We start from the raw sequence: 144,179 nt of genomic DNA on the forward strand, positions 1-144,179 counted from the left end.
GGTTATGAAACGCCTGGACACAGGAGGAGGGGTGGATGTCGTATTCTTAGACTTCAGGAAGGCCTTCGATACGGTATCCCACCCCATACTGGTGAACAAGTTAAGAGGCTGTGATGTGGATGACTGCACAGTCCGGTGGGTGGTGAATTGGCTAGAGGGTCGCACCCAAAGAGTCGTGGTGGATGGGTCGGTCACGACCTGGAAGGGTGTGGGCAGTGGGGTCCCGCAGGGCTCGGTCCTTGGACCGATACTCTTTAATGTCTTCATCAGCGACTTGGACGAGGGAGTGAAATGTACTCTGTCCAACTTTGCAGATGACACAAAGCTATGGGGAGAAGTGGACACGCCGGAGGGCAGGGAACAGCTGCAGGCAGACCTGGATAGGTTGGACAAGTGGGCAGAAAACAACAGGATGCAGTTCAACAAGGAGAAATGCAAAGTGCTGCACCTAGGGAGGAAAAATGTCCAGCACACCTACAGCCTAGGGAATGACCTGCTGGATGGCACAGAGGTGGAAAGGGATCTTGGAGTCCTAGTGGACTCCAAGATGAACATGCTTCAGCAGTGTGACAAAGCCATCAGAAAAGCCAATGGCAGTTTATCGTGCATCAGCAGATGCATGACGAATAGGTCCAGGGAGGTGATACTTCCCCTCTATAGGGCGCTGGTCAGACCGCAGTTGGAGTACTGCGTGCAATTCTGGGCGCCGCACTTCAAGAAGGATGCGGATAACCTGGAGAGGGTCCAGAGAAGGGCCACTCGTATGGTCAAGGGCCTGCAGACCAAGCCCTACGAGGAGAGACTAGAGAAACTGGACCTTTTCAGCCTCCGCAAGAGAAGGTTGAGAGGCGACCTTGTGGCTGCCTATAAGTTCATTGCGGGGGCACAGAAGGGAATTGGTGAGTTTTTATTCACCAAGGCGCCCCTGGGGGTTACAAGAAATAATGGCCACAAGCTAGCAGAGAGCAGATTTAGATTGGACATTAGGAAGAACTTCTTCACAGTTCAAGTGGCCAAGGTCTGGAACGGGCTCCCAAGGGAGGTGGTGCTCTCCCCTAGCCTGGGGGTCTTCAAGAGAAGGTTAGATAAGCATCTAGCTGGGGTCATCTAAACCCAGCACTCTTTCCTGCCTATGCAGGGGGTCGGACTCAATGATCTATTGAGGTCCCTTCCGACTCTAACATCTATGAATCTACTTATATTGTAGCTGCAATCTTTAAGAAGAAGCAGGAAGAAAAGAATGGTAAGAATAAAAAGGTGGCACTCAAACTTTGTAGTAAAACTGCATGGGATGGGGCAGCAATCTCATTTGAAAACTTTACTGAAAAACAAAGAAGCTGTTCAAGAAACAGTGGTAATTGAAGATCTTAAAGTAGTCCAAAGAGTAAGGAACATTGTACTTTATGAGGACGTTTTCTGGGTCCAGCTGCAGAACTCCCTGAAGATTCTAGAGCCAATTTCCTTAGCAGTCACTGCATCTGTATCAAGCAGTGCACTTTTGTCAGACATTCCTTACCTAATGGCCCTGATAAAATCAACTGTGTTTGACAATGTAGGTATATCTCTATGTATGAGTACAGAAGAAGGAAAAATGGAACACTTCATTAATAGGCAGGAGGAATTTTGTTTCCAGCTAATTTACACTGCTGCAAATCATTTGGATCCTAGATTCAGAGGTAAAAATGTTAGTGATGATGGATAGCATTGCTACTGCATTTGACTGGATTACAAAACAAGCAACACACTTAGGACTTAATGTTGGCAAGGTACTTTCAAATATTGCAGAATATAGAACATGGTCAAGTACTTGGTCCAGGAGTGCAGTGTGGGATTCTGCCAAGCATATTCCTCCTGTAACATGGTGGCAAGGCCTTTGTACAACACAGTCTGTTGGGTAGATGGCTAGCAGGTTTTCCAGTGCTGCATAGGTGTGCACTGCTGTGCAGTGGCCTTGGCGGAGGCCCGGGCAAACATTATTTGTGGTGACTGCTTCCACTGCTACAAACACATACTGTTGCTTTCTGGGGCTGTAGGGAAGTGGGCCTATGAAGTCACATTGCTAAACTTGCCATATTACTTTCTCATCACGTAACGACAAAGGGGTAGTCAAGGCAGGGGTTAGTCAGGCTTTGACTTCCTGGCAGGTGATGCAGGAGTTGACTAATTCCTGTGCTTCCCTTTTTGTTAGGTGAATGCCCCAGGTGGCTGCTAGGCGAACAGTGCCATTGCTGCCAGGGTGCCCATGCTGTTGATTCAGCCATTCTGTGGCTAGCACTTTAGGGGTCTGCTGGAGGGAGGGGCTGGGTGCCTTCTCTGGGGGTGGCTGAGCTTCTGCTTCAGCAACAAGGGCTTCTGTGCTGCCTTTGGCTAGCTCATTTACTTGCTTGTTCTACTTTGCTTTAGGCTCTTTAGCTTTTTTTGCTTTTATGTGCTGCACTAACATGTCGTATATGTAGGGGCAGGCCTCCCTCTGCCATTGCTCACAAAGTCTCTTAGTTATCATAGCTCTAAATATTTTTGCCTCATCTTCTGGAATTATTTTTTTTTATAGGGGTAGCTACTTGGTGCAACTCTCTACTACTGTCTATGAATCACAATAGATATAAATGGGTTTTGTATTGCCTGACCCTAGTAACAGTTCATAGTTGACTACAGCGGCCAGTTTAGAATATTGTGCACTTTTGCTGTTTCCCTCCATTGTAAGCTGCTTACTATCTCAAATCTGTATGGCAGCACTCCTCCAGGTGACTTTTGGCTGAGCCATCGGTAAACTAGACTTCTCTGTCTTCTGATGTTTCTATGTCGAGTGAGAAGGGAGGTGCTTCCTTGCTGGGAGATGGCTCATCAGAGCTGGTTGCATCTGGGTATATGTGAACCGTGCTTTCTGTGACCTTTTCTACCAGTGCTGGATGTTCTTTTGGGGTTACCCGCTGTACCTGACTTAAAATATAATAGATCTATTTCTGGACTGTTTTTTTTGGGCCCTCCCTCCTGGCGGGAGGTGTCGGTCAGACAATGCCATTCCCAGGATGGGTATTGGAGTGGTTATGTCAGTGGGTAACTCCCCTCTCAGGGCCTCTGTGGCTTCTAAAGCTGTGGCTGTTGCACACAGCATTTGTTCTAGCCTGGTGTATCGGGTTTCAGCCCCCTTCCAGCCTCGGCTCTAAAACTCAAGGGGCTTTCTTTCTGCTTTAGGTGTGTCTCTTTGCCATAAGCTCTAATGGGTCCCCCCATTGGACACATTTAAATGGAGCCAGAGATCCCATTCTGGGCATTGTGCTGCTAGGGAGGAGTGGATGGTTACTGCCTTTTTGAGGGCCCGCATGGCATGTTGGTGCTTGGGGCTCCATTCTCACTGTGCCTTTTTCTTGCACAAATTATACAAAGGCCAGGCTAACACACTAAATTCAAGGACAAGCAGGCACCAGAAGTTAAGTGCTCCCAGCTGGGCTTGCAGTTCTTTTACATTGTTGGGGGCAGGGGTATCTACCAGGCTCTACAGCTCTTTAGCCGGTATGGTGGGTCCACTTTGTTGCCAGTGGATTCTCAGGAATTCAAACTGGGGCCCAACTTCTTGGATCTTTTTGCTGGACAGCATGAATCCAAATGCCTGCACTTTTTTAGGGACTCAAAAGCACACATGGTTAATTTCTGGTCTTGGCCTCCCACCATGACATCGTCGACATACTGCCAGACATGCACTTTCAGGTGGCTCAGTTGGACTTCATGGATTACTGCAGCTAGCACTCTGTAGGCCAAGGTGGGGCTGTGCACCCAACCCTGGGGTAGGGCTGTGTAGGTGTACTGCTGTCCCAGCCATGTGAAGGCAAACAAAGGCTAGTGATCTTCATGGATGGGAATAGCAAAGAACATGTCTTTAATGTCTACAGATCTTATTTACTGGGGTCTATAACACTTAATGTTTTCTGTTAATGCAGGCATGGATGGGATCGCAGCTGTCAGATGGTCAGTATTGGCATTCAAAGCTCTAAAGTCAATAGTCAATTGCCAGTTTCCATTTGGCTTACGTACTGGCCACGCCGGGTTGCTGTATGGAGAATGAGTTTGAGTGATGGTTCCATCCTCTAGCTGCCGATTGATGATGCCCTGGATGGATTGTGTTGCTTCAGGGGGTGTGCGGTATTGAGGTTGGTGTACCTCCTTCATGGCCGGCAGGGTGAGCGGGGTCATGGAACATCGGGCTACTGCCGTCATCACATCTTCTTGCTCGATTTCTTGGGCTGTGGTGCAGCCAAACTGCTAGGTTTCCTGCTTAAGAATAAACCGCTGCCCTTGCAACACATTTAGTCTCAGTAGGTTTGGCCTTCCCCGGAGCAATACAGCAGCTGCTTTTACTATGAAGCTGTTAGGCAAGGTAAATGTGGGCTGGACTAAATGTCCTGGTCGTTTGGTGCCTCCAACTCTTACTACTTGGTAGGGGGTTCTCCATGCTCCTTTCTATTCTGCACAATTTAAAACACATAGCTGAGCACCAGTGTCTAGTAGCATGTTAATTGACTTTTTCCTTCTATTTAAACAAAACTTTGTAGGCACTTGGATTAAGGGGCTAATATTATTCTGTGTTACTGGTTTCTGATCTTCTACTGCCCCCACGATGGCCACTTGCATGGGGGGGGGCTGGGTCGGCCAGGACTCTTACTACGGGGGGTCGGGGGGTACCGAGGGTTCTGTCTTCCCCTTCCTGCCCTCACAGTGTTTGATCCATAACGTCTGCAGGACTGTGGTAGGCAGTCCATCAATTTGCTGTTTACTAAATTCTACTGCCAGTAACTCTCTCTACGTTTACACCCGCGGGGCTTTAGGTTTTTCATTTCTCACTTTCCCGGACTTGGGGAGCCCTGCCGGTTTGTCTTTCTTGGGGGGCCACTGCCCTGGTCTTGGCAGTTTTTATTGGTTTGGGAAGCCCCAGCTTCTGCAAGATGGGTAGAAGCTGTAGTAGCTTCCCGATTGCATTTCTTACCGGGTGAGTCACTAACTCTTTTTGTAATGCCAGCAGAGCTGAAGTACATTCCGTCGGTGATTGCCGGCAGAACTTCCTCTACATGGCTTCTGTCACTAATTCTTCATCTAGAGTGTCTCCAGTTTCCTGCTTGAATGATTTCTGTCAAAGCTAGCTGGTAAAGACAATGAATAGCTTCTTCTAAGTTAGTTTATGCTCGGGGGTGGGGGTGGTTTAAACTCTTCTTCCATGTTACCATAATCCGCGGCAGCCGCTTGCATTGCAGCAGAAAACAAAGTGATATTCTGGTCCTGCCCGACCCACTGACCCAACTGGATTTCAGGGTGGAAAACCAATTGTGCTGCCTCAGTGTGATTCACAGTTACTACTGAGGCTCCTTCACTATACATTCAAACTAACTAGTCTATAATTGGCTCCCCTGGTTTAGCTTTATGTTGTTCTTGCAATTCTTTGATTTCTGTGAGAGTAAAGGACCATGTCTCTGTCTGGAGATTTCTTCCTTTTGGCCCTGCATGGGTCATCCCTACTGGGAAGGTTTGAGCTAACTCTCCTCCTAAATTCTCTTGGATCGGTGGGACATAAGGAGGTGGTATTTCATGGGCTTCTGCTGCAAGCCTCTCATACTTATCATTTTCTGGCTTAGTTTTTGCAGTTTCACTATACAGACTTTCACTCTCTGGGCCATCCCACAGCTCAGTTTTTGGAATTCCGTTATAAAGACATTGCTGAATCTTTTCAAGGGAAGGTTCAACTGATCGTGCCACTTGCACTTTCTGCTCAAGGGAGGCAATTGCCTGTGTGACTAGTATCTTTCCCTCTCGACCTTCTAGTATCTCTAGTCAGTCTTGAGCTGTTCTAGCAGCTGCACATGCCACAGAACTAGAATCTTTTTCTTCTCTTAATTCACTTTCAAGCTGGGTTACTTGACTGTCTAGGGATTGAATCGTTTGATGGAGCTGAGTGGCTTCCTCTGCCCCTAGTTTTAGGCAGGTTGCCAGCAGTCAAGACAGACATCCCTTCCTCGGTTTGTCTTTCTGCATGGCAGTGAACGCAGCCCACTGACAGGGAACTGTGGCAGGATCACTCCAGGTGGGTTTCAATCTCTCTTTATTTCACCATGGATTCTTAATACTCATACCTTCTTCTAGTAAAACAATCAGTGAGGTCTACGCCTCTGCCCGCTCTACACCACTCTTTCCCTCCGAACTCTCTATCTTTGATCCTGTTCATGACACCATTTGTCACAGGCCAGCTGGGCACTGTGAGTATATCAATAAAGTTGCAGTGCTCAGTCAGTCTGCAACTAAATTGATATACTCACAGTGCCCAGCTGGCCTGTGACAATCTACCAATAACTTTCTTTCTTCTTCAACTTGTTATACTTGTTTTATACTTCACTGAGCCTTTTGGAGGGAAGACTTGAGGGCTGCTGAAACATACCCTATTCACAACTACAGGCTGAGTGAAGAAATTGCAAGTGTACAGCAAAAATATAGGGGCCAGTGGCATAAGGGATTTTGCAATGGCCATCCATGTATATCTTTCTGGCAGCTGTCTTGTTATTCCAGGCATAAAACAGCTGAGATACAGGCAACATGATAGCATTGTGCATTTTGACCTGAAACATTGTACTTAAAATGAAAATTAAAGACAGCAGGACATGAGTTTTCAGATGTGGATGTTTTTTGGATGCATAATCAAGTTTCTGCCTTCCTTTTGAATTTCTCTGTTTTCTTGGAATCCTGAAATTGGCAATGTAGTTTTTAATTAATACATTAAAGTGCTTCAGATAGGGTCACTATAAAGTGTAGTTGATTTTTCTTTTTCCCCTGGCAGTTTCTGGCGCAGCTATTACTAGAACTAGATGTCATACTGAAGAAATGTGACAGTATGGGACAGGTTGTGACAATATTTCCATTAAAAGCTCCCGTTTTTGTATTTTAGCATGCAGTACTAGTGTAGAAACTACATTGAAATGCACATTCCCAGAATTGACTTTGTGGCTATTAAATGAGGAGTACACACTAAAAGTCAGTGTGTATACTATAATACAGTCTAACTCTAAAATTTACTGTAAGGAGAACCAATGTCCATTAGTTCCTAAAAAAAATTCAGATTTGACCTAATTGGTTTTGGACCAGCTATATGCATAAATGGGAGGGAGCCAAATGATGGAGTTGGTGGCCCAAGTTTCTCTTTGTCATTGGACATTCTAGAGGGAGGTATGTACCAAGTCACTCAGTACCTTAGTGTTTTCTGGTTAAGGACTTGATAAGGTTTTGTAAAATTTGGAGTTTAGAACTGATTAAAACATGGAAGTAGTTATTGATTTTCATAGTTCTCTATTCTTTTAGTGGGAATGAAAGCTATGATGGAAAGTCATTTTACAATTTTATCATGGGACCTGTAAATTGTCCAGACAGAAACGGACACTTCAAAACTCTTCACTAGAGTATAATAAAGAGTGTAACACTGACTGCATTGTGAAATGGAAGAAAGCAGAACATTTTCAGACTACGATAGAATATTGGACTTTGTGGAAATCTAGAAATTGCCTTACTATATCACAAAACTGACATGTCTAGTCCTGTATCCTGTCACTGAAAGGAACTAGGGAGCACTTCAGAAGAGGTATCAATCACCCGTCAGTCTTTACTCTGACCTTAATACCTTTTGTGCCACCAGTGCCATTGGACTGAAGAGCCTGACCTCTGTTAGGTCCAGGCATAAGAATTGGGAGTATAGCAGGTGAAGATTTCACACCAAAGCCCAGGTTTTACAGCCAGGTCATCCAAGTGAAATGATTTTGCAACAGGCCTTACATCTGCATGAATCAATCTGCTTTAGGTAAGAGGGAACCACAGGACTGACATAGTGCAAACTAAGCCCCAGAGCTCTTCTTAGCCCTGAGTCAGATTCAAGGGTGTGATTGTGATAAGGACTGTGTGATTACTGCTTCATGGAAAAAGACCATTTTATTTCAGGATCAGCAGATACATATATTCTTTGACATTGCCCCAGCTACTATATATGTAGACTTGCAGGCCCAAAAACACTGGATTTCTCTAAAGACAGATTTCTCTGAGCAGAGAGCTGACATTGCAATTTTATTTTCATATAAACTTCAAGTAACATAGAATGAGTAGAAATACATCTTCTTGGCATTGACTTTGATGCAGCTAGACACTTCTAAATGTACCATAGTCAGATTATGAAGAATAAAATGGAAGATGACAGGACAAATTTGATTCCAACAAGGATTCACCTAAGAAATACATTTTTCAGACTTATATCTTCCTACCTTGATACCACCTTAAAAAAAGGACTTTATATTTAATGGGTGTGTCTACTTGTTCATTAATGCACTGTGGTTACTGCACATTCAGTTTAGTACCTGTACTAACTGGATGCACAGTAACTGGTGCACAGGTTTTCTGTGATACTAATGTGCAATAGACTAATCCAATTGCACATTAGCGCATTGCCATGGCTTGTGCTATGATGTACTAGTGCACAGTAGAATTAGTCTATTGCACATCTGGTGCATTTTTATACATGTGTCACAGCACTGGGCAGTTTGAAAAGTGATTGGCACTATGTCACTTGCAGTTGTATAAGTGGTGAAATTTGTGTTGGTGCGTAGAAAATTTCAGTGGTTCTCTTTTGAACTGAAACATAGAAGGTGTTTTAGTTCAAAAGCACACCACCACCATTTTCTCTGTGCTAATGTGCATCTTGCTGCTTATACAACTACAAGTGATGTGTGCATCAGCTCATGTGCAGAACAGACTCAATCAAGTCAGTGCTGACACGCCGGATCTCCGGCACATTTGGGCATGAAAATATACGTGTATAAATGTCCTTAATGTCTCATGCAGATGTATCCACTGAGGGTTTTTTTTGTCATTATAAGATACTGCTGTCTTAGGCCTATCTGAGAAATTTGCTTCTTCGGCTATGGGGCTTTTTTAGATTTTATACATTTCTATTTCTTCTCCTCTAATCCTTCCTTTTACTCTGATTTGTGTTATCTTCATATAAATGAATAAAAATGTCACCATTTTTTTACCTGAGCCTTTCATTGCCTTTTTTGAAGGAATTGGTAGATAATAACTGAAAGCCATCATGTTGTTCTTATATTTGTAGACAAGGTATATGTGTCATTGTATAAATATTCACTAATTTTATGCCTCATTTTTAATTACCCCATGTCTTTAAAAAATGAAGTAAAACCTCTGGTAGAAGCTTAGATAACTCTACGCTGGGGAGATGGAGTAGGGTGGGGAAGAGGGTCAAGCAGATCATGTACCAGCTTCAGTATTGCCAACCATTGCCATTTTTTCATGAGTTTCACCAGTCAGTGTTTTCTGAAATCTTCAGTTTCTGAAACCTTGGGAAAATCTGCTTTTGGTCTAAATCATGTAAAGTATTTCTCTGGAGACTCGGACAGTAAAGAAGTTTTTCTTTATGTCCAGTCTAAAATGGGCTTCCAGCAGTTTGTCATTGTTGGACCTTGTCATCTCTAGGGGAATCCTGGTGAAGAGAAGTTCTTCCAGATCCTGATCTACACCCCTGATGTATTTATAGGCTGCCATCAAGACCCCTCTGAGCCTACGCTTTTCCAAGCTGAAAAGTCCCGTGTCTCTCAGCCTCTCTTCATAAGGCCTGCTCTCTTGACCTCTGATCATGTGCATGGCTCTCCTCTGGATTCTCTCAAGCTTCTCCATGTCCTTTTTAAAGTGTGGAGCCCAGAATTGGATGCAGTACTCCAGCTGCAGCCTTACCAAGGCAAAGTAAAGCGGGAGAATGACACCTTGGGTCTTGTTTGAGATTCACTGGTACTTGCAAGCCAGAGTTTTATTTGCTTTGCCAACTGCAGCATCGCATTGGTGGCTCATATTCATTTTATGGTCAATCATGACCCCCCCCAAGTCTTGTTCAGACATTGTGCTAGTGAGTGAAGCACTGCTGAGCCTAAGGTACGGTGTGGATTTTTTCCCCCGAGGTGGAGCACCTTGCATTTCTCTGTATTGAAATTCATCAGGTTTTTGCCTACCCACCTTGCAAGTCTGTCCAAGTTGGCTTGAATCCTCAGCCTATCCTCCAGTGTAACCACGCTTCCCCACAGTTTGGTGTTATCTGAAAACTTAGCCAGTCTGCTCCTGACACCCAAATCCAGATAGATAATAAATATACTGGCAAACTGCCCATCAAAAATGACCAGGGGGAGGGCAGGGATGGCATCGCCACTCACCACCCCATGCCACTGCTGCCTCCCAGGAGAAGGGGGGCTGGAGGGAAGCTTGCCCCTTCATCTCCCTCTGCCAGCACCCCATGCTGCTGCCATCTCCAGCACTGCTAGCCCTGCCCCTCAGAGGTGGCAGAGCACTGCCATGATGGTGGGGACAAAAGTGGGGGGCAGGCCAGTGCTGCTGGCCTTACCCCCTGCTTCATCCCCTCCATCCCTGCCATCATGGTGGCACTCCACACTCTGATTAGTTGTTTTGCTATCGAATCAGAATGCTCCAAGAATGTTACAGACAGATGGACTTAGCCCTTTATTATATATGAATTAAAGAGTACTGGTCCGAGTACTGAACACTGAGGGATGCCACTGGTCATCATGTGCCATGTTGACTTGGTTCCATCAACTATCACTCTCTGGGTCTGACCACAGAGTCAGTTCCCCAGCCATTGGACCGTGAAGATGACAAGGCCACAGTTCCCCAATTTTGCCATGAGGACAGCGTGAGAGACCAAGTCGAAAGCTTTTCTAAAATCCAAGTATATGACATCAACCTCTCCACCACCATCCAGGTTACTATCACCTAGTCATAGAAGGAGATGTGTTTGGTCAGACATGTCCTACCCATAATGAAGCCATTTTGGCTCTCTCTCAGGATGTTGCTTTCTGTCATTCTGTTATTGATGGATTCTTTGATAATTTTCTTGAAGACCTTTTCAGGGATTTAGGTCAAATTGAACCACCTGTAGTTCCCTGGGTATTTCTTCCTTCCTTTCTTGAAGATAGGCACCACAATGACCCTCTTCCACTCTTCAGGAACCCCACCTGAGTGCCATAAGTTCTCAAATATCCATGCCAATAGCCAAGCTTTTAGCCAACTCTTTTAGCACTCTGGGGTGTATTTCATCTGGGCCTGCTGACTTATGGATGTCCAGCCTCTCAAGGTGTTCCCTTACAAGGTCTTTGCCAAAGGTAGGTGTACCCTCTACAAGGTATATCTGTACCCTTGTAATCATGTGTCCTGTCAGGCAGGGTGACCCCTTTGGGCTGGTGAATAACTGATGCAAAGTAATCATTGAGAAAATTAGCTTTTTCCTGGGTGTCAGTTCTGAGCTGCCCCATTTGATTCATTCGGGTCCAATGTTGCCCTTATTTTTCTTTTGACTTCCTGTGTATCTGAAAAAGTTCTTTTTATTGTCCTTGATTCTTGTAGCCTGCTTGAGCTCGGTTTCATCCTTGGCTTTTCTGGTCCGTTCCCTACAGATGTGGGCCAGTGATTCATAATCCTCCTTAGAGGTATTGCCTGGCTTCCAACCCTTATAGGCTTCTGTTTTAAGGTTAAGGGGGTCCATGAGTTCCCTATTTAGCCAAGGTGGTTCCCAGACCTTTTATTTTTCTCCTGTGAGCCAGAATGGCTTTGAGCTTCCCTTGAGCTTTTAGGGTTGCATACTTAAGGAGTGAGCACTCATCTTGGACTCCCTTCCCTGTCAGATCATAATCTTTCAGGGCCTTGACAACCAACCTTCTAAGCATGTGAAAGTCAGCTTTCCTGAAGTTGAGGATTTATGCATTGCTGACCTCTTTGCCAGCTCTGTGATGCGTAAGGAAGGTGATCAACCCATGATCATTGTTACTGAGCTTCCCTTCAATCCTCGGGTCACTCACTAGAGAATCCCCTTTGGCCAGAACCAGATCTAGCAGTGCCTCACCTCTTGTTGGCCTGTGGACTTCTTGAGTCAGATAGAGTTCATCAATGCAGGTGAGGAAGCTACGTGACCAATCAGGTTTGCCTGAATGCTTCTCCCATGAGATGTCAGACTGGTTGAAATCACCCATGACAACCATGCAATGAGAACATGCAGCCTCTGCTAGTCCCCTAGAGAATTCGTGGTCAAGCTCTTCCTTCTGGTTAGGAGGTCTGTAATAGACTCCTATGGGTATATCCCCTTCATGATGTTCTCCTTGTATTCTAACCCAGGATTTAGATTGCCCTTCTTGGGTGCCAATGTCAGCTAGTAGGGAAGTCCTACTCCTTGACATAGAGAGCTACCCCCTCCCCCTCCTCTCATCTCATTTCCTCCTGTACAAGCTATAGCCATCTATACCTGTAGTCCAGTCATAGGTAGAGTCCCAACAGGTCTCCATTATCCCTATGAGATCATATTTGTTATAGCTTAGCAGGAGGGCCAGTTCCTCCTGTTTGTTCTCTATGCTCCTGGCATTAGTGTACAGGCAGCTAAGCCTGTCATTGGAAGCCCTAGGCTTCTCTCTGAACTTAGGAGAGTCCCATCAACAGGCTGGGGTAGGAGTAAGTTCAATTGTATTTCCTGACCCGCTGATTATGTTTTTGACTCTTCTTGGGCTTGTTCTGATGGTTGTACACCCATCCCCCAGCGAGCTTAGTTTAAAGCTCTGTGAAGTAGGTCAGCCAAACCAGTCAAAAAAAGCCTCTTACCCATTGGGGTAAGGTGGAGGCTATTTATTCCCAGCAGATTGCTGCTTCTCTCCCTCTGAGCCTAGCCCCAGAGCCCTGTAGTCACTCATAACCCAGCCAGGATTGCTCTGAGCTGTGTCATTTGTGCCCATGTGGATTAGGAGCATGTGGATTAGGGGACTAGAGACTCTGATGTGAAACACACCCCACAAGGGGAGGTGTCTTTGCTCGTGAACTCAGGTGCCTGCATTCGTGCCAGGCAGCCCCTGAACCTGAGAGCCAGGGGTCTGTCTGGGTGGAGGCTGGAGGGAGGATCTTTGTGGTGTGGCACATCACCACCATCTCAAAGGTAGTAGTCTGAGCTACTACTGTGTCAACCCTTCTTTTCAGGCTTACCACCTAGAACCTCATGCCCCTCCTGCACACCCTGCTGTGCAACTCCTGTGCCAGGGCCCAGAGTGTGCCTGTTTGTGTGCTCTGTTCATGCGGCTCCCTGTGGGGCTGGTCTAAGTGAAATCTGGGGGGGGGGGGGGATGTGATCCTCCTCAGCTCCACTCAGGTGCCTCCTGTGCTTAGCCCCCTTACCTTCTGACTCCATGCTGGGGGTCAGGTTGAGATCCCTGCTAGGGTCTGTTTGGGTCCCTGGCTCATGGGTGTGCAGTGGGCTTTTACTCATGAGTCTCATTCTGGAGCTGGGCCTAACAAGCTTTGTTGTGGATTCCATCTCAGTTTAAGTTTGTCTTTCTTTTTGTTGAAAGAAAGAATCATAGAAATTAAGGGCTGGAAGGGACATCAAAAAATCTTTGAGTCCAACCCCCCTGGCTTGGGCAAGAATACTGCTGAAATCAAAAGAGTTTGTTTAAAAAAAAAATTATATCTATAAGGCAACCAGTGCAGGTTGAGTAGACTTTATTTTCATGAAGGCCTAGAGCAGTGATTTTGAATCAGGGTGTTGTGGCAGCCTGTGGTGGTATGAGATCTTTTCAAGGTGCCACACAGTGTTAAATAACAAGAGGTATTCAAACACCTACACAAGATTCACAAGGCAAACCTAGATATTGCAAATAGGAATCCATAGTATCGAAACCTTTTCTTTCCTGTTGTGGTCTGAGTTCTTTGCAACATATATATAAAAAAATTTTAAAAAATCTATTATTTTCCCTAGTCAAAGAACAAGTGAAAACTAAGACAGCTGGCATTTTCTGACTGGTGTTTTGAGTCTAAGGTTGAGAAGCATTGCCTGGATTATATATATTTCCATTTCCTTTAGGTTAAGTAGATTAACTTTTTTTTTTAGTTTAAATTATTTTTATATTAATATAACTAGAAATAGCTCTGTTGCTTAAAAACTTTACCTCATTGGAATATACGAAACTATTCTCTTCACCAATTCTTTGCTGACATAAAGACAAAAGTATGTAAAGAAATGTTTGGAGGATGCAAGATGTGTGAGGGGAACATGAGTGCAGTAAGAGGTAATAATCTCTGTAAATGACTGATCACATCCAAAGCATGCGAGTCTCAGCAACTCAGGTCATGTCTTTATGGTAAACTTTGCATATTTGGCAAAGTGCACTGCTCCCGGTGAACAGGTTCTTAACTGGAAGCAGTATAGTTGTCTTTGTGTGATGCTTCACATGGTCTAATTGGAGCTGGTCATTTAGCCTACCCACTGTCTTTTACACATGCAGTTACACTGCTCCCTAAGGTTAGGAGGTCATCTGCCTCATGCAGTGTGAGATGTTTGAGGGCACTGCTTAAATTTACCATGTAGTTATCTATATCTCAATTGTTACCTCATAGATGAAGTGGGGTGGGGGGAGAGCGAGGGATCTTGAAAACATAAAAATGAATTCACTGTATTTTTTTTATCTTCCCATGTTTTTGAGCACATACTCCTAAAAAAAAAAAAAAAAAAAAAAGATATCAGAGATACCAGTAAAAAGAAAAGGGTGTAACGAGTAGGATTTTCTGCCAATAATGATCGAGCATGTTCTCTCAATCCAGACTGGACCATTGTTATTAGGGTGCAAGGCCTGTAATCCCTTGGTTCCTTATCAAAGCAGGACAGAAACAGAAGAGTTACTTGTGAAAGTCACCCCAAACAGCATCTTGAAAGAGCATAAGAATTGCTTCAAAGAAATAAATAATGAGCTATGAGGAAGATGGTATATCCTGCCTTTCTGAGTACCCTCCTTCAATCTTCCCATCTGATTTCCTGTTTTGGGGCTCTGCCTCCCCTACACCCCTCCTCTGCCAACCACAGATGTTCTTTTCCAGCTATAACTAGGGTTGGTCACATCAGTGATTCTGTCTTATTGTTCAAAGTTAGAACTGTCTAGTTCAGATGTTTCTTCATCTTGCTTTGCGGACATTTTGCCATTGACCTAGAATTCTTCCTGACCCCGGGTTACCTTGCTTCCTGGTGTGTCTTCCCTTCTCTTCAGTTTGAAGTTGCCGTTGTCCAAGTGCACATCTCTCTTTATTCCCTCAGGTTCTCTGCTGGCCCACTCCTGCCTGGATGCATCAGGGATCCATGGTTTGGTCTGGGTAAGTTGCTAAGCCTTCCTGGGTTTAGCTTGCTTTCAAGTGCCCCTTCCTAGGGCCACCAGTTTTCTTCAGGTGGGGCTATGCTTCACTCCAGGCTGCTCTAGGCCCACTGGAGGACCCACTTCCTGTCTCTCTAGTTCCTGGTCTGCCGGGGCTTTTATTCCTCCTTCCTGTGCCCAGCTGGTGAATTGGCGTCAACACGCCACCATAAAGCAGGTCCATGCCAGCACTGAGGGCAGTCCTGGCTCTTTCCGGACCCGCTGCCATTTTTTTCCTCTTTCCTTGGCACAGCATTTTCTTTTGCCATGTCTCCACTCCCACTGCAGTTCTGGCTTGCTGCGGCATCCCACTGGCTCTGCTCTTCTCCCTCATCGGGTAAGTTTTCCTCCGTGGCATCATCTCTGTCATAGGTGGTTTTCTGAGAATCTATCATATATTGCATAATGTTACAAACAGCATTTTTGTTATTTTCATCTGATGCTTTGGTTTGGAGGGGGTCGTGGAGTGGGTAATCTCTTTGACAGGAGTGCCACAGATTAACTCCATGCCCTCCCTGAGTGCCATTCCAATCTCATTCCCCTGCCACATCTTCTGCTCTGCTTTCTTCTCCCAGCCCTGTGCTCCCTGCATGGTCTGCTGTTTTATTTTCTGCTTCCTGCCCTGTGCATTACTTTTATCCTTCTCCAATCTGGCATATGTTACACACAGAAATTGCATCGGTGCCAGAAGTGACACAGGCTACAGTTTGGTCACCACTACTGTGGTCAATTGTTGACTTCATTTTTTTTTATCCTTATTTATTTCATTAATTGGTTTTGATTTGATTTGTAACCTTGATTTAACAAATGTATTATCCAAATTTAATTGGGTTAGTAAAAAAAATTGTTTTAGTTAGGATTTTAAATTTGGTATTTATTAATTTTAAAAAGCCTATGAAAACAATACGTGTTTATTGTTTGTTTCAAAATGTCAGTGAGAGTCAGTAACCCTACAGCATCAGAGATAATCCAAATGATAAATTTTTATGGCCATGTCTCTAAATTTATAGCTATGTCCTTAACGGTAGTTAACATATAATTTATTGTGACGAATAAAATCACCATTTCATATGGATGAAATAAATAGGATTCGTAGTTTCATAGTAGCTAGGGTCAGGAGGGACCTGAACAGATCATCTAGCCTGACCCCCTGCCACAGGCAGGAATGAATGCTGGGTTCACAAGACCCCAGACAGGTGATCATCCAACCTCCTCTTGAATTTGCCCAAGGTAGGGGTGAGGACCACTTCCCTGGGAAGTTGGTTCCAGATTTTGGCCACCCTAACTGTAAAATATTGCCTTCTGATCTCTAGCCTATTCTCCATCAGCTTATTACCATTGTTCCTCGCCACCCCAGGTGGTGCTGGGGAGAAAAGGGCTCTGCCTATTTGCTGTTGATCTCCCCTGATGAGTTTGTAGGCAGCCACCAGGTCTCCCCTAAGTCTTCTCCTGCTGAGGCTGAACAGGTTCAGGTCCTTCAGTCTCTCCTTGTAGGGTCTGTCCTGCTGCCCTCTCACCAAGCAGGTGGCCCTTCTCTGAACCCTCTCAAGGCTGGCCACATCCCTCTTGAAGTGCGGTGCCCAGAACTGGATGCAGTACTCCAACTGCGGCCTGACCAAAGTCACATAGAGTGGGAGTATCACTTCTCTGGACCGGCTTGAGATGCACCTTTGGATGCCTGACAAGGTATGGCTGGTCTTGCTGGCTGCGGTCTGGCATTGGTGGCTCATGTTCATCTGGGAGTCAATAATGACTCCAAGATCCCTTTCCGCCTCTGTGCTTTCAAGAGGGGAATTCCCCAGCCTGTATGTATGCTGTGGATTGCTTCTCCCAAGGTGCAGCACCCTGCATTTGTCTACATTGAACCCCAGCCTGTTCTCATCTGCCCACTTTTATAGTCTGTCTAAATCTAGTTGCAGCCTCTCTCTCCCTTCATGTGTGTCCACCTCACCCCACATCTTAGTGTCATCAGCAAACTTTGACAATGTGCTTTCCAACCCCTGGTGCAAGTCGCTGATGAAGATGTTAAACAGTGCAGATCCGAGGACTGAGCCCTGGGGTACCCCACTGCTCACATCTCACCAGGTTGAGTACAACCTGTCCACCACTACTCTCTGGGTGTGCCCCATCAGCCAATTTTTTACCCATCCAACTGTTCAGGCATCAATGCCGCAGTCACTTAATTTATTGATGAGGCTGGGGTGAGAGACAGTGTCAAAGGCCTTCTTAAACTCTAGAAAGACTATGTCCACAGCGACACCATCCAAGGTGGTAGGGACCCATCCTCCAAGGTGTTAGGGACCTGAGCAGATCATCAAGTCTGACTCCCTGCCATAGGCAGGAAAGACTGCTGGGGTCAAATGGCCCCGGCAAGGTGTCTATCTAGCCTCCTTTTAAAGACCCCAGACTCCTTTTAAAGACCCCCTTTAGGATTGAAATACTTGGCTTCTTCCTTGAAATACAAGTCTCATTAGAACAAATTCTATATACTTATGTGAATCCTGCATTAAAATAATTCAGGATTTCAGTAGAAAACCAGATGTGGTGGGAGGAAAATATAATTGTTACTTAGAAAATATTTTTTTTCCAGCTCCTTTCAGGTTTTACAACAAACAGGTCCATTTTAATTTCTTCCTTTGGACCTCCAAATTATGTTATGGCCCGGTATTCAAATTCTATCAAATATTATTGTGGGAAACACAAAATAAAAATGCAGTTCAAAATATGATTTACCCATTGAGGACATATATTATAAATTTCAGGCATGAATACATTTTATATTAAACTGTACAGACTTCAGAAAATACTATGGCAACAATGTTTGTCCAATGAAGTAAATGGGAAATTTTGCTGTTTAGCCAGACTGTAACTCTTTATATTCATGCCTTTCATTCAAACCTCTGCTAATATAGGAAGATCCTGTGACAACAGTTCACTAGAGAACAATATTTCTATAGAACTGTCAAATATTTGATAAATATTTAATACATTTATTTTATGTCAGTGGAACTCTTTTTTGGTAAGTTGAGTCCTATATGCAGGACAGTAGGCTTTTAGTAAAGATTTTTTTACCTTTAGATGCTTTGAAAAAAAAAATCATTTCACATTTTGCCTGGGCTGTCAGAAGTGATCAGGAATAAATGAAATGTCTTTTATTATTAAACTTCTCAGAGGATCAGAGGCTAGACTCTGATGCCATGTTTTGTATAATGGCTATGGTATAACTTTCTTAGAAGTCTGTTGAATTACTACATGTATTCTTAATTCCCTAGTGACATTGTACAGCATTATGTGGAAGGACAGACAAGTGTTTTCTAGGATTAGGAAACTGTATTATTATTTATTTAATTGGCTTTATGGTAGCACGTATGGTAGGTTGTAAATTGAAGTTAATAGTAATGAGAGATGGGGATTCTAGAGAAGAGATGGGCTGAATATTGGAGAAGACAGTAGGTGGTGAGGGGTGGGGAATGGTAGTTGAGTAGTTGAGAGTAAAAAGTTCCTTGAAGTCTGATAAAGTGAATTAGATGAGAAGAAAAACAAAACTGGATTTATCACCAATGAGGACTACTCAGCACTAGCCCATACCTGTAGGGAGTGGTCCAGAAAAGCCAGAGCAATAACCAGACTTAGGGTAGCCACCCAAATCAAGCATAACAAAAAGTTGTTCTTCAGATATGTGGGAAGTCAGAGGAAGATCAAAAGCAACATTGGCCCTCTGCAAGATCAAATGTGGTAGCTGATGTCTAATGCCCAAGAAAAGGCCAATCTCCTACATAATTACTTTGCATCAGTTTTCCATGAACTTAAGGGGGTCATACTGTCAGACAGGATGCAAAGCATCCAGGGCTTGGAAGATGGGCCCACAATTAACATGGATCAAGTGAGAGAACATCTCAAGAGGCTTGACATCCATAAGTCCGTGGGCCGGGATAGATTTCACCCAAGAGCCTTAAAAAGGTGTACATCATAACATGCCCTATGGCCAAGATATTTGAAGGCTTGTGGTGCTTGGGTGATGATGTACTCGAAGACTGAAAAAGAGACAATGTGGTCCCAATCTTCAAGAAAGGGAGGAAGGAAGATACAGGGAAGTACAGACCTATCATTCTGACTCCATCCCTGGAAAGATCTTGAAGAAAATTATCGAGGGATCCATCTGCAACAGGCTAATGGAAGGCAACCTACTGAAGGCTAGCCAACATGGTTTTATTACTGAAAGGTCTTGCCTCACCAACCTTATCTCCTTCTATGACCATGTGATGCATTGCCTGGAGAAGGGAGATGAGGTTGATATCATGTATCTAGATTTCAAAAAGCTTTTGACTTGATCTCCAATGATGTTCTCATGACTAAGCTGGGAAACTGGCCTTGACTATCTCATGGTCGGATGGCTAGGGAACTGGCTCTGGAGTTGGACCCAAAGGGTACTAGTTGATGGGGAAAAATCAGTGATATGCAAGGTTGCAAGTGGAGTCCCCCAGGGCTCAGTGCTTGGGCTGATACTCTTCAATATCTTCATTAATTATCTGGATTTGGGCATCAGATGCGGACTGGCAAAGTTTGCAGACAACCCTGAACTATGGGGGAAGGTGGTCACAGTGGAGGACAGGTTGGGGATGCAGGCTAACCTGGACACACTTGCTAAGTGGGCGGACCAAAACCAGATGGTATTCCACATAGAAAAATGCAGAGTACTCCACCTTGGGAGAATAAAACAGCATCGTACTTATAGGCTCGGCGGTGCTACACTTACTAGCACCATGATGAAAAGAGACTTGGGGGTCTTGATTGACCACAAGATGAACATGAGCCACCAGTGTGATGCCATGGCCGGCCAACAAAGCACACCAAACTCTGGTATGCATCCAACAATATAGCTCAAGCAAAACCAGGGAAGCCATCCTCCCACTTTACTTGGCCTTAGTGATTCCTCAGCTGGAGTACTGTATTCAGTTTTGGGCCCCCCACTTCAGGAGGGATGTGGATAAGCTCAAGAGAGTCCAGAGGAGAGCCACTCATATGATCAAAAGCCAAGAGAGCAAGCCTTATGAGGAGAGGCTGGGGGACATGGAACTCTTTAGCCTGGCAAAGAGAAGGATCAGCGGGAACTTGGTGGCTGCTTATAAGTATATAAGGGGAGTACATCAGGATCTGGAAGAGAAGTTTTTCACCAGGGCTCCCCAAGGGATAACTAGGTATAATGGCCACAAACTTCTAGAAGGCTGATTCAGACTCAATAAAGGTTGTAGCCATGTTGGTCTAAGGACATAAGCAAGCAAGGTTCTTTGAGTAAATTTGATATCTTTTATTAGACCAACTCAAATAGTTGGAATTAGATCATTTAGACTATATGACATAAACCATAGACTATTTGACATTGACTATAGGCATAGATTCATAGATGTTAGGGTCGGAAGGGACCTCAATAGATCATCGAGTCCGACCCCCTGCATAAGCAGGAAAGAGTGCTGGGTCTAGAGGACCCCAGCTAGATACTCATCTAACCTCCTCTTGAAGACCACCAGGGTAGGGGAGAGCACAAGAAAAGTAGTCCCCCCCACCACTCCCTAGCCCTTGTTGCTGCAGCTGCCTGGTGCCCATGCTTTGGCAGTCATGCAGCTCCTCTCTGCCACCATCACTGCCACCTCTGAGCCACCCAGCAGCACAGTCCTGGCAGTGCAGAGGAGCTGTAGGGCAGCCCGGGACTTGGGCTCCAGGTGGCTGTAACAAGAATGGCCTGGCAGTAGTGAAGCATAGGAGCTGCTTTTCCTCCACACTGAGGAGCAACTTCTGCCCAGCTGCCACTACTCAGCATGGGCAGGTAGGTCTAATATCTTTACACTATGGTCTGTTGGTCACACTCTTACCAGCAATGCAAACCAATCTAGCTTCACTGATTGCAATGCGTTTCTTCTCGTTTCTTCCAGGTCTCTTGAAACAGTGATTGTAAGCCATCCCAGTAGTGCTGTGTTTAGTTTCCACAACATTGTAGAGGTCTATTTCTTAATCATCTTTGCCCATCAAAAAGCCATGCAATTAAAGACGGTCAATGAACACAGCTGGACTTTTATTTAAAAAAATAGATGTTTACCATCCTACTCTAGCAGTATAACTGCTAACAGACAGGCGTTTTCGCTCCATTTAAGTTAATATTTACATCACTGAGAGCAGGACAAGAACTTTAACATATGAAAGTGTAGCAGGAAGCCCCCTTTTCCTCTTGCCTGCATTTGCTCTCCCCTCTTTGGATATGTTTCTCTTTTTCTACCTTTTCTTCCTTCCTCTCTCTTTCAGTTTAAGATAAGGAATTGTATTTTAAAATTTGTATGTGTGCATTTTGTATCAACCCTTGTAGTTTGGTATTTTTATCTATTTGTGTGCCATGGCATTTGTAGCTTATATTTTATACTCCTCACCTTTCAACTTTCAACTAAATGTGTTTTAGTAAGTTCATACATTCATAGATATTAGGGTCGGAAAGGACCTCAGTAGATCATCGAGTCCGACCCCCTGGAAAGAGTGCTGGGTCTAGATGATCCCAGCTAGATACTCATCTAACCTCCTCTTGAAGACCCCCAGGGTAGGGGAGAGCACCACCTCCCTTGGGAGCCCATTCCAGACCTTGGCCACTCGAACTATGAAGAAGTTCTTCCTAATGTCCAATCTAAATCTGCTCTCTGCTAGCTTGTGGCCATTGTTCCTTGTAACCCCCGGGGACGCCTTGGTGAATAAATACTCACCAATTCCCTTCTGTGCCCCCGCAATCAACTTATAGGCAGCCACAAGGTCGCCTCTCAACCTTCTCTTGCGGAGGCTGAAAAGGTCCAGTTTCTCTAGTCTCTCCTCGTAGGGCTTGGTCTGCAGGCCCTTGACCATATGAGTGGCCCTTCTCTGGACCCTCTCCAGGTTATCCACATCCTTCTTGAAGTGCGGCGCCCAGAATTGCACGCAGTACTCCAACTGCGGTCTGACCAGTGCCCTATAGAGGGGAAGTATCACCTCCCTGGACCTATTCGTCATGCATCTGCTGATGCACGATAAAGTGCCATTGGCTTTTCTGATGGCTTTGTCACACTGCTGACTCATGTTCATCTTGGAGTCCACTAGGACTCCAAGATCCCTTTCCACCTCTGTGCCACCCAGCAGGTCATTCCCTAGGCTGTAGGTGTGCTGGACATTTTTCCTCCCTAGGTGCAGCACTTTGCATTTCTCCTTGTTGAACTGCATCCTGTTGTTTTCTGCCCACTTGTCCAGCCTATCCAGGTCTGCCTGCAGCTCTTCCCTGCCCCCCGGTGTGTCCACTTCTCCCCATAGCTTTGTGTCATCTGCAAACTTGGACAGAGTACATTTCACTCCCTCGTCCAAGTCGCTGATGAAGACATTAAAGAGTATCGGTCCAAGGACCGAGCCCTGCGGGACCCCACTGCCCACACCCTTCCAGGTCGTGACCGACCCATCCACCACGACTCTTTGGGTGCGACCCTCTAGCCAATTCACCACCCACCGGACTGTGCAGTCATCCACATCACAGCCTCTTAGCTTGTTCACCAGTATGGGGTGGGATACTGTATCAAAGGCCTTCCTGAAGTCTAAGTATACGACATCCACCCCTCCTCCTGTGTCCAGGCGTTTCGTAACCTGGTCATAGAAAGAGACTAGATTGGTCAGGCACGATCTGCCCACCACAAACCCGTTCTGGTTTCCCCTCAGCATAATTTGCCCTGACGGGCTCTCACAAAAATGAGCCTTGATAATTTTTTCAAAGACTTTACCAAGGATGGAGGTGAGACTGACTGGCCTATAGTTGCCCGGGTCCTCCTTCCTCCCCTTTTTGAAAATGGGGACCACATTAGCCCTTTTCCAGTCCTCCGGGACTTGGCCCGTGCGCCACGAGCGTTCGAATATTCCCGCCAGTGGCTCTGCAATGATGTCGGCCAGTGCCTTCAGCACCCTCGGATGGAGCTCATCCGGGCCTGCCGACTTAAAGGCATCCAGTTCTTCCCAATGACTCTGCACCACCTCAGGATCTACGTATGGAAGTCTGGCGCCTTGCTGCTGCCTCTCTACAACCCCAGTGAGAGACTTGTTGTGCCCCTCACTTAGGAGCACTGAGGCAAAGAGCTCGTTGAGGAGTTCAGCCTTGTCCCCCCTGTCTGTCACCAATTGTTTCTGTCCATTTAGCAGGGGTCCTATTCCTCCCTGGGCCTTCCTTTTACTCCCAATATATCTAAAAAACAATTTCTTGTTGTCTTTTACTTGGGTTGCCATCCTCAGCTCCATGGTAGCTTTGGCCCGCCTAACTGCCTCCCTACAAGCACGAGCAGAGGAGGTATATTCATCTGTAGTGATCTCACCCTGTTTCCACTTTTTATGTGTTCCCCTTTTGGCCCTTAGGCTGCCCTGGATTTCTCTGGTCAGCCAGGGAAGCCTCCTGGCCCCTTTCCCTTTTTTGCCTCGCTCGGGGATCGTCTTGCTTTGTGCCCGAAATATCGTTTCCTTAAGGCACAGCCACCCTTCTTGGGCTCCCATCCCTTCAAAACTCCTACTCTGCAGTGCGTCCTTGACTAATCGCCTGAGTGCATTGAGATCAGCTTTCCTAAAGTGTAGCATTTTCACCCTACTAGTTAGCTTACCCACTCGCCGTCTTATGTTGAATTCTATTATTAGGTGATCACTGTCTCCCAAATGGCTACCGATCTGGAGGTCCCCTATCATGTCATCCCCTGTTGCCAATACCAGATCCAGTATGGCATTCCCCCTAGTGGGACCGTGTACCTCCTGTGTCAGGTGGAGGTCCTGTACACAGGTTAGAAACCTTCGTGAGTGATGGGACCTTGCTGTCTGCGTCTCCCAGCAGATGTCCAGGTAGTTTAGGTCCCCCATGACTACCGCCTCTTTAGCTTTTATGGTCTCCAAGAGTTGCCTCAGGAGCCCCGCATCTATTTCTTCCCCTTGGTGTGGGGGTCTGTAGCAGACCCCTACCACCAAATCCCTTTCTCCTTGCCCCCCCATGTAGCCTAACCCACAATCCTTCTACTTCCTCAACCTCGGATTCTGTCTTGATGAGGGTTGATGTATATTGCTCACTGACATAAAGTGCAACCCCCCCCCCCCTTTCTTCCCCGATCTGTCCTTTCTGTACAATCTATAGCCCTCAATATGTACTGCCCAGTCATGGGATGAATCCCACCAGGTCTCTGTTAGCCCCACTAAGTCATAGGTGTTTAGTGCAAGCAGGAGCGCTAGTTCATCCTGCTTGTTCCCCATGCTCCTAGCATTAGTATATAGGCACTTGAGCCCTGCGACTGGTGCCTTTGCTGCCCCACCCGCTCTGAGTCCCAAGGGGCCCATTGTTTCTTACCTTCTTGTTTCTTACCTGTTCTGTAGTGCTGGTCTCCCCATGGCTTTCAGGTTTCCAATGTCCTCCTTCTTCAGGCTGGGCTGTCTTTGTGGGTGCCACATGGTTTGGTGGTCCACAGCTTCCCCTGCCCTCGTACTCCCCTCCCCCCAACGAGCCTAGTTTAAAGCCCGCCTGAGGAGATCCGCCAACCTAGTAGAAAACACACGCTTACCTTTGGGGGACAGGTGAAGCCCATCCCAGCTGAGCCCATCCCAGCATCTTAGACTATTTGAGTTGGTCTAATAAAAGATATCAGATTTACCCAAAGAACCTTATTTGAAAGATAGAAAGGATCAGGAAAAAGAGAATGTCATGTCACCATTTCATTGCATTTGAAAGTTCATCTGACTTTATTCCAACCACGCAGTTGCTCCAATAAAAGTTATCCTTCAAAAAATCCTTGACTCTTGCAAATTCCTGTCATATTTTTAAAGTTGGGAACGCTAACTTTTCACACAGTGAAGCAATTCTCTTATGCAACTGTATAGTAATGAATGGTAAATTAAACAGATAGCTGTACATCTAAAAGAATGCATGCAATTACCTCACTTTGAGGTACAGTTATCAGTGATGCAGCAGAGAATGTGTTCATCAGTGACTTGGATGAGGGCATAGAGAGTACCCTGTCTAAGTTTGCAGATGATACCAAATTATGGGGCAAAATTAACACACCGGAGGGTAGGGAATGGATCCAGGCAGATCTGGACAGGTTGGAAAAATGGGCAGAACAAAATAGGATGCAGTACAACAAAGAAAAGTGCAAAATGCTGCACCTGGGCAAAAAGAACCACCAACACATTTACAGGCTGGGGGATGAACTTCTCAGCAGCACAGCAGTGGAGAGGGATCTTGGAGTTATAGTTGATTCCAAAATGAACATGAATCATCAGTGTTACAAAGTGATCAACAAGGCTAACCGCACCTTATCATGCATTAGCAGATGCATGATGAACAAGTCCAGGGAGGTGATGCTTCCCCTCTGTGTGGCACTGGTCCGGCCACAGTTGGAGTACTGCATCCAGGTTTAGGTGCTGCACTTTAAGAGGAATGCAGGGAATCTTGAGAGGGTTCAGAGGAGGGCCACTCCTATGGTCAGAGGCCTGCAGGCAAGGCCCTACAAGCAGACTGAGGGACCTAGATCTGTTCAGCTTTCACAAGAGAAGGCTGAGAGGTAATCTTGAGGCTGCCAATAAACTCATCAGGAGAGGGCAACAGGGAATAGGAGATGCTTTATTTACTAGGGCACTCCCTGGAGTAACTAGGAACAATGGCCACAAATTGACAGACAGCAGATTTAGATTGGATGTTAGAAAGAACTTTTTCATAGTAAGGGTTGCTTCCAAGGGAGGTGGTGCTCTCCCCTACCCTGGGGGTCTTCAAGAGGAGACTGAACAAGCACTTAGCTGGGGGTTGTCTGACCCCAGCATTCTTTTGTGCCCTTGACAGGGGATCTGACTTGATAACCTACTGAGGTCCCTTCCGACCCTAACATCCATGAATCTATTAACTTAAATCTTCCATTAAGCAACTAAGCAGTTGTGGTTGTACTTTCACAGCCACAGATCTTGTTCCATGTATCAATCAAGCAGACAATATGGGCACCTCCACACATGCAGGCACGTGCGCTTGCATCAGCTCAAATAGAAACGGTGCAAATCTGAGCTGGGGCTCTTTGTCTCAGTGCACATGCCTGGACGTGCACTTCATTGTGGAGAAAATTGTGCCACTTGGGGCAAAATAACCCTGCCTGGCTCCTCCTGGATCTGCAACTAGGGGGAGCTAGAGCCTGGGGCCAGCACAGTTGAGTATAAAAAGCTGCCCTAGCAAGCAGCTTAGGGCTACTCATTCTCAGGAGCTTCTGAGGGAGAAGCCTCTGAGAGGAAGTTGGCCATACCCCTTCCTGTCCCAGGCTGCTGCTGCTGTGGCTGGTTGCTGCAAGCTTGGTCTCAGGAGCTTCTGGGGAGAAGATGGCCAGGCCCTTTCTTGCCTCTGGCTGCTATTAACTGCTAGGTTGGTCTCAGAGCTTTTGGAGTAAGTTGGCCACACCCCTTCCGGCCTTGGGCAGCTGCTGCTGTTGCTTCCCTGCCTGGGGGGGGGGGGAGGCGGGCTCTGCTGCACGCTGCTACCCCCCTCAGGGAGGGGCCCACTGCACTGCATTGCACTCCAACAAGGCACCCCAGCTTCTGCACCCCAGTTTCTGCACCCCTGTTCTGGTCTGCTGCCTAGCCTGTCGCCAAGCCACAGTCAGGGGACAGCCTGGGGAGGGAGCCTGCGCTGCCTGTAGGCCCCTCCCTGACCATCACTGCCAGAGCCTAAAGGTATCTTTCCTGCCCTACCTGCCTTGGCCTTCACCTCCACTTTCACCAGAAGCACACCCTGAGTGGCTAACTGGATGGCTCCTACCATCACTGCTGCTGTTGCTGCCATTGTTTCTGCTGCTGCTCCCTCTCAGGAGAGAGGGAGATTCCCTGCTGCACCACCTAACACCACACGTGCACTGGATCACTTCCTAATTGACTGACTACTCCTACCCTCCCCCACAGATACCTCACTGCATCCTGTTTTGTCTTCTTCCCGACTGCTCTGCTGCTGAGTGATCTGCTGGAGGCCTGAGGGGCTTCTGGACTGATTTTCCACAAACAAAGCCCCTCCACTGCCCCAGCCATCTTTTACACCTGCCTCATCAGCTTTCCCTGTGTTTTTTTGCTCTTGTGTGGTAAGTCCTGTGGTCCACTCCCCCTGACCTGGTGTTTATGATGTGGCTGAGTAAGCCAGCTCAAGTTTCCCCAGCCCGTGTGTGTGTGTGTGTGTGTGTGTGTGTGTGTTTCTCCCTTCCCCTCAACATTCTCAAAACATAGGCCTCCCCATTTTTTTTCCTATGGAGCTCTGGCTCAGTGAGCTTCAACCCCCTTCCTCACTATCCCCCTTCTGCCCCACAACCCCAGTCTGCCCCTACCAGATTCACCAGCTCTGCAGGATATTTTGTTTTTCTTTCTTGTCTTCCCTGCCCTCATGTGAAACAATGGCAGGGTGAAAATCTTCTGGGGGTGGGCAGATGCCCCCATAGAGCTTCCCACAGCCCTCACTATGGGAATAGATCTCAGCTAAGCCCCCAATGGGATGCATGCCCCTGCAGCCTCCACTCCAGAGGCAGAGTCCAACCAACCTCCTCCAGGGGTGGAGAAGTCTGCAACCTCAACTGCAGAGGTTGGTCCCTGCCAAAAGCCTAGACCACCAGCGCTTGAGGGGACCAGGTGCACTACACCAGCCAGCACACCCACTCAGCCTGTCCCTGGCCCTAGCCCCAGCCTTACCAACATGGTCCCCCAGGAGGGGGGGGACCACAGCTATGCACAAGCAGCTGTGGGGAGACCCAAAGCTGGGGGGCCTGGACCTTCTTCCACTGGACCTTCCAGCTTGGGCAGCAGGGCCCCCTTTCTGGCAGTCACCTGTAGGCATGCCCCTGGGATGTGCTACTTGCATTTCTTGACTGTCAGTACACCCGCCGGTCTGTCAGCAAGATACAGCTAGCCTTAGAGCACTGGGGAGATTTCACAGTGTCCTCACAACTTCAAGGGCACTGGTGGGGAAGGCAAGGGGCCCAAAATCTGCAATGCCTGGACCTATAGGTGGGCCTGCAGTTTCATAGATGCTCTCTATATGTATGGGAGGGTACTTCATGAACCAGCAGACCCAACACTGGGCGATAAGATGTGCAAGACCCCTGCTGAACCGTCTACTCCAACCCCCCAGCCATGAGGTACTCAATGTCCATAGCTGCAGGAAGTGTCTCCAGAGGTGCCAGGTGCTCTCCTTCCTTCAGGAGGGAAGGTACCCCATGGTATTCATGCAGGAGACTCTGACGACTCCAGCTGATGAACCAATTTGGCAGTTGGAGTGGGGAGGTAGGGTCTTTTTTTAGTCACTTCTCAGCCACCTCATGTGGGCTGGCAACCCTGTTCTCCCCAAGTCTGCAGCCAGAGGTTCTCCAGGACATTGAGGTGGTGCTGGACTACCTACTGCACCTCTGGGTCCTGGTGCAGGGGCTGGTCCTGAATCTTTTGAATGTGTATGACCCTGTGAGGGACCCAGAGTTGGTAGATTTCTTCCACCAAGCAGCCACATACATCGGCACCCTCACCCCGCACAAGTGCCTGGTCCTTGGTGGGGACTTTAATGTTACCCTAGATGCACAAGACCAGTTAGATAAGGAGCAGAACCAGGCCACCATGGATTTCCTTGGGGAGATCCTGATGGACTACTCCTTGGTGGACATCTGGCGTGCCTGCCGCCCTACCAACTCCACTGCCTTCACTTATGTAAGGTTGGGGGAGGAGCAGACATGCCACTTATGGTTAGACCGGGTTTGTATCTCTTTGCTGCACTTTGTCTGGGCCCACTCCTCTGGCATCCATCTGATCCCTTTCAGCAATCACCACCTTGTCTGTGCCCAGGCCATGCTGGGGCCTGGGCATCTGGGGTTGGTCTACTGGCATTTCAATGCCAGTCTGCTGGAGGATGTGGGCTTCAGGGAGGCCTTCCAGGAGTTCTGGTTGGCCTGGCATGAGCAACGGGCAGCATTCTCCTTGGCTCAGAGATGGTGGGATGTGGGGAAGGTGCGCATCCAGTTTTGTGCTGTGGCTACACTTGGGGGCACACCCAGCAGAGGAAGGTGGTCCGGGAGCAGCTCAAGCCGGAAGTATCAGATTTGGAGATGCACCTGGCCACCAACCCAACCAACCCGTCCCTCTGCAGAGAGTGTCGGGAGAGGCAGGAAGAGCTTCGTGCTCTGGATGACCAGCACGCCCAGGGTGCATTTGTCCACTTGCATGTCCAGCTCCTTTGGGAGATGGATTACAGCTTCTGCTTCTTCTATGCTCTGGAGAGGAGGTGGGGGGGGCAAGAAGTACATCACCCGCCTTCTGGCGGGTGATGGCACCCCCCTCACGGATCCAGGTGAGATATGCCAATGTGTGCACGGGCCATCTATGAAGAGCTCTTCTCCCTGGATCCAGCCAATGCTGAGGCCTGTCAGACCCTGTGTGAGGGACTCCTGCAGGTCAGCGTGGGTGACGGGGACTGACTGGAAGCTCATCTCACTCTGGTTGAGTTTTTGGCCTCCTTCCACCTGATGCCTGGCAACAAGGCTCCAGGCATCGATGGGCTGATCATGGAGTTCTACCAGGCTTTCTGGGACATCCTTGGCCCTGACTGTGGTCTGGGATGAATATGAGGGAAGTGGGGAGCTCCCCCTGTCATGCCGGAGGGCTGTGCTGACCTTCCTTAGGTTATGGGGAGCTCTCTTCCTCGGCAGGAACTGGTGTCCCATGTCCCTCCTCTGCTCGGATTACAAGATGGTAATGAATACCATCTTGCTGCATCTGTGGTCCGTGCTGATGGACATGATCCATCCTGACCAGAAGTACGCAGTGCCTGGATGTTCCATCTTTGACAACCTGTACCTGGTTTGGGACTTCCTGGAGTTTGTGCACTGGGAGGGCCTGTCTTTCACCTTCCTATCTCTGGACCAGGAGAAGGAGTTCAATGGAGTGGATCACAGGTACCTCACAGGCATGCTGAGGGCCCTTGGCTTTGGGCCCCACTTCATGTGGGTTCTTCATGTACGCCTCTGCAGAGTGTTTGGTTAAGCTCAACTGGACCCTGATGGAGCCCATCCTGTTCAGGAGAGGGGTGTATCAAGGCTGCCATCTTCTAGGTCAGCTGTACACATTGGCCCTGGAGCCTTTCTTCATTCTCCTGTGGAAGCAGGTGGCGGGGTTGATACTCTAGGAGCCGGTGGTGCAGCTGATCCTGTTAGCATATGCTGATGATGTACGTCTCATGTTCCAGGACTCAGGTGACCTGTTGCAGGTGGAGACCTGCCAGTTATTGTACTCAGTGGCCTCCTCTGCTCAGGTCAACTGGGTGAAGAGCTTTGGCCTGGCAGTGGGTGATGGGTGACAGGTGGGCTCACTCCCACCCACACTCTGTGGGATCTGCTGGAGCACAGGATCACTGCTCTACTTGTGGGGTCTACCTGTCCTGCACAGACCCCTCCCCACCAGAGAACTAGCACCAACTGGAGGCAAGGGTGGTGGAATGGCTCTGGGCATGGAAAGGGCTCCTGAGATGTCTCCCCCTGCATGGGAGTGTGCTGGTGCTGAACCAGCTGGTCCTGTCCATTCTCTGGCTCCATTTACACACCCTGCCTGTGCCCCCTGAGGTCCTGGCTGGACTCCTGAAATTGCCCCTGGAGTTTTTCTGGGCAGGATGGCACTGGGTCACTGCAGGGGTCTTGAGTCTCCCCCTGTGCGAGGGTGGCCAGGGCCTGGTTTACCTGCACAGCTGGGTCTTGGCTCTCTGCCTTCAGGCCCTGCAGTGACTGCTATACGGTGTCGGTAGCAATGCGGCATGGGGCCACCTGGGGCTTGCTTTTCCAGCCGCTACTGGGGCCTCCGATATGACTGCCAGCTCCCCAGCCTGTGGAGCTTCTCCCTGCAGGACCTACGAGGGCTGCTGGATTTCTACCAGGACCTCCTTTGGGCCTGAAGGCTGGTCTCCACTTCCAGGTCCCCCACAATAGTCACCCAGGGTGCTGAGCTGCTCATCGAACCCTTCCTCTGGAACCCCCAGTTGGAGGTGCTGATGGCAGAGTCATTCTGGTTGCAACAGAAGTTGATCCTGGCTGGTGTCACCTGTATTGGAGGCCTCCTGGACTATGATAGGCGAGAGTGGGTGGACCCCACTGTGTTGGTCCGGCACATGGGTGTACCCATGCCATGTGCAACCTGTCATCTGGTTCAGAAGGTGAAATCTGCCCCAGCTCCCAACACCCTTGCCTCCGTTGACCAGGTCCTGCATGTCTGCTGTGCCTGGTCCTGTGTCCTCCAGCCCACCGGAGTTTGTCATGGGGCTGGTGCCTCACCTGGCTTCACAGTGCTCCCCACTCCAACACCTGAGCCAGCTGGCAGACACCAGATCAGTCTGCTTTTCCATCGACCATTACTGCCACCTCTACATGCTCGTGTACCTCACTGTCCATCATGCTGTCCTTGTGTCCCACCCACACACCAAGGGGCGGGACCTGCTCAGTGAGGGCATGGCTGGGGCACCCCAGTGGCTGAGTCTGCACTCCACCCTCATCACACAAGCCATTGGGGACCTCATCTTGCAGCTCCTCCATGGAACCATCACCACGGGCATGTATGTGGCAAGTTTCATGGACACCCTAGTCTTCTGCCCCTTCTGTGGGCAGAGATAGACCCTGATGCACATGACCCTTGAGTGCACCAGGCTGCAGCCCCTCCACCTCAAGAGCTTCCTCTTGAGGTCCTGGTTGAATTTCACCCCCCACCTTTTTGTTTTTGGTCACCCCATCTGTGGCCCCACCAAGTCCTGGGACTTCCTGGTCAACCTCCTAGCCCTGGCCAAGTGGGCCCTGTACTTGACCAGGAAGGAGGCTCTGGCCAGGAAGGTGCCCAGGGACTGCTGGACCACTTTCCTCTCCCTTGTCCGTGCACGTTTCTGGGCAAAGCACTGGTGGGCGGCATCCACCAGCTCCTTGGATGCTTTGAGAGCTGGTGGGTGTGGCCCAGGGGGCTCTTCTCAGTGTCCTCCTCAGGTGAACTTATTTCACCTTTTTGATCCTTTGACCCACACGACTCTCTTATCCTGTTTTTGTCATTAGTTGTCCCAAGTATTTTGTTGTAACATTCATCCACTAGCCCCCATACAGTAGGGGCTTCTTTTTAGCTGGGTGGGCCTTAGGACTTTTATAAAAGAAGGCTTTTATACAGTAAATGTAAGTTGGGGAAATAGTATTATGAACAAGACAACTTATCAATGTAGAAATGAAAAAGGAATGTAATAAATAATTATCCAAAATGAGCTTCTACCCTTTTAAAAACTGTATTTAACAAAGAAATAAAGAACTTTGCAGGTTATTATTGAAAGAGTAGCTCAAAAACGGCTACTGACAAAAAGCAAGCAAGGGAAATTATGCAGAGATTCATACAAATAATATATTTAGGAGATGGAAAAATTTGTTGTTCTGCAATTGATTATTATTTCTTAAAAATGCTGGAAACTTTGTGAAGGCTTAAGGAAATGCAAACATAATACAAGTTTTACAGAAAAGGAAGAAAAAATTATCCTCCTAAGTATAGCCTTATAATTACTCTTCTAAGTAAAATAATATATAATATGAAAAAAATATTGTTAACAATTTGTAAAACAGAAGTGTCATTAATAAGCAGTATGGGTTTTGAAGAAATAAATGTTGGAATGAATGTACTTGTTTTTATTAGAAGAATGCCCAATAAAATATATCTCAAATAATAAGTATATTGTATTGGAACAAAAATTAAACCATCAGAATTTGTTAGTTGAAAGAGAAGTTTCTCCTTTTTACTTGAAACTACCAGATACAACAAGATACAGGAATATCAACAACAAGGTTTTCACCTCATTTACCTTTCCAAGACACTTGTGCCACTAAATAATACCAAGAGTACATTAGGCAGAGTAATATCCAGTATCCATGATGCAATGATATTCATTTATTTAATTTGTATGTGTTTAAGATAGACTATTTTTAGTGCAATTTTTTAAACAAATACATTTAACCTGTAATTTGTAAATACTTAATCTTACATTTAGTAGCTTTACTAGCCTTCTGGTTCTTGCCTCTGAGTTTTCTTTGTTGCTTTAAATGAAACGTCACATTAGGTTTGGTCCAATTCTCTTCAGTAGACAATGTAATGAGATATAAAGTAGGACAATCTGATATGAGATTCACTGGAGGGTTAAAAAAATGCTCCTCAATATGTCTGAGATTTACAGAAATCTTAAAGGATTAAAGGAAACCAAATAGTTCACACTGTGATTCTTCCTTATTTTTTCATGTATTAATATGCATATACCCATCTAGATACCCAGGATCGAGGTAAGTACCCAGGCAGTACTGAGATTAGGGGACCAGTACCCAGGCAGTACTGAGGGGACCAGTACCTGGGCAGTACTGAGATTAGGGGACCAGTGCACATATCCTCAGAAGGCCTCAAATGCCTCTACACAAATGCTTGTAGTATGGGGAACAAGCAGGAGGAACTTACCCTCCTGCTAGCTGACACCAAGCCAGACATAGTGGGGCTCACAGAAACATGGTGGGACCCAATGCATTACTGGGCGGTGAATATCAAGGTTTATACGCTGTACAGGAGGGACAGGACAGGGACGAAAGTTGTGGGTGTGGCGCTCTACATTAAGGAGGAATACACATCCTCATCAAGTAGCACAAGGTCAGAGGACGGGCAGACTGAAGTGCTCTGGGTTAGAATAGAAGGGAGTCAAGGGGAAAGGGACTTGATGGTGGGGGTCTACTACAGGCCACCCAACCAAGGGGAAGAGCTAGTCCGGGAATTCTTAAGTCAGCTCACAGAGGTAGTTAGGTCAAAAGACGTGGTCATCATGGGTGACCTGAACTTTCCAGACATCTGCTGGGAAGAGCAGTCAGCCAGGTCTGACCACTCACATAGGTTCCTAGCCAAGATACAGGACCTCCATCTAACTCAGGAGGTGCACAGCCCCACCAGGGGAGACGCCTTGTTGGATCTGGTGCTGGCCACAGGCGATGACCTCGTGAGGGGTCTGTAGGTGCTCAAACACCTGGGCGACAGCGATCATCGCCTGCTGGAATTCACCAGCACAAGGTGGCAAAGGCCTGCAGCAAGGCAGCAGCCCTGGACTGCAGGAGGGTGGACTTCAATAAGGCAAGGAGAATAGGTGGGGAGGTACTGAGGTCCCAGAGAGGAGAGGAGTTGGGTGTCCAAGAAGAGTGGTCATTCCTTAAGGAGACGATCCTCCAAGCCCAAAGGGAGGTAATCCCAACATGGATCTGAGGGGGCAAGAGGGCGCAAAAGCCCCCATGGCTCACCAAAAGCATACGGGAATGTCTCCTAGCTAAAAGGGATGCATACAACCAATGGAAGAGAGGGGCCATCGACTATACCTCAGTTGCTCAGGCCTGCAGGGGGGCGGTCAGGAAGGCCAAGGCAGAGATGGAACTGGGACTAGCTACCCTAATCAAGGACAACAAGAAGTCCTTTTTTAAATACATAGGGGACAAAAAGAAGGTACCGGGTAATGTGGGGCCTCTGCAAGACATGCTAGGAAATCTGGTTGTCGCACCAGAAAACAAGGCTAACCTATTTTAACGATTTCTTTGCCACCATTTTCCTGAGCAGGGACTGGACCAGCCCTCCCTCTGGGACCCCCTCAGGCCCCAGGAGAGGTGCACCCAGGCCTAGGGTCAGTGAGGATCTAGTCAGGAAACTTCTGGAGGGACTGGATGTATTTAAATCAGCTGGTCCTGATGACCTCCACCCCAGAGTGCTGAGGGAATTAGCAGAGGTCATTGCGGGACCCCTGGCACAGCTTTACGAGCACTCGTGGTGCTCTGGTGTGGTGCCAGAGGACTGGAAAAGGGCCAATGTGGTTCCCATTTTCAAAAAAGGGAAGAAGGAGGACCCAGGAAACTATAGGCCAGTTAGTGTTACCTCAATCCTGGGTAAGCTTTTTGAGAGAATTATCCTGGCGCATGTCCACGAGGGACCAGTAGGGGAGATTATGCTTAGAGGCAACCAACACTGGTCCATTAGAGGCAGGTCCTGTCAGACCAACCTGGTGGCCTTCTATGCAGGTCACAAAATCCTTAGAAGCAGGGGTAGCAGTGGACGTAGTCTTTCTGGACTCCAGGAAGGCCTTCGACACTGTCTCTCACCCCGTTCTCATTAAAAAACTAAGGGGCTGTGGTATTGACACCTACACAGTCAAATGGGCCGCTAACTGGCTGGAGGGCAGCACCCAGAGAGTGGTGGTGGATAAGTCATTTTTGACCTGGAAGGATGTGGGCAGTGGGTTCCCCCAGGGCTCGGTCCTCGGACCCGCGCTGTTCAACATCTTCATCAGTGACTTGGACAAGGGGGTAAAAAGCACTGTATTCATTTTTGCTGATGACACTAAGATGTGGGGGAATGTGAGCATGCTAGAAGGGAGGAATAGGCTTCAATGGGACCTAGACAGGTTACAGGGGTGGGCAGATGAGAACAGGATGGGTTTGAGCACTGACAAGTGCAAGGTACTGCACCTGGGGAGGAAGAAATAGCAGCATACCTACAGGCTGGGGAACTCCCTTCTTGTCAGTGCAGAGGCAGGTATCATTACTGATGCCAAAACAGACATAGGCCAACAGTGTGCGGACGCGGTCAGGAAGGCCAACCACACCTTGTCATGCATCCACAGATGCATCTCGAGCAGGTCCAAGGAGGTGATCCTCCCTCTCTATGCAGCATTGGTCAGGCCACAGTTGGAGTACTGCATCCAGTTCTGGGCGCCACACTTCAGGAGGGATGTGGACAGCATTGAGAGGGTTCAGAGGAGGGCCCCCCACATGATCAGGGGCAGCAGGACAGGCCCTATGAGGAGAGGCTAAGGGACCTGAACCTGTTCAGCCTCCACAAGAGAAGGCTGAGGGGGGGATCTAATGGCCTGTTACAAACTAGTCAGAGGGGACCAGCAGGCATTGGGGGAGTCTCTGTTCCCCCGAGCACTACTAGGAGTGACTAGAAATAACGGTCACAAGCTGGCAGAGGGTAGATTCAGACTAGACATCAGGAGGCGCTACTTCACAGTCAGGGCAGCTAGGACCTGGAACCAACTTCCAAGTGAAGTGGTGCTGGCTCCTACCCTGGGGGTCTTTAAGAGGAGGTTAGATGAACACCTTGCTGGTGTTGTATAACCCCAGTACTTTTTCCTGCCATGGCAGGGGGTCAGACATGATGATCTGCTCAGGTCCCTTCCGACCCTACCTACTATGAAACTAACTATGAAACTATGATGACTCTGCCTTCTGTTTATACTATAAGAAACAGCACTGGTAATTTATTAAAAGTAAATGTTTTATCTGTCTTCTATGTATTTTCTTGTCTCAGTCAAACTTAATCATAACTGATAGTCCATTTGCTTTGCAATAATATTCAGTATTTTTCATCAATGCTTCTCACACTTGATCAGTTGTGAATTGTGTAATCTGAAACCACTGATAAATAAATAGCCAGCAAATAAAACTGTAGTGGTGCCTTTCAGTATAATCAAGATTAACAGATTGTACCATACACATAATAATGCTCAGGCTATACTAACATAGATTCATAGAGTCAGAAGGGTCCTCAGTGGACACCTAGTCTGATCAGGCCTCTTGCCCTGGCAGGCAAGAAAAGAGTCACCAACCCTGGGGTTATGTGATCCCAGCCAGGTGCCTGTCCAGTCTCCTCATGAAGACCCCCAAGGATGGGGTGAGCACCACCTCCCTTGGGAGCCCATTCCAGATTCTGGCAACCTTGACTGTGAAGAACTTTCTCCTAATGTCCAGCCTAAACCTTATCTCTAGTAACTTATGGCCATTGTTCCTTGTTCCAAGGGGTGGTGAACGGATCATTGCCTACTTCATGTTGCTCTCCCCTTATGAAATTGTCTGCCACCACAAGGATCCTTCTCAGCCTTCTCTTGGAGAGGCTGAAGAGGTTAAGGTCCCTTACCCTTTCCTCGTAGGGCCTTCCCTGCAGGCCTCTAATCAGGTGAGTGGCTCTTCTTTGGACCCTCTCTAGGTTATTCGCATCCTACTTGAACTGTGGTGTTCAGAACTGGACACAGTACTCTAGCTGTGGTTTGACCAGTGCCGCATAGAGGGGGAGAATCATTTCCTTGGACCTGTTTGTGAAGCACCTACGGATGCACGGCAAGGTGCGATTAGCTCTGCCAACTGCTTCATCACATTGGCAACTCATGTTCATCCTGGAGTCAAGTGACTCCAAGATCTTTTTCTGCCTCAGTGGAGCTGAGACCATCGCCCCCCAGCCTGTAGGTATGATGGTAGTTCTTCCTCTCTAGATGCAGCACCTTGCACTTGTCCTTATTGAATTGCATCGTGTTGCTCTCTGCCCACTTCCTCAGCCTGTCTAGGTCAGCAGGGATCTGGTTCCTCCTCTCCAGGGTGTTAGCTGCACCCCATAATTTTGTGTTGTCTGCGAATTTGGACAGGATGCTTCCAACCCCCTCATCCAGATCACGGATGAAGATGGTGAATAGCACCTGCCTCAGAACTGAGCCCTGAGGGACTTCACTGCCCACATCTTTCCAGGTTGACACTGACCCATCCACTACCACCTTCTGAGTGCAACCCTTGAGCCAATTTGCTACCCAGTCTACTGTAAAATCATCCAAGGCAAATCCCCTCAGTTTTTTTATAAGGATGGTATGGGATACCTTGTCAAAGGTCTTCTTGAAGTCTAGATAGATAACATCCACCTCAGCTCCTGCATATAAACAACTGGTGGCCTTGTCGTAAAAGGAAACTAAGTTAGTTAGGCAGGACCTGCCCGCTAAAAACCCATTGTTAGTTACCCCTCCATATCACATTAGCCAGCGGGCTCCCACAGATGTGAAACATGGAGAAATACATTATCTTTTCTTCACAAAAATCCAGTCAATGAAACAAATGTCAATATGAATTGTGCCACCCAAAAATGGAAATTCCTTCTCCCTCATGTCTTGAACAACCTATGGAGCCTAATAGGTAAAGTAGCCTTTGCTGGGAACCTTGTCCATCCCTTCTATACATCTTTGGCTTCTTACCAATGGTGCTTGCCTTGCTTCCTTGCCATGTCTACAGATTGTACTGTCTGACTTCAGCCTGGAGCTTGTCCCTTTCTCCATCAGGATGGAATTATTTCTGGTGCTCTGTCAGGGTAAGGAAGAAAAAATGAATTTGACTATACTAGGATTTTCCACCTGTAATATTTGAATGAGGAAACAGTTGCTTCTTTGAAGGCCAAGAGAAGTTTGAAACCTATTTTACTATGCATTAAAGTGTCACATAAAAAAGTGTGCTTTTGGTACGGCACATTAGGGCAGCCTAATGCACATTTATTTCCTACTTCACATTGGAGGTACTACATTTAATGTGCATTAGGAAAAGCACATTAATGTATTAATGCACATGTAGATATGCTCAGCTCATCTAAAATCTCTCTCAACCGTATAAAACTTCACTATTTATGAGAATTTGAAATTAGTAGAGCTTAACAGAATTACAAACTTTCTGGCAGAGCCAGTGCCCATGGAGCCAGGAAACAGGGGCTGCAGACAGGGTAAGCAGTTTGCAGGCAGTTGGACACAAGAGGAGGAAGGGGGAGAGAAACCAGGTACCAGATCCTGCCCAGGGAAGGCAAGTGATCCAGCTGCCTGTGCCTTTGATTTGCTGAGTGTTTGTTTGGTGGGCTGTGTGTGTTTGGGGCATTAGCTCTGAGAAGCTGAGGGTGATTGATGACTACTGAGTGATTTCTGATTGTTAAGTGATTGTTGGATGGGCTTGACAGAATCCCTAATGAGGGGCAGAGCCAATCCAGGCCCAGCAGAGTATAAAAGGAGACTCCCCAGGCAACCAGGGAGCCAGTGACCAGGGGATGCAAACAGGGTAAGCAGTTCACAGGCCAGTTTCCACCCCCCCACCACCACCTTTTTTAGAGGTGAGTCTTTCAGCTTTATGTGAAGAAGCAAGAAAATAAAGAATCATTTAGGGCCAATGAGAAATACACAAGAGTTTGCTAGGGAGGGTCTGCTTGGAAGAAGAGTTGTAAGAGAGAGAAGGCAGATTAAGAGACCCAGAGAAATGGCTGGAGGATTCCGCAATGCCAGAGTCTCTGTTTGCACCTGTTAGGCTTCTATCCAGGCAGGGATATTCACCATCAATGCTTCTGTAGCAGAAAGCCCCTTTTCCTCTTGTCTGCAGTTGCTCTCCCCTCCTTGGATATGTTTTTCCTCTTCTACCTTTTCTTCCTTCCTCTTTCTTTCACTTTAAGATAAGGAATTGTGTTTTGAAATGTGTGTGTGTGCATTTTGTATCTCCCCTTGTATTTTGGTATATTTATCTATTTGTGTGCCATGGCATTACTTTTGTAGCTTATATTTTATAATCCTCACCTTTCAACTTCCAACTAAATGTGTTTAGTTTCATAAGTAAGTTATACATTGTAAGAATGTTAACAAGGGCAGGAATCAAACTGCCTTTCCCTGTATCAGGCTGGCCCCTGAAAGAGCGAGTGAATCAGTGATTGAATGTGTAACATGGTAGCAGGCAGCAATTAACACCTAAGGAAACTGCAGATCAACCAACGAAAGAACTCAATAGAAGACAATGTAGCAACCGGGACATCTCTAAACATCACTGATCAAGGGCTAGAAGCCCTGGCCTGAGTTAATCAACACCAGGGACCAACTTTTGGGCTGAATATCTCCAAATCGACCGCTCCCAGAGCCCTATTCAAAATTCATCAATGGACTCCCAAACCTGCACGTACATGCGGACGACCCCTGGGCTGACAGATGCCATCCTGTAGCCACCGAGGGGGGGAAGTCCCACGAGGGTCAACGACCCCTGGATTGGGCAAACCTGAAAACTGGTGAAAGTCACCAAAGTCTGCCAAGGACAGGTAAAAAGCAGTGAAAAGTGACCCTCAGTGGCGCCCTCTTGATTTCCAACTTGACCAGCACTCAACCTGTCCAGCCAGAAGGACCAGCCGGCGACCCCCTTCTGGAAGATAACACCACACTGAAAGAAGTCTCAATGACAGACTCCAGTGCCTGTGACAGAGGTATATCTGGTATATCTTGTAGCTTGCTACTCTGTGTGTGTGTGTGTGTGGAAGGACCAGCCCCAAGGTTTATGATTTAACTCATTACAGTGTTTCAATCCACCTAATAAACCAGAATTTTAAGGATCCCGAGTTGGACATTTGTAGCCAACACTTCCACCCAGGTCCAGGTTTGGCACTGTGGGGACTGTGGCTTGCAGGTTCCTTCCAGTGACGACCAGGACAGGGGGTGCCTGCAATGTGAGTGGTGCCTCCTGGTGGTGTCTCTCAGGGAACAGAAAAGTACAGGAGGAGGTGGCAAGGCTACAAAGCATCCTTTGCCATAAGGCATTCATCAATTCGGTGCTGGAGAAGACCTCTGGGTTTGTGGAAGAAGAAATGCCAGACATAGTGCTAGAGACAAGAAAGGACATGGACAGCCAAGAGGGTGGAATCTGGAGGCTTGTGACTTTTGGCATCAATTAGAGATCTTCCTCTCCACCTGCAGTGGTTCACATGGAGTACAGATATGCAGCCCTAGCAGCAGAGAAGGAGGAGCACATTCCATTGGTGGAGGAGGATAGGCCAGGCCTCACCAAGGTGGGAAGGATCAAGAAAACCATGACCATGAAGAAGCGACAGGTGGTGGTTGGAGATTCTTCTGCAGTGGACAGAGAAAGCCATCTGCCAACCTGACCTGTTGTTGCAGGAGGTCTGCTGCTTGCCTGGAGCCCGGATCCAAGATCTCATGGAGGGACTACCAAGGTTTATCCATCCCTCTGACTACTACCCCTTCCTGCTCATCCATGTGGGCACCAATGATACTGTCAGGGGGAGACCCTAAGCATATCAAAAGTGACTACAGGGCTCTGGGTGCAAGAGTGAGGAGGTCTGGTGCTCAGGTTGTGCTCTCATTGATCCTTCTAGTCAAGGGAAAGGGCCTGGGCAGGAGCAGGTGCATTCTGCAGATCAACACCTGGCTACACATGTGGTGTTTCCACCAAGGATTTGGCTTCTTTGACCATGAGAGATTCTTCCAAGAAGAAGGATTGCTGGGAAGAGATGGGATCCACCTGATGAAGAGAGGTAAGAGCGTATTCACAGACAGGTTTGCAAACCTAGTGAAGACGGCTTTAAACTAGGTTTGCTGGGGGATGGAGACTGTCAGGGCCGAGGGGCTGTGGCCAGCAGCCCGGGCACGTGGGCCGGGGAAGTCGGCATGGTGAACTAGAATTAGGCACAGATGCATAGAGGTTGATTAAAGATTATTTTACTTACACCGTAGATGGTCGCGGTGCAGGCAGGAAAACTTGCTTGAGTTGCAGTTACAGACAAACACAAGTGGAGTTTGCTAGGCTCCACCGAAGACACACGAGCGGAGTTCGCTAGGCTCCGCAAAACAAACACGATGAGAGCTCTCTGAACCGATACGAGAGTCCGAGCTGTGACTCTCAACGAGCGCGCAGGGTAGGGGTACGTCAAGGATCGTCCGGTGATGGGGAGAGACTCTTGATGGGTGATCAAACCACCGGTCGGCTCCGAGACACGCGCAGAGTTTGCTAGGCTCTACCACATGGCCCAGAGTTCTCCACGAGATGGATGCGGAGTCCTCCTAAATGAGGTCCTCCCCGGAGATCTCTGACTTGGGGAGAAACTGCTCAAGCCTCTTACACGGCTAGCAAGCCAATAGCTAGCCACCACGTGGGAATAATTTAGAAACAGCCAATAATGGGGAACAAATTTGCATGCGAGCGGCGGGAACTCCTTTGCACCGGGGTTTTCTCTCTGCAGCTGAGGATTGCACCGTGCAAAGAAAGCTCCATGTGGCGGGAAATAATTCTGCAGTGCCGAAGCGCGCACACAATCATTGGGTAATGACAGAGACCAAAGCCCTGAGGTAAGTGGGGAAGTAGGAGACCTGGAGGAAGAGCAAGTAGGAGGGGGAAACAGGGGAGATGCACTCATACTTACTGAGAAATCTGGGGAATCAACTAGTTACATCAGGTGCCTGTACACAAATGCACAGAGCCTGGGAAACAAGAAGGAAGAATTGGAAGTCCTCGCACAGTCATGGAACTATGACATAATTGGAATAATAGAGACTTGGTGGGATAGCTCGCATGACTGGAGCATTGTCATGGATGGCTGTAAACTATTCAGGAAGAATAGACAGGGGAGCAGAGGAGGAGGAGTTGCACTTTAGGTAAAAGAGCCATATGATTGCTCAGAGGTCTGAAATGTTGACAGTCTGTGGATTAGGGTCAGAAGGAGTCTGTCGATGGCAACAAGGGTGATGGTGGTCTGCTACAGACCTCCAGATCAGGAAGAAGTGGTGGATGAGGTGGTGGACCAGGAGGAAGTGGTGGATGAGGCTTTCTTAAAATAGCTAGTGGAAGTTTCCTGATCACAGGCCTTGGTTCTCATGGGAGATTTCAATAAACCTGAAATCTGCTGGGAGTGCAATACATCAGTGGCCAGGCAATACACCAGTGGGCAGGCAGTTAAGTCAGCGGGACCAGATGAACTTCATCCAAGAGTGCTGAAGGAGCTGACTGAGGTCATCGTGGAACCCCTGGCAAAGCTCTTTCAGAATTTGTGGTGCACAGGGGAGTTCCCTGAGGATTGGAAGAGGGCCAAAATTTTTCCCATCTTTAAGAAGGGGAAGAGGGAGGATCTGGGCAACTATAAGCCAGTCAGCCTAAACTCTATCCCAGGGAAAATCCTGGAAAAGCATATTAAAGAATCTGTGTGTGGATACACTCGTGGAAGGTAAGTTTCTGAACAACAGCCAACATAGCTTTGTCACAGGTAGGTCTTGTCCAATCTCATCTCCTTCTACAACCAGGTCTCTCACCACCTGGACATGGGAGACAAAGTAGACGTTATATACCTAGATTTCCAAAAGGCTTTTTGGTCTAGTATGCCAAGATATGCTTGAGGGAAAACTGGAAGATTGTGGGCTCAGCTGCTTGATGGTTCAGTGAGTGAGAAACTGGCTACAGGGTAGGACCCAGAGAGTTCCCATGAATGGATCCAAGTTGTCTTGGCACGAAGTGGCCAGTGGTGTCCCTCAGGGGTCCATGCTTGGACCAGTGCTTTTCAACATTTTTTATCAGTGATTTGGATAGGGGTGTGAAAAGATTGCTGGCCAAGTTCACAGATGACACCAAGTTATGGGGCAGTGTGACCATGCCAGAAGATAGGTTGCTGATACAGGTAGACCTGGACAGGCTTGAGAGTTGAGCAGAGCAGAACCAGATGAATTTTATTACTTCCAAGGGTAAGGTGCTCCATCTGGGGCAAACAATCCTCAACACACATACAGGCTTGGAGGTGACAGCCTGACCTGCACCATGGCTGCAAGGGACCTAGGGGTAATGATTGACCACAGTTATATGGCTCATGTTCATGCGGTGGTCAATCACCGTTCTTACCATAATCTTCATTCCAGCAGAAGGGAGGGCTGGGACCACAGTTTGTCAAATTATATATATTGCTCCCTTGACATGCCAAAATGCACACACTCACATAGTCCCTCATTCCACAATGTTTTTAAGCTCATGCCTATTGATGTCAATGGAATTGTTTAAAAGCATGCTGAATTGTGGCCAGGTGTAACAGTGCCAAATAAAATTTGGGAAACAGGGGTAGTTAATTAGATATGCAACAAATATTTGCTAAGCTATATTGGAAAAAGAAGTACAATTAAAATGGCAAATATAATAAAATAAGAATTAATTTTTATACTGAGATTCTAATAAGTATTTTGTATCTGTCTCACAATATGCCACAATGTAGAACATAAAAAAGTAAAAAGTAAATTAAAATGTAATATTAGATTTGTCCCTGAGATCAGGTAAATGACATCTTTTATCATCAGTAGTAGAAATCAGTAGATTTAATTATTTGAAACAAGTTCTACATTGCATTCTACAATATGCTTTCAAGACGTACATCCCTTGACTATGCCAGTTGCTTTATTAATCAGATTTTCCATTTCATCTTAGGTTTATTTTGCCAAACTTCTGTCCTTTTCTTTAGTGAGATATTGAGTAATGCATATCTTTGCTTTAAAAATTAAAGTCCTTGCTGGAAAGTAAATTGTGGAAATCCCATTTTCTGTCAGTTCTTTAGCTATGGAGCCCTCAGTAAAGTCAATGGAAACTACATGCAGAGAGCTTACAGAGTAGGTTTTTCACATGCAGCTCACTGTAAAAAGCAACTTAGTGCATTAGTTCCTTCCTTATTTAGGGCGGTGAACCAGCACAATACTTTCATCCACTGTTAAAATCTGCCAAATGAAAATGGGCAGCAGTTTCCAAATGGTCAACATGCTATAGTTGTGCCCAAACAGGGAATCCTAATGAAGGTATACCTCTTCATCTTTCAAGATTAACTATCTAAGAGTTTGTTTTTACTGCATTGTAACATTAAGTTATAACTCACATTTTATTTCTGACTTGCATCTTGTAGAAATTTGGTTCTCTAAGTAGGATTGAACTTCCTGGGTTGAGTGAATTGATAGCTGGAAGGTATAAGGCAGGGGAAAGGGGCCAAGAGGCTTACCTGGCTGACCAGAGAAATCCAGAGCAGCCTAAGGGCAAAAAGGAGGGCATATAAGCAGTGGAAACAGAGAGATTACTAAAGAGGAGTATACCTCCTCAGCTTGCAGTTGTAGGAAGGTAGTTAGAAAGGCCAAAGCTACCATGGAGCTGAGGATGGCATCCCAAGTTAAGGATAACAAAAAATTGTTTTTCAGATGTATAGGGAGTAAAAGAAAGGCCCAGGGTGGTCTAGGACCACTACTGAATGGGCAAAAACAATTGGTGACAGACAGGGGAGACAAGGCTGAACTCCTCAATGAGTTCTTTGCCTCAGTGTTCCTAAACAAGGGGCAAGACAAGTCTCACAATGGGATTACAGAGAGACAACAGCAGAGCACCAGACTACCAAGCGTTGACCCTGAGATACTGCAGAGTCACTTGGAAGAACTGGATGCCTTTAAGTCGGCAGGCCTGGATGAGCTCCATCCGAGGGTACTGAAGGCACTGGCTGATGCCAATGCACAGCCACTGGCAAGAATATTTGAGCACTTGTGGCACACGGACCAGGTCCCAGAGGACTGGAAAAGGGCCAATGTGGTCCCTATTTTCAAGAAGGGGAGGAAGGAGGATCCAGGCAACTATAGGCCAGTCAGTCTCACCTCCATCCTTGGCAAAGTCTTTGAAAAGATTATTAAGGCTCATATATGCAAGAGCCCAGCAGCAAAAATTATGCTGCGGGGAAACCAGCACGGGTTTGTAGCAGGTAGATCATGCCTGACTAATCTAGTCTCTTTTCATGACCAGGTTACAAAACACCTGGACGCAGGAGTAGGGGTTGACATCGTCTATTTAGACTTCAGGAAGGCCTTTGATATGGTATCCCACCCCACACTGGTGAACAAGTTAAGAGGCTGTGACTTGGACGATTACACAGTCTGGTGGGTGGCAAATTGGCTAGAGGGTCAAACCCAGAGAGTGGTGGTGGATGGGTCGGTATCGACCTGGAATGATGAGGGCAGTGGGGTCCCGCAGGGCTCGGTCCTTGGACTGATACTCTTCAATGTCTTCATCAGTGACTTGGATGAGGGAGTGAAGTGTACTCTGTCCAAGTCTGCAGATGATACAAAACTGTGGGGAGAAGTGGACACACTGGAGGGCAGGGAACAACTACAAGCAGACCTGGATAGGTTGGACAAATGGGCGGAAAACAATAGAATGCAATTTAACAAGGAGAAATGCAAAGTGCTGCACCTAGGGAGGAAAAATGTCCAGCACACCTACTGCCTAGGAAATGACCTGCTTGGTAGCACAGAAGAAGAAAGGGATCTTGGAGTCCTATTGGACTCCAAGATGAACGTGAGTCATCAGTGTGATGAAGTCATCAGCAAAGCTAACTGCACTTTATCATGCATCAGCAGGTTCATGACAAATAGAGCCAAGGAGGTGATACTGCCCCTCTATTGGGCACTGGTCAGACCGCAGTTGGAATACTGCGGGCAGTTTTGGGTGCCACACTTCAAGAGGGATGTGGATAACCTGAAGAGTGTCCAGAGAAGGACCAGTCGTATGGTTAAGGACTTGCAGGCCAAGCCCTATGAGGAGAGACTAGGGCACCTAGACCTCTTCAGCCTCTGCAAGAGAAGGTTGACAGGTGACCTTGTGGCTGCCTACAGTTTCATCATGGGTGTGCAGAAGGGAACTGGTGAGGCTCTAATCACCAAGGTGCACCTGGGGGGTCACAAGAAATAATGGCCATTAGCTAGCAGAGAGCAGATTTAGACTGGACATTCAGAAGAACTTCTTCACAGTTGGAGTGGCCAAAGTCTGGAATGGTCTCCCAAGGGAGGTGGTGCTCTCCCCTACCCTGGGGGTCTTCAAGAGGAGGTTAGATGGACATCTGGTTGGGGTCATCTGAACCCAGGACTGTTTACTGCCTATGCAGGGGGTCAGATTCAATGATCTATTGAGGTCCCTTCTGATCCTAACGTCTATGAATCCATGAAGGTTGTACTGGTATATTTTCACATCCTCTGCAATTTTCTGAAAATGTGCCCCTGCCAGGTACACTCAACCCATAGAGCTAATTAGTCTACCCACAGCAGTGCTATAGCACTTTTAGGGGTGAAAAAGCTCAAAACAAGAGGAGGGTATCTCCTTGCAGGACCATCTTGCACCTGACAGACATACCATACATCTCTGTCTACAGGATATAAGCCAGTGCTATGCTGAGTGTATTCATATTCAGAGGACTGAAGTTGCATTAGTGCAGTGCTGCAGATTGGCTATCTAGCCCTGCTTAGCAGCTGCCCTAATTGGACGTATTGCCAAAGATATGCAAATGTGCTGCTTCTAATATGAGAGCTAGTGTGGTTATGTCCCTGGTGACCTAGTACCCTGCCTAGCTGCACTTCCTTTGGGATAGCTCTCTCTAGTTTTCTTTTAAAAGGAGGTGAACCTCAATAGTATGGGTAATATTGGTAATATTCTGGTACAGATTTACATTGGTATAGCTATAGAATAATTCTGTTGGCTAGAATCGTTGACAGCATGCTACTCACAGGACTATAGTAAAGAGTAGTTCAGGAGCCTGCACATCTGTATTAATTCATTTTGCATAAGAGTATGTGTTTCATTTAGAAATTGTAACTTTGTTTTAGCATTTTTTTAAATGCCAATTACCATGGACTGTCTTCCACACAAGCCACTAGCATTTTGTCTTCTTGTAGCTAGCTACAAACTACATTTGGGGTAGCTTTTGTTTTAGTAGTGGGTGGGGAAAAGGAGGAAAGTTTTCATATCAACATAAATGTTAGGAAGGAAAATATGTTTTTCTAATTGTAAAGAATATGTTAATCTTTTCCAAATTCTTTAGATCATTAAAATAGAGAAACTTTAATTCCTTTGATGCTCTGCTTAAATTAGGCCTCCAAACTTTGTCCCACATCTAAAAGATTCTTTTGATTTTATTTTTTTTTTTTTTACTTAATTCTGAAATTGGCTTAAACTGTATATTAGTGCAACTACAATTCTTTGTCTCTTGTTTAAAGATTCCTTTAAAGGTCTGCAACTGTTGATTGGCCCTTTTTAAAGTGAAAAATTGGAAGAGGACTTTCACAAAATTTAGATCCTGATAGCAGAGCAGCTGCACATCACAAAAGGGATCATTGGGGTGACTCCTAAGTGTTAAACCCAGTGAAACAGGGAAGTCATGGTCAAAGGCCAAAAAATGGCATATATATGTGATTCATGTGGCTCCACCAAATTTTACTTTGAAGGTGCAGAAATGGCAACTGAAGGTGGCATGGGGAAAGCTGTCCTGCACAGTTAAGGTATGCCTGGAAATGTTCTGGGCATGCTGGAAGACTGGTGTTAGAAATGCTGGTTAAGTCTTAAGTTCATTAACTTTGGACACCTCCAAATGAGCATGCATCTATGTTTCCCTGGGGACAGATAGCATTAGCACACAGTTGTGCTGCTGCTACTTGTCCCCAGAGAATGCCCATGCATGCGCGCTGTACTGCGCAGCAAGTTGCCCTGGGAGGGGAAGGGGAGGCTGGGGCCATGACCTGGGCTGGGGCCAGCAGCCTCATCGGAGGTTCTGGAGGTCTCCTGGGGCTCCAGAGATGGTGATCCATGCATGCAGAGCCTGGCTGGAAGCTGGAGTTTGGTTTCAGCTGGTCAGGCTCTGGTTTCAGGCAGTGAGTGCTGCCGCCATGTGCACCACCCCGCTTTTTTCTGCTGTGTTTTTTAAAAGAAAATCAGATCTCTGTGTGTAAGTCCCCCCCTCCCCCCACTACACTGCAAATTATCAACTGAAGGTTGCAAATTAGCAGTGCAGTGAACACTTCCATGTGCAGTGTCTGCACTTTGTGGCATTGCAGATGGGTCTGTGGTGCTGCAAATTACACATGCACGTTTGTCTGGACATGCCCCCTGAGAACTGTTCTGCAATCTTCAGATGTGGCTCATTGTAAAAAGTAAATTAGTGCTTTAACGTTCTTATTTAGGGCACTGAACTAGCACAATACTGCCATCTGCTTTTAAAATTCACAACATAGAAATGGACAACAAATCAAAATGGTCAACCCACTACTGTTGTGCCCAAACAGCAAATGCTGGTGTGATCATCCTTTTACTATATTATCTTTTACCTATCTGAAGCTTTCCATGAATCACTACCTCTTCAAATATGGCTCATCCTTTCTGTGACCATATTGGCCTCATCTCATTCAGGGGCTCAAGAAAAGAGACTGTACCAGGCATTAAAAGCAACAACCTCTTTTCCTAGAAACCCCACCTCTTTCCCTAGCTGTATTTCGGGAGCTTTTTCCTAACTACAGTTTCAAGCCTGATTTATTGAGGAATGAGACATCCTATGGAATGATTACCAGTATTTGAAACCATTTGTGGGCTACTTTGCAACAGCTTGAATGGTACCTCTTTGCTTACTCAACCAGATCTTTCATCTGCTGAGATGGAAACAACAGATCCTGCAAACAACTATTCTGGTAAGAGATAAAATTCCTTGTCTATCCCCCCCAAAAAATGCTTAGTATAAATCCAAGATCTGAATGAAAAATCTGGTCCTACCCTGATGCCATGGGTGGGAATCATTGATTAAAGAATGAGAGAGAGCCCTTTCCATTTGTCAGGATTTGTATATCCTCCTTCTTGTGTGTAGGGTGATTTTCTTTTCCAATCAAACCCTCACCCCAACACAAGAGGGTTGCAGGGAGCTTTTAAGGAGTTTTTCATATTACTCCTTTATTTCTACTGATCAAACTAAGTCTCCAGCTTCTGAGGATCCAGAAGCATTCCATCGTCCTGAACATCCCTACTACCTGTTGCCTGCATAAAGCTGGAATTCTCTGGCTTCATTTAGCTGCAATGTATTTTACATTTCAGACCCAGGATGATTTTTTCCCCACTCAAGATGTCAGGGAAGTTAAAGGATTCATTTGAGTACTATACTTTCTAATAAAACTAGTCTCAGAATATAGTATGAAATCTTAGAGATAAATATTCAGAATAGGTGCATACATGTTTCTGTGACATGTGGCTACAGGAGAAGTATTCCAAAATATAACAATCCTTTTCTGTATCATATAATGTATCTCCAAACATCATCTCCTTTGGATATTAAGCTACTTTTCTTTAACAGCCTGTAAATTCAATGTCCCTTTAAAGTATTTTTACAGCAACATAATGTATCCTAAAAAAAGTGAAGACCTCAGTCTTATAGCAATGAATGTGGATATTTCAGGTGCCTGCCTGCAGTACATTGTGTAAGTTATGAAGAAAGACGTGATCCTACAGGTGGAGGTTTGTTCAGATGAGATTTCTTTTTGTCTGCCCAATATTATCTGAGGGCAAATCATAAGGATCATCAATATAATCCACCATTTTAGAGGAGTTCATGAGAATGAACATGTTATAGATTTTGATGTACACCTAAGGAGGATACAGCTACTGCATTCAAGCTGTAGCAGTGTAGCAGAGCACTGGGATGTGCCTGTAGCTTTAAGAGAGAAAACACTGTGAGAGGCTGCTTGTATGTGGCAGAAAGGAGCTAATGAGGTACTCACCTGCTCAAAAGAGGGCTCAAGCTGGAGCTGTATAAACCCAGAGCTTGTCCTGGTCAGGGAGTTTCTCCTTGGCAGCCATGAAGTGAGGAGTGCCTGGCTGCAGTGTTCCTAAAGGGACCTGGATTGAGCTAAACAATGCTGCAGGCCTGGGAACAGGAGCAAGTTCCTTGGATAGAAAAAGACCCAACTACAGGCAAGGGGCCTTTGTTTTATGTTAACCTCTAGAAGGTTTGAGGTACCTACCAGGGGGTCCACATGCCCAGGGAAGGGATGAGCCAGGACCAGAGTGTCCAAAAGCCAGAGGAGGGGCTGTGTGTGGGACCAGAGGGTCTGAGAGCCCAAGGGGGGTGAGTGTATAACCTAGGGTATAGCCCTGGGCTGAAAGGTGTGGCTTCTGGGAGATGAGGAAAGTTTGCCCTCTTAAAGGGATAGAGGGCTGCTTCTGCTGTTTGTATTTCTGTTATAGCTAGGGACCTACCAAGTTCACAGTGGGAGTGGGGGGTGTGTTGGCTCCTTTAAGCTTGCAGGTTTCCCTGTGCCCCCCCCCCCCCCCCCCGCTGTTGATTGGTGGAGGGGTCCAGATGCTTGCCGCTCACTACTGATGGGCAGAGAGGTAAAAACTGCAGTTTTAAATATGGCACTGTTTTTGCCACTTGCTGCTGATTGGCTGAGGATCTCTGGCAGTCATGCTGTCTGTTGCTGACCAGCCAGGAGGCAAAAACTGCACCATATTTAAAACTGAGGTTTTCGCCTCCACACTGATCAGGTTCAGCAGTGAGCAACGAGTAGACGGAAGCATGTGGGAGAACATGCAAAATAAAAGGAGTTGCTGTGCACCTCACTTGCACCATGAAATTGGTTTATATGGGTGGTTTGGGTTGGGACTGTAAGAGGTGGTTTATGGTTGTCCCATTAGTGCCCCAAAGAGCCCAGCAGTAGGCTCAAGACTTGAGCTACTGCTGAGTCCAGACAGCAGCAGCATTCAAGGCTGTAGAGCCTCACAGGGGTTGGAGCCAGGTGCCTGAGAGGGGTGTAGTCACAAGTGATTGTTGAGCCTAGAGTGGGCACAGTGCTGCATTGGGGCCAGACAGGGGACAGGGGCCCAGTGCCCAAGAGGGGCTCAGCGAGACGGGCCAGGAGCCCAGGGGTCAGAAGGGACAAACTAGAGCTAGTGCCACAAAGTCAGGTCTGATGCAGTGGGCCTGGCCTAGAAAGCATAGCTGAGAACAAAAGGGTGGTGGCCAAGGAGGCCAAAATCCAACATGTGAACAGCAATACAATAACATCCTCAAGGCTTTGGACATGGTGTAGGGGAAGAAAAAGAGCTATGCAATTTGCCCTTCAGTTTACATGTGCTCTACAGGGGCCTAGTCAGGGCTGCATCGAGGGGACTGAGAGCTGGATTGAGACCCAGTGGGAAACTATTAGTGATGAAGCACCCCTGGACTTTCACTTAATTTTAACCAGGGAACAGCTTTGTATGTTTTGAAAAAGTATTTTATCTAACCAAGGGCATAGAGTTGGTTGTTTATATTCATATTCATATATGTTAGGGTCGGAAGGGACCTCAATAGATCATCAAGTCCGACCCCCTGCATAAGCAGGAAAGAGTGCTGGGTCTAGATGACCCCAGCTAGATACTCGTCTAACCTCCTCTTGAATACCCCCAGGGTAGGGGAGAGCACCACCTCCCTTGGGAGCCCGTTCCAGACCTTGGCCACTCGAACTGTGAAGAAGTTCTTCCTAATGTCCAGTCTAAATCTGCTCTCTGCTAGCTTGTGGCCATTGTTTCTTGTAACCCCCGGGGGCGCCTTGGTGAATAAATCCTCACCAATTCCCTTCTGTGCCCCCGAGGCTGGGGGAGATCGCTTGTTGCTTAGTTGCTTAATTGCTGGCCTCCCTAGAAGGAAAGCTGTATCAACAAAGTCCGGAGCTGGAAGGGGGGTTACTTGGGGGGGAGCTGGAAGGGGGGTTACTTGCTGGGCTTGCTATACATTTCATCACATCAGCAAGTTTAACCTGTTACGTAGCTATATAAGGCAGACACCCACTGGGGTGTGTGTGCTTGCTTTGTGAACGATTGCCAAGCACCACTTTCTGCGCAGAAATAAAGATTAAGTTGGATCCTTCACCCCTGTGTGTTTATTGGCACAAGCGCACCGGGCACGAACTCACTGTCCTTTGGGGACAACGTTAGGAGTAAGGCACACTCTAAGGCAGGGGTGGGCAAAGTCTGGCCCATAGGTTGGCAGTGTACTCCATTTCCCAGCAGCCCCTGCCTGCATGGCTGCGGCCGGTCTCTGTGGCAACCCCAGCTGCACCTGCACTAGGATAGGGTAAGCCTGGGGTTGCCATGGAGACCAGCCTCAGCTACACGGGCAAGGTGTATGGCAGGGCAGGGGGCTGCTCCAGAGCCACTGGGATCTTGTGGCAGGGAAAGCTTGGGCTGGGGCCTGCACAGAACTGTGAGCTGCAGGCTGCCTGCTCTGGGCAGGGACATGGCTGGGGCCAGTCTCCATGGCAACTCCAACCCCAGCCTTGCATTATCACAGCACAGGGAGGGTAACACTAGTAAGTGTTGTAACATCGCTGTCTAATACATAGTTGGTATTTCTTATAGTATTTTAGAATGCTCATTTTTATGGTAATTTTATAACTGTTACTGGCCTTTGGATTTAATAAAGCAATTTTAACTGAATGTCTGATATGGTCTTTTAAATGCCAATGGGTGCTCTTCCACCCTATGGAGGAATCTTCAATACTGGGATCTGAATGCTTCCTGACACATTTGGCATGTACTTAGGGCAGGTTTGTCTTCCTGTCGCATGTAAACAATGCCCACAAATAATATAAGTACTGCCTCTATTAGATTATGTAGGTTTGCTGATGTGTTTCTTAAATTTTACTTCATTACAAAGCATTTTCAGCACCATCTTGAACATTATGTTATTTACTATCACACTGCTTATCTTCAGCCATCATGTGATGACAGATTATATTATAGCTATGGATAGCCTGCATAAGCTCATTTCAGGTTGGTATAGGAAATTTATCTCTGAATCTCCTGACTTCATAACTAAAATCTCAATATTTCAGTCACTTACTTGTTTTGCATCAAATTTTTCCATACAGCAGGCAAACATTAGAGTTCTCTGCAAAAGATAGGTGGAAAAAGTATAGTATTGTATAATTCAGCATGATCTTTCAGAGTTGCTGCAGCAGACTGTAAGGTTAATAGGTTTTTCCTGTTAACTCCATGGTCCTTTTGAACTTGCAGAGAAATTGACAGGCATCTCTATATAGAATTTGCTATATTAACACTAGACTCATCTATGTACAACAGAGTTTCTCTTATGTTCTGATCTATCATCCAGGGTCTGCTTCATTTTTATATTAACTGTCCTTACAAAGGTATTTCCTATTGCCAGTTCCATCAGATTTTTGGGCGTAGTATTAAGGTTGGCCTTAATCAGCAGTTTCATGCTTCTGTGATATGATGTGTTAGAAGAAACTGTTCTTTTCAAAATGCCTCTTTTGCTGCAGTTTGTTATAGAAGGGACGACTGCTATACTTGAATAAAGGTTGAAATGAAGCGTCTATTATAGCTCCACTCCCAAACTTCTCAGCTATTCATAACTTTCTCAAATAAACTGACTTTTGGAATAAAATTGATGGAGCTTATTTTCTGCCCCGAGATGGATTTTTTTTAAAGCTATTAAAGCCACTGTGCTCCAAGTGTGTATTTAAGTGAATTTAGAAGGTTCTGCTTATGTAGTGCATTCACATTCATGCTTTTTGCAAAAACTAACTAGTAAAGCAGCACTGGAAAATAAGTGTTTTATTCCCATTTTCCAGATAGGGAAACTGAGACAGATTAGTGAAGGATCTCAAAAAGTATTGCATAGCTCATCAAACACTGACCATGCTTTGTTTAAAGTAGACATGTCCCTGCTGTTTTTTCTTTGTGCTCAGAATTGTTTGGTACATATATCTGTACTAGAGTGCTTCTGCATGGCCTACATGAGCACAGCAGAGCAACAGGCTTGCATGAATCTGTCTTAAGCTTCTTTGAATATCCAGCCAAAAGTATAAATGGAAATTCACTGAACAAGTTGATAACTGTGGTCTATTGTTTTATGTGTAACATTTAATTTCTTTCCCTTTTAGTAATATTAATGGATCTCCTCACGCACCCCTACTGGGGGTTTGGACAGAGAAGTGGAGTACTGTTAGTGTTCTCCTTTTCATTCTTTCTCTGCATCCTTGGAGCACCCCCTTGTCCTTGTGGGAACAGGGAGAAATGGGAGTCCCATCCCAGTAACAGAGGCTCCTGATCTCTAGCTACCAAACCTCATGTACTTCTCCACATCTGGTCTTCTGGGTCCATGAGCAGAATCAGGATTTTGTAAAGGCTGAGAGTGGGAAGGTGGGGTCAGGAGCGGCAGCCAGCACTGATCTGTGCTGAGCCCAGTTTTCCATGCAGCCCAGCTGGAGTGAGGCAGGAGCAACTCTGAAGCTCCCGTTGCCCCCTGGTCAACTCTAGATGGCAGGGACGGTGGCATTAGCAGGAAGGGGCAGGGAATGGGAGGAGAGGGAAGGTGCTACTGAACAGAGAGGGGAAGAAGTAGGTGAGTTCTTTCCTGATATGGGGACTTAAAAAGACTTGCTAGCTGCTGCTTCTATGGTGTGGTCCAAAAGAGTGATGCAGCCTTGCCACTGCACCCCTTCTGGATCTGCCCCTGCTTGGGTCTTCTTTGGGAGGGGGCTGCTCCAACACAGTGGAGGCAGTGGAAAGCAGAGAGCTCACTGGATATCCTTCTTTCCTTTCCCTTCCTGCTGGGAGGGCGGGGCGGGGCGGGGCGGGGCAGGGCAGGGAAGGGGGGAGGAGTGGTTTGGTAGGCAGGGGAAGCAGAGCTGCAGTTCTAGGGAGACCAGGTTGACAATCTGCTCCATTCCCCACACCATTTGAAAAGGGAGGGGAGCTGATCTGTGGGGGAGTTGAGGTTTATGTCATGTTCTATGTCTGTTTATAGCTGAAATACTTCATTCTGGAAGTGCTTCAAAATGCATCTGTGCTTTGAAATTCTTCTGATATTAAGTCTCTCTCCAGCGTCGGTAAAAATCTTTTCGGTGACATGAAGTAGTGATTGTTGAAAGGGAATATACAGAGTAATCATTGTACCCTAGTTGCTCTTCCAAAACATAAATAGATCACACTCAATACATGTATTGAGTAAGAGCTAATGGTTAGATAGGTATGGACTGTATTTTTGCTTCAGTTTTGGGGAGATGAGATGCATAACCCTTTTCTATGGCCTAACCATCTCAAATGTTCTCATGTTTTAATGGGAATAGTCTGTTTGAAAGGAAGTGTGCATACTCATGACCCATAATGGTAATGATCACAGTCTTCATTTCTTTCTCTTGTAGGGGAAAGTCTGTAGAGATCAAGGCTTGCTTCATAGCTGATTCCATCTCTTGGTGCTATGATTAAGATCACAGTCAAGATCCCAGTATATACATGGATGGCCACCCTGAAGATTAAAGTAAAATATTATTATAAGAATCCAGGCTTAAGTACAGATACAGAGGGAATGTGATTTATGTGGATCTTTGCATACCGTGGCTAATTCTAATCACCTGTGGGACCTTAAATGAATTAAAATTATTTTTCCTTATGCCCAAAATATGCTAAATGAAACAAATTCTATGAAAGAACACTTTCTGTCATTGAAAACACCTGTCAGCTAGGTTAATGGGCATTTCTTTCATAGGAAGATAGATGCTGGCAAGAAAGAAATTAAAGCCTGTTTCATTATAAACCACTTGTTTGCACCCTGTATTCTGTCTGTTACTTGACTTTGTAGCACAATTCATGAGGCAGTAACAAAACACTATTTGACTGCTTTTCTGTCACTGCTGGAGGTGGATTTCAAAGGTGTTGCTTCAGGTGCTCAACATCACTGATAATCGAATCAATATTTTTAGTGGTAGTATTTCTGGGAATGATTGAAAGAACATGATGTATTTTGATAGAGATTCCAAAAAGCGTAAGCTGTTCTCTAGGGAAATAAGATACCTTTAAAATATAAGATATAAGTGCCTCTGAAAACATAGGCTTTTGGGATCCATTATTAATTGTCATTGATTTCCATATCAAATTTACAAGTAAAAGGATTTTCTTCCTCAGTGAGAATTCATTCTGGGATCTGGCAATCAATCTAGATTCTGTCTAACTTCAGACACCATCTCCTTTAATAACACATTAATCTCCTTTAATAACACGCATCGAATTCTCATCACTTCAGATTCATTCTGGGGGCTGATGGTCTCCTTAGTGATGTACTTAAGACTGTGAGGTTGGACAGTGTAAGTAAAGGGATTGTTTGGTCTGCAGGCTGTTTTTTACTTGTCATATTGTGTGAAATGAAATAGAGAAAATCATGTTCTTGGAGGTACTGGAGTGACTTTAAAGGGGTGCTAGTTAGGAGAGATGTTTTAACTTGTGAAGTGAGCTAATCTGTTAGGAAATCAAATAAATACTGAGCATGGAATCCCTCAGTGCTACATGCAGTCAGTTTCTAAAGTTAGCTGGACTTTAGAGTACAATTTTTCTATTATTCCCTGAATGGGGCATTAAAATTTCAATTAGTTGGATACCTCTAGATTGCTATGAGTGTATTGTAGAAAAAATATTGTTTGGTGTCATTGTGCTACATCCTATTAGGAGCCCATGCGTTAGGAGGTCTTACCCCTAACTTTTCAGTGCTTAATCACTGGAACAGAATCCAGAACCTTGTGTAATAACCCACTCAGTACATTTAATATAGTCTCACTTAGATAGCGATATTCATATTCAATGCTCTTTAAGTTGGGTATATCAGAATGCTTGTAAATTAGGTATCTCAGAATGGAATAATGGAATCTAAGGAAAGTAGGGCTGAAAAGGACCTCATGAAGTCATCTATAGTCCACCCCAGAAAATGGATTCTAAATAACCAGAATCCTAATTAAGGAACAGCCTAAGATAGTTATTAGAAAACACTAAGCAAAAGTGTGAGCTTGAAATTCCACCTCACTCTCGGTTGTGGGTGCCTCACTCAGTCGTGGGAGGAGAGTCATGTTCACCCATTTGGGATCTACAGCCCAGAATCCTCTCCTGAGTATAACTTTACAGCAAAATGTTTAGGGCAGTTCTCTAGGAGTGGGGAGATCTGGATTCCAGTCCTTATTCTGAGTGCTGCTTCTGCATTTTGTTCCAGTGTTGTGTCTACTTAATGTAACATACAGGAGTATTGTTGGAAACAGCAGGGTTGTTGGGGTGGGGGTGGGGGGAAACGTTCTTTTATTTTGTTTTTTGCATCTAGCCCTCTGTTTATACTTTTTTTGGCTAAAATGAAATCGGATATGATGCAGATCTGGAACTAATGTAAATCTGAATGCCTCTGCTGAAGTCTCTTCTGTGTAGGAGAGAAACTACCTTTAAGTTACTACTGTAAAAGCAAGTCCTTCAGGTCACATCTGCATGTGTGCTTAACTGCGGAGTAGACTAATTCACTGCAGAGTAAAGTGTTACTGTCTGCACATGCAATACTATTAGACCACAGTAAACTAATTAACAGCACTGTAAGATTGTACTGTTAGAGACAGTACAATTTTGTGGCAGGGTAATTAACTGTAGTTAAACACAGGTGCTGACTGCAGGTGTAAATTGCATTGGTCAGCCCAGCCAGTGGGGGGCCAGACTCCTGCCTGCCACCTAGCAGCATGACTCCAGAATTTCAGCATCCTCATGTCCCAATCAGCCCCTCTGCTGCCCAATGCCACCACTTGGAGCTCAGGCTGACACCCAGTGCCTCCTGCCAGCCCAGCACAGGTAGGGCAGGAGCAGCTCTGGCATAAACTGTTCTGCCTCAGCTCAAATTGCTGCTGTCCGGGGTGCACATGTAGATGCTGTGCCCAGGAATAGTTTACTCTGGCTCAATCTGCTCTGGAGTTCATTGCTTTGAATTAATTGCATGTGTAGATGCACTCTCCAATAGGAAGAGGAAAATGAAGTTCTTTTCTTTTTAAAGGAGTATTTAGCTCAAGCAGCAGATGTAAATATGAAAAAAATCTTAAATGACATATCAGCCGTGCTCCTGGTTATCTCTTCTAAAAAATCTTAAATTCTTTGATAAAAGCCCCGAATTCTCTGATTTAAAAAAAACCCAGAATCTGGTTTTCCCATCATTAAAATGAAATACTATTATATAGTGTTCACATATAAACACCATATTATATTTTATTGATGTATTTACAATTTTAAAGCAATTTGGAAGCCTACCATTGCCTCAATCATTATAATAAAATAAATTGGCATTTGATTTGGTTTATTTTTTTTTAAATCATGGAATATCAGAGCTCCATCTGCCCCCTTTGATCAGGATGCATGTTCAGCTGTGGCTGCCCCACCCCTCCTCCCACAGCTGTTTCCCCTCCCTCCCTCCCACTGATTTGTGGCACTGAGCAACCCTGATATGCCAGTGCCTGGCCCCTCCCATTCCATTGCCCCTCACTCCCGAGCCACAGCCCCTCAGCCCTGCCAGTGCCCCTCAGTTTCAACCCACAGCTTCCCATCCCTGTTGGCACCCCTCACTCCTGACCCACAGACCTCTACCCCCCAGGCCCTGCTAGTGCCCCTCACTCTTGACTTGCAGCCCCCTGGCCCTTCTGGTGCCCCACAGCCCTCTCAGCAATGCTGGTGCCTCTCGCTCCCAATCCATAGCCCCCTGTCCCCCAGCCCTGCCAGAGTGGGCCCTCAGCTGCCTCCATCCTGCCTGGGGTGGAGCGCAGTGGCTATAGAGTGCACTCTTATGTGGCAGAGTGAGTTCAGCCCCAGTGTGGGCTGGAGGGAGTAGGAGGGGAGGCCTGTGACACCCCCTTCCCTGGGCTGGGGCTCCCGCACTGTGCTAGGCATCCTGGCTATGCCTTTGCCACCAGCAGTGTCTCCTGGCCACCTTACCTCTGTGAGAATGGGCAACTGTCCTGGTGCCACCAGTCCTGCCGTGCAGCTTCCTGTTGCCCTCCAAGAGCTCTCCCTGCCCTCTTCCCACACCAGAGGTGCAGGCACCTCCCCACTGCCCTGCTGATGCCCCAGCCCCTGCACCTGGATGCCTTTCCCCCAGCACTGGCATGTGCACGCATACAGTCCTCCAACCCCCAGTCCCCATAGACTTACCTGTATCGAGCTGCTGGGCTGCTCCCACCACCCTGCTTGGCTGTATGCTGGCCACATGCGTGTGTGTGTGTGCACACAGATGGTGCCCCCTGCCTCCAATCACCACAAGGAGTTCTGTGGTTATTCGCAGTTGTCTCCTTTAAAGATAAAACTCTGTTTTCCCACATTTTCCACAGCAAATGGAAAATCTGGATCCCTGCATATAACTGAACAAACCTCTCTATACTATTGGCCTTGATCTTTGATAATTTCATTCTGTTCAGTTGCCTTGCTCTGTCCATTTTGTTTCTCTTCCCCACCTTTTCTTTCTTGTGAACTGAATTCTTTTGCTTTTCATTTGAACCAGGCAGGCCTTTTATGTATCATTTATTTCTTACATGTTATCAAGAGACTGATATCTGGAACATGCTAGCAAACTGTTTAATTAAGGGTCAGATCCATCATTCTATTAGGTCAGTGATTCCAGTGAAAAGTACCACTGAGAAGTCAATGGTTTATAGTCTTTTGAGTAATACTTTACAGAATTGGGACCTTAATGAATTAAAAGACCTATAAATACAAACATACTAATAGAGAATGGAAACTCATACTTTGCATGGTATAGTAATAGCATGTCATTGATTAGGGTCTTCTTATACAAAGAAAGATGCATAATTTAAAAAGATATATTTCTACTATGCATTTTTTCCTAAAAAAAAAAGATAAAAATGTGGCACACACAGTTGCACCTGGTATCAGATATGTGGTAAATATATGTACCTAAAAATTAGGTCAGTGGGTTGACTAAAAAAAAATTAGGGACATTCAAGAACCCTTGCCAATAAATATTGCCAAACATTTTTATTTCTATTGTGGATTCTGTAAATATTTTGAATGCATGAAATTTACATTTAGAACACTAGCATTCGGAAGTTGCATTAATTAGGAAGCTTTAAAAATTCCTCCCCAAGCACACAGATTAAGCATTTTAATGTCCTTTTTATAATTACTTCAAAAAAAGTTTCAAACTTTAAGATTCCTGTTGTGTCAAATGGCCTGGCGTTTCTTCTCCATATACACATGTATATCTCATTAATGTCAAAAGGAGGTGCATGCAGATAGATGGGAAAAAATACCATTCACAGCTTCTAAAGATAAATCTTTAATGGCTATGAAATATCAATAGATATTTGAAAAACAAATTCTAGTGTAATGTGGACTTAAAACCTGATTTGGGTCTTTAGTTCTTATTTTAATATAAATAATCAATACTCATTTTATGTTATTTTGATTACATTTCCAGTTACAGGCAAGCAAAACTAATGTTCTACTTGTACTATGTATATTTTCAGTTGTTTAAATCATGAACCAGTTTGCATGAACAGTGAATTTGTGAGAAGAAAAGTTAACAACTGTTGATGAATTTACTAAGTGAGACATGTCTAATTATATCTGAAAGCTATGACCCAGTTCCTCTAGAATTAGAAGCCTAAACAATCTGGAGGTTCTGGACCCATGCCATCATTTTGTAAGTGTTTTGGGGAGGAAATATCTACTTAAGTTTCTATACAGCCTTTCATAAAATTAAAATTTGACTCCTGGTCGTGATCCTTAGGCTCAAGTAGTAAATATGTAAAAAATAATCTCAAAACAGGGGGTAGTTGAACTGAAAGGCTTGTCTACAGTTTGGGAGGGCTAACTGAATCCTGGACAAGAGACCAGATCATGACTGCAATTTGGGACAAAAAACTTTGATTACTAGAAAACCCTACCATTTCTCCTTTCCACAGTAATTAGAATTTCTCATATCATCCAGTTCAGTTAATCTGTTTAAGGAGTGTGCACAGTACTCTGGTACTTTGAACATGATGGAGAATCCCAAGTCCTCTAAGAAAAAATGACCTGAGACAAAAAGGCAGACAGAGTTCAGAGTTTATAATAAAACTGTATACTGGTCCTCAAACTGAGAAACACAAAATTACATAAATCCTATGGGGAAACAAAAGGTTCAAGAGCTGCAGTAGATTGTGGTTTGCAGAAAATTTCAAGTATCAGCAGAGTCTGCACAGTATAGACAAAGAAAATGATAACACCACTGCTAAGTTGGACAAATGGTGAATCTGATGGTGCATTTATTAATGTCTAATTGGCTTTTCGATTCTATGTTAGCACTGAAAGAAAAGGCACTGGCAGTAGAACAAACATGTAGAACTTGGGATGTATAAGGAAGTCTGTAAATTAAATGTATATGGAAATTGGAAATTGGCAACGCTAGTTTGTAGCAGTACCAGGGTTACCAAGGCAGGGAGAAAATGATGTTTTGGATTTTTGAACTAAGCAGGGAAATGTGTCCTAGACTATGTGTCTGAATAGCAACCTGAGACCACTGCTGGGCAAAGAGATGCAATGACTGTGGGATGAAAGTAACAATATTTGTTAAATTATAATGAGCCACAAAGCATTATGCTTTAGTTACTAATATTGTTTATAAGTATTTGTAATTCTACATTATGTTAATATGGATTGTTAGTTATTGCTATTGTTATGTATGTCTGGGAAAGGAAAACATGGAAGCCAGTTGATATTGCTTGAGATACGTTATGCATATCAGTTAGAACTTGGAGAATGAATGAAGCAGACTTTTGTCTGCTCATTTGCTCTAAGTGGTTTCTGAATAATACAAGCAAGTAATGTAAGCCTTTCTGGGGCAGAATGGAATGGATAAAACATCACAAATCCTTCTAATATTTGGAGCCAGAATTACAGAAGTATGAAAATAAAGGCACTAGAGCTAAGTACAGCTGTTCAAAAAGCCCAAGGTGGAAGTGATATAAGTTTTGCACTTTACTCAAGTGCCCTAGGTTAGGTCGGGAGTGAACAGAAAGTTGTTTGTCCTTGGTGTGGGGGGGAGGGGTGGAGTTGGGCAGGGGAGGAGGACACACAGGCTGCCTGCACTCGTCAAGGCAGCAGGTTGGGGGCACTCCCGCATGCCTCCCAGCATGCGTCTGGAGAATGCCAAGCAAAGCAGCTGGGTGGGGGGAGTAGAGGTTCCCACTCTGTGGGACCCTCCCAGCTGTGCTGGCTTGGCTCTGCAGGGGCCAGAGCCAAGGCCATGTGGCAGGGCTTCTGCTCTCCCCCTCCCTGCTGCCTGGCTGCTACTGACAGCCAGTGTGGCCCCCAACCCCACTCCTACCTGCAGCTGGGCAGTAGGGAGTGGGGAGCAGAGGCCCCCACCACGCAGTCCTAACTCTGCCCCCCCCCACACACACACCTGAGACAGCACATTCCACTGTGAATGCCCATTTTTATTTTTTAAGAAATTAAAAGCTGTGAAGACTTTTTGGTGCAAAAACAGACCAAACAACAACAAAAGAAGTAGTCAGTATTTCTTCTTCATTAGAATTACACAACATGAAGGAGTATTAAATATACTGGTAAAGAATAATTTGAAATTCATGTGGGTGAAGAGGGCCAGCAGAAAGCTCATAGGCTTTGAAAGTTCAGAGAGACTTCTGCTGTGCAGAAGTATTAGCGTATGCACTGATGTGAAATCCACTTAAGAGGTGTAGCAAAGCCCCCAGGTTTTTCTTTCTTTTCTTTTTTTAACTTAAAAATACATTCCCTCCCCTTCACCAACCATTTCTGACTTTCTCTCTGCCTTCTCTATCCCTTATAACTACTTATAAGTAGTTACAATATGCCGTAGTTGCATTAAAACATAGGACAAGCATTTGTATGCCACTACTGGAACAATCCCCTTTTAATTGTCCATATATCATTGTAAACAGTGTTCTGTTATTTTGGTTTTGATTTTTACTGTTTTATATTGTATTCCTATTATGTTTGTATTGTATGATTTAGGCCTGTTTCTGTAAGTTAGCCAAAGTAATGTCAAGTCTCCATCTTGTCTTCTCAAGTCTCCATTTTGTGTCCCCTGCCCAGGCATACCCTGTTGTAATTGTCTTGTAACTGTGAGTCATACCTACACCTCCAATGTAAATTGGTCCCTGGATGCATGAGAGTGCTTGGGATTGTAACAGGCCTAAAAATAGCTCCTACTGAGTGACCGGACCATCAGCTTAATGACCAGACCATCAACTTAACAACTGGACCCCTGCCTTGCATTGACTGTCCCTGAAACCACAGACATACTCCCAGAACGAGAGACAAAACCCAATATTTGAAAGATAAAGACCCTCCAAGAAACCAGCAACATGGAAACAAAGGACAAAATAGAAACCAGCAGTTCCACCATTGTATCCCACCAGACAATGAGGACACCTGGAATTGCATGACTTCATCTGAGCAGGACTAGCCCTTGCTTGGGCATGTCCTCCCCATTGGAGTCGCAGGCAGCCCACCCCTATAAAAGGGGTGGTAGAGTGTGACCTCCTTGGGACGCCCTCTCCATCTAGACCAGCACTATGCCATACCATTTATCCACTCAGAGGCCCTGCCGGCGACCTCCTCTGGACAACACCTCACTGGAGAAGACCCTAACTGGTCATTGAGGATCAACTTATAGCCTGGATATGTACCTATCCCCCATTTTCTTCCTGTAAGCAAGGGACCTGGGTTCTGCCTCTAAGTACCTTAATCTCAATCCCTCCATTAAGCCTTTCCTCTCCTGCTACCATTGTGTGTGTGTGTGTGTGCATGAAAACCAATAACTTGGTGGGCTGTATAGTGTGTTGCCTGTCTAATAATAAATAGTAAGCTAATATTTTTGGATCCCTGAGTTGGGTTTTGTCATTCTGCAGCCTGACCCTGCTCCAGTCTCTCTACCCTGCCCCTCTCACCTTCTGACTGTCTCTGTGGCTTCCACTCACACTCTACCACTTCTCGGCCTCCTTCACCACAGACCTGCTGCTTCTCAGCCTCCTCCTGCCCTGGCTATCTACCGCTCTGCCTCCCAGCTTCGGCCCCACTCCACTCTTTGATCTCTTGGCTCTCTTCCCTGGCTTCTCTCTTCCACTGTCTCCCAGCTCATTGTCTCCCTGATCTCCCCCAGCTCTCAGCCTCCTCCTCCCCCTGGCTTTGGCCCCACTCTGCTCTTTGATCTCCTGGCTCCCTTCCCTGGCTTCTCTCTGCCACTGTCTCCCAGCTCACTGCCTCCATGATCTCACCCCGACTCTTTGCCTCTCCTCCTCCCAGCTCTCATCCTCCTCCTCCCCACTCGGCTCTCTGCCTCTCTGCCTCCTGGCTTCATTCCTGCTCCATGTTTTGATCTCCCAGATCCCTTCCCCAGCTTCTCTCCACTACTGCCTCCTAGCTCTCTGCCTCCTTCCCCTAGCTCCCTACCCCTCCACCTCCCAGCTTCAGCCCTGCTCCACTCTTTGATCTCTGAGCTTCCTGCTCCCCCTGGCTCACCACTGCTCCACCACCTCCTGACTGACCTCCCAGCTTCTCCACTCATCTGCCTCCAACTCCCAGCTTCCAGCTTTCTTCCCTGGCTCTTGTCTGCCTCCACCTCCTGGTTCTCTACCTCAGCTCACCTCAACCTCTTCGCTTTCTCCCCTGACTTACCTCTACCTCCTGACCCCTCTGACATCTCAGCTGTCTCTGTCTCCACCTCCCAGCTTCTCTGCTGGCTGTTTCCCCCTGGCTCTTCCCCCCAGCTTCCTACCTCCACCTCTGCTGCCTCCACTCTCCTGGCCCTGTCTTCACTGCCCCCTTCACCCAGGGCCCCAAGTGCACCCTAGCCACCAAGCACCCCAATTACCCCCAAGTACCCCCTAGTGTTAATGCACACAGCCACTGAAGTGTGTGTGTATGTGTATGGACCATAGTTTTGAATGTGCAGTCTGATTGTGCGTGTATATAATTGTCATGCCCTCCTGCCTAACAGCGTGATATTGAGACTCTGAGCATTGATCTTGTGCATGTCAAGTCAAGACAGATTTCATAATTATATGTGAATCAGAAGATGTTTAATGGTACCCCTTCTTTCTGTCCTTTCTATCACAAAAAATTAAGAAAAGAATGAGTGTATAAATTTTGCATTAAATTTGTCTACCACATTGCAGACTGTAGTGTCAACATCTTAATATTATATTCTATGTTACATAGCTAAGGATAGATATATTTATTTTCTCTGTGGTATCCCTGGAACATTAAATGTTTAATCTAACTGAAAATAGGTATATAAGAGATACTTAACAGAACATAAGCAATTTTAAACCATTGGGTGTTCAGAGGCTGATGTTTTTAATTGTTTGAAAACAGATTTCTTCTGTTTAGTTATTAATAGAGATGAGAAGATATTTGGGAAGCAGAAAGTTTCACTGAGGATGAAGCTATTGATAGGCTTCACCTATCTTGGATATAATTATATTGGAAGTAAAATAGAGCATGAAAACCATAAAAATGAAATTATTTTTGCTATAGTTTAAAGTGAAGTTAAATAGAGTAGTAAATATTAAATCCACTGGTGTATATCTTACATTTTTTATCATGTTCATAGTGAACTATGCACAATTAGGTTGTTTGAATTAAAGTCTAAGAAGTATAGCCCTCATTTAAATTAAATACTGCCTACTGAAAAAAATCACAGAACCTAATGTTTTCTCCTTTCTCTGTAGTTAATTTAATGCCTAATAAAGTTATATGTTCTTCTAATTTTCACAAATAGCAATTTAAGACTAAGAGAGCTGCTTACTCAGTGAATTTTATGTGAGATTTTAAAACTGATTCAAAAAGCAAAATATGTCGTCTTCTATAACATAATTGTAAAATGCATAAACACACAATGTGTGTAGGTTGTAGCTGTGTTGGTCTAAGGACATACGAGATTCTTTGGGTGAATTTGATAGCTTTTATTAGACCAACGTAAGTAGTTGGGGAAAAAAAAAAAATTGAAGCAAGCTTTTGGGTTTAACAACCCTTCATCAGGCTGGAGAGAGGGTGGTTTTCTTATGAGAAATGTGCCCCCACAGGTAATTGGATATTCCTGTTAAACCACTCTCTCTCCAATCTCTCAGTTCTAATCTTCAAAGGAAACTTACAAAACACATCTCAGAGATGAGCCTATGAACTCCACTTCATCAACCTCCTGGATACTAAAAACCATGGACGAAATATAGACATTGGATTTATAACACATTATAACCTTCCTGACATCTGACTCCCCAGGTACCTCTCCACTATTCATTACCCTTCTCTCCCCCACACCTAGCCTGACTCTCACCCATTGCCTCCTCAATCTACATCTTCACTGCCTTCCTGTCTTGTATGCATACCAGCCCAGCCTCTGGCTTATTTACTTTTCATTCCATACAGGAAGAGCACACACCAACTGCTGTAACTTCCTCAGCCTGACGAAGAGTTGTTGAACCCAAAAGCTTGCTTAATTTTTTTTTTCAACTACTTAAGTTGGTCTAATAAAAGATATCAGATTCACCCAAAGAACCTTGTAAACACACAATTTCATTTATAGTGTAAGCCGTGATTACAATTCATTGTAAGTTGCAAATTGACTAAGGACTAGATACAGAAGGAGGTTTACGTCTTGTAATACCCAGCATTGCAATGAATTACTTTTAGGTGCTTGAATCCTGGAGTGGATTCCATAGAACTGAGTTAAGCTGCTAGGCTGCGTATACAATTTATGAGGAGAGATAAGTGCTACAGAATAGAATCCACAGAAACCATCTTGTTGAATGTGGAATTTCTTAGTGGATAAGAAATATTGAGGAAGGGGAGTGTCTGCGAGTTTATCTTTATGGCTCAAGGCACTGTGTGCAGAGATACCTGAAACTATCTCTGTGTATGGAGGCACAGAAGCCAGAAGTAGAACAGATAATTTATTTCCTTAAATTTTATTTTCATCAGTCTCAAAGAATAAAGTAAAAATATGCTGTTACCAAATATTGTCAAATTCACCTAGCTGTAGATGGCCAGAAAAAGTCCCATCAACTCCAAGTTCCATTTGCATCATGTTCTGATGGTTAATAGTATATTTGATCTAGCACATGGTGAGCTAGCTTGAGGTATTTCTCAATTGGTACTATATTAATATATTCTCAAATTCCTCTTGGTGGTGGAGGCACACATACAAGATTCAGATTCACAGTCTGAAGCACTCTCTTGGTATCAGCTGACTAAGTTCTTCTCTTAGAACAGAGGTGTCAAACATATGGTCTACAGGCTGGTGCGGATCCTGGAGGGGCCAAGAAATTGTGGATAGAATGCCTACTGTGCAGATTTGTGGATAGGGCCTACTGTGGAAACCCAGGGCATGGAGACAGTTTGACATCTCTGCCTTTAAAATAGAGCAGAAATAAAACCATTTCTTAAACCGATGATGGTGAGGCCACACCTTTTGTACAGTACTCGAACAATGAGTCCATTTGTCCGTCATCCATTACTCAGAAAAGTGCTCTAATACCCAAGCTCTGTGTGAAAAATCTTGCTGTGTCAGAAAGAACTGAAGATTCATGGGCTAGAAAGGAGAAGAAATAATGAGCATGACCAAATCTACATAGGAAAGTATATCATGATCCAGAGCAGCATTGTTGGATATGCTGAGCAGCTCTGGGTGGGTCGCCTCCTAAACTAGAAGTAATGTTTCTGTATCTAAATGATGTAGCAGGCAGACTAATTGCTACTATAACTTAGGAGTGTTAATTATCTGCTCAAAACACTATACAGACATGGTTATACTGCTCCTGTCTTAAGACGTTAGCCTGAATCAGCATAGAATACTTGAGGGTGCCACTCTGGAGCACAGTAAGTTCACTGTGTAACCAGTCTATAAATGTAACCTAGTGATTAGGGCACTTTCCTGGGTTGGGGAAAACCAGGTTCCAATCTGCTCTCAGGACTGTTTTTGGATTTTATATTAAGCAACTGCTTGAATGTAAATCCAGTTCTCCAATTACCTGGCATACGAATGTTGTAAGTGTAGTCTAAAAACTTATGCTAACACTCTGGCTTTCATGAAGCTTATTTATCTGATTCATCAAGATAAACAATTCCATCCACATGGTAGGTAGTTTCTAGGACAGTTGCTATTTTCAAAGGTTCAATGGGGCTAGGGACAGGCATTCAAAAAGTCTGATTCTGAATTGATTCAACTTTTGCAGGTTCATCTAATCTGGCTAGGCTGAACCAGTTTCCAACCATAAGAACAGTCCCTCTGGACTAAGGAAATTCAGGCGCATGCCTGCAGTGGCTTAGGCTGGAAGCGGGGAGTTGCTAGAGAAGCCCTCTCTGCCCTTCCATAGAGCTAAACTGAGGGGGGTGGGGCATGGCCAGGCCCCAGCAGGTCTCTGATTAGGGAGGGGTGTGAACCCCCACCCTGCCTACAGTTCCAGGCTTTTCCCTGCTCACTGCGCAAGGGGGGGGGGGGGGGAGGTTGCCAGCCTGCAGCCCTGGGATAGTATTCTGAGGCAAGGTGGGTGTGTGCAGTACATGCATCTGATGATATGGAGATTTTCACTGTCCCTCCCTGCTTCTGTATACTGTATGCAGTAAAATGACAGGCAAGCAAGCTGGGGGGGGGGGGGGAGAAGAGAGGGTGGAGCTCGTAACAGTCTTTATCATCCTTTCTCAGTATTTATTGCCACATTAAGAAAACAACAGAGAGACATTACCAGCTATCTGTTGATTCAGCACAGACCCAGCATGTGGTCTGCTGGCTAATACACAGACACCTCAGCAAAGGCAGAGGGGAGGAAGGAATTTGTACTTAGCAGAGAGTGGTGAGGGGGAAGGAGGGGAGCAAACAGCTCTTCTCAAATGTTTCAAAGGAAGGACATTAAGCTACCTGTTGATTAGCTCCAAAAAGCTTGTCTGCCTTTGACTCTCCCATAGTACAGAATGTAGGCAGCATGTTGTTTGCTAGCTAATTCGGAGGTGTCTGCTAGGCCTGTGCAAATAGAGAACCGTTCAGTTCAGATTTGGCTGATTCAGAAGCTAGTGATTTGATTCAGAGATTTGGGTCGCTTTTCCGAATCGATTTGGCTGAATTGGCCTCAGAAGATTCTGTGCCGATTCAGAGAGATTAGGAGATTTGGCCATAGAGTATAATGGGGAATCAATGAAATGTCTATAACTTTAACTTTTTTTGGCTGATTTGGATGACACTTGCCAGGATGGTAGCTGCTGTTGAGGGCATGAAGCCTGCCAAGTGTCAAGGATATAGGTGCAGGGGTTTCTGGGAAACTGCACCTCAAGATGCTGACAAGCAAAACTCATGACATGGGTGACACTGTGTCTGTTTTAGGGCGCAGGGGGGTGAAAACTGCAGGCCTGCTAGGTTCTGCTGTAGCCATGAAGCCTGCCAGCTGTCAAGGAGATTGGTGCAGGGGGAGTCTTGGGCCCTGCACCTCCGGCTGCTGACAGGCAAAACTCGTAACATGGGTGGGTGACAGTGTGTGTGTTAAAGTGTGCCCTTCTTGGCGCTGGGGCTTCTGCACAACATGGTAGTGTGCCCCAGTGAGGTCTCCTTCTCCCCTACAGCCTCATCCTGGTCCACCACTTTACATGGAAACAGGTGTAAAATAACTTAGTGACTCAGCACCAGCATCATCTCAGGTAGCCAAACTGTCAGTTTTTCATTCCTTTTGAGTAGGAGCAGCTGCATGTCTGTTAAGTGTGCCCTCACTGTGCAACTGTGCATGTGTGTGTGTATTTGTGTTCAGGTGTTCCTTTCCAGGTGCTGGGGCCTCTGCACAACATGGTAGTGTTCCCCAGTAAGATCTCCTCCTCCCCCACAGCCTCAGGTTGGTCCACCACTTTACACAACAACAGGTAAGACATTCTGGTCTTTTTAGCAGGGCAGCTGTATAGGTAGAGAAATGTATTTTAGCAAGCTTTTGGCTTGAAAATCCCTTTGTCAGGCTGAGGAATCACCTGCAGTTCATGTGTCTGCTGGTCCTGGATGGAAGGAATAGTAAAGAAGCCAGAGGCTGGCCTGGCATGCAATGCAGGCAAGAAAACCAGTCAGTGAAAATGGAAATGGAGGTGTCAGGGGGTGAGGGACAGGCTGGGATGGGGTAGGGGAGGGGGATGTAGCAGCGCAGGTAAAATTGCAGAGGTGCCTGTGGAGTCAGGATGTCTGGAAGGTTGTAGTGTGTCAGAATTCCAATTTCTATATTGAGTTCATGATTTTCTGTATCTACTACCTAAGAGGCTTATGAAGTGAAGTTCATAGGCCCAGCTCTGAAAAGTGGTTTGTAAATTCAAACAAGCACCAAACCTTGCTAACCTAACCTCATCACCAAAACTGAAGCCAACTTCCTACAGCTCAAAACACAAAACCTGCCAACTGTCTCCAGTACTCCCACAAACTGCACGTGAGAATCTATCAAAGAGAACAATACCCAACTACCTGTGGGGGTACATTCCTCACCAGAAAAACACTCTGCCTCCAGTCTCTCAGGCCTGATTTTGAAAGGGAACAATTTACAAACCACTTTTCACTGCTGGGCCTATGAACTTCACTTCATCAGCCTCCTAGATACAGGAACTCATGAACTCAATAAAGATTAGATAGTGGAATTCTGACACACTGCGACCTGCCGGACATCTGACTCCCCAGGTACTTCTGCACTTTTACCTGTGCTGCTACATCCCTGTCTCACCCCACACCCCAGCTTCTTCTTCACCCCCTGATGCCTCCATTACCATTTTCATTGACTGGGTTTCTTGCCTGCATTGTGTGCCAGGCCAGCCTCTGGATTCTTTACTATTCCTCCCATCCAGGACCAGGAGACATCAACTGCAGGTGCTTCCTCAGCCTGACAGGATTTTTCAATCCAAAAACTGGCATCCCAGGCAGCTAAGCTGAGCTCACCTGGAGCCTCAAAACTCCACTGCAACCGGCAAGCATGAGGCTTGTCAAAGATGTGACAGGTCTGGGCTTTCCACAGCCAGAACGGTGTGTGTGCATGTGTTAGCTGGAGATTATGGTGCCTCCTACCCGCCTTTCACCTGGGGATCATTGATCCTGGAATTTATGGGGCTGCCATGCTGCCAGCAGTCCTACCAGGCCTCCCTACCCTGGCAGGGTACAGTTTTAGTGGTCATGCCCAGGACCTGGGGCCTCCGACTTCCCCATAGCCCCATCCCATACCTCCAAGTTCATTCTGGCAAGGGAGCAAACTCAGCAGGGATATGTTCTTCCCCTACTGGCTGGTGATGCAGTGGGAAGTGCCCCCTTCAGCTGAGAGTGGAGCATTAACTGTTTTTAAAAAAATGAAAAAAAAATTGGTGCAGATGGAGTGAGGAGTGTGGCATTCAGTCTGTCTGCAGGTGGAGCTTGGGGAACCCCAGCAGCAGGAGGTTCACTTCCAAGAACACCATCTGCTCTACCAATGTACGATCCAAGCAGGTGCAGTGGGGTGTCACAACATACCAAGCAATGCTGAACATCCTTTCACTTGGAACACTGGTTGGTGGACAGGACAGGTGTTGACAGGCAACTGTGGCCAGATCCTGCCACATATGGCTGAGGCTTGCCCAGTAGGCCAAGGGGGTCGCAGTCCAATGGCTCCATATCCTTGGCGAGATAGGTAGCCCCGGAAGCCTCAGTGCTACTTCCCCAAGACTGGGGTCTGGTGCATTTGGATCCCAGCATTGAAGCCATGACCTTGGCGCACATTGGCAGTGGCTGGCGTGGAGGAGACTGGCTGGTGCTGAGAGTGCTGTCACGGGAAACTGGATCCTCCTTTTCCACATCCCTTTGCTTCTTCCCTTCTGCCTCTCTGACTCTGTTGAGCAGCACCTATGTACAGGGATTGAGGGTTTTGGTGCTGCCAGTGCACATGCTCCCCTTCACCCTTGGCTGTCACATGCTTACCAGCATGTGGACTGTACTAGACCAAAAGGTATCTAGCCATCTCCTGATGCCCTCCTTCAGCTGCCTCACCAGTGCCTGCATGTCTGGCGACAGCGGCCTGCCCCAGCCAGGAACATTCATCCCCTGAAAATTCTCCATTTGGTTCTCAAGCTTCCTCACTATGGGGATCACCTGGCTAAGGAGGGCATTGCCAGCGCTGAGGGTCTCGGTGGCCTCGAGGAAGGGCTTGAGGACCACCAAGATCTGAAAGATCGTACCCCACTCAGCTCTGTTAAGGAAACCATGGATCCTGATCTCCCCAAGCAAGACCATCTCATGAATGCCTTTCTGTTGCTCCATCAGCCTTTCTAGCATCAGGTATGTGGAGTTCCACTGAGTCACATCCTGCATGATTTTGTGCTGCAGGATGCTCAGCTCTGCTTCTTTTTTCCTGTAATATCTTGTCCCCCTTGATGTTGCAGTGGAAGTAGCCCACCACCTTCCTGCATTTTGAAATGAGCTGTCTCATAGTGGTAGGGGCAGCACCATCACCGCCAGCCCTGTCTCCCTCCAAGGCATCTGTGATTATGATGTGCAGCCTGTGTGCTACACAGTGGATGCCAACAAAGTAGGCATGACCTTGACCATATTGGCCCCATTGTTAGTGACAATGAACCCGTGGGTGAGCTCAGCCTGCCCAATGAGCCACCCCTGTGCCATGTGGTTTATGGCCAGCATAATTTCCCTTGCCATGTAGGATTCATCCAGCACCTTTGCTTGGAGCAGAGCTGACCGACAGCCTGACTGATCGCACCAGTGCCCTGTGAGGGAGAGGTAGACATGATCGCCACCCCGGCTGCTCCAGTTGTTGGAGGTGAAGCTGAAGGCTACCTGTGGCCTTGCCTTGTGCAGCTCCTCCCACAAGCACTGTCTGCATGCCTCATACAGGGAGGGCATCACCATCCTGCTAAAGGTAGTACATGCAGGGCCATGGGCATGAGGTAAGATGGGGTCATAAGCACCATGAGCCGCCTGAACCCTGGCTGCTCAACTAAGGAGAAGGGCTGGCTATCCAGAGCAAGCATCTCCCCAATGGTCTGGGTGATCTTGCTCGCCTTGGGAATGCAGCCCCCTCTGTCTGCAGCTTTCCCCCACTACTCCAGGGTGGCCTGCCTGTGGTTTCGGGGGATGGGGGCTTTGGAGTGAGTGCATGGGGGGGGTACTTTCCTTTGGGCATGCTTGTATTGGTGCCAGGCTGAGCAGAAAGAAGGGCAAAAGGATGCTGCTTTCTGAGATACAGCAGCATCGCCATGGTGCTGAAGTGTTTCACCTTCTTTCCCCAGCTGATCTGCGTTTGGCAGTGCTGGCAGATAGCAAACCTGGGATCATCTGCCACCTCAAAATGATTCTGCACTACACTACTCCCTCGCTTCTGGGTTGAGGTTGGGGATCCTGCCTTATCCTCCTCCTCAGTAGGCTGAGGCACAACAGTAGGAGGAGCTGCCTCAGCTGAGCCACTTGCCTGAGCCTCCACAACCTCAACCTCCTCTGAGGTGCTGCTTTCTGGAGAAGGAAACCTGGGTCTAGGAGAACTTTGCGGGTGTGAAGCACAAACTCTGATTCCCTTCAGTCTCCAGAATTGCTTGAGCTAGTGCACTCAGTATCCCTGGTTCCAGCTCCAGCTCCTCCTCTGGCATTGGGAGTCTCATGCTAGGAGACGACATTGGGATGGAGGAGAAAGTGATTCTGCTGCTGGTGTCTTTTTCTGGAGTTAGGGGAGGTGGTGCAGGTGCAGAGACATCAGGTGCAGGTACTGCTTCCACCTCCAGGCTTCCACTGGCAGCAGAAACCTCATGGCTGCTCAGGAAGAGGATGTGTCTATGTTGGCAGGGGGAACTTGCAGCTCTAGCTTTCTCCTTACCCCCTTTATCCCCTCTCCCTCCCCTGCCTGAGACCTGCCACCTGCCTTTCCAGCACACTTCATATTAATATTTCCTGTGCTGCAAAAGGTGTGTGTGTGTCTGACTTCTTCTAGGTTGTATGATGTATGATTTGTTTGTTTTGCTTTGTGTTGTGTAAAGTGGACTGTGGCATGATTATTGATTATTAATAAGTATATGGTGTGTGTTGTTCTTTAGCAATATGCTCTCTGTCCTGACTCTGAATGGATGACTGTCTGACTTCTCCTTCTCTTCTTGTCCTTCTAGGTTGTACGATTTGTTTGTTTCACTTTGTGTTGTGTGTAGTGGACTGTGGCTTAATTACTGATTATTAATAAGTATATCGTGTGTGTGTGTGTGTGTGTGTGTGTGTGTGTGTGTGTGTGTGTGTGTGTTGTTCTTCGGTGATGTGCTCTTTGCCCTGACTCTGAATGGGTGACTGTCAGACGCCTCCTCCTTCTTCTGGGTTGTGTTTCTTTACTGTACTTTTCTGTGTTGTGTAATGTACCTAAAATATATTCTTCTTCTTCTAAGACTCTCAGTTCTGTGTTGTGTGGGTTAATCTCAATCTGAATCTCTATCTAACTTCTTCTTCTGTGTTGTCTTTAGTCTGTATGTAAATTAACTATAACAATATTAATAAATAATAACTACCATATATAATCTGAATTTCTTCTTCTTCTATGAATATCTGACTTTTTCTTCTTCTGTGATGTGTATGCGAGTGTGTGCAATGTGTGCTTCCCTGCACAGTGATGGATCACACTGCCAGGAAAACACTGAGTTTTCTGTTTAAGAAGTAGTGGAAAAAATAAAATGAAACAAATATAAATTGAAAGAAATTAATTGGAAGTAGAGGGATTCTAAGCTAAGTTAAGTTAAACTAAGCTAAGCTATATCCTATCCAATCCTTTCTAAGAGGAAAAAGTAGCAGGCCACTGACTAGGAAGGCAGCCCACAGTACCTTTGAGATGCTGTTGCTCAGGCAGAAACAGCTCAGAAAAGGGACAGAAAAGCCTGCAGACAGAGGCTTTTATGCTATTTCTATGCCCCTCTCCCAGACCCTGTGACTGGAAGGGGAGTCAGGGAAAAATCACACTCACTGGCCAGCTAAAGACATCAGTCCTTCCCCCCCTGCTCCCCCTCCCTCTTCTAAGTTTCTGTTTCCCCTCAAAGACTGCCTGCTAAATCTCTAAATCACCGAATCTCTTTCCAAATCAATTCAGAAAGTTTTAAGCTTTGAGCGATTCAATTCATATTCAGAGATTCAGCCTCGAATTGGGCCAGATCTTCTCCAAATCGAATCGTGAACCAAAGCTTCACAAAGCCCTAGTGTCTGCTAAAGCAGAGGGGTGGGGGACAGAAGGGGAATAATCCCTGCTTAGCATGGAGAAGCCAGGCAGATGCACGGGGGAGGGTCCAGCCCTGATGTGGAGCAAAGAGCCCCACCCAGTCCAGAGAGCATGCTATGGGTGTCTGGTGTATGTAAACCAGCAAGCGGTTTGGCACAGACATTACATAAACTGGTTTGAGTCAAATCAGTTGATTCTGATACTACATTCAACCAGGTTTATCTCAAACTGGTTTCAGCCATTTTTTAAACTGGTTTGTGTGCACTGAACATCTGTTCTGTTACAGATTTAAACCAGTTTCTGATCACTTAAACCAGTTTATGTGTAATGTCTATCCATAGCCTGGGAGATGAACACAACAGAGAGGAGAGTGGCTGGAATGTGTGGATATTATTGGATGGCTTTTTCTACCTCTCCTTGTATAACGGGTCTGTAGGACAGAAAATCAATTTCTTCATCATAACCTAAGTCCGTCATATCTGTTAAATTTGGAATGATGGAGGAACCATAAGGGTCTTCAGAAAACAGTCATACTTTTTGTTCCTTTTTTAGAAGAAAATACCAAACTGCTTTGCATGGAATCTTTCATATTTCCTCAATATCAAAATCTCCCTCTAAATCATTAGAACCTGTTCTTTGGCAGAAAAGATGTCTTGCTGTCTGAAAATATTAAATCAGAAATACATATTCCAAGCAAACAGTTCCTTTTATCTTGCCCTCCCTTTCCACTCTAGCGAAAATTTAATAAAAGGTAGTAAAAAATAAGAGGTAGTGGCATTGTGTTCTTGACAATTGTAGACAGTTTTGCATAGTTGTAGTCTTAAGTGCAATACTAGGTTACACAGTCTTGGCTCAACAGCAGGGATCCTGGTTTTCTCTGTTTTAAGAATTGCAAATTATCTGATTTAAAAAACCCAGCATCTGTGATTAAAATGAAACACCACTATGCATATATAATTAATTGTATTATAGTGATTGAGGTGCTAGTAGGCTTCCAAATTGCAAATATAATCAATAAAGCATTATGTTCAATTGATACCTATATATACATAGGTATATATTTACATACGTATACATAGGTATCAATAGAACACAATGTTTTATTGATTATATTTGCAATTTGGAAGCCTACCAGTGCCTCACTCACTATAATAAAATAAATTATAAGTACCTATAATATTTTGGTATTTGGTTTGGGGGTTTTTTATTGTGGGAAAATTACAACTCCCTCTGTCCTCCTTCAGTCACCAGGACACAGGTCCAGGCCTCTCACTCCCCACCCAAAGACCCATCCCCCCGATCCCTACCAGAGGGGGCACTCAGCTGCCGGGCCTATGGGGCCAGGGTCCTGGGTCCACACCCCCTGGTCTCCCAGCAATGCATGAGTCTTAGCTGCCACCTGTGGGAAACAGCAGAACAGAGTGCAGAACCCAGCATGGCCAGAGTAGAGTCCATGGGAGGGGGTGGGTGAAGGTTCCCTGCCCTGCTGCCTTCCTCCTGGGGCTTTCATGGCTCAGCAAGTGAGACCTGACACAGCAGGTCAGAGCAGGGCTGCGCACAGAGGCTCATGCCACTGCTGGGAGCTCTGCATTGCCCTGGTGAAAATGCCCCCTGCCTATTCAGTGGTTGTGAGAGGCACAACTCCACATCACTGTGTCTGCTGCTGCCAGGCAGGCACGGGGCACTTTGCCATAGTGGCACAGAGCTCAAAGCAGTGGCATGAGCCTCCCTGTCCAAATATGCTCTGCCCTGCTGCACCATGTCCTGCCCTCTGGGCCATGGAGGCCCCAGGGGGAGGGCAGAGAGCCCAAGCCCACAGCAAGAAGGTCACACCTGCCCCATACGCAAATCTGCGGGTCATGTGCTCCCTTCAACCCCCCCCCCCCCAATAGTGCTTGCTACAGTGGGGAGCCAGCCCCTCTCCCCACCTCCTGGATGAGCTGCCCACAACCCTGTCCCAGGCTCTGCCGAGGCCCTGCAGCCATACATTGCAACCTTAGGCTCCAAGCCCCAGGCACTGCCTGGGGCATACCTGCCCAATTCCCTCCTCCCTTTCCTATTGGGGCTTCAATCCCCCCTGTCAAACTTATATGCACGGACTTACTCTATAGGATGCCTGAGTCCATGTACATGTGTCAGCCCTTCTCTTGCTCCCCAAAGCCCCTTGCAGGCTAGAACGTTGCCAGCCTGCAGAGAACTCATTGCAAGTGTAGAAATCCAGTTGTTTCTTTGTTAAAATGAAAAATCTGTATTTTTCTCAGTCAAAAGGGAAAAACCACATTTTTTTCTGTTTTTCTGTGGGAAATGGAAAACCCTGATCCCTGGTCATCAGTAATAAACCTTCATATTTCTTTGTTGCAGAGGCAAAAATGCCTCTCCATTCTTCAAAAATAAGGTGACAAAGTAGTTTGTAATAATTATAAAACATTTAGAGAAAAACTATTCAGCAAAAGAAATGAATCCATTTAATCTTTGTGCAATTAAAAATAAATTCTAAATTACTTAGGAACATTTCTCAAATGAATCACTATGAAATAATCATGTTTCTCTGGTTACTTTATCTTAATGTATTTTTAATAGATACTGTCTTTTAAAAATGAAGTAAGTACATAATTTCTGGAAGATTTTAAACAATGGGCTAACACTGCCTCTCTCAACTCTATTGACTCATCAGGCATTGATACCAATGTAAAAAAAAAGGCAAAGAATATGCAGAGCTATAGGAAAGAATTTGGGGAATCAATATAATGTAATTAATTATTTGCTTAGATGCAGAAAATGATTTTGGATCTGATTTAGTAAGTATTTAAGCACATGCCTAACTTCAGGTACACAGATTCCAATTCAGCAAAATACATAAACAGGTATTTTAAGTTCTTCCTTCTGCAGGAAATCACTTAAATACATAATTAACTTTGCCTGTGCTAATGTCCCATGAATTTCAGTTTCAGTTCAGCATACACTTAAAGTTGAACAAGAGTCTAAGTACTGTTTTCAGTAGGGCTGTTTTCTGGAGGGCATTGTAAATAGTCCTGTGGACTTCAAGAGGTTTAGGCCCATATTGAATCCTACTGCACATTCAGTATGTTGCTAAACAGAGGCCAGAAGTCCTGCACATTCAGAAGCCAATGGAAGTTCTGCCATTGAGTTGTATGGGAGGAAGATTGATAGGTACTGTTTTTGTTCCAGGGATGGAAGAAAGACACCATTGCCAAACTTTAATCATTTAATTGAGAGTAATTCAGATATATCATGTGGTATGCTAGAGAGTGAAAGCTGGTTATCTGAGTACTCTGGGAAGGTTGTAGCCCCCTGGGTATAGTATCTATTCAGCATTTCAATGCAATAAAAATGTACTTTTACTTTCTTTCAGTCATCAGATACTGTCCATTGCTAAAGGCTCAGTATTTAATGAAATACGGCAACTAATACGGCCTATCAAGAAACACGCTGGGATGATAAATGCTGAAATCAAAGTCTTATGGTACTGGCAAGTACATTTCAATTACTTTAGTAATGTTAGAGCTATTTTGATATCCATTAAGTTCAATTCATGTAAAAATAGCACATTATCTTAGATGTCTCTTTTCTAAATACTTTATTTAGAAAATACATCCCAGCAATGTACAAATAATAATTGGAAATGTCAATGCATATTTCTGACAGGGATAATAAGAGAAACTAATCATTTAATATGCTATGGCTTTTGAAAATTACAAAGTTTCATTTGAAGTGTGATGCAACACTATCATTCAACTGAAAGTGAAAAAATCGAATGTAAGATTATTTTTACGAATTTCAGGAGATAGTGATATTAACTTTCTCTTCTTTACTGTAGTTCAAAAAGGGCAGACGTTTTGAAAGATTCAGTACTAGCACTGGGTAACATTTTGTTATAGATGTTGCATTATAAATTCTCTGAAAAATGTGGTTTTTAAACTGACCCAAAATGTTCATGAATTCAGGTCAGCTTTGTTGAATAGTTTAAAACAGTGGTACTCAACATTTATGCGCAGTGTGCCACATGGGTAGTGCCTGGTCTGTCCACAGGCTTGATCCAGCCAATGGTCCCAATCTGGCACCTGAAAAGGGTGCAGTAGGGCCTCATCTAGCCATGTGGAAGAGGACAGGGGGCATCCTGGCCCTCATCCAGCTGTGTGATGAAAAGAGGCTTGGTCCATCCCTAACCCAGTGGTGTGGGGGGAGGTGGCATGGCACAGCTGGGCAGAGCTTGGGAATTTTGTAGTGGAGAAAAGTGGACAGAAGAGCTAAGCAGCAGATGGAACAAAATCTGTGTAAAACTCCATGTGTAAACAAAAACAGGATATAAGAGAAATTGTTAGGTAGTCAAAAAACAGGAGAGATGAAGTAGAAACCAGATAAAAGGAAAAATGAGATTGTTCAGGAGGGTCATTATCACCTATGCAGAAGTACAGAATAGTATCAGATTAGAATGGACTATGGAGTCATTGTCTATGTTATTTACTGTTATTTAGTGTTCAATAGTCTAAGGAATTTCTGTTCCCAAACACCTCTTAAAAGGGTGTTGGGTAGATTTCCTTGGAGTACAAGAATTTTGAGGTCAGACAAAAGCCACCTCAGGGACAGTATACTAGCAACACAGAAGCAAATCAAGACAGCAGCACCCAACACCAGCTTCATTAATTTATCACAACACTCCCTACCCTACTCTCAATTAACTGTACTCTTCAACAGGTTGAACTTCTTGCTTCTCCTATATTTCCTGTACCATCATGGCAACAATATCCCCTCTACAATACATTTCACTAGAAGTATTAGTAAACAGAAAAATGAGTGACTGTTTTCTGCTTCCAAATAATTCCAAATCCTGATACTATGGTGTATTCATCCGTACCTGAATAATGCTGATATTTTGGATATTTAGAGAAAGGTATTTTTCCCAGTTTCCAGCAACACATCAATATCTCTAAGAAAATCAGTGAAGTTTTGGCCCATGAGACCCCAAGTATATGAAAAGCATTATACAGATGCAAATTGTAATCAGTCATGTCCTCCCCTTTTTGAAATTCAGGTTATGAAATATTTTGACAAGGCATTCTTTTTTTTTTTCTAAAACTCTATAAAATGTTAGGCAGGAGTCCATTAACTACGTTGGCAGCATAGACAAGAATGGTCACTGTGGGTACCTGCATAAAGCTGTCTCTCTGACTGTGGCAGTGCAGAAAATCTGAGTATTTATATGCTAAACTTGGGGTGCTCTCTGACCCTGACTAATAACAATCCTGGTTTAAATAAACTGAGGGTGATGACCTGGTACTTTATTATCTTAGAATATCATCATTAACAAACTGACAAGGAGCCATTAGAATTAAATTGAAATGAAGTGTGTGTGCTAGTTCTTTCCCCCATATAAATAGCATGCGTACTTCAATGTCTAGTGTGCTTAAGAAAGGAATACTTTTTATTTTGAAATCTTCACTTGGAACTATATCACCATTTTCTTTCCCTCCCTTCTCGGCTAAATTAAACCTGTCTCATACAAAGTTATTTAAAACTTGAATACTGAGGATTACATCCTTGATACTTGTATCTGTTCTGGTCTTTCCAAAATTATGGGACACAAAAGTTAAATGATGACCTCATCCTTTCAAAAATGTTATAATTTATTATTTAATTCACTGATATATTTATATTGCATTAATTGGGACCAACTAAGGTGGCACTGCTAACAAGAATGGCTATTCTATTCTCTGCAAAAGTCTACATCTCACAAATCCCTCAAGTACACCAGACGGACCTGAAAAAGAAAGTACACCAAAGGGACCTTAATCCCAGAAAAGGAAAAAAATGTTCCCTTTCCCTAAATCATCTAATATTTCTTATTCTAAAAATGCAGATATTATGGAATTACAACACTTGATTACCATAAATTACATCTTTGCCAGGCATACACAGAATATATTGAAAATATAGTTAACAGTATTAATACAAAATGCCATTTTAAAAGTCTATTGATCCTAGGCACCTACATGTATTCTTGAGCCATTTTTAAGGCCACAGCTTTGGGCTGAGTCAAATGAATAAGGGCAACATGACAGTGCTGGGAGACAGAACTCAATGAGAGAGGAGCTAACTGAGACAGACTAAAGTGAATGCAAGTCTAGTTAAAGGTTTGGGAAGGAGAGGTCAGTAGTAGTTATGTGATAAATAGCTGTGAGCTGGGGAAGTGGTGTTCTAGGGAAAAAAACTGTAGAACCTAGAACCAGGAGTAGGGGTTGACGTCATTTACTTAGACTTCAGGAAGGCCTTCGATACGGTATCCCACACCATACTGGTGAACAAGTTAAGGGGCTGTGACTTGGATGACTACACAGTCCAGTGGGTGGCAAATTGGCTAGAGGGACATACCCAGAGAGTCATAGTGGATGGGTTGGTATTGACCTGGAAGGGTGTGGGCAGTGGGGTCCCTCAGGGCTCGGTCCTTGGACCGATATTCTTCAATGTCTTCATCAGCGACTTGGACGAGGGAGTGAAGTGTACTCTGTCCAAGTTTGCGGATGACACAAAACTGTGGGGAGAAGTGGACACACTGGAGGGCAGGGAACAACTACAAGCAGACCTGGACAGGTTGGACATTTAGGCAGAAAATAACAGAATGCAATTCAACAAGGAGAAATGCAAAGTGCTGCACCTAGGGAGGAAAAATGTCCAGCATACCTACTGCCTAGGAAATGACCTGCTTGGAGACATGGAATTGGAAAGGGATCTTGGAGTCCTAGTGGACTCCAAGATAAACATGAGTCGGCAGTGTGACGAAGTCATCAGAAAAGCTAATGGCACTTTATCATGCATCAGCAGATGCATGACGAACAGAACCAAGGAGGTGATAATTCCCCTCTATCGGGCGCTGGTCAGACCACAGTTGGAATACTGCGTGCAATTTTGGGTGCCGCACTTCAAGAGGGATGTGGATAACCTGGAGAATGTCTAGAGAAGGACCAGTCATATGGTTAAGGGCTTGCAGGCCAAGCCCTATGAGGAGAGACTGGGGCACTTGGACCTCTTCAGCCTCCGCAAGAGAAAGTTGAGAGGCGACCTTGTGGTTGCCTATAAGTTCATCATGGGGGCACAGAAAGAAATTGGTGAGGCTTTACTCACCATGGCACCCCTGGGGGTTACAAGAAATAATGGCCATAAGCTAGCAGAGCGCAGATTTAGACTAGACATTAGGAAGAACTTCTTCACAGTTAGAGTGGCCAAAGTCTGGAATGGGCTCCCAAGGGAGATGGTGCTCTCCCCTACCCTGGGGGTCTTCAAGAGGAGGTTAGATAGGCTGCTAGCTGGGGTCATCTGAACCCAGCACTGTTTCCTGCCTATGCAGGGGGTCGGACTCGATGACCTATTGAGGTCCCTTCCGACCCTAACATCTATGAATCTATGAATCTAAGGAAGAAAGGGAAAAAGTTTGTATCTGAGTTGACATTGAATTATTATATTTTGTTAATTCACCATGCACAATGAAAGGGTTGGTTTTTGAGCCATGCAAGTCAATTTGCATTTAGTGAATAGCTCAAGAAAGAAACCAGACCATGAAAACTAGCATAGGTATATATCTGTAGACCACAAAATAGGGATGTAATATCCACCAGCAGTGGTAGATGCACATAAAAAAAGTAATTTATGCACTTGACAGGTTGTTCTGCTATAACCATTTTTAATAACTTGCCTGTTACTGTAATTGTGTACGTGTATATTTATTTCTTCACACCTTAGCCTTTGCCTATTTTTGGGTTAGCCCTAACTCAGGGGTGGGCAAAATACGGCCCACGGGCCAGATGCGGCCTGCCAGGCCATTCTATCTAGCCTGTGGGGCCCCTAAAAAAATTAGAAAATTAATATTTATCTGCCACTGTCTGCCTATCATGCAGCCCTTAATGGATTACCAAAACTCAGTAAGCGGCCCTCCGCCCAAAATAATTGCCTGCCCCTGCCCTAATAGCTAGCATAGTAGAAATATTAACAGAAACTTTGAGGGTTTTTTATACATATGAAAAAAACTTATTCTTTAACTAGTGTGTAAGCATTAGGGGTGTGCGAAATGGGCCCTATTCAATTTGGATTTGGATTCAGCTCAAATTGGGGAAAAATGATTCGATTAGTCGATTCAGATCACTGTCCCCAATCTGATTTGTCCAAATCTGAATCTGAAGATTCAATGCTAATTTGGAGAATCTGCCATTTGGACACAGGCACAGCTTTATATTTTTTTTCTACATACCTTGAGGTACCAGGCATGGCTCATGAATGCTGCGATGGTGGGGTGGATGAAGTGTTGGAAGGGGCTGCATACTCAGCGGTGAACCCAAAAGTACTTCCGATCCACTTCCAAGTTCACTGGGGAGTGCATGGGGGTGCCCCCCATGCCCCTTGGCTTAGTGATCAGCTGTGGGGGGACCCTGGGTGCCCCCCCAGATCTAAGAGGCACCAGTCACTGAACCAAGGGGGTATGTGGGTGGGAGGCCCAGAGCATGCTCCCCAGTGGACCAGGAAGTGGATTGGAAGTGCTTCCGATCCACTTCTGGGTCTGCTGCTGAGCGCGCTGCAGACCCCTTCCCAAACCCGTGGGATGTTCCATCCGCCCCCGTATCACAGCATTCACAAGCCACCTAGTACCTTGAGGTATGTAGAAAAAACATTTAAAGCTGTGTCTGAATTGTCTGAATTGACAAATCTTTCCAAATCTCTCTGAATCATTTTGGAGCTTTCCGATTCAATTTGGACAGACTAAAGGGTTTCCTAATTTGATTTAGATTTGGAGATTCGGCCACCAAATTGGGTTGAATCGCCATTGAATTGAATTAGCGACCGAAGCTTTTCACAGCCCTAGTAAACATACTATTTGCCCCAACCATTTTTGCAGTCTGCTTCACAATGACCAAAATAGTGATCTATATGTTGTTTGTGTAATAAAGAAACCATGCAGTTGGCAGGATAGTCTTTGTCGCTAAGTTTAGCACTTGCCTTTCAGTAAGTTATGTCAGTTCCTATGATAGAATGTCATTGACCTTATAAAGTGTGAAGGACCTTGTCATTTATTCTTTACCAAGTCATTCATGGAATATGGCTATATTATTTTGGCCTGCTACTGCAGAGCACAGTAGTGCCCTATATATTATTGCATTTTGCCCTCAAGCACACAATGTCAGTCTGCAGCAACTGTCAATGGCAAGTATTCTGAATTCATGAATCAGATCCTAATAAGTCATAATATTTGCTTGCATCCAATTTTTATCCACAAGTAATGTTTTCTGTGAGAAGAACTCATGAATTTAATGTATTTATGTTACTCAGGGAGATGAGGCTTTAAGAACAACACCAGATTCTTCTAATAAAATGGAGAGAGTTTGGAACACTGACTAGCTTTAAAACTGATGTCAACAATGAGGTCATGGCAGAGAGTGGGCAAGCAAAAATATTTTCAACTTCAATCAGATTCTGATAGTCCAATCAAACCATGCTTCATTCAAGGGCAGATATGAGAATTGGGCTTTAGTAATTCTAGTACTTCAAGTCCACAACAATAAGCTTTATGCTGCTGCCTGTCTTCTGTTCAGTGGTGCAACCCCTTAAGTTGGTCTGTTTTGAATGGATCATCATAAGGAAGTGTGCCCATCTCACTTTGAATATCCATTCATGCACTGCCTTGTCATGGGCATCTGGTGATAGGTGCGAGGAGGCTTCATGCAACCTCTGGCAGGGGCCTTGATCACCCCAGGGAGGACCCCAGAACTCGGCTGCCATGACTTTGAATGTAACTTCAGTGGCGGGGTCTCCCGTTGCAGGTCCCTCAGGATCAGTTGATCCTCCTGATGGATATTCATGGAGCTCCACCTCCCCTACACCCCTTCCATACGCCAGCCTCCGACGGGCCACCTGATCTTGATGAGGCTTGCCCTCTGGACTTGATGATCCTTACCGATCATGCCCTCTGTGGTATTGAGCCTTATTCTCCCTTTTCTTGTGGACTACAAGTCCATTGGATGTTCACCTCTCCTGTGGGTCTCCCCCCCGCTCAATGCTGGATGCCTGTCGATGCTTGTGAGCGGCCCTTGTTGTTCGGTTGTCGCTCAGACCTCTAGATGTAAAGTTACTGACCAAATAAGAAAAAAAAAAAAAAAAGACAACAAAGGATTATGCACAGACAAGAAGAATCAAAAGGAAGGGCACAAAGAAAAAGAGGGCAGATGGTAAAAGGGAGATCAGGCTGAACAGCCTTTTTTCTCTCCGTGCCCTAGAGCCTGTGCCTGGCCATGTCCCCCGACACTGCTCTGCTCTCTGCCTCTGGTGAGAGCTCCCTCTGCTCCTCTCCAGGTCAGTTCCACTCCTACAATCTAGTGCTGTGAGTGCCCAGTGTGGGGAGCCTCCACTGTCTCCAGTGCTTCCACCACTTGTCTCCAAATGGAATCTCCTCCCACATGCCAGTCCTGCCCGTGACCACCGTGAAGACTTTCTGCAGCTGCTGCTGCCTGGGACATTCCCTCCCAATAGGGACTTCCCTCTGGTCACTGGAACTGCCTGACACTGGCATGGAGAGTCTCCACAGCCTCCGCTGCCTCTCCCCCTGTCCTTTCCTCCCTGCTGGTGCCGGCTTTTATCTCAGCTGGCCGGCGATAGTCCATGACGTCACCTGCTGGCTTCAGCTGTATATAAGCACAGCTGATGAACTGTGCAGGCTTTTCCCCTTGGCGTCATTCGTCTGGAGTCTGGAGTCCTGAAGTGGGTAAGTAATCTTTGATTTCGGGGTCTCTCCTCTTGGGTTGCGTAGCCCTTGTGCTTGTAGCCCTGGGACAGGAAGTAATAGCGAAGAAAGAAAAGAGAACTTGTAAGGCCATGTGTAGACAAAATGAGGGGTGTGTGTGCATGACACTTTAAAGTGGGCTAAATGCTTTTGCACTGAATTAATGGAGTTGGTGTCTGCATGCCTCAGTGGCGTATTGCTCATTAATTCCAGCTGTTGTAGGAAATTCGGTGGTGTAATGCACATTAAATGATTTGGGCGGCAGCAAGCTAAAACTCCTGTGAGAAGTTTTAGTTTGCTGCCCCTACAGCCGTGGAGTGAAGCACCAGACTCCATGCAGCTCCACGGCTCTGCAGGCATCCTTGCAGCAGCCCGGGAAGGCAGGCTGTAAGAGAAGCAGCCAACCTTGATTCCCCCCGCCCCCCCGAGCCTGCCTGCTTGCCTGAGCTGCGCAGGGGCCCAATGCTTCCCTCCATGGCTGCGCTGCCCCCCAGGACCACCCAAGCCTGGTGCCTGCAGGTGGGTGCCACCTGGGTGGGGGTGCTGCTGCCACAGAGGCCAGCAGCAGTCCCCCCACCCCCCCCATGATGCCCAGGGACCACTCTGCCTGCTGGCAGCTCGCCCTCCTCTCCCCTTCCTGCTGCTGGAGAGGCAGGTAAGTGTGGGGTGTGTGCATGACACAGGGGTTTAAAGGGCCCTAAACTGATGTGGTTGATTTAAAAACCCACCACTTCAATTTAGGGCCCCCATTTCATCTACATTCCCCCTAACTTTCTATTTTCAACAGTTAACATTTTCTATGACTGGCTATGTGCACTTTGGGAGAGCTGTGAGTACTATGAAACAAGAGAAAGTGGGTTATGATGGGCTCTAGCTTAGAACCTAGTATAAGCAGCTCATCAAATACCTGCTAGGTTTTACAGAAGGAGCACCAACTGCAATATGCACTGGAGCGCTCATGTCATCCTAACAGGTGAACCATATGAAGTTTGTCAAACTGGGGATAGAGAATTATTACCTTTTCCTGGATTATTTTTCACTGAGCTTCTCACTATATCTAGTCCAAGCCACCTTTCTGCTCATGAGGCAGGTTTCCTTCTCTGTTCATTTCCCTCTTGTCCATTCTTCACATCCCAGCTCAAGTCAGATAATCTCAAAAATAAATGCTTTCCTAAGGAGACTGGAGTTTTGAGAACAGTTGTCTTGGGGGCTTGTCAGGATTAGAAAGCTATTAACTATAGAAATGCTTTAGCACTTCCATTTTCAACGTGCTCTTTCATTAGCCTCTCCTACATGGCATCTATCCTGGTTGGAATCAGGATGTCATCTTCATGTAAAATTTCAGTCTGTTTTTTGCCAAATTCAAAATTTAAGTGAAAGGTCTATTTAATCTGATTTGATTTATTATTTTTACAAGTTATACTAAAAACTTCCCTTCCACCTTTGTTCACTAAGATCTTTCTGTATTATTATAAGCCTTACATTTCCTGATGTCTTTCTGATAGCAAAGCTGTCAGTCCTAGTGAAATGTATGACTGTCCTGCTTCTCTGAAGAAATTGACAGCTCCTCCTTGAGAGTTCTTGTAATCTTTCTTTATTTAATAGTTAGTTTCTAATTCTCTAGAACCTACATACCAGACATTTTCCCCTTCTTGTCTTTGAAGTCACTCCATTTTGTCTGTAGCTTTCTGGTACTATGACACTGAGAAATGAATGCCTTCTAGGTGTAGTGATATTCAAATATTTTGCTATTTGTGTTCATTCTAGTCCTCATTTGTTGATATTTTAATTTAGCAATGTCCTGTCTTCACTAAACTCAGTTCATACATGAAGATTTGATGATCTGCATCTTAAAGCACTTTCAGCATTATGACTTTACATATTTCTCCATGTCATTGACTTTGTGTCTCCAAATATAGTAGCTTAAACTCATTTTGCTATTTTTTCTGTAATTGTATCTTATTCTTTAACTAATAATTTAACTAATTATCCTAATATTTACAATACTTACTTCACTGAGAATTTAATTTGCATGTGTATCCCTTCTGAAGTATTAATTTAAACCTCTAAGTAAAATCAGACCTAGCACTGGAATTTGTGGTAGCTCCTTAAACACCTATCTTCAAGTTGATAAACTGATATTTATCTCTGGCATTTCTAGTATTTCAGCTAGTAATCAATCCATACAAAAGTGTTTTCATTCAATTTGAATGAAATTTCTAAAAATGTGCACCTATTTTAAAATGTATTTTATTTGGTTCCTTAATCCAGTAATTCTGTAATCTGTTAAAAGTGGATTTTTTTTCTGTTCAACAGCACTTTTCCTTTCTATTATTGATTATGGGCACCTATACATGTACAGTGAGGCTGCTATGGCACACTGTAATAGTCAGCTGGAGCATGGCCATGTCCCTGCTCTGAAAAATGATGGTGGAGGCACTTTAACTCTAAAGCCTGTTCAGTGAGCTTCAGTTAAAATGCCCCCACCACTGCCATTTTTCATTACAGGAACTCTGGAACACATGATGCTCTGGGTGCTTTAGTTTGAGCAGCTCTCAAAGCTGCTCTAATTAAAGTGCTCCCTCCCCACCAAAGCACACGTATAAATGCCATTCATGTAAATAAGCCATATTTTTATTACAATCTTCCTATTTTTAACCTAGAATAATATCATAATGAGCTTTCCTCATTTTGCTGATATTTTGCGTTGATTCTTTTGCTCTCTCTGGACTTTTCCAAGAAGATGGTCAAATCTTCAAATACAGTGTGCCAGTGGAACAGGAAGAAATGTTAGACACCCAAGTAAGTTAATTAATATTATTTGGTTATAACAGAGATATATCATAAATAGATGGAGGCCTTAATGGCTCAAGAATTTACATCTGTGTTTACATTTATTTATTTAAATTATACATTGAAGCCAAACAAATGAAATGAAGTGTGAGTCTAACCCCATGTAATTCACCATGGCTTTAAATTGTGAAATTTGGGATGGCATATTTTTCTCTAGATTAGTGAATTGTGTAATTAATTAGGTAGATGTAAAATGTTTGTTTTTAGATCTTTAGTAAGACTTACTTAGACAGAACCATTTTGAGATTTAGAAAGCTGAAAAAGCTAACCACTAGAAAAGTATATGTTTTATTTTTACATACGTACGTATATATAAAAAGCCAGATACCTTTATTTTTGGTAGTATAATGTCTTCACCTGCTGAAATAAACGTTTCACATTTTAACTCAAAATAGCTATGATGGATTATGGGTTCCTGAAAATGGCTTGTAGTATAAATGGTCATATTGTAGCAGCTATCTGGTTTTTTGCTTGTTTTGGGCATCAGTGTAATGAACAGTACTTGTTTCCTGAGGACAAATGAATATCTGATGAACCCAGATAGTCACCTATTTTAAAGTACAATTCCATGGATTATAGAATCATCATAGAAAATGTGGGTCGGAAGGGACCTCAGGAGGTCATCTAGTCTAACTCCCTTCTCAAAGCAAGGTCAGCCCCAAGTAGATGATCCCAGCCAGGGCTTTGTCAACTGGGTCTTAAAAACTTCCGGGGATGGAGATTCCACCAACTCTTCACCTACTTCACAGTAAGGGCGGCCAGGATCTGGAACCAACTTCCAAGGGAAGTAGTGCTGGCTCCTACAACGGGGGTCTTTAAGAAGTGGCTTGATGCCTACCTGACTGGGGTCAATTGAGCCCAGTTTCCCTCCTAGCCAGGCAGGGGGTCGGACTAGAAGATCTACAAGGTCCCTTCTGACCCTACTTCTGTGATTCTCTCTGAGTAACCTGCTCCAGCATTTTACAACCCACCTAGTGAGAAAATTCTTCCTAATATCTAACCTAAACTTCCCTTGCTGCAACTTGAGACCGTTGCTCCTTGTTCTGTCATCTGCCACCACTGAGAACAATTTAGCTCCATCCTTCTTAAACCCCACTTCAGGTAGTTGAAGACTGCTGTTAAATCTCCCCTCAGTCTTCTCTAGACTAAAGAAGGCCAGTTTCCTCAGTCTTTCCTCATAAATCATGTGCCCCAGTTCCTTACCATTTTTGTTGCCCTCTCCTGTACTCTCTCCAATTTGTCCAAATCCTTTCTGTAGTGGGGGCCCCAAAACTGAACACAGTACTCCAGATGTGGCCTCACCAGTGCTGAGTAGAGGTATATAGTCACTACTGGCTGTTGATACTGGATTTGGACCCAGCACCTATACCTTTGCTCCGGGTGAGCACAACGCTCAGACTGACCACAACACCTGCCAGGTGATAATAGGTGAATTTATTGATACAGAATAAGAACAAAAAAGCAACAATACAAAAAATTCCATACCTAACAATCCTAGGGCTGTCATCAGAGTCAAAGTACATCTGATCAAGATGCAGACTCCACTCTGAGGCTCTTTCTCTTAGATGTAAGCAGTCTGGAAGTGGCATCCTGAGGCCCCTAGCCCCCTCCAGTGGCGTACATGAGATGGGCTACTGATATGCCTTTGGTCCATGGTGGTCTCGGGGAGTCTTCCCGGGGGACAGGGATGGGGACCCCTCTCAGAGAACAAAACAGGGAGGGATTGGATAAAGGGAGGGATGGAACAAAGGGAGGGACCCTTTGTTAATTTCAAGTCTCTGCTTTTGTATTCTCTTCCCCGCTTCTTGATGATTCCTGATGGCTCTTCATCAGTGGCTATCTCTGGTTGGCAGTCTCTCTGTGGTCACACGTCCATGTAGCCTTCCAGGCCATCTCCTAGGTTGGTCTGTTTCCCCGAAACCGGGACTTAGCACCTCTGTGCTCTTTGAGGCCTTGTTGCTGGTGTCACTTATCTAATGTTATGGAGAAGTATGGTGCATACTTCTTTGGTTCCCAAGCTGCATGTCCTTGTTGTGTTAGACCACCCATCTGCCTTGAAGGCTGTGATCTCATGTTATGGCATGTCCCCCTCAATTTTCAGGTTGTGTCCATCCATTGGCCTTGTTGCATTAGATAGCCTGTCTGTTTTCAGAGCCATGAGAACCTGTATGTTTGTCTCCCAAGCTCTTTAGAAATCCATTTAACCCCTGCTGCCCATCTTGACCCCTTATAATGCACATATATACACCTGTAAGCCAATTCCCCAAAACCAGGCCTTTTAAATACCATTTCTAAGCCAACACTGGAAACACACCTACCAGTGCAGCCCAATATACCATTAGCCTTCTTGGCAACAAGGGCACACTGCTGGCTTATATTCAGTTTATTGTCCACTGTAACCCCCAGGTCATTTTCTGCAGAGCTGCTGTGCAGCCAGTCAGCTCCCAACCTAGACTGCTGTATGGGATTTTTCTGTCCTAAGAACAGGACTTTCCACTTGTCCTTGTTGAACCCCATGAGATTCCTTTTGACCCAATCCTCCAATTTGTCTAGGTCACTCTGAATCCTAGCTCCACCCGCAAGCCTATCTACTACTCCACCCGAGCTTGGTGTCATTTGCAAACTGGTTGAGGGTGAACTCTATGCCATCTTCCAGGTTGTTGATGAAGACATTGAACAAAACTGGCCCTAGTACCAATGCCTGTGGCACTCCACTTGATACTAGCTGCCAACCAGACATTGAGCCATTGAGTACTACCCTCTGATCCTAATGCTCCATCCAGTTTTTTATTCACTTTACAGTCCATTTGTCCAGCCCATACTTCCTTAGCTTGCCTGCAAGAATGCTGTGGGAGACCATATCAAAATCCTTGCTAAATTCAAGGTACACCACATCCACCAGTCTTTCTGCATCTACAGAGCCAGTGACCTCATCATAGAAGGCAATTAGGTTGATCAGGCATGACTTGCCCATGGTGAATACACGCTGTCTGCTCCTAATCACCTTTTTCTCCTCCAAGTGCTCAGAAATGGATTCCTTGAGGATCTTCTCCATTAGTTTTCCAGAGATTGAGGTAAGGCTGACTGTTCTGTAGTTCCCTGGATCCTCATTCTTCCCTTTCTTAAATATGGGCACTATGTTTGCCCTTTTCCAATCATCCAGGACCTCTCCTCATTGCAATGAGTTTTCACAGATGATGGTCAGTGGCTCTGCAGTCACATTAGCAAACTCCCTCAGCACCCTTAGGAGCATCCCATTTGGCCCCATGGACTTGTAATAGTCCAGGTTTTCTAGTCACTAGCAGTTCATCTTTTTTAGTCCCTAATCTGTTCTTTTGCCACTGTTGCTGCTTACCTCCTCCCCAAACTGTGCTACCTGCTGCAGTAGTCTGGGAGTTGACCTTGCCTGTGAAGACTGAGGCAAAATAGGCACCAAGTACTTCAGCCTCTTCTGAATCCTCTGTCACAAGGTTGCCTCCCCCATTCAGGAAGGGACCTATACTGTCCGTGTTCCTCCTCTTGCTACCAACATACTTGTAGAAACCCTTCTTGTTACCCTTCGCATCCCTTGCTAGGTGCAACTCCAACTGTGCTTTAGTTTTCCTGACTTCATCCCTGCTTGCCCAAGCAATGCTCTTATATTCTTCCAAAGTTCACCTCTTGTGAATAATTTACTAGAAACAATTAATTACCTTCCAATTCAACATTAGAGCCACTATTAGTATTAGACCCAGGCAATTAAATAAAGAATACACATTTCTTTATGATCCAAGAATGCTTCCTGTTCACTGAACAATTCTGAACATGTACACACTCATGTTGAAGTGGTCCATTACACAAACGTCTGTAGTACAGATGCATAAAGTGTGCTTGAAAACCATTATACACTTTAAGACTAATTTTTTAAACAGTATCAGTACTATGGAAAAGTGTTTTCTTTTCTATTACCTGCTTTCTGGACTGCTACGTACAATAGTATAAGCTCTAAGGGGAAACTACTGGAGAGAGAGATCATACGTTTAACAAAGCAAGCAAGTCAATAAAGGCTAAAATCAATATTTTTTTCTTATTGAAGAAGCCCTTAGATCTGTACTTGATGTAATACTTGACTGGAATAAATACTAGAAAGTGGTAGCAGTGAAGGATAATGGACTTTAGACTGCAGTGCTTCAACAAACACTGGAATAGAGCAAACTAGAAAATAAATTCTGTCCAAGTAATACGAATAAATACAGATAATATGTAGAAAAACATTAATAATACTCTTACTTTGTTGTAATTACTATATTTCCAGGAATGGTCTTCCACTTTACGCTCTATTTTAGAGGAAAAGAACATATTTACTGTAGTAGATAGTCCTGTGAAAAGGCTTTGACAGTACATCCCTGTATTGTATCAATGTACATTTTATTTTGCCACCTCTAGTTACTGTTATAGTCATAGCAGAATCATTCCATTTCTGGAAGAATGAGTTCACACTTTCAAAATGTAACCATTTCATAAATTGGAGTAGCCATCAGGCTTTTCCAGTTTTTTTTTTATTTTTTTTTAAATATAGCTTTTTTCCTCTCCCAATGGTTTTAAAAAGAAAAATAATTTTCAAATTTCTAGTATTGGTTAGTTATCCCTGAAAAAAAGCTGCAGTGGACCTGCTATGATATTAGTTGTTTTACTGATGCAATAAGAATGTACAAGGGGAACTAGGAACAGGAATCAAAGATCAGAGCTCAGTCATCCCTGTCTAGGATCCAGATTTTACAGAGCTTCTGGTTTTAGGAAATTCAAATGTGCCTTTAAAAAGAATATATTTTTCTTAATAACTGTGCAGTTTTCTTGTGATATAATATTATTAATCTCCATTTAATTAATGGTGTTTGTCGAGGTGGTCCATTGCTGACAATAGTGATGTTGTACACATGCTCTCAGGTACCAGTAGTCATGTCAGGAACATGAGCTAAGTGAGTTGGGGGTAGAGAGGCAAGCAGCTCTAGCGTGGTTGCTGGTGAGTCTGGGGGGGGGGGGGGGGAGGGTTGATGGGTCCACCTAGAAGAGGGGTTATTCATCTGGGTTGTGCTGGTATGCTTGTTTGGGTTGGATCAGGCAAGGGTTAGACTGACTTACATAGTTCACCTTCTAGGTGAACTAATGTTAAATTGGGCTGTCCATTTTTTGCCTCACCTAACCTTTGTGAACACCTGAACAGATCGGCACTTAGATCAACCTAACCCTAGTTAGGTCACTCAAAGTATAAGATCTACATGTGGGTGAACTCAGTTAGATCAGATAGCCATTTTTTTGCTCACTCTAACATCCTGAATTTATGTATAGTTTGGCACTTAGGTTCAAACCTAGTTAGATTGATCTAAGTGTAATGTCTTTACATGTTGCAGCAGTCGATTCTTGGGGATCATGGTGTATTCATGAGGGCCACCCAGACCTTTGATGCATATCCTTGGGCAGGAATTTTTGGGGAGTGGAGGCTGCCCAGAACTTCCATGCTCCCTTTAGGCCACTGAGACAGAATCCAAAGACCAGACTAAGTCTAGATGTTTGCTGCTTCCAGGGCTGTAGTTGTACAAGTATCTGCGAATTGAACCTCCTGTGTGGTAGACAAGGATTCTACCACTGAACCATAGGGGACTCCAATGTCTTTATATACCCTAATGTGATTCATGTCACAGGAGTTTTTTTAAGTGTTTCCAGCTATTTTCTACTGGTGAGCAGGTGGCTTTCAAAGAAAGCTCCTACTTCCATTTTGAGGAGCTCCTAGAATGAAAAAAAAAAAAAAAATTAGCTGCATGGTCTTCCTGCTGCTCTGTAGTCCTTTCCAGTAGTTCCTGCTTTGTCATACAGCTGACTGTGAAGGATTGAAGGCTGGGAAAATGTATGCATTCAATCTTGAATCCTTCTGGCTCAGGAGCATGGGAATATGCAGCCCTTCTTTTTCCTGTGCACATACTCCTTCATGCTTCATTTTCTTGTTCTTTCTTCTAAGAGAGAGGGTGTCTTCTGCTTCTTTTTGAGAAGATTTTGGCTGTTTGTAGTGAAGTTGAGCTTAGCCAATATCATCCTCATAGATTATTTATTTTGCTGGTTAATGACACTGTTAAGTGAAGTTCTGGAATATGACTAGGTAGATTATTTTATTTTCTTAAGAATTATGCTAGGCTATTAGTAACATAAAAGGGAAAAGTCAGTATATGGGTTTATAATGATTTGCTTTCTCCGCTTACCACATAATGTAAAGGACTAAAAGCAGGTTTGATTATGCGGTCCCTTGTGCTCTTTTTTAAATGACATATTGATATGTTCCAGAAGCCATGGAAGGCTTATGAAATTATCAGGTATCTTAGCTGCAATGTGTTTTGTAAAAGGGTAGAGGGAAGTTCAAACATTTGGATGGGTTTCTGCAATGCTATGATTTTGTAATGATTGACAATATGCATCTGTAATGATAGTCAAATATATATATTTTTTAATAATATAATTTTTACTTGAAAGGCTTTCCAAAGGAAAATATTTAGTGAAGTGTCTCTCTAGTCATCTCTCAAGACATGAAAGTGGGTTTAGGCTTGAAAAATGTGTTAAAAAAATAGAGATGATGAAAATGACTATGACCTCCAAATGATTATGTATATGAATTTCTCTGAGTATGTCATCATTTGGCATGGTATTATTTTGCCTAAAGTTATTTTGGCTTTATAGCATCCATTTACCTGAAATTGAAAACTACATTTCCAGTCTGGATTTATAGAGCATGTCAGAGGTTTTCATTTCTTTACCAGAGTAATGTAGACCACGAGGCCAACTAAGGAACTGTTGGTTTTGTTTGAAGGGATGCAACATATTTCTGCTGGAAAAACACAAGATAACTCTTTAAGACAATATTAAATGCCATGGTTTCCAAATTGACAGGTCCCATTTTTTTTTTTACAGCTGTAACCTCTTCTACAGATGTGGGATATGTGCACAACATTCATCCTTTATAAAATGACAATTTTCAACAGTAGTTGACAGTAGAATGTGAGATTCTGTTTGTTTATGGTTCTCTAATATCTCTCTATATACCATTGGATATTCACTCTTTAATGGAAACTACAGAATAAACACCAGCAGATACAAGATGGGTTATATTAGTGATATCTAAAGAAATCTGCTATATGATAAAGGTTTTGGTTTCTGAAAGAAGATGCCTGTTGTCATAAGAAATATAACTATCAGAAACTGATTTTAACATAACTGCAGGCACTATGCAGCTGTCTTGGTGGTTTGTTTGTTCTTGTTATCTAAGGATTGCAACCTGGAAACATATGTTATGCTGCTTGCCTATCTATCCACAATTTTCTATAGTATTAAAGATAATAACATTTGGATATTTAAGGTTGGTGGACATTGCACAGAAATATAAGCACTATTAAGAGACAGAAGGTGAGTTCAGAGCTCTAGCAATTTATTGGAATGCTCATTTACTCTAATTATCCCCACTGAATGCTTGATGTAGAAGACAATCTGTCTAAAAATCCAGCAGGGTTATTTGCTTTACGTTGCTTATTCCTTTTTTTTTTTTTTTTCAATATACAAGTGTATGAAGGAGCAAAGTCTTTAACTTATATTAAATTTTGATGTTGAGGCTGAAATAATATGCAGGTTTCCCTTGCTTTATGCTGATTCTGTAAGTGCAAATTCACTCTTATGCGATGACCCTTTTTATAGTAAGGATTTGTTGTATTTGAATTAAATTCACTCTTATACAATCAATGCGATGGAAGCCCACAGTCAGCTACTTTGTGAGATTCATTGTGGGAGTGACATGCACCAAAATAGTCTCCTGTGTGGATCTGTGCTCCTTGCTCGTTGTCAGCAACACATGTTTATGTGGTTGCCATCCCCATTATGGCTTCTAAGCGTCCCACTAGCTTATCTCTTACCCCTCTCCCTGGTCCATCAGTGAAGCCTTTACCACCCTCTCTTCACACCAGCTAAATATTCTCCACCACTGTGTGCTTGTGTGGACTGTCTGCTGTTGGTGAGTACCAAAATTGTCTTGTAAAAGTGGTAGAAATAGTTTGGGAGTCAGTACAGTTGAGATCTTGGAACATTTGTTACATTGTAAACTGGGTTCCCTTTATGTGAATTTGAGTTATGTGCTGTTTTCCAGGAATGCATGTACAGCATAAAGCAAGGGAAACCTGTACTGAAAATGCAGTGATGGTAGACCAATAATGAAAGTATGTCAAGTATTAAATATAGCGTCAAGTGTTCTGGGTATTGTGTAACAAAATCTAGAATTTGAATTCATAATATAAGTAGCTTTCAGGATAATATTATTCATTTATTTATGTATGCATTATCACTTACCTTCTACAAATGGCTATATCTACATTTATTGATCTGAACTTCAGTATACAAGATTTTGCTCCAGTACTGCTGTTTCTTCTGCAGTTTATATCACTTGTCAAATATTATACAATATTTAAAACATAAAATCCAAAACTCTATTCTTCAAGTTTATTGTTGTCTTTTGTTCCCCTATAACGTGTTGGATAACAATCTCAGTTGTAGTATTGAAATCAAGAGTAACACCTCTATTTTAGCTCACTAATCCTATTTCACATTGGGACAAGTGAGATCAGTCTTACCTATAATTTTGGTTCTCGTTTTGTTCTTTGACAAATGGCATAGACCTTTTTTGTTTTGTCTTTTTGCCAAGGCATGGGAATTGATTAAGCAGAAATAGATTTTGGATATTTAATAATATTGTCATAAAGATTATGTGTTGGAAAATATATACATCCAAGCAAGCTTGGCACAAGAAAGTTTGAGAAAAAGGATTAAAATATATATTGTTAATTATACAGTGCAAAGTTTAAACCGGTCTCTTTTTTTTTTTTTTTTTTAAATTAAGGAGGTGACCACAAGGGTAGAAACTTCATATCCTGTTGTTCTTTGTGATAAAAGATAACATACAAGCAAAACAACATTATCTGACTGTTTCTTTTGTCAGACATGCAAGTAAAAGTGTTCTGATGAGCGATCAGATGGGATCTGATGAGCAATCTCCATATCCTTCTTGCCATGCCACAAGTGCATGGTAGGAGGTATGATCATGGGATTTAGCATCAGATCCCATCATGCCTTAATGCTGGTGGAAAGGAAGTTTGTTTCTTCCTGCACTAGCAAGTAGAAGGTGGATGCCTGTCAGCTGATAGGGCTTTCAGTTGTGGGGGCACAACATTGTGCCCCTGAGGCTATGAGCTGTCAGCTGAGCCAGGCTTCCAACAGCTAGGAACTTCCAGCTGATCTGGGCTCAAAGCTGCAGGAATGCACCATGTGTTACCAACAGAGGGCAGCCCCATCAGCCAATGGCTCCCAGTCTCAAGGATGCACCCTGTGGCTGGAAGCCCCACTCAGGCCACACATTCAGTTAATGGTGTGATAGAATCTGCCACAAAGTTATTACACAGACTTTGTGGCCTATTCCTTATTATATTGTGCCATTAAGTACATTAATGTGTGGCCAGCTAACAATTTAATTACCTATCAACTTAACAATTGGTTAATCACATTTTAAGTGTAACGTGTCAGGGGCCCTAGTATTATACTAACTATTGAGTTATTTAAAATATGTCCTTGTGAGAGAGATCCCCTGCTTGATATTAGTCCAAAATCTAAAGTTTTTCATTTGGTGGGGATTGTGGAGGTTTTAGCAAAGCAGAAATTTTGAACAAAACACAGTATTTTTTTTTTACATAAGATTTTATGAATAACGCATAGTCCAAATTGTGTGCTTAAGTGATTAGTAAGCAACTACATTTCAGATGTTCAGACATAAATTATATATAGTCCTCAATGAGGAAAGTCATTTTTGTGAAGGGCTTAAAACATTGAGTTATAAAATTGTAGAAGTCCATTGAAAGTGTGCGTGCGCCCTTATGCATGTGTGTAGATTCAAGTTCCTTAAGTATGAGCAGTAATTTGGATTTTCATATCATAGACTGAATTTGCAAGACTGACCGAACAAAATCCTTTCACTTAAAATGTAAGCGCATTTTTAATGGAAATAATTTTGAGGTAAATATAGAATCCTATGATACTTTTTCTGCAAAGTTGCTCTTCAGAGCATAACTGCACTTTAAATAAGGAGTCCCCTACTCCTGCTTTAATACATTAATCAAAACGCTTCCTATCTTTACTTTCCAAGTGAGAAGAGATCAGTAGTTATATGTATAAATAAATGAATAATACAGTTCAAATTAAATTACATTTCTTTCATTTCTAATAGGTGATATGTTATAGAATAATCACATTTTATATTAAATAAACTGAAAATATGTTAGTTGTAACTTACAACTGAATATATTGTTCTAAATATGTTCTCCACAAGAGAAGGTTGAGAGGTGACTTTGTGACTGCCTGTAAGTTCATCACGGGGGCACAGAAGGGAATTGGTGAGGTTTTATTAACCAAGGCGCCCCCGGGGGATACAGGAAATAATGGCCAGAGGCTGGCAGAGAGCAGATTTAGACTAGATATTAGGAAGAACTTCTTCACAGTTCGAGTGGCCAAGGTCTGGAACGGGCTTCCAAGGGAGGTGGTGCTCTCCCCTACCCTGGGGGTCGTCAAGAGGAGGTTAGATAGGCATCTAGCTGGGGTCATCTAGACCCAGCACTCTTTCCTGCCTATGCAGGGGGTCAGACTTGATGATCTATTGAGGTCCCTTCCAACCCTAGAATCTATAAATCTTTGAAAGCAGTGGGGGGCCAACTTTTTTGGCAGGAGTATCACAAATTAGCTCTGCACCTTCTTCAAATGCCACTTGGATCCCCTCCCTGTCTAAAATCTGCTACTCTGCTTTCTGCTTCATGTCCTATGGTCCCTGCCTCTTCTGCTCCTTTGCTTTCTTATCCCAGCCCTATCTCCCACTCTGCTGCCTGCCCCATCCCTGATCTACTATGTGCCACACACACAGGCTGCCTGTGCTAATTGTGGTACCTGGGCTTTGGGTTGTAGAGTGACATGAAACTAAGGAATTTTATTCAACTATAGTAGTAGGGAACAGGTTTAGAGGCTACAGTTTAAGAGTTCCTGTATCTGCCAAGTTAACGCCTTAAAACCAAAAATTATTTTCTTTAGTCATTTAAATACTGTGTCAAAATAATGTAGGAGCATGTACTTCAAATATATAAAGTAACTCAGAAAGGTTCCTATTGTAAGTTTTTTATGAATGTTTATTTTCAATACTATTGATGTGGAGATGAAACGAGACTGATTTTCACAAAACCAGAAATGTTGAATATGGTTAAAATTGCTTGTCATATACATTATCAGATTCTGTTCTTATCAAGCTAGTGAAATGATATAAAGCATTATTCATTATATAATGCTATTTTTTAATGTTGACATTATTTAGCCAAGGCGCAGTTTGTCTAATAGAATTTTACTAGTTGTCCCTCTTATTCTAACTAGTTTGTCTTTAACTCTCCATTCCTCCTCATCTGTTGTAATTACTACTATCAATAGAAGTACTTGATTGGGGCTTAATTTTCTTAGTCCTTATGTGGCTGTGCAGGAAGGTACAAAGGAATAAGCCCCCACTCACTTCTTGCCTTTTAGTATCTTGATTGTGACTGGTTGACTTATTGCAAAGGGGACAGGGGAGATGACTCACCTGATGCTTCCATAGCAAGCAAAGATACAGGGAGGGAACAGAGGCATAGCTCTGAACTGCCCTTTTTGTTCACTAGAGAAATAGTTCAGCTATATTGGAAGAGCCAGCTGCTCCATAAAAAGTCCTAAAGTAACTTACTGGCAATCCGGAGCAGTTGGGGAAGAAAGGAGGAAAGTAACCCTAAATCATGATTCAGTTTTGGTTTAGCACATGATGTAGCACTGTTAAAAACACCCCATGACTTAAAACAGGTTACAAAGGCAAAAAGCAACCCCTTGGAGTTTTACAAATATAAATTTTGATTTCCTAACCTCTTTTAACTGTCACCTCTCTTTTCTAAAACAAAATTGAAATGGCTTAATCAAGGTGTATGTCGAAGGACTTTGTTGTGCATTGCACTTGAAGCTTCTCAAATATTGTTTTGTTAGTGGGCACATCTACACAAGATCCTGCACTCGTGGCACACGGGCCAAGTCCCAGAGGACTGGAAAAGGGCCAACGTGGTCCCCATTTTCAAAGAGGGGAGGAAGGAGGACCCGGACAACTATAGGCCAGTCAGTCTCACCTCCATCCTTGGCAAAGTCTTTGAAAAAATTATCAAGGCTCACATTTGTGAGAGCCTGGCAGGACAAATTATGCTGAGGGGAAACCAGCACGGGTTCGTGGCAGGCAGATTGTGCCTGACCAATCTAGTTTCTTTTTATGACCAGGTTACAAAATGCTTGGACACAGGAGGAGGGGTGGATGTCATACACTTAGACTTCAGGAAGGCCTTCGATACAGTATCCCACCCCATACTGGTGAACAAGTTAAGAGGCTGTGACTTGGACAGTCTGGTGGGTGGCGAATTGGCTGGAGGGTTGCACCCAAAGCGTTGTGGTGGATGGGTCGGTTTCGACCTGGAAGGGTGTGGGCAGTGGGGTCCCGCAGGGCTCAGTCCTTGGACCGATACTCTTTAATGTCTTCATCAGTGACTTGGACAAGGGAGTGAAATGTACTCTGTCCAAGTTTGCAGATGACACAAAGCTATGGGGAAATGTGGACACGCCGGAGGGCAGGGAACAGCTGCAAGCAGATCTGGATAGGTTGGACAAGTGGGCAGAAAACAACAGGATGCAGTTCAACAAGGAGAAATGCAAAGTGCTGCACCTAGGAAGGAAAAATGTCCAGCACACCTACTGCCTAGGCAATGACCTGCTGGGTGGCACGGAAGTGGAAAGGGATCTTGGAATCCTAGTGGACTCCAAGATGAACATGAGTCGGCAGTGTGACGAAGCCATCAAAAAAGCCAATGGCACTTTATCGTGCATCAGCAGATGCATGACGAATAGGTCCAAGGAGGTGATACTTCCCCTCTATTGGGCGCTGGTCAGACCGCAGTTGGAGTACCGCGTGCAATTCTGGGCACCGCAATTCAAGAGGGATGCGGATAACCTGGAGAGGGTCCAGAGAAGGGCCACTCGTATGGTTAAGGGCCTACAGACCAAGCACTATGAGGAGAGACTAGAGAAACTGGATCCTTTCAGCCTCTGCAAGAGAAGGTTGAGAGGCGACCTTGTGGCCGCCTATAAGTTCATCATGGGGGCACAGAAGGGAATTGGTGAGTATTTATTCACCAAGGCGCCCCCGGGGGTTACAAGAAATAATGGCCACAAGCTAGCAGAGAGCAGATTTAGATTGGACATTAGGAAGAACTTCTTCACAGTTCGAGTGGCCAGGGTCTGGAACGGGCTCCCAAGGGAGGTGGTGCTCTCCCCTACCCTGGGGGTCTTCAAGAGGAGGTTAGATAAGCATCTAGCTGGGGTCATCTAGACCCAGCACTCTTTCCTGCTTATGCAGGGGGTCAGACTGGATGATCTATTGAGGTCCCTTCCGACCCTAACATCTATGAATCTAAGGTGATGTAGCGTCAGTGAGCACTAAGTGTGATGCCGCTGCTACTGTGCAGTTGCAACGAGATACTGTGCAGTAGGATCAAAAATAACCTGTGCACCACCGGGATTGTGCAGTACCAACTGGAGTCAGGGGCATGTGTACACATACCTAGCATTAGCTGGAGTTTAGAGTAGTTACACATTCAGGCCAAAGAACTTCTGACCTGCATAGCTGTGAGTTGCCACTAGAGGGCTGGTGAGCCAGGACAGGCTTCTATTCCAGCTCTAGGTGGGAGTGGGTTGAAGAGAAGGGTTGGTAGGATGGAAGCATGAGTCTGTAAGGAGGGAAGTTTAATGATAGGGATTGAATAGTGAAATGGGAGGTAGAGAGGGAATGGGTGGGAATGGTCCCTGTGGGCTGGGTGGCAAAATGAAGGAAGTCAGCCAATGAAGCCACTAAAGAATAAAATACAAAGCAGGAAAAAGGGAAAAAAAGGAAAGTAAAAAGAAACAGAGTAAGTAAATTAAAGCCTCATTTTATAATTAAATGGCATTGGGACTAGATAGCCCCAGCTGTTGGAGAAACTGCCACTACCCTAGGAGGGAAGTACCAGATCATGGGAACTGCTATCTTACCCCCTGTCTTGCTCCCTTCTCTGCCTCCTAAGCTCTCCTCCCTGGACTGCTCTGTGCCCTTGCGAGATGCCCAGCCAGGTCACATCCCCAGGGGAAGGAAGGGGAGTTATCTTCATGCCAATACCACCCCCTGGGCAGTGGAGTTCAGGGGATATAAAGTTTGTTCACACAGAACACAAGGGTTGGGAAGAGGACACTGCATTCTGGGATGCTGGTGGTCTGCAACTTGGGCAGCTTATCTCCAGGGAGTGGCTACACAATCATGGAACCTAAATGAGGGAACATGGATCAGAGAGAAACCTGCCCTGGAGTGGCATAACTTTAAAATGCTTAAAGGTTGCTTAAAATGAGTTTATATATCTTAATGTATGGATAATCCAGGGGTTAAGAGCTCCCTGGGTTGCCTAAATTCAATATGCAACAGAGCCTGAGGCAATAAGATTCTCCCATAACCCACTAGCTACTCTGGCTCTCGTAATTTGAATCTGTACTCGTGTGAAATTCCATTTGTGGCGCGCACACAGTAGTGGGCTAAGTAGTAGACCTCCTTCCATGTGCAAGGCTGAAGGAGGCATAACATCTCTAATGCCCCATCACTACTGATACCTGTTCCCCTGCTTCTTACTAAAAAATAAGTCTGGAATAGGACTGCTCAAATTGTTGCCATGTGTTTCTAGGGACTAGAACGAGAGTTATGGGCTGCTGTCAGGACAAGATAGAAGAAACTATGCGTGACAATTTCGGTGAAGAACTGGTTTTGCAACTGTTACACAAATTGCCAATTGCTCAAATCACGAGTGAAACTTTATAAAAAGGGGGATAAGGCAAGGTGCTACATTTATTGATCACATGAGTTAGACATAGTGGTTCGGGCACACCGTTCATACAAACACACACAAATCATTACACACAGGCATACACAAAACAACCATTTCATCCACACACATACACCAGATATAGTTACCAGCAATAGTTGCTCAATATCAGCCCAGGGTGGCCAACCCAGGCTTATTTAGTAGATGATGATGATGATTTCAAGATAACAGCTGGAGCAGGGTGAGCAGATGCATTTGTGCTTCGACGAAAGAGCAGTAGAGAAAAACTCACCCAACTTGGCATTTTTAAAGTGTTCTTTTATACGGATTGGCATCCATTGTTTCAGTGTTTGGGGTTTTTTCCATACCCAGCTTCTGTTTTTGTGGTTGTTTTTCTTTTGTCTTCAGTTTATCTCAGGCAGCAAGAACACTCCAAGGCTATCTGGTAGGATGGGTGTATTCCTTCTCCTTGTTAGCTTCTTTGTGCCCTAGGCCTAAAAGGGATTCTTCAGCCATTCATTAATTAGTTTACTGACTGGTAACTTACATTTGGTGCCTTGTTGCTTACGTAAACAGTTAAATCTTTTTCTTCCATCTCTATTCCATACTCTCACCATCCACCCTTTTACACACACTCATACATAAAGGCTATGCAGAGTTCACTCACTTACATTAAGCATAAGGATAAAAAAAAAAACAAAAACAAAAACAAAAAAAAAATGGAGTTTAAGTTGCTTACAGGACAAGACTAACATGGTTACATTTTACTACTATTACACTCTATGTTAACATCAGTTACATTAGTTTAGTTCACACTACACAATTACTCAGTATTAGTGATTGCTGAAGACCATGATGGAAAGGTCTAGGAATATTTTTAAATAAAAATAGATGTGATGTAATTGTATCAGTCACAGGATAGGAAACCATGGGTGGGGATTTTGTATATCTCAAAGACATGCTTTGCTATATTAGCATCAAAGAAGTTCCATGTATCAAGTGATAGCAGAGGGTTTTGAACTAAATACTATATCTGCTGTGGATATTATATATTGTTGATTACCGATTATACTAAATTTTTACGGGTTCTAGGTTGGTATTTCTGGAGTTCTTTATTCATGCTCTGCCTCCCTGTATGTGTTGTGGGCACATACATTGCAAAGCGGCTGTTTTCAGCTTTTCCATGTGCTTTCTACAGGTTTTATTTTTTGTCTATCAAGTTTTATTTTAGGAGAAAGCCTGCTGTGGTTTGCTTACAGCTTAGATGGCGCGCACTGATTCAGCTTATATTTTTATTAAATTCTAAATCTTTAGGTTGTGACTCTTCCACTGAGAGCTTAGTTGAGTAAGGACCCTAGGATCTTAAATTATTTGCATGCTTTACTGTGGATTTTTTTGCTGACTCAACAAGTGTGGAAAGCTAATTGATGTGCTACCGAGCTTAGCTGTGAGTGTTTTAAACTTTAAACTTGTTCAATGAATCTTGACAATCTCTAATTAATTATATAAACCACTTTTTCCTTTTAACTTTCTTTATATAGGATAAGGAAGATGATAGCAATGTAATTGGAAATTTAGGAAAGTAAAGCCGGCTTTGTTTAAAAAGATTGGAGGATATAATAGGGCTGTCACTGATGCAAACATAAATGCTGAAGTCCAAGATCTTTGTTATAATACATCTATACTATATGCCATATTCATTTTCCTAGTGAAGGAGGGCCTTGTTTTCAGGTTTCATTTCTTTACAGGGAGCAGCTGAGCTGTATTTGCATGTTTAGTATGCTGAGCTACCTGAAATCCCCTGTTTTCAGGTTTAATCAATGATATTCAATTTGTTTTTTCCTCCTTGTTGACAATCTTGCCAAGAGCAATTTTAAAATGTTAAGTCATGTGGGTAATTTAAGACAACCCTCATGAAATGAGAGACCTAGAGCCATGACCCACAATGTACTATAATATAAAATAATTTAGAGAATGCAGGAAAGGCATGCATTCCGGCTTCTGATTTTAAATACCTCATTAACCTATAGACTTTTGTTCCTTTTTTCCTACTTTCCTGCATGAGTGAATGAGATTGGAAGAATTCTGCAAGTATTTGCAGTAATTTAACTATGATATTTTTACATCTAAATATAACTGATTTATTTTATAAAGATAGTGGCTGTTTAACTTAAGAAATGTGTATGTAACCCAGGTGGCGGCCCAATAGTTGCCACCCCTGCCCAGTATCAGGGATGGTGTGGCAAGAGTGGGGCAGGGCTTCCAGACAGCACCAATTTACTTTCCAGCCGGCCCCTGCTCTGCACAGAGCAGCCCATGGTCCCAAGAACGTCTAACACTTAACTCATTTAACTATTTACACAACAAGAATAATAGGAAAGGTTATTTACAAATGAACTTAAATGGCATAACCAGAATCACAAAACAAACCAGAATGCATTAGTCAACCCTTGACTCAAGAACCACAGGTAGGGTAACTGGCAGCTTTCAGCCACTGCTGAGGTGCTACCACAAGGAAGCAAGGTGGTCACTCCCTGCAGCTCCAACAGGCTTCCCAATAAGTGACAAACTGCAACAAGTTAAGCTATTCTGGTCTGCAGCAATCAAATTGTATCAAACCCCAACCCCCCAAAAAGCCTGAAGGGTGACCCTCTGTGGCAACAAAAAAGGCAAGCAACAAGCAACAGAGTAGGCTCCTGCAGCAATCAGCATGACCCAAGCACAAAGCTCAGGGACTCCATCCGATGACAATCAGCTGCAGAATAAGGGACAGGACTGAGTCCCTCTGGGGCAGTCAGTGGCAGAGGGTCAGTAGCACAGGCAACTTCCAGGGGTCATTGCTCCAGATGACTGGCCAGGCACCCCACACACCTTGCGGCTTGCCAATCCCACTCTGAGCTCCAGCCTGCACCCCGAGCTCCCAGGGACCCTCATCCTGGTGCTCTGCTGCTCCTCAGGATCACAGTGCCTTGCCTGCTGCTATCCCACTTCCCTGGGAAAGGTGAGGGGTTTCCTCAACTCACCGGCCCAGCTCCCTGCTCCAGATAAGGATGCCACCTGTAGTCCTGGCCGCTGCCTCTTCTAAGCAGTGGAGTGGGGGGCCGACTGCCACCCCTAGCCTCCGGGATGCCCGGCATGTCTAGCACACTGCGTTGGGGCCTTGGGGCACCAGCTCCCTGCCCCAAGCCTTGGCTACTGCTTCCTCTCTGCTGCAGGGCTAGAGGCACAGCTGACTGCCACTGCATTTTTCTCCTAGGGCCTTCGAGGCTCTTCAGAGGGATCTCTTTGTTCCCTCCGCTGGGTCAGCTCTTAGATCTCCTGCATCGTTCCCTGGAGTTACTGTCAACAGTTCCCACACGCCAGTTTGGTTGCTGCTTTTATCCCCTCCGGCAGTCCCTCCCTGGCTTGCAAACCAGCCAACCAGGGCTCAGGGTGGCACGCCTCCAACCCCGGCCATCCCCCTTCCATGCGAATGAGGGGATTGAAAACCCCTTCTTTCGATTGGCTTCTCCTTTTCCACAAGGCAGGGCTCCGCTGCTCCACCCTTGGGGTCGCTCAAAGTTCACTGGCACTGTTTCTAGCCCAGGGTAAGTATCTCAAGCCAATCTGGTGATCCCACATTGACAGTCTGTTACATGTTGTTGTGGGTAAGAAGATATAGTAGCTGGTTTACTTTTTATATTTACCTGTAAAGAGTTTTCTTCATTTTATGATTTTAAGGATTTTAATACTTAGTATATAATTTTTCTTTCACTTATAAGCAAAGTAGCTTTGCCAAACCTAAACACTCCCAAATCATGCATTAGATCCTCTATAATGATTGTTTTCAAATAATATTTTTTGTGTTCCTTGTATTGGTTTTCTGCTTTCTGAGCTTTCAAGGTGCACTTGTCTTTTATTTGTGAGATTTTTTCACAACTAGGAAATCTGAAACCTGTTTTCTTATTTTCACTGACAGCTGGGATACCTTTATAGTCTTCTGATTTTAGCAGCTGAAGCTTTTAGAAAAACACCCAAAATCATGAAACTTAAGATGAAATGGAAAGAACAAGTAGCACTGAAATGCATGCATGCAGAGGGTATGATTCCTCTGTTGCTCTTTTTTTCATTTACCACCAGTATAGCATCAGAAGAAAGCAGTGCTGGAAGGGACCTCATAGGCACATCCAGACTAGCTTGGATTCCCAGGGGAAAAGTTTGCACCACTGCTATTTGTCCCCTGGGAACACCTGTGCCTTGCGCACTTTGGTGAGTGGCAAGTTACCCCAGGGGTGGTAGGGAAGGCTGGTCCAGCAGCCTTACCTGGGGTCCTGGGGTCCTCCCGGGGCTACAGAAGCAGTGATCCTGCCAGGCAGAGCCTGGCTGCAGCTGCAGCTTCAGGCAGCCAGACTGCTTTCCAGCAGTGTGTACTACTTGTGCATGTGCTGCTCCATGTCTTTCCCCTGCAGATTTTGTTGTCCCCTGGATATCCAGGAGCTAAAAAAAAATATATGGAAAAAAATGGATCAGCACACACATGGGCAGTTTGCCTTAGCAGTGCAGAAAACACCTGATTGTGTGGTATGCAGTGCTGCAGACGTGTTTGCAGCACCACATACCACATGGCGAAGCTCATCTCGATGAGCCCCATGAGGTCATTTAATCCAGCCTCTTGCTCAAAGCAGAATCATCCCTAACTAAGCCATACCATTTGAGTGCCTGTCTAACTTGCACTTGAAAACTTCCAGCTTTTCAGTTTGTCTACGTGTCTTTCCTCATAGTCAGAAAGTTCCTTCTGATCTCCAACCCAGATTTCCTTTTGCTGCAGCTTGAGGCCCTTGCTCCCAGTTTTGTCCTGTACAAACACAGAGAAAAGTTTATTGACATTCTTTATAATCACCTTTCAAATATATGAAGATGGTTATCAAATCCCTCCTCAATCTTAACTCCTCCAGACTAAATAGCACTAGTTCTTTCAGCCTTTCCTCAGGCAGGGGTGGATCCATGATTTCCTAAATGGGGTGCAGGAGCAGGAACCCATACTGCAGGGGTGGGTGCACCCCTAGTACCTAGCAGGCAGACCACCCTCAGGAACCTCTAGGGCCTTTATAAAGTCCCTAAAGCAGTTGAAAATTCTCCCTGTCCTTCAATTCTCCTCCCTCCCCTGCCTGTTGCTTTCCAGCTGTTCCAGGGTTGGGGGAAGCACTAGAGCTGTTCCTAGCTGCCAAGCCACACTGCATTGAGGCTGGACTCATTTGGGGATGGGACAGAGGCAACAGCAGGGCAGGAGAGTACTCCCCACCCCCCACCCCATCCCTGCCCTGCCCCCTAGGAGCAGGTGTGGGTAAGTGGATTCTTCCCTTCTCACACAGCTTTCCTCATCCCCAGCTGAACCTAGTCCACCTGGAGCCCAGGTGAAACAGAGAGGAACATTTTCCCCTACCCCTGAGACAGTCGGGAAAGCAACAGTGGCAGATGGCAGAGTGGGGGAAGAGGAAGAGTGGGAGATTTTCACCTCCCTTAAAGACTTAAAAAAACTCCCAGAAGTTCCTATGGTGTGATACCCAACCCAAAAAGAGGTGTTCAGCCATACCACTAAACTTCCTCTGGATCCATCCCTGAAAAGGTGTGGTTAGCCTTGCTGACTGCGTCCTCACATTGGTGGCCCATGTTCATTTTAGAATCAGTAATGACTCCAAGCTCTCTTTCTACCACTGTGCTTTCGAGAAGGGAGTTCCCCAGCCTATAGGTATGCTGCTGGTTCTTCCTGCCCAAGTGCAGTACTCAGCACTTGTCAGTATTGAATCCCATCCTATTCACATTTGCCCACCCCTGTAACCTGTCCAGGTCCAGTTGTATCCTGTCCCTCCCTTCTAGCATGCCCACCTCGCCTTAAATCTTGGTGTCATCAGTGAATTTGAACAGGGTGCTTTTCACCCCCTCATCCAAGTCACTGATAAAAAGATTGAACAGTACAGGCCCAAGGACTGAGCCTTGGGGGACTCCACTGCCCACCTCCCTCCAGGTCAAATATGACCCATCCACTACCACTCTGGGTGTGGCCCTCTAGCCAATTTGCAACCCAGCTGACTGTGTAGCCATCAATGCCACAGTCACCTGGCAATGCCGGGCAGAACTTCTGCTTCAGGAATATCTCAGAGGTATGGGTGAGGCTATGGGGAAGGAGGAGGCCTCATTGGTCCTAGGCATGACTTAAAACTGCATACTGCTGGGGTAGGGAGCCCTGGTGTTCATGCCTGTGGTGGGGAAGGGCCACTCAAATACCAAAACCGAGAACCTCCCTGGTGTAAGGTGGGCTGGGGCACCTAAACCCCTGCGCCCACCTTTTGGTGGGTTACTAGGTCCAGTGAGGGGCCAGGGGTGAAGTACGCCCATAGTTGAGTAATCGCTCAGTCGTGTTCGGGTGAGGGTCATGAGAGAGGCTCAAAAGACCACACCAGGGCTGACCAAGGGGTGAAGATAAAAGCCTGAGGATCTCCACGGAGTAAGGTGGAGTGAGTGTGGCCTGGACAGGCACCATGCAAGCGACCAGGTGAGAGGCTGTGGAGCTCAAGAGGCTCCGGTGAGAGAGGGGTGGTGTGTGTGTGGCCTCAAAGCGGGCACTAAGATAAAGGTACAACTATGTGCCCAGTTTGGCTTGGCCTTGAGCTGGAGTATCATGACATGGTGAGACATCAGTGAGCCATAGGACATGTATAGGGATGGTAGGTGCATGTACTGATTGCCCATGGTCAGCTGGGCCATGATGGGCAGCCTCCTGCCTATTTGAGATCATAACCATTTATCAACAAGGCGTGGCAGAAGAGCAAGGTGGACAGTTTGCCCAGAGACAAGCGGGGCCATACTTATACCGGGCCTGGAAGGTGCCTTTTTCACAATCACCTCTTACAATACTAAAATGAAACATTTTGATATTTTGGGTCAGATTCACAGGGAATATACAGAGAACAATTTCTGTTACTGCAGTGATAGAGCCATCAGTACCTTGCTTAACACCAATAGGTCAGTTCTGGAAGAATCTGCATCCTATTTCCTGAACTATCATGTCCTCTATTTGGATGTTGGTCTTAATTGACACTGGAAACAAATACCTTATTTACTTAAATATAAGATGAGGTGTTTCCTCCCAATCAGCATAGGGAAAAAAGCCTCTTGTTTTACATTCGCATACAAAGGAAGCTCATTAAATACATTGTCTATGATTAAAGTGCTGCTGAAAGCAGCACGTGATCAGTAATAGAAACAAAATATAAAGTTGATTAAATACAGACACCACTGAGAATAATTATAAAACACATTGCCCATATGGGGCAAATATACTGAATCTACCACAAGGATAACTTAGTGTAGCCCACCTACATATAGCAGTGCCAATATATAGTAGTGCCAATTGAATGCAGTCCCTCTCAGTACTGACTCTTTTTCAAGTCATGGCAAGCCACTACATTGAATATATTTTGAGTTCTTTTTGAGGGAAATGTGGAGTACATACACACACAGTGAGCAGTGCTGAGTTGTGGGGTCATCCTAGCTTAAAATGCTATTGTCTCTGCTGGGGCACAGCCCAGTGAACTATATGGTAAATCATAAACCTTTTGGCTTTGGATTAATATCACGCATAGTTTGCACTTTCCGTAAATAGGTCCCAAAGTGTTGCTTAGAAGTGTGTTTCATAAAGTGCCTGTGCTAAAACCTGCAGCAGTTTCAAAAGAGGTAAACTGCATCAATTCTGGATGAAGTTTATGGGTACCTGTCATTTTCCTATATATGGCATCTGATCATCAGAGGGTGATGGTGGATATCGCACTCATTCTACTGGCTGGTTGGTGCATTCTCTCTTGTGGCTGTAAAGGCTGATGTTAGACTTCCAGGTCCTGCCACAGTGGTCACAGATGTATATGGCATTAGGGACTACTGTACTGACAGGCTGTTTCCTTTGGTTACATTTCTGTTGTAATTTGAGAGACCATTTTTCATTTGTGATGTTGGATTTCATGATAGAGAAGGGACTGCCACTTTGTCCTGTCTCCTGCTAAGTCTTCCCAAAGATTTGAGTCAATTCCAAAAGCCTTCATAATCTGCTTGCAGACATCTTTGAAGCACAGTTTCAGGTGCCCCACTCTTTTCTCCTCATCTGTTATTTTCTGATACAGTATTGTCCTTTGGGATGCCCCCATTTTCCATCCTGTGAAGATGGCCATGCCAGTGCAGGTGCCACTGTATGAGTAGTGTAGTGATGGCTGGCAGGTTGGCTTTGGTGATGACCTCTGCTGGTGATTCTGTCTTGCTACTTGATGTCAAGGATGCACCATAAACAGTGTAGCTGGAAGCTGTTCAGCTTCTTTTCTTTATATGCATATGTTGACCACGTCTCACTACTATACATAAGGATACTGGGGATGCAGGCTTTGTACACAAGAAGTTTAGTTTTGGTTGTCAGTTCTGTATTGTTCCAGACTCGTTTGGAGAGCTTACTGAAAGTGATAGTTTGTTTCCAATGTGCACATTTAGCTCTTCATCCAGTGATAGGTTGTCACTAACTGTGGATCCAAGTTAGCAAAACTTGTTCACTGCCTTGAGAGGTATATTGTCAAGGCTGATAGATGGTGAATGGTGAACACCCTGTCCTAGCACCACAGTCTTTAGGATGCTGATGGTCAGGGAAAACATTCTACGTTCATGGGAGAGGCGATTCATGAGTATTTGTAGTTGGCCTTCTTTATGAGAAATGAGTGCAGCATTGTCAGCAAAAAGGAGCTCCCTAATAAATATGTGCCTCACTTTTGTCCTGAACTTTAGATGTGATACATTGTAGAGTTTGCCATCTAATCTTATGTGAAGGTATATGCTTTCCTCAAAGCCAACAAAAGTGTAGTGCAGCAGCATAGAAAAGAAGATTCCAAAGAGTGTGGGTGCCAGAACACAACCCTGCTTCACTCTACTTTTCATCTCAAACCTGTCAGAGGTTGATCCATCAAACTGAACTGTGGCCTGCATGTTTTTATGGAAGGAGTGTATCATGCTGAGTAATGTTTTGGGTGCATTCAATCTTTACCAGGGCCTTGAACAAACCTCTTCTGCTGACAGTGTTGAAGGCTTTCAGCAGGTTGACAAATGCTATGAACTGTGGCTTATTTTGTTCTCTGCATTTTTCTTGCGGTTGGTGTAAGGAGAATATCATGTCCATTGTTGATCTCCCTGCTTTGAATCCACACTGTGATTTTTGGATAGACACGGTTAGCAAGTTGTTGCATGCATTTCATAATGACTCTGGCAAAAGCCTTGCCTGTGACACAGAGAAGTGAGATTCCCCTATAGTTGTTGCAGTCACCCTTAGCTCTCTTGTTCTTGTAGAGAGTAATGATGTTAGCATCACACATGTTCTGGGGTACTTGACGTTCCTTCCAGCAGCACACTAGGAGCTGCTGCAGATGTGGTGGGAGGCTAGCTTTCCTGCACTTGAAAACCTCAGCTGGGATGCCATCCTCCCCTGGTGCTTTCTGCTAGAGAGTCTATGGCCTTGCTAAGTTCTTTGGCTACAAGTTCTTTGTCTAGTTATGCCAGTACACTTAAAGTTGGAAGCTGATCCAGTGCCTCTTCTGAAATGTATGTGTCATGGGAGTAAAGCTCTAAGTAAAGTTCGACCCAGTGTGCTATCTGTTTGTTATTATCACTGATTTTTACTTTGCCAGCTTGAGACATGAGGGGGGCAACTTTAGTGACAGTTGGGCTAAGAACTTTCTTCAGGCCATCATAAATAACTTGCAGGTTTCCTGTGTCTGAGGCAAACTGTATCTCTTGATACAGTTCAGTCCAGTAGTGATTTGCACAGCATCTGACTGTTTTCTGTACCATTGCTATGGCATGCTTCAGCACTGTCTTGGAACATCTGTTGGAGCCTGGTTTTATTTTAGGTAGGCTGTGTTCTTGGCTTCAACAAGTAGCATCTCTTCTGAGCGTACCTCAAACCAGTCTTTATTTGACAATTTCTTTTCCCCAAATACTTTTGTGGCTGTTTCCTGGATGATTGGTCTTAGTTCACTCCAAGTTCCTTCAGCATTTGCAGTTGTTGCTTTTGTAGAGTGAGCTCAAAGGTCCTTTGAAAGTTGAGGCACTTGCTTTGGACTTTTGTAATGTGTATATTAATTCATGGCTGACTCTTATGTTTGGCTGTATGCAGCTTCCTTGGTATCACTTTCACTTTGTTGACAATAAGGTAGTGGTCTGTGTCACAATCTGCACTATGATAAGTGTGAGTGTGTAGTACACTAGGCAGGTCTTTCTTCCTGATGATCACAAGGTCTAGAATGTCCACTGTTGATGCCAGTGGCCTGATGGTTGGTGTCTCCATGATATTTTTTGATGCTCTTTGCCTGCAAAGTAGGTGTTAGTGATACACAGAAGGCTTTGCAAAGCTCTCATCCGTGATTTGATTCAGTGGAGATTTGGCCCGATTCAGTGGCCAAATCTCCAAATCTGAATTGAATCAGAGGACCCTTTAATCTCTCCAAATCGGACAGATTCAGCCATTCAGACATAGAGACAGCTTTAAATGTTTTTTTCTACATACCTCTAGGTATCAGGGGCTCATGATCCCTGAGGTGCTGGGGCAGATGCAGCATCCCACAAAGCATGGGGGCTCCCCAGTGTGTTTGGCAGCAGACCTGGAAGTGGACCAGAAGCACTTCCAGTCTACTTCCTGGTCCACCGGGGAGCATGCTGGGGGCCCCATTCCCCCCTGGCTCGGTGAGTGGTGCCTCCTGGGTCTGAGGGGGACACTCAGTGTCCCCCTGCAGCCAATTGGTAGGCCAGGGAGTTGCAGGGGGGGGGCCCCCCATGAGCTCCCCGGCAGATCCAGAAGTGGACTGGAAGTACTTCCAAGTACTTCTTGTCCACTTCCAGGTTTGCTGCTGAGCACTCTGGAGAGTGCCCTGTGCTGTTGTGGGGCGCTGCATCTGCCCCATCTCTACAATGATCATGAACCTCAAGGTATGTAGATAAACCTTTTAAAGCTGTGCCTGTGTCTGAATCGCTGATTCACTGAATCAGCATTGAATCATTAGATTCAGATTCAGCCAAATAGAATCAGGGACAGTGATCCGAATCAATGGATGATAGAGAAGGGACTCTAATCACTGTCCCTGATTCAGGCTGAATCTGAATTGAATAGGCCCCATTTCGCACAGCCCTAAGACACAGGTAGTTTGAAGGGGCAGAGTTTGAAAAGGCATTGGCCATTTTCATTCATATTCCCCATGGCATGATGTCCCAGGCAGGTTGGCCAAGAGTTGTGATCTGTGCCTATTTGAGCATTAAATTCCCTTGGGGGAGCCTCTTGTTTAATAGGTGCTCAATGACTTGGTGCAGGGTATCATAGAAGTTATCTTTTATCATCTAAACTTGCCAGTAAATTTGGTGCATGTGTACTAGTGATGTTAACCAAACCATCAGTTGACTATATTCAGAGTGAGATGATGCAATCTGATGTTCCAGTGGGGTCCTCAATGTTTTTGAGTAACCTGTTTTAAATTGCGGATCCAAACCCATGTTGGTGAGTATCTTCTTCACTTTTGCCTTCTCAGAAAAAGGTGTAGTTGGCCTCACAAATGGAACCTGAGTTGGACACTCTTGTTTCCTGCCAGGCTACAATGTCAATACTAAGTTTTTGCAGCTCTTGATCAATCAATGTGGACTTCTGGACATTGTTCATCATATGTAAGTTGTCACTTATGCCAGGGCACATGGTCCTAACATTCCAACTCCCCAGTTGGCAGGTTTTAAGATTTCTTTTCTTGTTGCCTGGTACTTGATTTACCATTTGTTTTTCAACTTTTGGTCTAGTCCCACACACCAAATGAGGCAGGCGGATGATGGCAGGTCAGCACCTTACTGGCTGAGGGCTGCCCAGCTTAAGGCAGGTGGTAGCTGACCAGTGGAACACAATCGGTTCCTCCCACAATGAAGATGACTAATGGCACTCTACACCAACTGAGTTGAGCTTATAACCTGTGACTGTCCCCTTCTGTGTTGTTCCCATGTGAGTAGCAAAGAGGGAGTGTTCTCTCTATTCAGTTGTGGTTGCAATAGCCTGGGCAGTTGATATAGAGATGCTAGAGTTGTCCATATATCAAGGTCCCCCTCTTGGCCTAGCTGGTTGATCTCAAAAGAGAGGCAGATGCCAGTACATTTGGAGCCAGCTTGGCTGCAGGAGCTGCTGGTATGAAGATTGTCAATCTGTCTGCTCTTTGCAGCTCCACTCCTAGACCGGTTGCCAAACAAGGCTGAAGAGCCCAGTCCACCCTGCCATTGCATCCATCTTTTGGTGGCATTTCCTTCATCAGGGGAAAGGACTAGTACCCTCCTGTAGGTTGCTTCTCCACCCAAAGCTGTTGGCACCATAGAGGTTGCTAGGCTAGTCCTGCCACCCAGCTCTCAGCATTGACAGCTGCAGGTATTGTCATACTGTCATAATGGTAGTAGACCTGGCCTGGTCTGACCTGACTTATAATTATCCATACCTGGCTAAGTAGTCATGTAATTGTCCATACCTGACTAATAATTAGTAGCCTTTGTGAGATGTATGTTGCATACAATATCAAAACATGATGAAGGATAGTTTCTGACATTTATAATGAAGGAAAAATATATTACAAAAATTCTGAATGCAAATTGTATGCACTCTGGCTTGTACTCCATATGATTATACAGGTAAATGTGTAATGCACCATTTCTTATTGCAAAATTCCAAGCACTCACTATATAAGAATTACTGATTATTAGCTAGTAAAATAACCAAAGATTTTTGTCTTCCATACTTGCATGCACTTCTTACCATAATAGAAGATACTCTAATTCTGCAAAATGGTTGATTTTCTGTCTTGTTGAGGCAAGAGAAAATAAAGTGTATTCAGTACTTCGCAAGCATCAGGTGACTCAACAGCCCAACACTTTTAATTTGACTAATTCCCAGGAGTAAACTCATTACGATTTAGTATGTGTGCACTCTTGGAAATTACTATTTTTCTTTTAATGGATAATGAATTAGCCAGAGTGTATCATGCACAAATCTGTGGGACTCTGGCAGGGATTCTGTGCATCAGCTGGTAAGTTCATAATGACAAGTTTCTTATGTTTCTAATTAGCTAGATTTCACTGTTTCATCTTGAACCAATATGATCTCAGATCTAAATAATAACTGTTTATATCACACCTGATGTACATTACACTTGACGTTATTTTCTTATATTCAAGTTATTACTCATATGTTTATTTCAAGGTCTGTATTTTCAAAAGTGCCCCTCACTTCCATGTGCTCAGGAAAAGCAGGTTGTGAAAGTAAGAGGGGGAAGGGGCTGCAGGGGGAAGAAGCTGAGGGCAACAGAGGTTAAGGGGGCTGTCTGACCCTCCCCAGTTTTATTTTCTCTGCTGTAGCAGTGGGAAGGGGACAAATTCAAAGCAAACCTCCAATAATTAGGCTTTGTACCTGGAAAATTATGGCTGATTTATACATTTTCCATATATAAAATGTAATTATTAGGGCGGCTTTCTTATGTTCAGGGTTGTCTTATATTTGAGACAACTGTACTTAAACTTGTCTAGTCACACAGAGTTTATTGAAGTTACGCCTAACTAGTGTTAGGTCAATATAAATGCCTGTCTGAGGTGCTTTACCTGAGAAGGTAAACTTAGATGGGGAACAGGTTACCATAATCTACCAAATGCCTGTACAAATTCAGAGCACAGCCCTGGGGTGGGGAAAGATCAGCTGCTCCCTCCAGCCCCTGCCTGCGTTAACTAACTCCCCAACCCTCATCATGCTATTTTTAGTTCCTCAACCTCTCCAATTCCAGATGGACAACCCCACCTTCTGGTTTTGCTAACCCTGCCTGCCTCCCCAACCTCTCCATGGACCTGGTATCTCCTCCCAATCCTGCCTGCCTCACCCACCACCTGAAATTACTTACTCTCATCTCCCTTTTAGGACCAACAAATAGTACAAATGCTGCTCCCTGTCTTCATTCACATAGCTTAAATTAAAACACATAAACATAAAGCAGGTGCTGTGAATGGCTGTATACACCCTCTGCACCAGGAATAGCATATTAAGGCATAGGACAATGGGAAAACAAGGCTGGAAAGGACCTTACAAAATCCTCTAGTCTAGCCTTTTGCATTGTTAAAGCCTTCCATGCAGTCAACTAGACCTTGGCTACTTGAAACAGCACAGAGGAATGATTAACATGGAGAAATATAAAGATATATGCTGGATTGTATGGTAATGTTGTGATATAGAAAAATATCCACAAGCAAGAGGGATGGAATTAAAAAGCTCCTTCCATTATAAGGAAGTCTTTTAATCCTTGATTGCCTAATGGTGAAAAACTGAGGCATTGACTTATCTATGCAAGAACTGGCAGCTGTGTAGTTACAATGGAGTTAACATCATGGAAGAGAATTAGGCCCTGCTTTTGATAGAGTAAGTGTTACCAACTGTAAAAAAAAGAGACTACTAAAGTTTATCCAGTGTACTATCTAGCCCTTACAAGAACTAATGTCATTTAAAGAAAAAAAATGAGAATACAACTGTACCAAGTGGAATGAGGTGAAGCTAAAATAATAGCAGTGAAAATGCTGTTCTTTTCATTAGGTGTGCTAATTTGCATTTATCAAAGTTTTTGTTTATCCTGAGTGAATGGGAGCTAAGCATTTAGTGTGTCCAATTTGGTGATTAAATCTTTTTTGATATGCAAATGTCCTTGTTTGGTACAGAGTCTTAGGAGCTAGATCTGTGCTATGTTATGATTTTGTATATATATTATTTTTGTACAATTAAGTCTGTAGCTCAAGAAATGGAAAAGTGAATGCCTCCCTTCATGAATTTTCAAATCTCACATTAATTAAAAGAAACTAATTACTTTTTTCAACTACGAAAAGAGTAATATTCTTCTTGAATTAAAGGGCATTGCATTTAACACAATAATAATTATGCGAATCAAGGCCAGAGAGGTTAAAGATTAGCTTCAGATGATTACTATGGCTTCTATTTCAGTTTGAATTTCTATTGAATGCTTTTTCATTTTTAAAGGGATAGAGATTAGTAACACCCTGTAAATTTATTTAGCACTATTAGTAATCTCAGAAGGTGGCAAGCTGAGGGTTTTTCAGTTGTTTTTCCTCGAAAGTCTGCAGTAGATAGGTAATTGCTAATAAGACCTGGGCCATGGACAGGCATTCCATTTCTACTGGAAGAATTGGTGCTCTCTCAGGAGAAACTAGGAGTGTACAGATGTTCCATTTTTTTGCCTTGAAGCAAAAATGATAGTTCCAGAAGAAAAGTAATCCAACTCCAACCAGTTAAAAATCTCTCTGAGGAGTATGAAAATTTGTACACTTTCCCATGACAAGTCCTCCCAGGGAGATGTGAAGCCATGGAGGAAAGGCTCCTGTGCTTTCCAGGGACTGGGATCACTCTAGTATAGAGAAGGAATGGTTGAGGCAGCTGCTCCTACCTCTCCCATAGACTAGGAGAGGAAGGGAGGAGCATTCACCAGCTGCTCCCTATCAGCTCCTCAGACACCAGAATCCTTGGTATGAGAAGTGCATAGGAGACTTTGCCCCACTGCTCCTTCCACCTTTGTCCCTGTACCTTGACAGATGAATCTCAGGCCACCTGTACACTTCTTGCTTTAGAGTCCTCAGAGTGAGAAGCAGGCAGGGGGCTTTATCCCACTTCTCAGTTCACTTACCTCACAGGCACCAGGAGCCAAGTGGAGGGAGCAATGCCAAGAGACCCCTGCCTGCTTCACACTTGGGAGTCCCTCATGTGAGAAGCAGGCATAGGTTTGCTTTGCTGCTCCACTTCCCCTGGGGCAGCCCGTGCTCTTCCAAGACCAGGATCACCTTGGTCTTGAAAAGGCATAAGGAACAGGGGAGAGGGGGATGGTTTTAGGCTGGGTGCCTGTACTGTTCCCTCTCCCAGAATCACTTCTAGCAGTGGAAATTTCCTATGGAGGAGACAACAAACATATGGAATAGACATTTGTTTGTTGATGGACACTTGAAACAGGCAATTTTATTCAAACCCTGAGCATGAGATAAAACATTTAATCTTTTAGCAGTATTAGAATATTGTTGTAGCCTTGATGGTCCAGGAAATATACTGGTGTTGGATGTGTGTGTGTGTGTGTGTGGTGGTGGTGGGGGGGGGGTTTGTTTGTTTTTTTTTGGATATCTTCTATTGGGAGAAAAGTTAGACAGGCTTTCGGGTACAAACTGCCCTTTCTCAGGTCTTGCGAAGAAGTAAATGCAGCTTGAGCTAATAGCATATTAGCAATCAACTGTTCTTATTTGAATGCCTCAGAGCACCTTTTTCCTCTCCAAGCCTGTCCTAGTTGAAATTCATCTTTCTTGACCTCAAGCCATCATAATTGTATGTAATATTATAGGTGTAATGTTCACTTGCCTCACCTGGAATCATCACATGATGCATCCAAGGATTAGGTTTGTCTTTTTCACAGCTGCTTTTTACATGAGTAGTTTATTGTGCTTGAGACCTATCAATTGGTCATGTTTAGATTCTTTTAAGGTGACATTTGTAGTGTTCTTAGAAACATGCACATCTGTTATATTAGCTCTATTAGCTTTCTCAACCAAATTTATACTCTCATTTAAAAAAAACAAATCAGTTTGACAACATCTCTTTGTCATAAGCCCAGGTTGATTTGAATATTTTAACTCTTTTCAATCAAGTTTCAGAATGGCCATTCTATTATTTAGCCTGGGGTTGGTGTGAGGCTGGAAGGCATATAATTGCTTTTGTTTTCCCTTGTACCCTTTATATATATTAGTGCAATATAAACTTTATTCTAGTCCTCTGGAACTTTTCCAGTGCTCTAAGAACATGTAAAATTAGCACCCAGGCCACAGAGCATCTTTTAAAGATCTTGGATGCAAATTATCCAAAACTTGTTTACTAAAATATATTACTATATTAGCTTGTCTGTAGCACGCTCCTTATTTTTTGTTGAAATGGAAAACATTCCATCATTATCATATGATATATGTCATCTTGCTTCCCCCAACGTAAAAAAGAAATATTTATTGAATGATTCTGCCTTTATGCCTTACCAGTTCCACCATTTTAATCTAACAATGGATAGATAAATTGGAGAGGATCCCTTTTCTTCCTAATATGCCTAAACAACCTGTTGTCCTCAACTCTGCTGGCCATAGAGTTTTCCATGTGTGTTTTTTTTTTTTTGTTTTCCCTATCAATTTACTGCAGTTTTTAGGTTGGAATATATATTCAGTGCTTTTGGCTTGCTTTCTTTTTCCCCATATGTTATGTTTGTTTGTTTATTTATTTAAAATATAACTTTTCTTCTTAGTCAGTTCGGTATTTTAACCAGTGTGACCTTCTTTCTTGATAGTGGCTGATCAGGCATCTAACTAAAATATTTTTTTAACATTGCAAGCCTGTTGTTTTTATCCTGTTAAAATATGTTTCCCCCAGTTGATTTGGCTCATAATTGTTTTCAGCTCTGTGAAATTAATTAAGCCATAATTATTTTCAGAATTATTTGCTGCTACTGAATTTTTAGTTCTCAGATCTGTTCCTCTTTATTTGTCAATATTGAATCAATTTTCAAATTCTCTGTTGGATACAATAGTTTTAGATTTAAGAAACTGATGTCTATAATTTGTAGAAATGTCAAGGATATTTTAGTTCAAGCAACAAGAGACCTACTCAATGCATCATGCAAACGGAAATCCTGCTGGATTATCCTTTTTCATTCATTCATTCATTTTCTGCTACATATCTATAGAGTGAGGCTTCCAGAACAATTCATCTTAGTCTTTGGTGTGATTGGATGGTCTGTAACATGCATCACCTACTTTCATGTCCTGGACATTATCTGTTAGAACGTTTATCTGGAAGCAGTAAAGATCATTTGCTTTTGGATTGTCAGTGACCTAGAAATAAGCGATACTATTTTTGAAAGGGTTCTATTCCCCATTCTTTTGTCTCTGTTTGAGCTTTGCTAAATGGTTTATATGAGATTTTAATGTTCCCAGTACACACATTCTCTCATCAAGTTTCAGTAGTATTAAGCCACATTTATGCTTATAAATGAGCAATTCTATTTCCTCTTGTTTATTATCCAGCCTCCTAGCACTGATTTATGGGCAATTAAGGATTTCCTCTCTTTGCATCCCTTAATGCCTTGATTATTTTTGTTCTCTACATCATGATATTTTATTAAGTGAAAGCTCTTCTGTTCCCCCTTTTTTACGTTCTCCTTTGTTTTTAGTTTAACACCCCCCCCAACAAAAGCTGATTGAAAACTTGACAGAATAGTTTTCTTTCATGAAATACTTTTCATCAAAGTCACAATGTTTTAAGAGAACTTGTCAATTACAGTGAAAATTTCTGCAGAGAAACTTAAAAATATTTCAGAATCAGAATGGATATTTCAGCTCATTTTGTTTCTGCTTATTTTTACAGGTTAACTGCAATGTTATCTATAATTTATATTTATAAATATTCTCATTTACAAATATTTAGATTAGATCCAAGTAAAATGTTTTGACAAGACAATTTCAATATTCCCCAAAAGATATACATTTGACTTTGTTTAAAATGTTTCAGGATTTTGACTTTTCTTATTAATCAGCTCTAATCTTGACTAGATTAGCCAGCCTAATCCCCCATATACTTGCTTTCCCTTCTTATTGAAGTGGAGGCCATTCAAACTGTACAATATACTCATCCCTTACAAAATAGACAATGTTCAACAACAACAACAAATCTCTCATAGAATCTTAGAACCAGAACCGGAAGGGACCTGTAAGATCATCAAGTCTGGTCTCCTGACATGTGCAGGATGTTATTGGGGTCAGATGAGCTCAACAAGGTGCCTGCCCAGTCTCACCTTGAACACCTCTAAGGAGGTGGACTGTTGGGAGTGTGTTCCAGATTCTGGTGACCCTTACACTGTTACCAGATTTGCTTGTCCCTACTTGATGGGCACCACGTTGGCCCTCTTTCAGTCATCCGGGACCACTCCCGAGTTCCACAACTCTTCAAACAGCATGTGGTGCTGCTATAAGTTCGGCCAATTTTTTTTCAGGACTCTCAGAGCAGGTCATCTGGCCCACCAGACTTGAAAACATCCAAGTGTTGTAGAAGAGCCCTCATCTGTTCTGGGCTGATTTCATGTAGACTGTTGCCTTCCTCAAGTTCCCTGGGCCTCTGGTCAGGTGAGCAGTCACCATTGGATTTCTAGAATACTAAGACAAAGTATATATTTAAGAGTTCTGCCTTTTCACAGGCATTGACTGTGGACTGCCCCTGGGTATTCAGTAGGGGTCCTGTTAACCCCAGCTGCAGTACCCCAGATGGAGTAGAGTGATCTTTTGAACATATGGATCCATTGACCTACATAGGACTGACAAGCATGCACAGTCAGCCTGTATTATATAAGTTGAATTTGGAGAGAACATGTTTCCAATATAAAGTGTGGCATGAAATACTTACCTGAGATAACAACCCTCCAGATTGGTCAGTAATGTGATGGACAGATGAATGATAGAAGAGTCTGACTGATGACTGGTTCTGGTATATGATTGACAGGTGGTGTGAGGTGGACACTATAAAACCTGCCAGGACTGTCACTTGGAGAGCTTCTGAGGAAGTGATTGAGTCTTTGTGCATTAGGAGCCTGTGTGGTGCCTGGGTGCTCACCTGGGAGAGTGACTAAGTTGGTGTAAGTGTGCATTGTGTCCAATTGGGACTGAAAGCTTGTGAGAAACTGAGTCACTTGATGAGCGTGTGGTGTAAAACCTGCTCATATATGTGAATAGTACGAGAGTTGCTTGAATGGAGTGTGTAACTGAACTCCTTCCTTTTGCAGAGGTATACATTCATAGACAAAGCTATCTTCTACTCACCTATACTCACCTGCATACCTTTGGATGATAAAGTATCACCCATCCTTTTGGAGGTACTGCATACTAACTGAGAGTGAGGAAAAGATAGAAATCCTCTAGGGAAAAGGCCCTCTGTGACTGAAGCTGACAGGCAAGATGGCCTGTTAGCCTAAGTGATCTTCCCTGCCACCTATGGTGACAGGCCTGAATTGATTCTTTCTTGTATCTATCATTGTATATAGTGTTCTCTTCACTCTCTGTTGACTGGTTCTTTGTTGTACTGTGGATTTATTATTGTTGTATTTTTCTATACTTACTGTAACAGGGTGGCCTCCTCATCAGGTCTTTGCTGGCTGCCCTGCTCCTGGGGTAACCGCCTGCTTCGCTCTCCTGCCCTGCCTTGATGGAAACATACGAGAGTTGTTACTAAAGCAGGAAGTGGCCCATTACTCACCCTGCTGACAAGGGCCTAATACCCACTCTGACCTCCTCTCCATGGGTCCCATGCCTTGCAGATCTTACTGTGATGTTACTTCTCCAGCCTATGACCGGAGCAAACTGGACAAACAGTTGTAGCTCTTTTCCACAGCCCCAGAGGGCTACTCGCATACCACCCCTCTCTCACTGTGGTCCCACTCACTGCTCTGGCTCTCACCCAACCTCTTTCATTCTGCCCTCTCTCTCAGGGCCACACTCATCCCACCTGGCTTCACCTGGCTCCGGGCTCAGCTCTCACCTTGATCAACCCCTGCACAGTCTGTTGGGTGTCTCCTGCCACCCTCACCTTAGTGTTTGCTGAGCAATTGTACAACTGTAGGCCTATTCCACTCCTAGTGCCTTGTTGGGACACTGTGCCCCCCACTGGGCCTCCTCACTCACCTACACTCATAGGGTCTCTCTATTCATCATGCCTCTCACACAGGGTCTGACTTGCACCCCCAGGCTTAACCCTATCACCTGGGCATGGCCCCAGGTCTCTTCTCTGGCATGAGCTTTGCCTCAGGGCACCTTAACAAGCCCTGGGCTCCCCTGCCCATTAAAACACCACTAGGGATGTGTGGCTAGGTGCCCCAACCTGCCTTTCACCAGGGAGATAACTGGCCTGGCATTTCCTAGGGGCTTCCATGCCACTAGGAGCCCCATCAGACCACCCTTCCCCAGCAGGGCACAGTTTTACATTTTACAAGGACGAGGGGTCACCTCCTCCCCACAGCCCCTGCCCTTACCTTCTGACACTGGCCAGAGCAGCCTCTCAGCCTGATGTTTCCTCCTTCCTTCTGTTTCCCTGTGGGGTCAGGCCAACTCTCAGGATCTCAACATTGCACTGTTAGACAGGAGGGTGTGACACAATTGCACATATTTAAACACACAAATCAATTAGGTGCATGCGTGCATGTACACACACACACTCACACACTACCAACTCAGGCACATGCATACCTATCAGCAATTCAAACACATACACACTGCACACCAAAAATTAGACAACAATCAGTTGTCAATACCCACACACTCCATACACATACATGGATCACTAATTCATATATCACGCACATGATGACATTTGTGTGTGTGTGTGTGTATTCACCAGTTCACACACATACCACCCACCTACACATACACACAGGTGAGTTCATAATTTGGATGGTACGGTATGTATGTGTGTGTTTGGGGTACTTGGTGATACCTGAGGGAAGATTAAGGTGAGAGAAAAAGTGTAAGGAGTGAAAGTTGCTGAAACCAGGATTAGAACAGGTAGACTAGAGAGAAGCTGGGCTGTGGAACTGAGGCTTGGGGTTACATGGCCCCAGGGTTAAGGTCAAGTGGCCCCAGGGTTACCCGAAGCCACTGGTGCAAGAGAAAAAAGCCCAGTGGCAAGGAGGACACAGCCAGGAAAGAAACTGAGGAAGAAACCTGGGAACTTGGGGATGGAGACTGAGGCAGACAGCTGGGAGTTTGGGGGGCAGATAAGTGGTGGCAAGGAGGAAACAGTCAGAAAACAGACAAAAACCAAACCCAGGATTTCAGAATAACAGGTTTATTAAACAGACAACACACTACACAGCCCCATGATGTTATTAGTTCCCACACACACACACACACACACACACACACACACACACACACACACACACACAATGGCAGCAGTAGAAAGAGACTCAGTGGAAGGGTTGGAGTCCAGGTAGGGAGGAGAAACAGAGTCCATGTCCTTGGTTGAAGAGAGGGTGGAAGTGATAGCTACCTATCCAGGCCAGAAAGGGGTCTTTGTCCAGCAGGTGTTGGCCAGAGTGGGGGCCCCGGCAGGGCCTCTGGGTGGATAGGTGGTGTGGAATGGTGCTGGTCCAGATGGAGAGGGCATCTCAAGGAGTCAGTCTTCACTACCCCTTTTATGGGGCAGACTACCTCTGATCTCCTATGGGGAGGGCAAGTCCAGGCAATGTCAGTCCTGTTCCAGAGGGTTCCAGGTGTTCTTATTGATCATGTGCAGCCTTGGCACAATGGTGGGTTGCCTCATCTTTTGTTTCTAGAATGCTGAGGGTGGTTCCAATGGCTGGGTCTTTGGTCCAGGTATTAGTTTTGATGGTTTGGTCATTCAAAGGGAGCTATTTTTAGACCTACTGCCATTGTCTCTCAAGCACCCTCATTTATCCCCATTCATTCAGGAACCAAGTTACATAGAAGGGGTAGGTATGAGTCATAGGTTACACAACAGGGCATGGGGACAAGATGGAGACTTGATGAACAAAATGGAAACTTGACATGACTTATGCTAACTTACATATGTAAGCCTTTATAGGAAGGATTGGATTGGGAAGAAAGGAGGAGGTGTGGCCCTCTATGTGAAAGCAATACCCCTCCCTGCAGGTCACATTTTACAGCAGAGAAGGGTCCCTCGAGACACTCTGGGTCAGGCTACAAGGGGGACAAGGAGGAGTTTAGTCTTCAGTCCCACAGTGGAGCCTGTGAAAAGACCATGAGTACTTACCAGGAACAAACCCCTAGCCAGGGGAATTCACCCAGTCATGGCAGCATAGCCACACTGCAACAGGATCTCCCGATCCTCCCCAGTGCCACTTTATCATCTCTCTGGATGAGGTGGATTGGCCTAATTAAGCAGCCGAGGGCTATTTCTGGGCCTGGGAGATGGACTGGCAGAGAGAGAGTAGAAGAAGACAGGGCAGGAAGATAGGGTGAATACTGCCGGGTCTTTAGAGCTCAGAGGAGCTCATACCTACAAAAAAAAAGAAAAAGGAGATGTTTCTGCATTAATTGGCCACTGCAGGTGGTCAATTAAGCTGGTGCAGCGTCAATTACTGAAAGAGAAAGAGAAAAATAAAAACCCGCTGGCTCGTAGCTCTGGTGATCAAGCCCTTGTCAATTGAGAGAGGTTGCATCTGAGTTCCCTGCAGCAGGGGAAGAAACACTAGACAGACAGCAAGTTTTTTTTCTTTAATTTTATTTTTCTTTGCAAAGAAGTTTTTTTTGTTGTGCGTACCTGATCTGGCACTGGGGCAAGTGTCAGTCAATGCTGGGCCAGAGAGTCCTCCCCCATCCCCCCCATTAATTGAGTCATCAAAGTTGTGGCAGGTGAGATAACAGTGAGGAAGACCGACCTAATTGTGTTGACTGGCACCAGCCTTGGGGACAAAGAAGGCTTGTGAATGTCAATGGGATGCAAAGGCCCATGTCTGTATCCGGTGATATCCTGACAGAGCCCTGTTTTTTTCTTGCTCCCTATGTATCTGTAGAAGGAGTTTTTGTTGTCTTTTATACTGGTTGCCAGTTTGATCTCCATGCCTGCCTTAGCTTTCCGTGCCTCGTATCTGCAAGCCCTGGAGATACAGGTGCATTCCTCCCTGGTTGCTGACCCATTCCTTCATTGTATATATACTTCTTGCTTCTTTTTCAATAGCTCACTAATACCCCTGGTAAGCCAAGTGGGTCTCCTGGCTCCTTTCCTGCTTTTTGCCCACACGGGGATGGCCTGTTCTTGAGCCGTGAGAATTGCCTCCTTAAGGAAACACCATCATTCCCACACTCCCAAATGATCCAGTTGTTGACTGCAGAGGGCCTCTCTAACAAGCCTCTTGAGTTTGCCAAAATCTGCCTTCTTGAATTTAGGACTTCTGTTCTGGTGACTAACTTCCCAGTCTTACAGTGGATGGTAAACCTTATCAGGTCGTGGTCACTATTTCCCAGAGTACCACCAGTCCTCAGGTCATGAAGTCCTCCCCTTTGGTCAGCACTAACTCCAGAGTGGCCTTGTACCTTGTAGGCCCTCCCACAACCTGTGTCAGAAAAAGATCGTCTCTTGTTGCCAGGAAGTTGGCTGACCTGTTGGAGGCAGGTGAATGGTCTTCCCAACAGATGTCAGGGTAGTCCTCTATGATAATCATGCCTTTAGTGCTAGCTGCCTCTGTCAGTTTTCCTGAGAATGCCTGATCACTCTCCTCCTTTTTAAAGGGAGGACTGTAGTAGCTTCCCACCCTCAGGTCACCCTCTCCTGGTCCCCCTTGTAGCCTGACCCAGAGGGTCTCGATGGACCCTTCCCTGCTGTAAAATGTGAGCTGCAGGGAGGGGTACTGCTCTTTCATATAGAGGGCCACACCTTCTCCTTTCTTCCGAATCCAATCCTTCCTATAAAGCCTGTAGCCCTCATGTGTCTCCATCAACCCAATGAAATCAAATTCTTCATCTGCCAGATGAAGTGTCAATTCCCCTTATTTCCCTTGCTTCTGGCATTCCCATAAAGACACATGGGATATCCCCTAGCCACCTCAGGTTTTCTGTCATGTCGCCTCTGTCTCAAGATGTCAGTTCCTATCCAAGCATCCATTGTTTGAACACCCTCCCATGTGTCATTGTGGCTAATGGATACAGCTTCAGCAATGGAACCTTCTCCCTGGCCCCCAGACATCCCTAGGTTAAAGCCCTCCTCAACAAGTTGGCGACTCTCGTAGCAAAGAGCTTCTCTCTGCTGGTGAGATGAATACCATCCCTTGCATGCAGGCTGCTGTAATTAAACTGTGTACCAAGGTTGAGGTATCCAAAGCCCACGCAGTGACACCATCTCTTAAGCCTTTGGTTGACCTCCTCAATATGCTTCTCCCTCTGGCCATGGCCCCTGACCTCATCCTAATGCCAAAAATCTAGCCAGAGTCCAAAAATCTTTCCTGGTTTTTTGGCCCACAAGGCAGTAAGATATACAGGGTTACCAGGGTGTTCTTCAGAATCCTTCCAAATCCACATGAGCACTATGATGACTCATGTGAGTAAATAATGCTTAATGTGAACAATGACAACAACATTTGGTGCTGTGGTAGTTGGATTTTTGCAATGTCGAGCAAGCCACTGACAACTACATAAAGCTGCCATGGGGCCACAGCAGAGATGTCTGTACCTCCGAGGTGTCCTGGAAAAGGTCTCCTCATCAACCCCATGCAGAACACTATAAAGAGGTAGACTCAGTGAGAGGAGAAGCTGCATAATTACATTTATGCTAATATAGTGGCCTCAGTATATCTTGCAACCTGTTTGGAGAGTCCATGGCTACTATTTAAGCTGTATGCTATAAAGTACTAGCTTAGAACCTTCTTAAATTCTAGCCCTAACATGGGGGTAGATTTCATATTGCCAACCACTCCTGACTATACCAATATGAAGATTAAATTGTCAAGCTTGAGGTAGGTAAATGATCTTTCCCTTTGAGTACAGGAGATTAAAACCATAAAAAAATTGGAGAATAGCTATGACTTTGAATCACAGCTATTCTCTTAGAGAAAGGAAGCAAAAAGTTCTCTAAGTAAACTGTGAATAGACTGCTAAAATTCTGAAACAGGACAGGAGATTTGTAACACTATAATGGGCTGAACATCTGTTCCTCTCCATCAGTTGGGAGGTAGGAGTGACAGCAACCTGTATGCCTCTTACTTCATAGCAGTGGAGAGATGCCATAAGCAAGAGGACTGCCTACTAACCTCCTTCAAGCCAGACTGAGCTGTCTGACTCCATCTCCACACCCAGATATATCTGAGAAGAGAGGAATGGTTCCTTTGAAGATTTCATATCAAGGTTTTGTCTATTTGAGAGGTTTCATTGCAAGTCTAGGCACAGCTGGATGGTGGTAAGTTAAAGGAAGGACCAGGTGGAAGAAGTGGCTCAGTCTTACAGCCTGCTACAATAAAGAAGATAAAAACCTACAAAAAGTATAAACCCACAAAAGTGAGAGCTTTTGCCTTGATGTTTTACAACACATTAGACCTTGGAAATTGGGCAAAAAGAAAAAGACAAATGCAACAATTATGCGGTCACAGCCTCACAGTACTACAGGGCACTTTGGGATCAACTAGATATTAGACATGCCAATTTCAAAAACATTTGGCTTTTGAGCTATTTTTCAGTTAGAAGAGGCTGATATTATTATATTTAATGCATTGGAAAGCACCATCATGTATGGTACAGAGCCCCATACTGTGCTCGATTCTGTCTCCTATTCTTCCTTGAACATTTGCAATAAAATAGTGGTTGTTTTGAATTAACATTAAACCTTTGACTTAACTTCTAACTTAATCCATGTTCATGCATACATTCATAAATTCATGGAATGGTTACCCGTTCCTGCAAAGCTTCGTACTTCAAGTCTCTGTTTTACTATACTGCGCTGTTTCTCAAACTGGTGTGTGGGAAAACTTCTGTGGGGGTGGTAGCACATGGGTATCACGGTGACAATCTATGGTACCACTCTCATGCGCTTGACAGCTGCTGCTGTTGATTTCCCTCACTGGCCATTAGCACCAATTTCCCTCAGGTAATCAGGAATAGCAGAAGTTTGGGAGTATGAGAGAATCAGCAGTGAAAGAAGCAGCAGTTGGGGGGGGGGGGTGGCAACTGAAGTATAGGTGATTCCTGTGGTAGGGTTTAAAGCCACAAGGTTAGGGAAATGTTGCTTTACTGGTTGGTTTGTTTGTTTGTTTGCTTATTTCCTGCCTAACCCTCCCTCTGCCTTTGGAATATAGTTTGGTAACTTTTTTTTGTTTTGCACTTTAAGGTTTCTTTAATTCATCGAGAATTGTCTTATGGAAGTAAAGTTAAAGTGTTAATGAAAAGTCAGTGTGTGGATACTGAACCACTTTTGCAAAGCACAGATAGATTTAGTGAGGGGTTATGTAAGTACTTCTTCTGCTGGTGTTGTTGAGCATTAGTCAGCTACAGGGGACAGTGGAATGGATATACATTTATCAGTACAGCAGTGTTTATGCTTTTTTTCATGCTGAGTTCAGAATAATTGGAGAGAGATGAGCCCTGTCCACTCACTGCAGCTCTGTATTTGCCCAAGACCAGCAACTAGGCAACATCTTAAGTGCAAGGCCCAGAACCACTCTCAGTGTTTGTCACTGGGGGCTTGTTTCTAGCGGAAGTCCTGGGCTCTTCAGGAAAGCACTAGAGACCATGTTATAAATGACACAGGGCACATCTACACAAGATGTGTATTGCAGTTGCCTAATTAGCTCTGCACTAAATGTCTCACCATCTACATGTGTGGCCCCAGTGGGCCACAGGAAACTAGTAAACTCTGAAGCAGGATAGTACAATACTTGTAAATACAAGTACTATACTGCTGCAGAGATTTTCATTTGCAGCAGCTCATTTATGGATGCTGACCTGGCTGGCTGGGGCACGAGGATGCTTCAGTGTAGGGACTGCCTTCCAGCTAGCCCTGCTCTAAAGCACCATTGTGCCCCATCCAGCCCCTCTGCAGCATGTTCAGCTGGGTTAGAGGGGCTGGTAGGCTGTCCCCTGGGGTCCATTCCAGCTGGGGCTGCTTCATCCTGGCTGAATGTACTGCTGTCCTGGGTGCATATGTAAATGTGGTGCTTGGGAGCAATAAACTCCGATGCGATATGTGCAGGAGTTTATTGCTGCACATTAATATACATGTGTAGATGCACCCAACATAACATGATGTGTCTGCAAGCAAGAAACTAGCATTCCTAGAATTTCTTTTCCCACTGAGCTGTGGTGAATGTCCAGGACCTGATTCAAAGCCTGCTGGATCTGGATTTTAATTGCCCTATGTCTTTATCCCATTTATAAAACCAGGCTAATCAAGTTTTCCTACATCACAGGGGCTGTTGTGAATACACTTGAGTCTTTCTTTATGCAAATTCATTTTATGTGAATTTACTTATATGCGACGACCTTATTTTTACCAGAAATTCGCTGTGCACAAGAAAAAATTCGATCTTATGCGAAGAATGCAACTATGCATGTAATAATGGATTCGCTCTATGCAAATTCGCTTTATGTGAGGTTTTTTTGGAACGCAACCCCCGCATAAAGAGAGAACCGAGTGTATACTAATAAATGAACATGGAGTGCTCATATACAAGCTTATAAAATAAGAAATGAGAAAATAAACCAGAATAAAAATATCTTACCTCATTCATGCACCATCTGATAGTTCAAATGCAATAGCTTATGTCAGAGCAGAGGGAAAGGAAAATTCAAATAAAGCCAATGGAGGGTAAAACACAAATTCATAAATATACCATTTCAATACACAAAACATATTTATGTTTATTTACTGCATCTAGAGGCTGGAGCAGCCAACAGGAACTCGAAGCATGCAGCAAGGGATTCTTTACTTGCAGCTCATTTAAGTGCAACCACTTTTAGCACCATGCCATTTTTCCATAAGCACTTATTAAAAATGTAATAATTTGCTCACTAATGTTTTCACCTTTGCAGAGATCCAAAGTGCCTATGCTTGGAAGAGCAGATTTTCTAGGAAAGCTGAAAATTATTCAAAATATGTCTTTCATCTTAGCAGTTAACTATTTAATATTTGCTTTGTGCTACTAATCCTTCCAGTATTCAGATGGTCAAATAAGGCTTAATCCTCAGTTGCTGGTCAAATTGGCATTCCTTTTGATCAAGCCCTTCACTTATGATGGATAACAATGTTATTTTCTATCTTCTTGTAGTTCTTGAGACAAACATTTAATTAGGAGAGGAGAGTAGGGCAAGGAGTTTTGTTGGCTGCAATGCATGTTGAGACTGTTAACAATGGCAATGTTCCCTTTTAAAAATTAATGCAAGAACAAGTTTCCTTCAGTGATTTTAAAACAGTTTGATAGTGGTAGTTGGTTTTTGTCTCTCAACACCACATTAATTGTTAATACTCTAAAATGGAGCAGGCAAAATTATGTAGCTGGCAACACCTGAAAACTAAACACTGCTTAAAGCAAATTTTATTTTTTAATCATTTTCTTGTTCCTCTTTTTCCCTAGAAAGTTAATAGAACAAAAAAATAGACCAATTGTCCAAAATGGATCATATTAGATAAATCTATTTTAGAACAGTGATTGACCACAGGATGTATCCTGAAAAAAGCCACTAGATTTTTTGAAAGTTTGGGGTACATTCAAAATATTTCCTTAATGGTGGTCTTATAGTCATCATAAAATATTTATGTGTTTACAATGTCTCTACATGTAAGTAAAGATTAATAAACACAGTGAAAGTTAATTATTAGACCTAGTCATAACAGCTGGTAAAATTATAATACTGATATAGATCATACTGAAGAGAATAGTCAAAGGTAGCAATCCAGGAATAATTAATATCTTACCGAATCTAACTCCCCATCTAAGTGCTACCTATGTTACATGATGTATCAGCCCTTCATTAACACCACCAGAAACATAGGGCTCACCTTCTGTTAGATGCATTATCTCAAAAGATGTTGGGTCAAGATCCTGGAGAAAGGGTACAATTCATCAGTGCTCAAGGCATGAGCACAAGACAGGTGTCCTATTTAAATACTACTTGGGTGGCTTCAGTTGCACTCATGCGCTTCAGTTGCATGAGTCTTGTTGGTCCTTGCTGTAGGATGAATTCTACCATGACAAAACACTGAAATACTAATGTTGGGTATGTTTCACTCTTATAGAGGAATTTTGAAAAAAGCAGAATTGCCCAAATATATTTACTGTTCACCAGTCTCTATCACTAGTTAATTTAGAGACGCTATCAGAAAGAATTGACTTACCTTTCAGTCCCTATTTACCCACAAGTAGTCACGTTAACTATTAAGTAGTTATGTTTGTAATACAATAATCCATATCTCCATTTATGTAAGAGCATTTCTTTAATGCACCTGAGAGAGATGCAGTTAGCTGCACATTCTGAAACAATATTATGATTAGACTTCACATGTGTATGGATTAAAATTAGAAAAAAGCAGAAATGATGAACAAACTAATTTGGGGATGGGATAATTTCTTTTTAATGATCTCCATATTCACAATTAAGAGAATTCATTCCAAGAGTGATGAAAAGACAGAACATTAGATACTAGCGGGGCTTTCCATTTAAGCCTAAAAAATATATTTCAATTCTAAAATTAAAAAAAAATATATATGTAGCAGCCTTAGAGACCACTGAAATGGAATACCAGGCAAAGGAAAAACACAAAGGAGGATAGTCTGAAAGCTTCTGGGCCAGCTAAGACAAGTTATTTCAGATGAGCAACACATGTCTGGAAAAGAAATCATGATTCAGACTCTGAGGGTATATGAAGACATTACATTTAGATTGACATAACTGTAGACCAAAGTGTACAGACATTTAGGGAGTTTAGATCCAGCAAAAAATGGCAGGCCCAATTTAACATATTTCACCTAAGGAAATGCACTGTGTTGATCTGGCTAACCCATGCCTGATCTAACCAAATGTGTACATATTCACAGTGCAGCCCCAGGATTGGGAAAGCCTAGCCACTTAACCTCCTGCACCCTGATTGGGCTATTTTTAGCCCTTCAACACCCCTCTCTCCTAGTCCTGGGCAGAAAGCCCTTGCCCTCTGGACCCACCAACCTCCCAATCCTGCCAACACCCACCCTGCCAAACCTGCTAGACCAGTGGTGGGCAAAATATGGCCTGCAGGCAAGATCTGACCCACAGAGGGACTTTTTTCTGGCCAGTAGCAGATTCGTTGTTCCAGCCTGACCCAGGCACTGTCCAGCCTGTGGTGTGTCCCACCACCCCTGGACACACAGGAGGGCAGGGTGGCTGTACAGCTGGACTCTATTTCTAGGCAGCTCAGGTGGTGGTGGCTTCTGGCTGCCATCATGGCTGACCCCAGCCCCATGGAAACTGGTGGGGACCCACATGAACAACCTTGGCCTTGGCCTCAGTCCACCCCACATCCACTCTGGACTTGACTCAGCTGGAGAAGACCAGCTCCAGACTAACCAAGACCTATGCAAACAGTCCTGACTCCGGCCTGCTCCATGCTTACTCTGGACCAGTTGACCCACAATGACCAGTGGTGGTGGCAGCTGGGCAGAAGCTGCTGCTGGGGTTGTTAGAAAAGCAGTTGCTTCTCCCTCACCAGGGCCAGGCCCTTCTTGCTGTAGCCACTTGGAGCCCATGCCCAGGCTGCCCTATGGCTCCTCTCTGCCGCAATCACCAGTATTGCCAACATCACCTCCTGGCCACCCAGTGGGGCAGTGGTGGCAGTGGAGAGGAACCACAGGGAAGTTTGGGCATGGGCTCTGGGTGGCTGCAGAAAGAAGGGCCCAGCAGTGGTGAGGAGGAAGTGGCTATTTTTTCCCCATGCCCAGCAGCAGCTTCCACCCATCCACTGCTGCTCATCATGGGTGGGCCAGTACAGAGCAGGCACAGGGAGGGCCAGGTCCAGAGTCAGAGCTGTGCATGTAGGTCCTGGCTGGTCCAGAGTTGGTCCACTTTGGTTGGGCCAAGCTCAGAGTGGATGTGGGATAGGCCAAGGCCAGAGTTATATTGTGGGCTGGGGTTGTGTGCTCAGCTGCTGCTGGGCACTAGTGGTGGTGGGGGAGGAGCTGCAGGGCCTCTGGGCTATTGTAGGGTTAGAGCTGCTAATTGGCTCATGGCAGCTCCCCAAAACTGCCTATGTGGCCTGTGAGCCCAAATAATTTCCTGCCCCTGCTCTAGGCCCCTGATCCCATTTACATCACATTCCCAGCAGAGCTCCTGGCACTGGCAAATGTGTGCGCAAGAAAGGACCTGATCTACCATCATGTAGCTTAAAGTAAGCAGTGTGATCATAGATTAGATGCCACAAATGTGTGCATATGACCTGAATGACCTCACAGGGTGCGTCCAGATGAGCACACATGTGCCTCTTGCTCTGTCTCAAACCTCTTTGAGACAGGGCAAGAGGCACATGCAGGAAGAAAAAAATGTTCTCTGTGCTGCAAGTTTCCAGGGGTCTAAAAAAATGAAGTTTAAAAAAGCGGAGCAACTGGAGGCTGGGTCCTGAGGCAACAGGAGGGTGGGTCCTTCATGGAAATGCTCGGGCTGCCAGAGCAGCTCTGTGGTTGTCCCCTTGCCCTGGTGCTGAAATGCACAGCTCCAGGCCGCATGTTCAGCACCAGGGCTCCAGTGCCAGTAAGTAAGCAGTCAGGGAGCTGGAGGAGGGGAGAGGGCACCATGAGGGGGACCCCTGCTGGCTCCGCCCACTCCTCCATCGCCCCTGTCCCTGATCTGCCTGACCCCATCTCCCTCCAGCCTGCCCAAACCCCCCGATCACTTCCCTGCCTGGCCCCTCCCCCTGCTTGCTCCCCTGACCCCCCAATCACTTCCCTGCCTGGACCCTCCCCCCACTAGCCCCCCCAACCCCCAATCACTTCCCTGCCTGGCCCCATCCCTGCCCCACCCACCCCAGCATCCCCATGGTTTAAAAAAACCCCCCAAAACCCCAACACTTACCAGCGGTTCAGCTGCCATCTGGCTCACTGGGGCCCTGCCCACACACTGCAGGGCAGAGAGACAGCCCCAGCAGCCCCAGCCTGGGCTCTCCTGCTCCCCACTGCCCTGTGCTGCCTGGGGGATTCTGCCAGGAGGCTTCAGAGCCCCCACAGCCCTGCTTCTAGGGTAAATAGAGGCTTTTCTTTTCCATTTTTTCTTCTTTTTTTTTAAAGTGAAGGTGCCTGGAGTTGTGGGAACAGCCATGGGTGTCTGGGGGTGCAAGTGGGGGGTGGGGCACCCATTGGGGGGCCTGGGGGAGCAGGGGGGCTGGGTGGGGCAGCCATCAAGAGGGCTGCAGCAATTGGCGATGGATGGGGCCAGGTGGGGCAGCAATCAGGGGGCTGAGGTGGGGCATGTGTGCCTTGTAGGGGGGTCATAGCTCCTGCGGGGGCCATTTGGCCCCTGTTGGGAGGCTGTAATCCCTGTTGGGGGGGCTGTAGCTCCTGTGCAGTGACCAAACCCCCTGTTGGGGGGCAATAGCCCCTGTGTGTGGACTGTAGCCCCTGTGGGAGGGCAGCAAAATATATATTCATGTATTTATGAATTCATGAAACGTATTTAGAGTTCACTTTATTATTATGATTAAACATGCTTTAACATTGTAGATATATCAATAAAACATTGTCTAACTGCTGTTTCTGTCTCACTTCACTCTTTCTCTTTCTTTATAGTGGTCTTTTGTTTTACTTGTGGAGGACCATGGATTTTGGGGTATTTTACAGACTTGGGGATTTTGGGGTATTTTACAGTGATTTTGGATTTTTTTCCAGGGATTTTTCAGTTTTTCCAATAGGGAACATCAGAATTCCTGCTAGGTAGGCCAGTGGCAGGACCCTGTCTGCTCAGAGCTGATGCCTTGGACGCAGCTGGCCGTGGCTGATTTCCCAGCCAAATGGGGCCAGGAAGACATGCTTTGACAGTTCAAAGCAGGCCACCACACCCGGAACATCTTCTGGGCAATAGCTGCCTAAATGGCCGGGCAGGGGGCACATGTGGCAGTAGTGCCTCACGGAGGCTAACTCTGCAGCTACAGCCCACTAGCAACTGGCCCAGAAGGGCAGATGCCTCTACTGGCTGTGCAGTCCCCATCTGGGTCTGACGGGTGTGTAGCAGGTGCGTAGCCAGGCAGCAGCCCCCACTGCCAGACTGCTGCAGTAGGTAAAAGGTGCAGAGAACTCTCAGGGCTGCTTCAGCAGTCCAGCTGGCACAAGGAGTAGTGTCCCCAGGTACCAATTGGCTGGGGCCCAGAAGCTCCTGAGAGGCAGTAGTCATGAACTACTTGCCAGGGTGGCTTTTTATACTTCTGGGGCCAGGACAGGGCACAATTTGCTCCACAACAAAGTGCATATCCAAACATGTCAGCTGAGGCAAAAAGCCCCAGCGCAAATTTGCACTGCTTCTATTTGAGCTGCTGGAAGCACACGTGCTTGCATGTGTGAACGTGCCCACAGGTAGTATTACTGGAGGCTGAATGGAACAATTTTCTTCTTATAACCTAGATGTTAGGGTCGGAAGGGACCTCAATAGATCATCGAGTCCAACCCCCTGCATAAGCAGGAAAGAGTGCTGGGTCTAGATGACCCCAGCTAGATACTCATCTAACCTCCTCTTGAAGACCCCCAGGGTAGGGGAGAGCACCACCTCCCTTGGGAGCCCATTCCAGACCTTGGCCACTCGAACTGTGAAGAAGTTCTTCCTAATGTCTAGTCTAAATCTGCTCTCTGCTAGCTTGTGGCCATTGTTTCTTGTAACCCCCGGGGGCGCCTTGGTCAATAAATACTCACCAATTCCCTTCTGTGCCCTCGTGATGAACTTAAAGGCAGCTACAAGGTCGCCTCTCAACCTTCTCTTGCGGAGGCTTAAAAGGTCCAGTTTCTCTAGTCTCTCCTCATAGGGCTTGGTCTGCAGGCCCTTAACCATACGAGTGGCCCTTCTCTGGACCCTCTCCAGGTTATCCGCATCCTTCTTGAAGTGTGGCACCCAGGATTGCACGCAGTACTCCAACTGCAGTCTGACCAGCGCCCTATAGAAGGGAAGTATCACCTCCCTGGACCTATTCGTCATGCATCTGCTGATGCACGATAAAGTGCCATTGGCTTTTTTGATGGCTTCGTCACACTGCCGACTCATGTTCATCTTGGAGTCCACTATGACTCCAAGATCCCTTTACACCTCTGTGCCACCCAGCAGGTCATTCCCTAGGCTGTAGGTGTGCTGGACATTTTTCCTCCCTAAGTGCAGCACTTTGCATTTCTCCTTGTTGAACTGCATCCTGTTGTTTTCTGCTCACTTGTCCAACCTAACCAGGTCTGCTTGCAGCTGTTCCCTGCCCTCCGGCATGTCCACTTCTCCCCAAAGCTTTGTGTCATCTGCAAACTTGGACAGAGTACATCTCACTCCCTCGTCCAAGTCACTGATGAAGACATTAAAGAGTATCGGTCCAAGGACCGAGCCCTGCGGGACCCCACTGCCCACTCCCTTCCAGGTCGAGACCGACCCATCCGCCACAACTCTTTGGGTGCGACCCTCTAGCCAATTCGCCACCCACTGGACTGTGTAGTCATCCACATCACAGCCTCTTAACTTGTTCACCAGTATGGGGTGGGATACCGTATCGAAGGCCTTCCTGAAGTCTAAGTGTACGACATGTACCCCTCCTCCTGTGTCCAGGCGTTTCGTAACCTGGTCATAGAAAGAGACTAGATTGGTCAGGCATGATCTGCCCGTCACAAACCCGTGCTGGTTTCCCCTCAGCATAATTTGTCCTGCCGGGCTCTCACAAATATGAGCCTTGATAATTTTTTCAAAGACTTTGCCAAGGATGGAGGTCAGACTGACAGGTCTATATTTGTCCAGGTCCTCCTTCCTCCCCTTTTTGAAAATGGGGACCACGTTAGCCCTTTTCCAGTCCTCCGGGACTTGGCCCGTGCGCCACGAGCGTTCGAATATTCCCGCCAGTGGCTCTGCAATGATGTCGGCCAGTGCCTTCAGCACCCTCGGATGGAGCTCATCCGGGCCTGCCAACTTAAAGGCATCCAGTTCTTCCCAATGACTCTGCACCACCTCAGGATCTACGTATGGAAGTCTGGCGCCTTGCTGCTGCCTCTCTACAACCCCAGTGAGAGACTTGTTGTGCCCCTCACTTAGGAACACTGAGGCAAAGAACTCGTTGAGGAGTTCAGCCTTGTCCCCCCTATCTGTCACCAATTGTTTCTGCCCATTTAGCAGTGGTCCTATTCCTCCCTGGGCCTTCCTTTTACTCCCAATATATCTAAAAAACAATTTCTTGTTGTCTTTTACTTGGGTTGCCATCCTCAGCTCCATGGTAGCTTTGGCCCGCCTAACTGCCTCCCTACAAGCATGAGCAGAGGAGATATATTCATCTTTAGTGATCTCACCCTGTTTCCACTTTTTATGTGCTCCCCTTTTGGCCCTTAGGCTGCCCTGGATTTCTGTGGTCAGCCAGGGAAGCCTCCTGGCCCGTTTCCCTTTTTTGCCTCGCTCGGGGATCGTCTTGCTTTGTGCCTGAAGGATCGTTTCCTTTAGGCACAGCCACCCTTCTTGGGCTCCCATCCCTTCAAAACTCCTACTCTGCAGTGCTTCCTTGACTAATCGCCTGAGTGCATTGAGATCAGCTTCCCTAAAGTCTAGCACTTTCACCCTACTAGTTACCTTACCCACTCGACGTCTTATGTTGAATTCTATTATTAGGTGATCACTGTCTCCCAAATGGCTACCGATCTGGAGGTCCCCTATCATGTCATCCCCTGTTGCTAATACCAGATCCAGTATGGCATTCCCCCTAGCGGGACCATGCACCTCCTGTGTCAGGTGGAGGTCCTGTACGCAGGTTAGAAACCTGCGTGAGCGATGGGACCTTGCTGTCTGCGTCTCCCAGCAGATGTCTGGGTAGTTTAGGTCCCCCATGATTACCGCCTCTTTAGCTTTTATGGTCTCTGAGAGTTGCCTCAGGAGCCCTGCATCTATTTCTTTCCCTTGGTGTGGGGGGTCTGTAGCAGACCCCTACCACCAAATCCCTTTCTCCTTGCCCCCCATGTAGCCTAACTCACAATCCTTCTACTTCCTCAACCTTGGATTCTGTCTTGATGAGGTTTGATGTATATCGCTCATTGACATAGAGCGCAACCCTTTCCCCTTTCTTCCCCGACCTGTCCTTTCTGTAAAATCTATAGCCCTCAATATGTACCGCCCAGTCATGGGATGAATCCCACCAGGTCTCTGTTAGCCCCACTAAGTCATAGGTGTTTAGTGCAAGCAGGAGCGCTAGTTCATCCTGCTTGTTCCCCATGCTCCTAGCATTAGTATATAGGCACTTGAGCCCTGCGACTGGTGCCTTTGCTGCCCCCCCGCTCCGAGTCCCAAGGGGCCCATTGTTTCTTACCTTCTTGTTTCTTACCTGTTCTGTAGCACTGGTCTCCCCATGGCTTTCAGGTTTCCAATGTTCTCCTTCTTCAGGCTGGGCTGTCCTTGTGGGTGCCACATGGTTTGGTGGTCCACAGCTTCCCCTGCCCTCGTACTCCCCTCCCCCCGACAAGCCTAGTTTAAAGCCCGCCGGATGAGATCCGCCAACCTAGTAGAAAACACACGCTTACCTTTGGGGGACAGGTGAAGCCCATCCCAGCTGAGCATGTCCCTCGTCATGATGTGCGGGGCATTGTCCAGGAAGCCGAAGCCTGCCTCGAGACACCACTGCCGAAGCCGCCAGTTGGTTTCTTGGATGCAGTTCTCCTGCTGTCTTCCTCGTCCGGTCACTGGTAGGATGGAAGAGAAAACCACCTGTGCACAGAACTCCTTCAGCACGCCAGCCAGAGCACTGTAGTCCGCCATCAGGTGATCGGGGGTTCTGGCCGCATCATTAGTACCCACATGGACTAGGACCATGGGGTAGTAATCGGTGGGCTTGATCCTGGCCTGGATTACCTCCGTCACATCCCGAATCTTTGCTCCAGGGAGGCAGCATACCTCTCGTGCCGAGGGGTCCTGGCGACAGATGGGTCCTTCCGTACCTCTCAGGATGGAGTTGCCTATGACGAGCACTCGTCGCCTCCTCCTCTGGGTCCTCGTGGATCTACTGCCAACCAAAGGTGCCAGTCTAGTATAGTACCCTTTTTCCCTTCTACTAATTGAAGTGCATTATGGCTGTGGCTCTTCTGGGCGCTTGCAGCAGTTCAGATAGAAGCAGTGGAGAAAATCGTGCCATTTGGGGCAAAATAATCCTGCCTGGCTCCTCCCGGATCTACAGCCAGGGGGAGCTAGAGCCCACAGCCAGCACCTGTGTTGTCTCCAGCAGTATAAAAAGCTGCCCCCAGCAGTATAAAAAGCCTCCCTGGCAAATAGTTCAAGGCTACTTGCTCTCAGGAGCTTCTGAGGCCCAGCCAATTGGTACCTGGGGACACCACCCCTTGTGCCAGCTGGACTGCTGAAGCAGCCCTGAGAGTTCCCTGAACCCTCTACCCACTGCAGCAGTCTGGCAGTGGGAGCTGCTGCCTGGCTGTGACCTGCTGTGCACCTGCCAGACTCGGATGGGGACTGCAGAGCCAGTAGAGGCATCTGCCCCTCTGGGCCAGCTGCCAGTGGACTGCGGTTGCAGGGTTGGCCTTTGTGCGGCAGTACTGCCATTTGTGCCCCCGGCCTGACCATCTGGGCAGCTATCACCCAGAAACTGTTCCAGGTGTGGTGGCCTGCTTTGAACTGTCAAAGCATGTCCTCCTGGCCCCATTTGTCCAGGAGGTCAGCCACTGCCAGATGGGTCCCAGGTTCCAGCTTTGAGCAGGCAGGGTCCTGCCACTGGCCTCCCTAGCAGGAATTTTGGTGTTCCCTATTGGAAAACTGAAAAATCCCGGATAAAAAAAATTCCAAAGTCACTCTAAAATACCCCCAAAACCATGTTCCTCCACAAGTCAAACAAAAGACCACTATAAAGACAGAGAGTGAGTGAGACAGAGACAGCGATCAGTTGGACAATGCTTTATTGATATATCTACAGCGGTAAGGCATCATAAAGTCTCATCATAAGAATAAAATGAATTCTAAATACAGGTTTCATGAATTCATGAATACATATTTTGCTGCCCTCCCAAAGGGTGATGGCCCCCACACAAGGGCTTCATCCCCCACACAATGGCTACAGCCTCCCAACAGGGGTTAAGCCCCCACACATGGCAGCTCCAGCTGCTGGTAAGTGCCATTTTGTTTTTTTTAAAGTATGGGTGGGGCCTGCAATGGAAGGGGTCAGGTGCCTTGGGTGGGCTGATGCAGAGAGGGGCTGGCTGCAGCAGGGATCAGGGGTTTCAGGGGGAGGGGCCATCCACAGCAAGAGTCAGGGGCTTCAGGGGGGCTGGAGGGGGGAGGGGCTGGCTAGGGCAGGGGTCAGGGGCTTTGGGGGGGCTGACAGGGGGAGGGGCTGGCCATGGCAGGAGTCAGGGGCCTTGGGGGGGCTGGCAGGGGGAGAGGCCAGCCACAGCAGGGGGTGGGGGCTTCAGGGGGCCTGGCAGGGGGAGGGGCCGGCCACGGCAGGGGTCCGGGGGATGGGAGAGTGGGAAAAGTCATTGGGGAAAAGCCTCATGGTCCCCTCCCCCCTCCTCCAGCCCCCCCGACCCCTTACTCACCCGCACCATGGCGAGGGGCCAACCATAGGGGAAGATGAGGGCAGGGAAAGCTGTGGACCACCAAACCATGTGGCACCCGCAAGGACAGCCCAGCCTGAAGAAAGAGAGCATTGGGAACCTGAAAGCCATGGGGAGGCCAGCACTACGGCACAGGTAAGAAACGAGAAGGTAAGAATCAAAGGGCCCCTTGGGACTCAGAGCGGGGGGGGGGCAGCAAAGGCACCAGTCGCAGGGCTCAAGTGCCTATATACTAATGCTAGGAGCATGGGAAATAAGCAGGTTGAACTAGCGCTCCTGCTTGCACTAAACACCTATGACTTAGTGGGGCTAATGGAAACCTGGTGGGATTCATCCCATGACTGGGCAATACATATTGAGGGCTATAGATTGTACAGAAAGGACAGGGTGGGGAAGAAAGGGGGAGGGGTTGCGCTCTGTGTCAGTGAGCAATATACATCAACC

The sequence above is a fragment of the Alligator mississippiensis genome, chromosome 6 (genome assembly GCF_030867095.1).
Source record: "Alligator mississippiensis isolate rAllMis1 chromosome 6, rAllMis1, whole genome shotgun sequence".
In the NCBI taxonomy this organism is placed as follows: Eukaryota; Metazoa; Chordata; order Crocodylia; family Alligatoridae; genus Alligator; species Alligator mississippiensis.